Source organism: Cyprinus carpio, chromosome B7, assembly GCF_018340385.1.
Source record: "Cyprinus carpio isolate SPL01 chromosome B7, ASM1834038v1, whole genome shotgun sequence".
Taxonomy (NCBI): Eukaryota; Metazoa; Chordata; class Actinopteri; order Cypriniformes; family Cyprinidae; genus Cyprinus; species Cyprinus carpio.
The window spans coordinates 27,929,518-28,072,158 of NC_056603.1; the positions used below are offsets into that span (position 1 = coordinate 27,929,518).

The 142,641-nt window shown below is 36.9% G+C and overlaps 4 protein-coding genes and 1 pseudogene across 9 annotated transcripts in view; 2 read left to right on the plus strand and 3 right to left on the minus strand.

Moving 5' to 3' along the window:
- Positions 1 to 23,079: 23,079 nt before the first annotated feature.
- mtss1lb (MTSS I-BAR domain containing 2b) lies at positions 23,080 to 85,490 on the minus strand. Of its 6 annotated transcripts, none has more exons than XM_042728160.1 (16): positions 84,933 to 85,489; positions 71,351 to 71,412; positions 71,175 to 71,248; positions 38,777 to 38,861; positions 36,655 to 36,746; positions 36,290 to 36,364; positions 35,396 to 35,404; positions 34,537 to 34,694; positions 33,274 to 33,381; positions 33,063 to 33,160; positions 30,952 to 31,084; positions 27,889 to 27,963; positions 27,460 to 27,609; positions 26,861 to 27,037; positions 25,533 to 25,698; positions 23,080 to 24,636 (listed from the first exon to the last, which is right to left on the minus strand). In XM_042728160.1, exons 1-16 carry the CDS (start codon positions 85,014 to 85,016, stop codon positions 23,858 to 23,860), a joined length of 2,325 nt encoding a protein of 774 aa, XP_042584094.1. In that variant the 5' UTR covers positions 85,017 to 85,489; the 3' UTR covers positions 23,080 to 23,857. The 6 variants fall into 6 exon arrangements, with proteins under 6 accessions (XP_042584094.1, XP_042584092.1, XP_042584093.1 ...); XM_042728158.1 differs by having other exon boundaries at positions 30,952 to 31,171; XM_042728159.1 differs by lacking the exon at positions 35,396 to 35,404 and having other exon boundaries at positions 30,952 to 31,171; positions 84,933 to 85,490.
- Positions 85,491 to 108,169: 22,679 nt separating this feature from the next.
- cpeb1b (cytoplasmic polyadenylation element binding protein 1b) lies at positions 108,170 to 114,167 on the minus strand. Its single transcript, XM_042728165.1, has 12 exons — positions 114,017 to 114,167; positions 113,350 to 113,518; positions 112,414 to 112,605; positions 111,811 to 112,019; positions 110,790 to 111,042; positions 110,467 to 110,580; positions 109,846 to 109,951; positions 109,435 to 109,570; positions 109,006 to 109,204; positions 108,820 to 108,914; positions 108,558 to 108,638; positions 108,170 to 108,425 (listed from the first exon to the last, which is right to left on the minus strand). Exons 1-12 carry the CDS (start codon positions 114,029 to 114,031, stop codon positions 108,315 to 108,317), a joined length of 1,680 nt encoding a protein of 559 aa, XP_042584099.1. The 5' UTR covers positions 114,032 to 114,167; the 3' UTR covers positions 108,170 to 108,314.
- Positions 114,168 to 116,155: 1,988 nt separating this feature from the next.
- rbpms2b (RNA binding protein, mRNA processing factor 2b) lies at positions 116,156 to 121,412 on the minus strand. Its single transcript, XM_042728166.1, has 8 exons — positions 120,942 to 121,412; positions 119,584 to 119,661; positions 119,244 to 119,282; positions 118,899 to 118,961; positions 118,214 to 118,364; positions 117,626 to 117,777; positions 116,559 to 116,630; positions 116,156 to 116,411 (listed from the first exon to the last, which is right to left on the minus strand). Exons 1-7 carry the CDS (start codon positions 120,993 to 120,995, stop codon positions 116,565 to 116,567), a joined length of 603 nt encoding a protein of 200 aa, XP_042584100.1. The 5' UTR covers positions 120,996 to 121,412; the 3' UTR covers positions 116,156 to 116,411; positions 116,559 to 116,564.
- Positions 121,413 to 128,915: 7,503 nt separating this feature from the next.
- LOC109104967 lies at positions 128,916 to 133,868 on the plus strand (annotated as a pseudogene).
- A 3,322-nt stretch (positions 133,869 to 137,190) lies between these two features.
- slc25a44b (solute carrier family 25 member 44b) overlaps positions 137,191 to 142,641 on the plus strand; it is a 6,329-nt gene continuing 878 nt past the window's right edge. Inside the window, 3 exon segments of the mRNA XM_042728167.1 lie at positions 137,191 to 137,427; positions 141,301 to 141,964; positions 142,635 to 142,641. The exon segment at positions 142,635 to 142,641 is cut by the window's right edge and continues 121 nt beyond it. Of these exon segments, the coding sequence (XP_042584101.1) occupies positions 141,340 to 141,964; positions 142,635 to 142,641 (632 nt within the window). The 5' untranslated portion in view covers positions 137,191 to 137,427; positions 141,301 to 141,339.

A 142,641-nucleotide genomic window follows, 5' to 3' on the forward strand; every position in this document is an offset into this window, starting at 1 on the left:
TGCTTAGTCATGTTGTCAATATACTGTAACAGTGTACTCTGGAGGGATGTTCTGATTTAAACTATGACAACATTTTGGATGACAGTTACTGTATTGAACAGTATGCCGTATGCTTATGTATGCCATATATCCATTTCAAAAGTACAAATTTACACATTACTGTATGCAGGATATTGATTGAAAGAGACTGGATAGAATTCCTAGTTACACTTTTACTAGTGGTCTGACCAAAAATTAAATAAATATATATAAAATTTTTTTTTAAAAAATTGTACAATGTTATTGTGATATAGAAAAGGAAAAAAAAATATGGGCACAAAGATGAAAAAAAAAAAGTCCACTGTTAGAATTTGTGTTGTCCTCTGTCTATACAGTATATGCTTTCCAACTGAAGATTCATGAGATGAACCTTTGAGCTATTTCAGATAAATGGTTTATCATTGGTTGATCTACATTCTCTTCATTAGTCAAGATTCACTTGCACAATTCATGCCAAATTTACAAAAAGTCTAATAATAATGTTTAAAAAAAAAAAAAAAGTGCTTGGCAGTTTATGACAACTTGATCAACCATTTTACATTTAATGACTTATACGATTAACTAATGAACAGATGTTTTGACGGATAAGACTATTGCACAGAAAACTATATAATACATTTTGAGCAACATGACATTAGCAACTGACAATGTAGGAAACAGCAGATAAATGTGCATAATCAATTGCATTAATGTACAAAAGCAATCGCAACTTGTGCAAAAAAATGAGAAACTGGTTTTATGATGTGTATAAATGACTAGATGATGTGGAGGTTGTAAAAGTAGTTTTGAGAATTTCATTTCTGATTTGCACCAAAGTGACTGAGAAAAACTGTAACACACGAGCTTCACAATTTGAGTTGAATTACTGAAATAAATGAACTTTTCCATGACATTCTAATTTATTGAGATGCACCTGTAGATCAACCATTTTACATTTAATGACTTATACGATTAACTAATGAACAGATGTTTTGAGGGGTAAGACTGTTGCACAGAGAACTACATAATACATTTTAAACAACATGAAATTAGCAACTGATAATGTAGGAAACCGCAGATAAATGTGCATAATCAATTGCATGAATGTACAAAAGCAATCGCAACTTGTTCAAAAGAATAAGAAAATGCTTTTATGAAGTGCACGAGTGACTAGATGATGTGGAGATTGAGCAATTCGTTTTGAGAATTTCATTTCTGATCTTAGAAATGCACTAAAGCGATTGAGAAAACAAACTGTAAGAAAAGTTTACTTTCGTTACACTACTGTAAAGAGATCTTACAGTAGATGAAAAGCACTAGAAGAAAAAAGTTCAAAAACCAAACAAGAGAATATACAGAAAACACACATTGGAATATGCTGTCAGTTACTGTAAATAAATACATAAATTAATTCATGCATTCAGCATCCTCCTATTTGCATCCCAGCCTAATTGCATTACAGTATTGGTAGTATCCTTTTTTGTTATAGCAGTTTCTTAGTCTTCTGACAACAGACTTCTCAGCCTCCCCTAGACAGTCGTCTTTCAGTTCTACAAAATAGAGTACATGTAAGGATTACTTGTCTACAAATAAATTCAACATTAATGAGTTTGAGGGTGTACAACATGTGCTACAGTATTTACTGTACATAGAATAAAGAAAGTTCTCTCATCTGAAGCAGTGTACAGTACTGTAATTATATTGTATGTGTATTGTGTAAGTAGTATTGAAACCCTGTAGATGAGCCTGTAGGCCAACTTCCCTCATGGTCAGTCCATGCAGAAGAACATGCTCAACTATAGTGCTTTGTATTTCATCAGGAGCAAATGAAATTTGACCTCATCCCCTTTAGTTTCCCCTCCAGTTCCTCTATGTCTCCCACTAACAGGAATCATTTTCCAAAACACATAATCAGCTGTGCTCTTGTTCATATCACCTTGAGATTCTGACCTGTTTGTCATTTTTTGATGCTTGAGTTAATCATATTGTGTGTTTGTGTTTTCTGAATGAAAACATGGTTAAACCTGTGCAAAATGATGCCGTTTTTGTGTAACACTGAGCAAATCGGACCGTGTGTGCAAACAGGTGAAATATGTTAAAAGTTTTGAGAAACGTGTCTTTGTTTTGAGAACTGTATGAAGGGTTTTTCAAAACTGGGCCAAATAAATCAGTTATAGCGTGTTAGCAATCAAGAAAAACTGTAGTATCCACACAAAAGCATGGTAACATTATGTTTACTGTAAACACACATTTCAGTTACATTGTCTGTTGCTTTAAATTCCATTTGGCTGTCAATGTTTTTATCATTCATAAGCTGGAAAAAAAAAATCTTTCTAAAGAGGACAATAACTTTGGTGTTAACTATAACTACAACTATAATATTTTAATAATCATTTTAATTCTTTGAGAATAGGTAAGTCCACACCACAACTATTACAAATTACAATTGCAACATTATAACGATAATGATTATTATTAGAAAAAATAAAAATTGCAAGACACAAATTCAAAATTCAGAGAAAAAAGTCAGAATTGCAAGATTGTAACTCAGAATTGCAAAAAAAAACAGTTTGACTTCTGAGTTTATATAAGCAAATATAAGGAATTGCTATGAAAGCAATTCTGAGAATTGCGTGGAAAAAAAGTCTGAATTTTGAGATTTTTTTTTTTTTTTTTTTTAAATCAGAGTTTTATTTATTGCCTTTTTTTTATCCTGTTGGTGAAAACAAGCTTCCAGAGTCATCGACCCAAGAAAGTGTTTGGAATGAAACACTCCACAATCAGCCCTTGCTCTTTATGGATCACAATCATCACTGCACAATCCTGACGGGCTCCAGTCGGGAATCCTGTACTCATTCCTCACGGCATGTCTCACAGGCAGAGTGTAAACTCCCAGGATCTGTTGCTATTATAACCGGATGAACCATTTCTTCATCAGGAGCATTCATTCAGCTTGGCAGCTGGAAGCCAAAGCCTCAGTGGGAGTAAAGCATGACGAAAAAGATCTCTGAACCCTTTATATAAAAACTAACGATGGAATAAACTGCGCACAACAGCAACCAACACTGTTGTAAAATGCAGCAGTTGTGTATTCTTTGATGCCGGCTCTCCATAAGTGTGAAATATTAAGCCTGTGAAGCATACAGACATGTTACACACAGAGAGAATTTCGATTCACTGGAGAGGCGAACAGAACAGAGTCTTTTACTGCAGTGAGCCTGCAATTCATGAGCATCTAACAAGTGTGAAGAGTCATAGAGAATCAATGGAATATGGATCGCAAGCAGAGTGTATGAGGACTATGGCAGTATATCGATATGAAGTGCTCCGTTCTTCTTACGGCTTCGGACAGACTTTTAAGAGCGCTGCAACATCAAAGGAGGAAAACAAGTCATCAGGAGTAATGTAGACCAGCAGTCTGTGAAACAGAGCAAAACATCAAAATCTGAGGAAAAGATGAAAGTACAAGCAAAATAAAAGGCCATTGACACAACCAAATTGACAAAAGACATACATTGCATTTTTTTTTCTTGTCATTGTTCAGCGATCTTTTTCGAGGGCTTGGAGTGATTTTACAGACAATGTTGCATTTCTGTTCACTGACTGTTCACTTCTTTACATTATGACAATTTGGAGAAATGTCATTAGGTCCAACTATATGAGTAGTTTGATTGTCTAGAAAAGGTTTAAGGTTCAAAAAACACATTATTTTCCACATACTGTACATTATTTTTGTTCCTCTATTCCCTGCCTTTCTGAAACACGTCGTTTTTACAAAACTCATTGCTCTGAAAAGCGAGATTTGCTCTGATTGGCCAGCTATCCAGTGCGTTGTGATTGGCTGTATACCTCAACCATGTGACAGAAATGTTATGCCCCTTACCATACTGTCATGCCTTTTCCTGGAGCGACGAGACAAAAACAATAAAACACATTGCAAACGAGGCATTTGTTGCATCCAGTGGGGACATCATTACTGATTATAATGACTTATCCTGTCTTTTTACACGTTGTGTTGCGTATTGCGCCACATAAACATAAAACCATTTTGATTGGAGAAACAACAAACAACAAGTGCTACTCTACACTGCTTAAAACTCGTGTTTGAATCATCAGTGGGTCAGCATTATTTGTCAGAACACCGGCATTGTAGGCTACTCTCACAGGAAACATTCTTCGTCCACCTTAAAATTTGTTGCACACATCTGAATATTTGGGTTGAAATGTTCTGGAACAGTGTTGTAAATACAGCTTAACCACTGATTTCTATTTGTGTCCTCTTTTGGAAGACCAAACAAAGTAGTTTAGCTTTGACAACGAAACACACAGCATCTCCACGACATGACGGCGGCGGCAACAATACTACAGCAAGAAACAAAGTTACACCTTGTTTCTTTGCATGAACATTTGGGCGGTGTTAAGCAAATCTTCCTACACAGTGACGTAGACATGTGGGGGCGTGCTAAAACGAGCCGTTTTAGGAGGGCATGGACGAGTCTTAACTTTTATAAAGAATATCTCTTTGGATTTGAGACTTTAGCCTTTGCAACTTTAGGTATCTTATCTATTCATGAACAGCTTGTAACCTCCAAAGAGAAAGGAAAACTTGAAATCGCATCATATGACCCCTTTAATATTGTTTTTGTTCATTGAAATAAAGTTTAAATAAAATAAAATGTAAATATTAGATGAAAGACTTAATTACCTAAATAAAATAAATTGAAATAAGTTTAAACGCTAAATAGAAATATACAATAAATAGAAAAAAACAAAATTACTTACTAAAATAAAACAATAAAAAAGCTCTTTCAAAATATTACTAAATATTATAATAGTATATGAATATTATTAAAATAACACTTAAAGCTCAGCACTATTTTGTGCTTGATGGAAAGTTGTCAGCCATTCATTTTAAAAACTGTCGGCCTGTTTTCAGTTATCAGTACCAACAAAATCCAACTACCACTGGTAGTTGTGAATTATAAACCTTTGCAGATAAAAAGCACTTTTAAGTGAAATATGGTAGCATAAACACCATGACTTCTTTTATAACAGTTTGTGTGGTCTATTTCATTAGTGTACAGTAAACACTGTGGCACTGCATGAATGTTTTTGCCATCTGAATATCCATGATTTGCTACTTTGAACTGTGTTATTCTGAGATGTTATAAGCTCATCTACCCTTTGAAAGCTGACACACTTCTTCACTACAATGTCTATTGGTCAGACCGCTGGAGGATGGGAGCCCCCAGGGCAAAGACCATGGCAAACAGCTTTCATTATGATTGGAATCTAGATCTATAAAGTGGGGCTCCAGATGCCTCGCTGTTATTTTCAGGCCCTTTGGCACCAGCTTCCAAAGGCTGGAACATATTCAATTATATTCATAAATGTAAGATCATCACACAGTTGACAAATATAGAACAGATTTGTATTATTTAAATGCAACCTGGGAGAAGGGAAAAAAGACTGTGAGCGAATAAAATTACAGAGAAAATATGCAAATTGTGTAAGAAGATTAAGAAGATGAGCAGGGGCTGGTGCACACAGATCAGGGGCTTATGATGAGAGGATGGAGGGATGATGCAGGAGAAGATCAGAAAGACATGAAGAAAGAATGTGGGAGAAGAGAGAGATTTGGAAGAAGGTGAGATTGGATGGGACGCTGAGAGCGAAAAATGAAAATGAACTGAATACAAAGAGCGATGAATAAAGAAAACAAAAAGTGCAAAGAAAACGGATATAGGGAAGACAAAGCCGTACAAAGTCACAGACTATTGTAGGAGGTTTCAGAAGTTGCTATGAGGAAAAGAGAATATGGAAGACTGTTTAAAAATGATTTCTTCTACTTGTCCACTATACATTTTCTCTTTTCTCTAAAATGAACATTAGCTTTACTGGCCTTCAGTTCATCCAAGATGTAGATGAGTTTGGTTCTTCATTAGAACAAATTTGGAGAAATTAAGCATTATTTGTTTACCAATGGACCCTGTTCAGTGAATGTGTTCCGTCAGAATAAGAGTCTAAACAGCTGATAAAACATCACAAAAACCCCACAGGACTAGTCCATCAACTAACAAATTCATCAAGAAACAAGAAATAATGCTTCTTTCAGTGAAAAGGTCCATCCCCTGTTCTCCTCTCACTTCAAAATCCACCAGCATATTTATTTAGCACTGGACTGTTTATGCTTTTAAATATGTGCATATTTCACTCATGATTTAGACGAGACAAATTTTTCATTAGTGAATGGAGGACTCATATTTTAGCCAGAAGCAACTGTTTGAAGTTTTGAAATCCTTAATGATGGATTAATTTATTACAAACATGCAGCTTTTCACTTCAAAATACATAAATTGATGGACTGGAGATTATTTGTGGATTTTTGTGATGCTTTTATCAGCTGTTTGTACTCTCATTCTGACAGCACCCATTTAGTTCAAACACGTTAACTATCTCTAGTACTTACTACAATTAATCATGTTGTCAAACAGCCGGTGTTAAACTTTATGAAATCCCTTACATTAAATGTGTACTGCGTCTCTTTCCGAGTATATTTGTCATTCAGTTTTCGAACTTTACTGTTTCAGCTTCATCTCATTTTATGAAACCATCTGTTTCTCCTTTTGTTTGTGTTCGTAAAGAAATAAACAGCAGTTTGTAAGGCAATGTCTTATTGAAGCAGCTATCTTGTCGGAGCGAAGCATCTCATTTAGGCTTAACGTTTCATTACGGCTATGCCTCTAACTTATCAGTGTAACAGATCAGATGAGATGATAACAGTTCAAAGAAGTCTGGTATGGAAAAAAGAAGAACAGAGGATAATCTGGAAGGCAAAGTCTCTAAAAAAATGTTTCTGGAAAAAATATTTATTGAGAATCAGCAGCACTAACTATCAAGTACAGTCTTCCCATTTTTAGCTCTAATTAAAGATGCTACGGTATTAGCCATTTTTAACACCTTATATAATATGTCCCAGCTACATGACTGATATATCATTAAAATAAATGTCCAAACAAATCATATCTGTCTCAGTACAGCTCTATGTTCTTTAAATAAATCAGGTTGCAGTCCCTTAAAGAACTCGGACAGCATTATGATGAACCTCATAAAGCCTCCATCTTGTGTTCAAAATACATAAAAAGTATTTTAATTAACTAAATGCACCTAGTCTATATGTTTTCAAACATTAGTTTGCATTGTTACATTATCTCCATAAAAATTAACCAAATGTTTCATATTACTGTAAAATATTAAATAAATAAAGCCATTTTACAGCATATTTTTTGTACTGCTCTTAATTTACGCTAATTAATAAACACTTTGCATATATATAGAACGATTCTTATTACTTTATTATGTTAATTAGTTGTTTTTCTTCTGATTTTGGGCTGAAAATTTGGTGTTATTTACCTTTTGGGGTTTTTTACCCACCCAAACCAACCAAGGTGTTTATGGAGTCTGTGTGGATAAAGAGCATCTTATTCACCCCAGGCGCAGCCTTGAATGAAGCAGCGATCTATGGGAATCAAAAAGGAAGAATCTTTGATTTCATGATGTGCACACCTGGGACGCTAGACTGTGTCTGAAATAAGATTTTCTTCTACACTGCTGTTCTGAGAAGCATTACTGTGACAGCATAGACTACAGTTTGTCTCTGCCACAGTATATCAAACCTGATGTAGATATGGTGGCTCTTTAGTAAGAATGTATTTCATATTCCAGCTATATTACTCTCTATGGTAATACATTATTGACTACAGCGTTGTGCTGCACACTACAGGTCATGGCCTGTAGGTTGATCAAAGCGAGATTTTCAGACTCAGGGGAGTTTTACAAGACACTCATTATATTTTCTGCTTTTCAAATGTCTTCTTTGAATATAAATTTAGTTTTCACCACAAATGACAAATTCCAGCAAAAACATCAATTTTCTGTACTCACAAATAGTGGTTAGTGTTTAATTAAACATAATTAGTATTTTGCTCTTCTGGTAGGTTTCACATGAATGTAAAGCATATTAAAAGCAATTGTCTTAAAACTGTGTTTCTGTTGAATGTCAGGAGTTGTTCGGGATGATGAATTCAAGATTATTCAGAACAGATCAGATGAAACACTGTGGCCTGTGGGGAAAAAAACAGTTTAAATAACAGTTATCAGCTTGTTCAAAAGGCTGTGGAGTGATAGACATTGCCAACCTGACATGCCTGGTTATATTTTCCACAAGCTGTTTCTAAAAAGCTTATTGTTTTTTCTTCTCCCTCTTCTTTTCATTAGTTACTATAGCTTCTAATCAAACAAAAAACGAGTGAAGCAAGGAGCTAATCTACCAACAGCCAAACAATCTCATGAAAATGGCTGCATTTCCAGGATGTTCATCAGAGACCATCATAAATGTGTCTTTCAAAATCCAAATGCTCTTACAAAGAAGCAGTTTGTTGTTTCTGCCTTTAATGCTTCTGTCATTTATGTGAATATTCATGAACAAATCCTTGAACTAAGAACAGGCAATTGAGTCAGTTTACCCTGTGGGCTCATCTCTGTGTTTTGCCTTTTCAGAGGTCTTTCAAGTATTATTGCTTTTACAAAACCAGTAAACACTTTGTAAATTTATCTATTAAATCTGCAATTGGAAACTGTACATTTCTCACGGCTTCTCTTGGAGAAGGAAAAGTGCACATAATTGCTGAACACACAACTTAAAAATAATTCCAATTAGCAACATTACCTCCTTCAAGAGGAAACTGTGTCCAAATAAATTGTTGTTAATTGTGCCCATGGAGAATATGTTTTGGATAACATGTAATTAAAGAAGCTAATTAATTCAGCTTTTTGTCCCCATTCCTTTGCCTTTAAAGTGTAGTGGAAAAACTGAATGAGACACCCTGCCAGATGCATCAAAAATGCCATCCATTAAAACATGACAGGGAGTCAGTCTTTTAAGATGGCTACTTAATAAGCGCTGTGTTAGCATGCCACCCTAAGCTTGTTTAAAAGTGAGAGTGAGTCTTTGATGAATAAATACCCAGATGAAGAAAAGGTCACGTCATACCCAAGCAACCTGGTTGAGTGTCATGAGACTTCTTGCCCTTGTTTTTCCCGCTGCTAACCTGTTTCAGCTGCCATCACTGCCTCTTTTTTCTTTCTTTTTTTCTGTTCAATCATTTTAGAGTAACATCCTGTAGGAAGGTGCATGTGTGTGTCATTCTGCTGAGTTCTGTCTCTTTGACAAGAATAACGGGGAGATGAACCAATATCAGAAGTTACTGATTTCTTTCTTATTTTAGCTATAAGCACGCATTGCAAAAGCATTGCAAAAATAATGTAAAATGCATATGAATAACAATAGTCCCTTAACAAAGACCAACCCACTTAGTTACTGTTGCTATGTCTGAAAAGCCAAGCCTCTCTCATGCCACACATCATGTCCTCACACAGTTACTTTCAAATTTTGACAATTATTTTAATAAATTCAAACAATAAATATGATTTTGTGGCTCTTTAATGGGTTGTGACAGATTATTGTAGCACCTCAGTTCAAGTGGCACGTGAACCGATCATCTCTTCCTCTTTACTAGTTACAGCATAATAAATGTACAGCATGAAAAATGTATATGTACAGTACATTACAATATGTACTTTGAATAATATTAAAACCCTGGCATTACAAAATTAATTAATTAATTAATTAATTTTTTTTTACTTAATTTATAACATTTAATTTAACATTCTTAACCTTAATCCATCTCTAATTTATTTATATATATATATATATATATATATATATATATATATATATATATATTGGTAAGTTGTGGACATTTCACTTTTTCCTTGAATAGTTCAGTAGTTTGAATGAATAGGTTGAGTGAAAGATTCAATTATTCACTCATAAAGGTGATCACACGGTTCGTTCCTGAATGAATTACTGTTTTTGATCAAAGTGAATGATTTGATTACTCACAGATAAAACACTTGCACTATGTTCCAAATATATGGGATAAATGAGAACAATCATGGCCGCTATTTTAAAAGGTTGTTCCAATTCGAGGTGCTCAAAACTGACCACTTCATAGGGCCATTCATATGAATGATTTCAAAGGGTACAACTGATGGACCTATAATTCTATGCAGGTTTAACTGAAGTGTGATTCTTTACTGAATGGAATGTTATTTTGATTGAATCAACTGTTGAAAGGCAGTAACACTGAAAATCCTCACTGGATTGTCTGGAACAATACAAACAGTTCCCGTTACTGTCAGGACTTTATACTAGAACTAAATGTTGTGTGATATACAACAACTCTACTTTACAAGGAGCCAGTTGCCTACAGTAAACTCCAGAACCACTGCCGTCAACAAAACTCAAATTTGGCAATGCTCCTAAAAATTGTGGCACTGGAATAAATGGCCCTGTGCTCCTTCTGAAAACAGTGTAACATTTTCAGCTGCATATTATTGATGGGGAGATTCTACAATACAAAAACTACATTGATTTCCATTTTCCATTCAAAGACAGAGAGAATAGGGTAGAAAAACGCAGCTATGCACATTCTTTCTCCTGTCTGTGAGGCATGCTACAAAGAATAGCAGACCAAATGAGTGTTATTAAAAAAGAAAGAAAGACAGACAGAGAAGCAGCAGTTGTTTCATGAGGGCAGCTTATTTAATTAATGGTGTTTTTGTGATGTATCAACCATATGCTTCTTCTTCTGCTAGAGATGAGTCTGTGTCATCCATGCTTGGATAGAGCGAAGGGATTATTGATATGCTAATGTTGCTCCTCATTAGCTGCAATTAATTAGAACTGGCCGACTGGGCACTGCAGTGTTAGTGTGCCGGCGAGCCATGCTGTTTATCTGGAAATAAGAGGAGCTGCATCATGATGCACAAAAGACTGACTGAATGACAGAGGAGATGATGATGTGAGAGAAAGAAATACCAAGGCACCAGACTTTGATGAGGAGTCACATCATGACACCATTAAGAAACAGAGAGAAGGAATGGGAAGATGATAATTGTTTCGATTTTTTCTGACAAGTCTATCATTTTTGTACAGATAGGTTTAGACTCCAGAAGGCAATACAATTACGATTTCAGTATTTCGGAAGATAATTTTTTATCACCTTTAGGTAATTACTCACCTGCATGCTGCTCCAAACGCACATTTGCTTAATTTTATTTCTACTGTGGAACACAAAGGAATTTTTGTGTATTCTTCAGGAATATTTCTGAAGAATGGAGTAAACAATAATTGACCACTCTTTGACTTTTATGGTATGGACAGACAAAAAAAAAAAAACAATTTCAAAATATATTCTGCATATACGTAAATATCTTTTGTTGACCACAGGAAAAAAAAAAAAAAAAAAACTATGAGGAGGAGTGAACAATATAATTTTTTATTTTTGGTGAACTACCCCTTTAAGACAGTGTACATGTAGGAAACAACCTTTCTGTTCCCTCTTCTTTTGTGTTCTCTTCTTTCTCTGTACAAAACAATTGGATCCATGGCCCTGCGGTGCACAACACAACATCATTTACCAAGCAAACAAAAGTTGACAACACAATATAATTAACCCAAAACATAACAGAATTAGGCAACAACCCAACGGAAGCAGTTTTCCTCAATAGAGCAATAAAATATTTATAATTCTTTTATGTCACATGATATTTTGTTGAATTCTTGCATTTTTGTGCATTTCTGCATTCCTGGCATGCCCTTACTCCACAATTTCTATCTATCATTATGAATTTTGGTGCATTCATTTTCTGTACACATTCATGAGGAGAGAGTCTACATGAGGTGCTTGTGTATCACACTTGAATCTGGACTGACATTGATCTACTTGCACTGATACTATGCAGGTGCATCTCAAAAAATTAGAATATCGTGAAAATGTTATTTTTTTGTAACATTTCAAAAGGTGAAACTTTCATATATTCTAGATTCATTACATGTAAAGTAAAACATTTAAAATAATAATAATAATAATAATTTTGATGATAAGAGCTTACAGCTCATGAAAGTCAAAAATCCAGTATCTCAAAGTATTCAAATATTTACATTTGAGTTTTATTAAATGACAATATCTATGGTATAAATTCTGGGTATCTTTTGTTCTTTGAAACCACAATAATGGGGAAAACTGCTGACTTGGCAATGGTCCAGATGACAATCATTGACACTCTCCACAAAGAGGGTAAGTTACAGAAGGTCATTACTGAAAGGGTGGCTGTTCACAGAGTGCTGTATCAAAGCACATTAAATCCAAAATTGACTGGAAGGAAGAATTAGGTAGGAAAAGGTGCACAAGCAATAGCGATGATCTCTAGCTTGAGAATACTGTCAGGCAAAGCCAATTCAAACACTTGGGAGAGCTTCACAAGGAGTGGACTGAAGCTGTAGTCAGTGCATCAAGAGTCACCACGCTCAGACGTCTTAATAAAAAGGGCTAACAAGCCACTTCTGAAACAGAAACAATGTCAGAAGCATCTTACCTGGGCTAAAGAGAAAAAGAACTGGACTGTTGCTCAGTGGTCCAAAGTCCTCTTTTCAGATAAAAGTAAATTTTGCATTTCATTTGGAAATCAAGATCTGGAGGAAGACTGGAGAGGCATAGAATCCAAGCTGCTTGAAGTCCAGTGTGAAGTTTCTGAAGATCAGATGATGATGCCTCAGCAGTGCCACTGGCTGATGCTGTCATTTGTGCTAAAGTAGTCTTGACCAAGTATTGAGTGCATAAATGAACATACTTTCAAGAACTTAAACTTTTCTGTTTTGCAAAACCTTTTTTTTTTTTTTTTTTTTTTTTTAATTGATCTTAGGAAATATTCTAATATTTTGAGATACTGGATTTTTGACTTTCATGAGCTGTAAGCTCTAATCATCAAGATGAAAAAAAAAAGAAAAAAAGAAAAAAAACTTTTGAATTGTTTTAGTTTACATATAATGAATCTAGAAAGTTTCACTTTTTGAAATTACACAAAAGATGCACCTGTGTGTATAGAGATGAATAGACAGAATATACTTACAGTACCAAGAACATGTGATGAAGTATTGAAATTTCTGTCACTTGTCAGCATTTAACCAGTTTTGTCACATGGTTCTGTGGAATTTTCATTGGTCAGATTTTGTTGGTTAATTGAACATTTCTCAAAATATCTTCTTTTATGTTCCACAGAAGAAAGATTAATCATACAGGCTTAGAACAGCATGAGCTTGAGCTACTGTATGAGTAAGCCCTTTAATGGTGCACCCAAGACTGTTTTCCTCAATAAACAAGTTTTACCACAAAATGAACTGAATAGAATTGTAATTGTATGAAATGCGTAAAATGTCGTACACTTCCTTGAGATAGAATAGAAATGTAAAACACATAATGAGCTGCTCATTTTATTAACCTATGTAGTTATGGTTTTCATTTGTTTGCATAGTTATTAAAGCTAACAAAATTGTAACCCCCCCCCCCCCCCCCCCCCCCCCCCCAGCAAAATTTTTTGTTACTGGTTGGAATTTTCTTCTGCCTTTTTTGATAGCAATTCTCAGCAAAAAACAAAAAAAAAAAAGTAAAAATGCCTTTATTTCCAGGAATTCTTAACATCTAAATGTTTTCTTTAAATGCCTTCCTGTCTCACTGCATAGTCATAGTCTCTTTTATTCATCCAATGTAAATACTTTTTTAACTTTCTATTCATCAAAGAACCTTGAAAATATCATAGTTTTCACAAACACATTAAGCAGCGCAACAGTGAAAATAATACAAAATGTTTCTTGAGCTGCAAATCTGGAGTAATAGCTGCTTAAAATTCAGATTTGCCATCACAGGAATAAACTGCATTTTAAAATTCAAATTTAAATTTATATATATAAATGCAGCCTTGAGTATGTAGTGTATGCTACTGAAATTCAACCCTCTGCAATGATCCTACTCAACTGTAATACAGTCCTCACAAATCTTTTAACAATCTGATTTCTTCATCAAACGTCATTTATATGCCTATCCCTAAAGTGGGGATCCCAAAACTGTCCTGTATAGTGGATGAAAGGAAATCATGAGTTTTGATTCTGATCTCAGAGCAGAAGCTGCAGGTGATGATGATGATGGAGGCTGTCAGAGCAACAAATCCCATGACTGCAGACTTTCATCCACACCACAATCTCCACCCAAACCCTCTCACTCAACCTATCTACCCACTCACCACACCCTCACAACCCTCTACAAACTGCTCTCAAATTCTTGCAGTTATTTTCTCTTTTCATTCATCACACTGTCACACCTCTTTACAACGTGCTTTCGCAGCCTCTCCTTGCTGTGGCTTTCTTTCGCTGGCACAAAAGATTGATAATCACTTGGCATATTGATGTGGACATTCTTTCTAAAGGTTTCATCTCCATTTGTCTCTGTATAAAATGTCTACATTTATACATGTCTTCCTGTCGTCACACTTGAGCATGTCAACCTTCAGCCTATCACAGTGATAATCAGACCGTATCGTCTACACCCCTACATCCCTATAATTGAAGTTCAGTGTTATCTGACAAAAATGTTCAGATCTGTATAATTCCCACTGTCTGAAAGGCCACAACATAACTCATGTAGTAATAAAACGTGTATGTTTACTCTTGACTGGTGGCTGTTCTTTAAAAAGAGCATTGACATGCAGTGAAGAGATTCACTTCTCTTCTTTTATTAATTCTTTCACATCCTTCCTGCACAGCATTCATTTGCTTTCTTATCTTCACACTCAGAGGGACATTCAGTGTGTGGGTTTTATCAGGAGCACATCTTAACCTCTTATCTAGTTTAATAACTTTGTAATGCCAGCAACGGGATGAATCGCTTTGAAAGAATAAATAATGCTGGCAAGGGCAAGGAATAAGTTCAAAACATTGTAAATCTTAATAGAATAAAAGGGCATGGAGGGTCATGCATCATTCCTACAAGTTTAAATGTAAAATTTCACTATATAAAAAAGTTCACTATATAATTCAACACACACACCACACACACACACACACACATGTGTGTGTGTGTGTGTGTGTGTGTTTGTGTGTGAGGGGCAGATATATTTATATAAAGGAAACAGATTGTCCAATTTAATCAGTTACATTATTTGTATTGTTTGTAGTAAATTGTAAAATGTTAATTAAAGTACACACAATTGTAAATACAACAAAAATTATATGGAGTATGTTTTAGAAGAAAACAGATTTTCTACTTCAGAATTTCACGTTCAATTCAGTGTTACTTGCTGCTGCTTTGTAACTGTGAACTTTCTGTGTGAAAAGTGTTTTTTTTTTTTTTTTTTTTTTTTTACATTTTTTAAGTGTAGATTAAATTATATGGTGAATGGGAAACAATTTCTTTGTTGACATAACTGAACATTTAGTTCCCATGGGAATTGATGTGTAGATGAGATAATGTGGATGCTGAAATTAAGCATGATTTATTTATTTAAATATATTTACATTTATGCATTTAGCAGACAGTGACCTACAGTCCATTCAGGCTATACATTTTTTCATTTTTTTTTTATCAGTATGTATGTTGCCTGGGAACCCATAACCTTTTGCACCGCTAACGCAATGCTCTACCACCTGAGCCACAGGAACACCTATATGAATGAAACTGAATGAGATCATTAAATTATATAAATCATTACATTAAAAAAACTTTTTTTCAGTTATGGAAGCCATACAGTTTACCATTGCTTAATGTGATTTCCCTTACTGTACAAAAATCATGTCTTGCAATATCAATCTTCAAGGCCAGTGGGAACAATATAAGAATAGGTCAGCACATGTGGCTGCAGATCTATTATTCTTTCAAACTCTTTAAAGTCACAAAGAATGTCCTTTACAATGTCCAATTTCCTGAAACAGGCATTACCATCAAGAAAAGGCCTATCCTGTAACAATGCAATTTATTTATTCTCACTTAGCATTTAAATCAGGAACCTGCAATTATGTAAGTGAATGAAACCCTTGATTGGAATGTGCACCGTTTAGTCTTCTATATGGGAATTTTGATTGAAAAATACCACAACATTGAAACAGCTATTAATAAAGTAATCCTTGATAAATTAAGAGAGAGAGAGAGAGAGAGAGAGAGAGAGAGAGAGAGAGAGAGAGAGAAAATATATATATTTTTATGAATGTGAGGAAAATATAAAATATGTTGCAACTAAATACCTAGATTCAATAGATTTTGAGCAAATCCAATAGTTTCAAAATCATGTTCTTCCTCTCCTTTCCTTCCTAACCATTATGGGTTGTGTAGGTGTAAAAGAGGCATGAAGAATCCCCCCTTGAGTCCTGTGCCAGCTCTCTGTGTTTCCTTGATAAGTGGCAGGATAAAAAGGCACCGAGTGGACACGAATTTCATTTCACATTTTATTGAACACATCCACACATGTGGGAGAAGGGTGGAAGACGATATATATAAATTTATTACAGGCAATAAGAGCAGTCAGGGGGTGTGAGGGGCAGATTAGTGGCTCCTCTTGTCATGGTGAGTGAACTCGTACCTTTCGAAAGCTCTCAGTTATCTGAGGTGAGGGGGTCAAGCATGGAAGGACCCCTCTCATGTGATCCGCATCACCAGGTTTGCTATGAAGGATTCTTCAAATGAAGGAGATTTCAGTAATTCCAAAAGGAAAGTTTGGTAACAGCAGTGCTGGGGAGTAACTAACTAAAATAATGGCAATATTTAATGCTAACTAAGCTATTTTTTTTTTTTTAAATGAGTCAGCTAGCAGTAGCATAATCCGCCTTAGCTGAGAAAATAAGTAAACGGCATCCTCGGATCCTCGCTCTTTCTGTCTCTCTCTGCATTGAAAATCTGATTCATTCCGTTTGTTCGGATGGTTCATGTAAATGAGCAGATTAAAACACCATTCATCAATTTGAGTCTCTGTGTGTACTGGTTTATGTAAGTTAGGATGTTTTTTTCTTTTGTTTTTAGTGTAAACATAGTGTAAACATTTGATTAGGTGTCAGCCTAATCAAGTGTTCATTTATTTTAAACTCCTCGTTGTTGTTTGTGCCAGTTCTCTGTGTGTTAGTGTGGGTTTCCTCTGGTTGCTCTGGTTTCCCCGACAATCCAAAGACACGAGACACTAAATTGCTTGTAGGTGTGAGCGAGAGTGTGTATGTCAGTGTGTGTTAACCATGGGAGGAACTACCCATGCATCTAGGGCAGAGATGCCCAAATCAGAACTCGTGAGCCAAAGTTGACATGATGACCTTTCATTTGGCCCACCATGCCATATGACTTGGGAAAAAAACATGCCATTGAAGCATGTCTTCATTTCTAATGCATCTTTTTGTTTTGTTTTAACTTTAATTTTGCATTGAAAAAAAATGGCTGCACTTTATTTTACAGTACGTGTACTTACATGTACTTATAGTGTACTTACAGTGTATTTATCTAAGAAAGTTCTGGTAATACAAGGTAACAACATGGGGTAGGGTTAGGTATATATATATACTTTTTCATGAAAACAGAGTTGGATGTTCATCAAACGCTTTTTATTTTATGTTACTACTTGTTTCAGAACATTCAAACCATTCTTATAATGTTTGCAAAATGACTATTCAAAAATAAAGTTTTTACAACTTAATAGGAAAGGTAGCAAAATGTTCTTGCTAGCTGGGACCCTACATATAACAAGACTTTTGGAAAACGGATGGATAGCGACTGTAGTTGATGACCTACTTCACATTATGATTTGGGTATTGTTACACAGGGCACAGTTTACTCAAATGGAAAACCAAGATCACATTACTCAGCTAGGGTTCAGTAGACAGCCAAATAGCATCCAGCGTGGGTATGCTTCTGTGAATATGCCATTAGTGGGATGGTAAACCTAATGAGTACATAGTATAAACACTCTTTTCTCATTCTACACTCTCTAATCCCTTTATTGTCCCATTGAATATCATTGTTAAGATTTCTTAAATTAATCGTGGCCCACTTATTTTTAATTAAAGTTGCATTCGTGTGGTGTAAGAACACATCAGAGAGATGACGAGCTCAGAAGACGTTCTAATTAAGTTGCGTAAGTGTTTTATATAGATGAAACGACTTGACTATCACTGAAGATACACACTTGAGCTCTGAGCAGTCCAGTGTGCAGCTGGGACTGTCTAATACACCTTCAGGGGCTTTCTCAGCAAATAACACCGGAGGCTGAATTGCTAATCTTGGTCTTTCTCCTCACTGTTGAAAGTCGTTGTAAAGCTGATGAGCGCAAAATTGGCGCTTAGAGACTGACTTGTGATTTTAATTACAGGCTTTTGCTAGTTATTTATTTTCGGTGTGAAAGACGAGATTTATTTGTGTTTCAACTTTAGATTCTAAACAGCTTGAAGAATTAGAACAAACTTTATCTGGATGTTGCATTGCATTCGCAGATTTAGCCCAAAACACATTGGCGCCCCCTGGCGGCAAAAATAAAAGGTGCACACTCTAAATGGGATTGTTTGTTAGATTTGATCTTTCCTTGCTGTGCACCTTCAATCAAACCTCTTGCACTTTCAACTGAACTTCAATCACCACTTTTCTGTTTTGTATTTTTTGGGCATGAAGTAAGCTATAGTATAGCGTTTAAACATTGAATTGTATGCATAATAAACTCAAGCTTGTTTTTATGCCGTTCTGGACAACAAATAATATTAATATTAATAGGCCTACATCTAATCAATACGACAGAACTTGCTTTTATTAGTAATACAGTAGTTCATTTCCGCCACATAGGCTAAAAGTCAAAACTATGAGGAAAAACAGTTTATAGGCTATCAGGGTAAAATCTGACAAGAGTCGGTTTTCTTTTGTCATAATTGTGATTTTTATGTCATAATTTCACCTTTTTTTTTTTGCTACATTTTCAACTTATCTTAATTATGGCTTGCCTAAGCATAAGGAAAAATAAATAGGCTATTGTATAATAAATCGGTCATAATGAATATTCTTCACCTCACACACAGTTTAAGTACAACTTTTATTAATACTGGAATCATCACAGTGTGTTTTGTTACATTAGCTGTGACTAAACTTAACAGAAATTAGAAGGATAAATATTACCAAAAAGGAAACGATGTTATCAGCAACAGTAGCAAATTAGCCTTAGGAAAACAGCACAATAAATTAAAGCAGAAGTGTAAAGAGAGAAAAGCAGAAAGAAGAAAAACAGAGACAACAGCACCTGTAGCGTTACTCAACTTCAGTCAGAGAAGGAAAGAGGAGGGCATGGGGTGGGACAAAAAAACAAAAAACAAATGCACACCTCATATCTTTTACACGAGAATGAAATTAAGAAACATAATCAGTACACCGGTTAAGTTTTGAGCTGTAGAACCTGATGTTTGGGCTCTGTTGTGCTGCATGTGCGTGATGCTTCTTGTATGCGAGCAGCTAAGATAAGAAAAGGCTCGCAACTCAGACTAACACGGCTCAGTTTCCATGACACCCGGTTGCCAAGCCCTCCCTACACAAGCTCGCTGTGGAGACGACAGCGAGGGAAAATCGTGGCTGAACGGAGCGTGGGAGACGGGTGTGTTTGAATCAGGGCATCTTCGAGGAACAGCGCGTGAGTGGCAGAAGAAGAGGGAGGCTGCACGTGTTCCGGCCCAGATGAGCGTTTCATCTCTCTGTCACACGCACCACAAGATCATTTTACGTCTGTAGCCATTTTAGAGATGTGAAACACAATGACAAGGAAAATGGAATGACAGAGGAAAGACTACAGAGTGCAGCTGGCGTGAGTGAATATCAAAAAGGCATAAAGTTGCATAAGGCTAACATTATACTCATTGATTGTGCGCTAACTCTATAGGATTTGGTCAATTATTACTTAATGCAAATATAAAGGATAGGCAATTCACTTGTTTTTTTTTGGCATTCATTTGGCTCACCAACAAATGTAAAGGCGAAACTGAAGACACTTTTTTTTTTTTTTTTTTTTTTTTATTATTAACCAAAAATGTACAATGTGCTACTTACTAATATTTCTCCAGGCAAATCCCCTCAAACGACAGAGATTATCTATAAGGGACGCATTTAAAGGTTTTAATTATTTATTTTTAGGGGAGAGTGGGAGATGGTCAGAATAGTTTAAGATAGAATATTACTAATCAAAATATTGCCCTCAAAAATCACATTTACACATCATCAATATTTCTAAACCACTTCTTCCCTGATAATTCGTAATATGACTAGGGGTGCTCCAGGGACAAACCAACCCGATCTCATGAGAAAGCGTAACTATTTTACGAGGTGGTGATTTTGTATGAATGTGTACAGTGTGATTTTTAGAAAACCGTAACATGGAGGTCCACCCTTAACCTAAACGCTGAAGAGATAATAGGCTTCTAAAACGTGCAAATGTAGAGTGCGTACTGTATGAATTCCCCAGCGTGTAAAATGGTTACGAATTGGCATGAGAGTTTGCTGGACAAATTTTGGCTCCTGAGCTTCGCAAACTTCAAGTGTAAGATAACAAGCCAATGAAATCACATTTTCAAGGCTGAATTGTGATGGCTGCCTTATAGTGAGCATATCATGACGTTCAGCGGGAGACAAATGAGCATGACTTGAGTAATGTTAAACACTGCAAAACAAAGAGAAAATGTGCATATAACCACCTGAGAACCAAAAGAGTCTATCTGCTGTGTGTGAGTATGTAAGTATTGAGACGCTGAAGGCCGAGCTCTTAAGTGACAGTGGAAGTTTTTCTATCCCCCAGTTTCCTCCAGAGGGGCTTTTAACTGTCATCTTGCTTCATGACCTCGGGAGCAGAAACCCGCAGAGACTGACGTTACAATAAAGAGACAACAATAAGCCAACTACCTGCAATCAGGCTTTCGTGTCTTTTCCCCCCTCTTGCTTCTTCTCCACTTCGCTTCCTACCTGTTTCTTTCACCAATTATTCTCCACTGGCCTTGTCTTTCTCACACTTGCTCATTCTGTTTTTCTTTCTCTTTCACTTCTCATCAACTCTCCATCTTCCTTCCTGTTGTATCCTCCTGCCTTTACGTGTCTGTTTATGTAATGCTATGAATGGAACTTATAAGAACTTTATTCTTGACATGTTACTACATAAAGCAGACCATGAAGCTTCACATGAAATGTGTGGATATGTAACAGTTAGATATGATTTCTTTTTCCCCTCTTTGTAAAGCAAACTTTACTATATTGCTGCTCAATTCACTTGTCGACTGATTCCTCACCCACCCCTTGACCCCCATTGAATTGCCGTAGCCTTGTTTTTTCATTCCAGCCTGTTCTCAATATGGTCTCGGCATTCTAGAACGGCACTATTTTCAGCGAGAGATCGGCACAGTCGTGCATACTTTCACAAAGCAGACATACTTTTTCCTTTTGAACACGCTACAGGCATTCCTAAAACAGAGTGCTCTATGCAAAATAAATAATAAAAAAAAAAACAACCCAAAAGTCAGAGTAAGGAGCAACTGTCTGGCGCAACAGCACTATGTATGACCGCAGGGGTTATAGGGAATCTTGGGAGAACAGAAAGTCACTCACAAACAGACACTACATGACTAAAACTATGTTTTGACCTCCTATGTATCACTTCCACATCCAGCATCATCACAGAGCATTGTTTTTCTTCACGTTGGGTGAACCGGGGTAACCAGTGACCTTTCGTCTCATAGGTATTTACTCCTAAATCATCTAAAACAGGCAGTGGAATGCTTTTATCATAAACAACTGGATGAGTTTTCTTCCAGAATGAGAGTTCATTCTCTCCACCTCCTTTATTCATCCCTTCTTCCCTCTGCAGGTCCAAAGTTCATTCTTATGTCCCAAAAAATGTCAGCCAGGTGTGTGCCTTCATCTTAGCTCGTTCTCTCCACCCCTCCTGAAGATTTATCAAGGGACTGTGGTTTGAGGCTTGACAAGTGAAAGAACATTTTCTGCTAAATTTATTTTAGAAGCTCAAATTGGAAATTAAATATAATGCGTCAACCGATTCCTTTTCAAGATCATTGGTCACACTCTACAATAAGATTCAACTGGTTAACAGTTAATGCAATAGGTATCACGAGGTGTGCAGGGACAATGAACAACACTTAAAAAAAAAATAAAAAAAAACAGCTATTTATCTAGTGCTTATTTAGAAATATTTGCTTTTCAAAGTTTGGGGCGCAGTAAGATTTTTAATATCTTTGAAAGAAGTCAAATCAAAACAGCAAAAAAAAAAAAAAAAGACTAATATTGTGAAATATTACTACAATTTAAAATATTTTTTTTTATATATATATTTTATTTTTTTTTACTAACAATTCCTGTCATGGCAAAGCTATGTTTGTTTGTTTTTTTTTAATCAGGGCTGAAATTATATTTTGTTTTGCTGTTTTTGTGGAAACCATGATCCATTTTATTTATTTATTTATTTTTTGCAGGATTATTTGACGAATAGAAAGTTCAAACGAAAAGTATTTCTTTGAAACAGAAATATTTTGTTACATTATAAATGTCTTTACTGTTACTTTTGATCAAAGCATACTTGCTGAATAAATGTATTAATATTTTATTGACGCTAACCCTTTGAACGGCAGTGTACTATTGTTTGTTCATAATACATTAGCCGATGCTAATTCATACCACTTGAAATATAAAAAATGCACAAGAATAAACAGAAATGAACATTAATCTAGATTAATAAATTCTGTTTGTTAGTTTGTGATACCTTATACATTAATTAATACTGTTAACAAATTGATCCTACTGCAAAGTGTTGCCAAATCATTCTTCTTGCGTCCATCTCTGCTTCACATCCCATCTCTCTCTTTTTTCCTATATCATAACATTGCTACACGCATTAGTCTCCCTATGTACCAGGGCACATGACCGCGGCGTCTCACAGCATTCACCACACACAGTGTGGCCACAGTGACAACTAGTGGTCAAAACTACGCCTTAAAAGTGCTCTGCATCCTTTCTATTTCTCATTTTCTTTTTAAATAAGCCATAATTAGACTCAACAAGAAGTCTTCAAAAAAAGCATCTGCTTTCCCAAAGACACCTGAACATCAAAAATGCACAACTTTATTAAAAGCTGATCTTTGAAACCTTCCCCCATCAAAGAAAAAAAAGGAAAAAGCATTATTGCTCCACATTATCATGGCGGTTTTTCACCCTAAATCTACACAAATCCACATACCTGACATGAACGTTTCCTACTCTTAGGAGCTAGGAGGTGATTAACTGCTTGTAAATAAAACAAACAAGACAACGGAAGTGTACAAACAAAAGATAAATCCTGTCCCTCTACGCAACCACGAGCTGACCTGCAGCAGAGCCCTGCTCACCTCCAGACTGCAGACCAACACACAACAGCGATACTACTTTCAGGATGTGATGTCAATTTTACTGGAGGTGAGGGCGGGGTTAGAGAGAGTGTTGTGCAGGGCAAGGATTTGCGACAAGCCCCTGCGTACCCCGTGAGCTTCTCCAGCACTGATTCCTGGGGTCCATAATTTGGGGAGGGCCGTTATTCTACAGGGACCATGCGGACATCCTGGTCCCTTTTTCTGTCAGTAGTTAATTGTCTCACTAAAGTTCAACTATCCCGCGGTGATGGGCGTGTTAATAAGACAAACATGCGTTCGGACACGCTAAGAGTTATAGTGGCCTGAGCCTGCTGTTACATTTCATTTACTTTTTTCATTACTGTTATTCATTATTTTCTATAATGACTATAAACATTAAATTTTTTAATCCTCTTTTTCATAGCACATTTTCTAAAGAGTCATTGTGAAGTTTTTTTTCTGGGTTACTTCGCTCATATTCTCCCATCTCTCCAGGAGGCATCACAAAATCCGGGGCGCTGAGCGATCATTGGAGACGGTTTTGCGCAGTCGTACCCCTCGACGAATAGACCTCAGCATGTCCTCACCCTCCTGGGGCACTTCGGGATCGGGTTGGGACTCTGGGCCCGGCGGGGGCTGGTTTGGAAGCAAGGGGAAAGGGAACTGGCCCTCACCTAATGCTTGAGCGCTGGCCACAAGCTCCCCGATCTTCTCCACCAGACTGTGGCGATTGGCAGCCAGCAGGTGATCTTCTTCGCCCGGTTGGCCGTAGACACTCATCTCTAAGCCACCTACGCCCCCAGAGCCCCAGGCTGTGTTAGGCAAGCTCAGCCGCTTCGGAGAGGCCTTCACGTACTCCAGCGCTCCCGGGGAGGGGTCATCCGGCACATAAAAGACACATTCTTCACTGCCCACACGGGCGGGAGGGCCAGTGTACCCGCCGGGTGAGTCAGGCACAGTGGGGGTCTTGACCGGCACGATGGGTGGGCGTATAGGAATAGGGCCAGCGTTGGAGAGGGTGCGCCTCACCCCGGGCTTTGTAGACGGCGTTCGGCGAATGGTGGCCGTACCAGGAATACCCCCCCCTCCGCCGGGTGGTCCGCCCAGAGCACCCACTCCGCTGGGCAGGCCTGCTGTGCTGGCGGGACGCTTAGTCTGTATCATGCGCCGGTAGTTCTGGGCAATATTACTGTGACGGGGAATTGTGGAGGATTTATCAAATTCAGCCTGACCGTCTGCCTCAGTATCTCCGTTCACTGAGTAACCATCATAATCGGAGCCTGATAAAAAAAATCCTACTTGTAACTTATCAAGTCTTATAACTAGTTTTAAATAAAAATAATAATAAGTAAAAATCTGAGGTACCTCACCCAAAAATTTAAATTCTGTCACTAATTACTCACCCTCATGTCGTTCCAAACCTGTAAGACCTTCATTCATTTTTGGAACACAAATTAAGATATTATTGATGAAATCCAAGAGCTTTTTGGCCCTCCATAGACAGCAAGAGAACTACCACACTCAAGTTCCAGAAACCTAGTAAGGACACAATAAAACGTGTTGTCGTAGCTTTATAAAATTATGGTTGAACCACTGATGTCATATGGACTGTTTTAATGATGTCCTCACTACCTTTCTGGACCTTGAAAGTGGTAGTTCCCTTGCTGTCTATGGAGGGTCAGAAAGCTCTCAGATGCCATAAAAAATATCTTAATTTGTGTTCCCGTCTTCCAGGTTTGGAATGACATGATGGTAAGTAATTAATGACAGAATTTTAATTTTGGGTGAACTGTCCCTTTAAGACCCATTCACACCAAGGCTGATGACGATAATGATAACTACAAAGTTTCAAAAATCTTTATGATAATAAGAGAATAGGGAAGTCAACATCACAGCTATACTTATAATGACGCAGTGTAACAATATTGATAAAATCGCTTTCAGAATATTTTTTTTCTAGCTGATGAACAATAAGAACATTAACAGCCAATTAGAATCCACCTGATTTTAAAGAGCTTGAACATTTAGGGTTGCAGACCACACAACTGCAGTGCATGCTTGTAATATACAAACTTGGCATTGATGCTAATGTAGTTAGCGCTATAGTTATAGTTATCATTCTTGGTGTGAACAGGCTTTTGCTAAGAACACATGAGTATTTTTGACTGTGTATTACCCTGTGAGGGGATGGTATCTTCAGAGCAGGATGGGGTGGTTGTCTGAGTGCTGTATCCACTAGAGTACTGAAGAGAGTCTCGGCTGCTCTTCTGCTGCTCCATGCTGAGGCCTCGTGTCAGGACCATAGCTAGATCACTAGCAGCTGGGGAAACCTCCTCACCAGGCTGCACCATGACACAATACATACATACAGTTACATCAAGCACAGACTCATATGTAGACCTAGACTTTGAATCTTAAACTATGAAAATTGAATGAATAAAAATTCAAAGAATACATTATAAAAATAAATATAATTTCCAATCAATTATGTAAAAATATTATTAAAATATATTTATTTATGATATATAAACTGTTAACTGTGAGTCAAGGAGTCAGGCATTTTTATCCAAAAATGCTTAAAATGCACATCAATACATCAGTTAAGATGCAGTGGAAATTACACTGGGGTGGAAAAGAGAAAAGAAAAATGGCATGTTCTGTGATTAATGTACAGTATTTCATTGTTGGACACTTTCGACTAAACAAGCTAGGGAGAGTGTGCATTTTAAGAGACTTTTTTTAAAAATGCATTATTATTGTGTTCTCAACTGTTTTGACTTCACGGCTCCCCATTGTCAAAGATAATTTTTCAAGGCCCACCAAGATACAGTATTTATGGTACTTGAGCTGCATTGACATAGCTGCTCATTTTCAAATGTTTTTATCTGAAAGTAAATAGTAGTGGCAATGTATTAAAATAATTACAAAATTAAATAATTCCAGAAGTGTTATTCAGGGCTTACACTTTGTATTTCCATTACATTTCTATGACTTTTCTAGTTCTAGTTGACTTTTCTAGTTGTTTGTGATAGAATATATTTAAAAAAAAAAAATCAAACCCAACAAATATATATATATATATATATATATATATAAATATATATATATATATATATATATATATATATATAAAAGAGCTTGACACAACTTATATTATAAAAAAATCCTTTTGAAATAAGTTTTTAAGAATTTATTAGTTATCAGAGCTTGTCCAAGTATAGAAATCTGGTTTTACAAGTCCACGAGAACTCTGGTTCTTACTTAAAAATGCAAGTTGGTAAGGAAAACAAGGACATTTTAGATGTTTTAGCTTATTTTTAAGTTTATTTTTGTTATTTTTAATATTTTTAAGCCATCTGCAGATGACCCAGGTGGAGAACCATTGCATTATTAAGTACTCAAGGCCACAGCAGCACATATTTGAATAAACTAGCCTTAAGCAAACAGGTACATTTTGTCTTCGCCACACCAAATGATGAATGTTTCAGATATGGTGAAAGTTACCTTGGCAGCTGTAGTGGCCGGGTTCATCCTTGGCCTCTGGGGGTCTTCTGAATGCATCCCAGAATACCCCTGTGACTGAGGAGAGGTTTCTGCCTCCCTCAGCCTATCCAGAGGCTCCTTCCTCCTCTGAAGTGTGCTGGCCAGCGGCTGCTCACTGGGACCTACCTTGGACCAGTCCTGAGGAAGCAGACGCGGTTAATTCAGGTCAGCGTATAGCAACAAATGCAACGGTCTCAAGGGGTGAGAGAGAAGACTGGCCCACGATCCAGCAGTTTGAGTGTCCTTTCAACAGATACGGTCTTATGTGTTTTAGAAAATGCCCAATCTCAGTGTTTGCTTTACTGTTTGATAGGTACCTTCCGTGGTCTGCTCGGTTTAGCAAATCTCACAGCCAGAGATTTGAAACCAGGATCAAACAGCCAACAGAAAAGGTGCATGTTAAAAAGCAAAATGAGGTAATGAATGAAGATAAGCAGAATGAAATCAAAAACACCGTCAGTAAGCGTTATTCAGGAGCCACATATTCAACAAACAAGAGCGCACACAAAAAGAAAAGGAAATGAACAAAACTGCAATGAGAATAGCCAATGGAGACAAACCTTCCAGCAAGGAACCTTGGATGTGGGAGAGGGTGTGTTGGATCCAGGGGAGCGGTTATAGGGTGGGGACGCAGGAAGTATGACAGAGAAAGGCCTGATGGAGCCAGTGTGAGAAAGAGCAGGGCGGAAGGTAGCGAAGGACGAGCCAAACTGCGGAATGGAGAGATAAGATCGAGACCGTCAGAGTAGCCAGAGACCCCCTTCCCTTTACTCATGGGCATGGGAGCCTTTGTGTGTGTGGCTTTGCAGATACATGCTGAGAGTGGCAGGAAAGATCAGATCTGATGACAGCACATAGACGAAAACGGCAAGATCTGACCCCAACCTGCCAATCAGCAGCACAGACCTCACGGGTCCCACAGACAAACCAAAATATCGATGACAGTTTCAGCACACGTATGTCTTATGGACAGAGTACTTGATACTTACTGTGGTTGGAGAGCTACACTCACTAACTGACTGACAGGTCTCAGATGCTTCTGAGGATGCTGAACTTGACGACTTCTGAAGAAAGAGAAACCATGAGATGTCAGCAGGGAAACATTTAGAGGGTCTCTTTTTGAATTCTTTGGATATTTTATGGTACTGCTTGCAATCAATGGGCACTTTGTTAAAAGAAAAATCACATTTAAAATTAATAACAGTTTTTAAACAAAGGAATTCAAGTCCTTCAACTTAAATGCCAAGCAAATGACCATCAGAGAGAAGGTTCAGAGAAGAGTTTGGGGTCACTAAAAGTAACTGATATTGATTGATTGATTGATTGATAAATTACAGTTTAAATTTATAGAACATTTCATAATATAAGTTTTTACTGTATTTTAATCAAATGCAGCCTGTGTGACCATACAAAACTTCAAAAACATTAAAAATCTTCAAAAAACATTTAAAACTCTTGAAACACAAAATAGAAAAAAAAAAAAAGATTAAAGACCGTTAAGTGTTTTTTTTTCTTTTGTTGCCATCTGCTGGTTGTTTTCATAACTACTACTGCTATATCATTTTAATGCTTTTTTGGTTAGTGATTTAAAGGGGTCATATGATGCGATTTCAAAATTTCCTTTCTCTTTGGAGTGTTACAAGCTCTTGGTGAATAAAGAAGATCTGTAAAGTTGCAAAGACTAAAGTCTCAAATCCAAAGAGATATTCTTTATAAAAGTTGAGACTCATCCACGCCCCCCTGAAACGGCTCGTTCTAACACGCCCCCACATCTCTACGTCATTATGTGGGAAGATTTGCATAACGCCGCCAGATGTTCACGCAAAGAAAGAAGGCGTACCTTTTATTTTCATTGTAGTATTGTTGTTGCCGCCGCCGCCATGTTGTATAGACGCTGTGTGTTTCACTGTGAAAGCAAAACTACTTTGTTTGGATTTCCAAAAGAGGACGATATCCGCTTCATCATGCCTGGAGCTGATCCGTTGCTGGTCGCTGAGGAAATACATCAACTTTACACTGTGGATCGCCGAATAGGCTTTCACCGTGGATGAAGCGGAGTCCAGCCCGGGGTCGTCACATGTGGTCGCTGCACGCACAAGGTATGCTCCTTCGGTTCACTCTAGACTGCGGCTCACTTTAGGCCTCCAGCCTCTGCTCACTCAGTGTGTGACGCTGTTTCGTTGAGAAAGCCAAACTACTTTGTTTTTGCCTTCCAAAAGTAGACACGACTAGAAATCATGTTTATATCACGTTTATAATGGTTTTTATATTAATGTCTCGTCGTTCCTGCCGGACAGGGCATCACAATATGTTAAGAGGTGTAACATTTCCGTCACATGCTTGAGGCATTCGGCCAATCACAACCTGCTGGATAGCTGGCCAATCAGAGCACACCTCACTTTTCAGAGCAATGAGCCTTGTAAAAATCAACGCATTTCAGAAAGGCGGAGCAAAGAGGAGAAACAATAATGTACAGTATGTGGAAAATAATGTGTGTTTTTTTAACCTTAAACCGCATAAACACATTTCATTACACCAAATACACAAAATAATGTTATTTTTAGCAGCATCATATGACCCCTTTAAGTAAAAAGAAAAAAAAAAAAATCCTCTGTAACAAATTCAGCCCAAAATTCTTGACTTCATTAAATTTTGTTTTATATGTAATTCTGTCTTTGATCTTTTTTATTTTATTTTATTTTAAACTTTATGTTTGAACATTTTCCATCAAGGTTCCATTGACAGAATGCTCAGCATTCAAAATCAAAACTGACAATGATAATGCCATTTCCAACACATTTAACTTAACCCCTTAACTGTCACTCACGTTTTTGAACATAGACTTGAAAATGCACTTTCCAAACTAAAATTTTTATAATTCATGAACAAAAACATTTTATAACATGATATTGATGTACCATTTTCGTGGTTATGCAATGTCTGATTTTAAAATGGGTTTTAAAGGATGAATTTTGAGATTTTAAGTTTTCAGTTGATATATCATTTCTGATTATTTCTAAAGTGTGATTGAGAAAAAGGCAACGAAGAAGACTTTTTTTTGACAAAGGTCAGAACTCCTGTTATGATGTAGACTTTTGAGGGTGCACTCTTGTCATAAATTAATCTATTACTTTTCCTACATAATTTCTAACAAAAAACATTGGTAAAATATCTATTTAGGAATCATAGACCTTTCCAACGATATATAGTTTGTCATGATTAGATAAGGATTTAGTGAAGTAAACGTAGGCGTCCCGTATACGGGACGGGGTGACAGTTAACAGGTTAAAAGCCAAACAAAAAAGATTGAAAGGTCCATTCTTTCCTGTGCATACGTTATCATCTAAAAATGATACGCATGAATCATGAACATCGCCTGGCGTGAATTACTTATGTTGGTTTGACCCTCAGTATGCTTATCATTCATTGTGTGTCATGCATCGGCCATACATTTGGTAGATTGACAGCCAGGCAAAATCCCCTTTTCTTTCCATGGTGAGAGAAAGTACCATGTGAGCTCCGAGACGAGTGCATTTATCTTGCTTTACTCCAAAGAAAGTGCATAAGAAATCACTGTCTCTGTGTATATATTGTAAAGCCTATGTTCCATATACAATGTTTTACTAGCACATTTCAAGCTCTGAACTGTTTCCTGTCACAATTTTCCAGAGAATGTAAAAAATCTGGTAAAAAAAATTGTTTTGAGATACAGTGGTTCATAGCCTTGTCCACAAGAGGTCACTATTAACTTGCAGACAGGAAATGTTGTTGCATGTTTGAAGCTGGGGCACAGATGTGCAGTAACACTATGGTTTCCTCAAGAAATTCTATGGGGCAGTCACTGCAATGCCAGCAGGAAAAGATTAAGCTCTAAAATTTTGAACAATTGCTATGAGGTTAAACAATAGTACAATTCACCGAACACAGTACTTCTATTCCTCACAGCCTTGTTTTCATTCCTGTTAAAAAAAAATAAGCTCTCTACCTTCATGTCACCAACCTTTCTCCAGTACCATTAAGTCAGCAGGAAATAAATATTTTGAAATAAATACCTGGCTGGTTATATCAGAGGGCATGGGTGATGGGGGTTTGGAGTAGACGTTGGCGTCCTGGGAGATGAAGCCGGAGTCGTGGGAGGAGACGCTGCTGAGGCGGTGTGCAGCAGTTGATAGCGGTTGGGCCAGGCTGCGGTAGCGACAGGACGAACTGGGTGAGTGAGTCTGAGAGCCACCAGAGGATCGAGAGGCGCTACTATGGGCGCTGTTTACACTGCTGCAGGGGCAAGGGAAAGTGCGGCAGGGCAGAGGGCCGGGGTGCAAGGGTTGGGTACAGAGGGCAGGGTATATGGTGATAAGTGTGAACCACACCAGGAGAGGGTTTAACAAGATGACAGGAACATGATCGACAGATGAAGTTAAGAAAATAATGACATGATAATGATTAACAAATATGTAAGGGGAAAAAAAGAGATGGACAAAGAAGGGTCTCAAGCAGTGATGGGGTTGATGGGTAAGGATGGAGGTCAGGGTGGGGGGCAAAGGGAGAACATATGTAAGACAAAGTTTGACAGGTGTGACACAGGGAGCCTAGTATGGAGATTGAAGGTTGTGTTCAGTCGTGTTGGCCTTGCGCAGCCAACGCACTTGAATCAACCCCCATGACTCCATGCGAGGCGGCACAAACAAACACAAACAGGTACTAAATGACACTATTAAAAAGGAAGCCTTAATTGGGCCTGGAGCCAAAACACTAATGGTCTAATCAAAAACTCTACAGGGACTGGTTTTGTAAAAGTGATCTTGAAATGCTTTTTGAATGTTTTGGAGTAATTATTTCATATTCCAGGTTAAAAACAGCCCCGGAATATTCGACAGATTCTGTTGTTGACATTCTTAAACGGGTTTTAACCTGGAATATTAATTTAAGAGAGCAAAGCACTGAAGTTACAATAATCAGACACACTTATTGCTAGTGAATTCTAAAAGTAATAAACTCATATTAAACAGGCTACTTTAGTGTAATAATGTTAATTGTAGCTAATTGCTATGCTTCATCCCTGACTTCATCAAAAGGAATCAATGGATGAATAACATGAATCCATAAGCATTAAACTGTGCCTGTTGAAAGCAAGGCTCTTACAGTGCATGGCTGCAGTGCTCTGTCTCTAATATGTTGTTGGGGTCACATGTGATGTCATCAACATACAGTGAGATTGTGTAGCACAGCAGCAGTAGCATCAGCAGTCCCCTCTTTCTCAGTACATACACACACACTTGCATTTAAAATATACACACACTCACAAAATACAACCTGGCTGGAAAAACAACTCAGGATAGTAGCTAGTTAGTCATTTAGTTTATTCGGGATGCTTGGTGGCATTAGCATTCCCTTTAAAAGCATAGTTTACAGACAATTATGTCATCATTTACTCACTCTCATGTCATTCCAAACCCATTAAGATTTCTGTTCCTTTGAAAAGTCCATTCCACTAAAACTAACTCTTCAAAAAGTTCATAAAGAGATTTTACATTTGTAGACCATATTACATATGTATCAATTAAAAAACTCAAAATTAATTCCTATATTAAAAATACTCATAATAAAAAGTGATTTTGTCTCTTCAGAAGACTTGGATTAAAGTGCAAGATACATATGGATTACTTTTATGAAGGTTTTTTGAAGGATTAGTTTCGGTGAAATGGACTTTCAATGGAGGGACAGAAATCACTCGGGTTTCACTGTGTTTCGAAGATGAACAAAAGACTTCTGGAAAGGTTTAAAATGACATGAGGGTGAGTTTTTCATCTTTTGGTGAACTATCCCTTTAACATGGTGTGAACAGCTGGCATCTGGTTTGTTTTCTGATACAGGATGGTCTACAAGCTTAAACCAATGAAATACCAGCTACCATTCCCAAGTGACAGCATAAGCTTGATTCTCCAGCGGGGTAGTTAGTTACAGTACTAGTAAACTGTACTGTCTTTTTGCAACAAACAGCAATTTCTGAAGCAGTTACAACAACAAAAAGCCAAGCAACATAAGTACACACAGCACAAGCAACAAATCTGTCCAGCAGAAAAAGGCTAATAGCCAGTAATAAAGATTTTATAAGTGTGCTAACATTACTGGCAGGATAATGTCTCTATTTCTTTATCACTCTCACCTGCACATGCTGCTTTTCCTGGAGCCAGAGCTGCTGGGAGAAGAGGGGGGAGTCTGGTAGGACCAAGAGTAATCAGAACCCTTAAGGTCTTTTATTACCTGAAAGAACGGGAGAAAGACAGTGTTAATGGTCTTACTATAGTTTGTTTCTGTAAAGCACTGTATAGTACATGCTTCATGGTGACTGGTGTATATACAGTAAGCATGTGCACCTGCTCACTGGCCGGGGGCAGTTTGTGGGGGTCTGAGGTTAACACGGTGAGGTCATCAATAATGGCCTGGAGATGAGTGATCTCTCCCAACATGGCAATCTCTCCATTCTAATATCACACAAGGACAGAGCCACAAGTTCACAGATCAAAACTTAATTGAACATCACATAATGGCATTTAAACGACAGACAGTAACACATTTTAAGAGCTTTATGTATTTATGTACCTATTTTTTTTTTGTTTGTTTATTTATTGTGCTTAAATTAACTCTTAATTCTAATCATATACAGTATTCCTCTTTACATTTCAAAACTTTTTTTTTTAATTTAATGTTCAAATAAATGTTGTAGATAAATCTAATACTAAAAGTAATAATTAGTAAGTAGTAATACATAGTAATTATTTTACAGAACAAACTATTATAATTATTATTACTTTAGTATAGGGAGCAATTCGCACTATTCACTAGTTGCTTATTAGCACTCCTATTATAAACATATATTGGCTGTTTATTAGTACTTATAAAGCACATATTCTGCATGACCATATTCTACATCCCTAATCCTACCCAATTCCTAAATTTACAACCTTACTAACAATTTATAAGCCGCAAATTAGGAGTTTATTGAGACAAAAGTCGTAGTTAACGGTTTGTTAATAGCAAGAATTGGACCTTAAAATAAAGTGTGACCATAATAAGAAATGTTTCTTGAGCATCAAATCAGGATATCATAAGGAATATGTGACTGAAGACTGGAGTAATGGCTGTTTGAATAAATTATTATTATTAAATAAAGCATATTAAGTACACTGTTATTTTACATTTTATTAATATTTCACAATATTGCATTTTTTTTTACAGTATTTTTGATCAAATAATGCAGCCTAGATGAGCATAAGATAGTTACACTTTATTTTACAGTGTGTTTTTTTTATGTTTAACTGTACATCTGTGTACTGAGTAATATTAATTACCACATACTATATATTAGAATTAGGGTTTGGTCTAGGGTTAGTTGCCTGTAATTATACACCATTTACTGTTATTACTATAGTAAGTAGGCCTACAAGTAACACATGTAACAAGGACACTGTAAAATAATATTCCTTGAGAGACTTCTTTCAAAAAAGATCTTACCAACCTCAAGCTTTTGAACAGCTATGTACTTGGGAACGCTAAAACCTGTTGAGGCTTTTTTAAAACAGTTCTGCATTCAATATTAAGAACAAAACAATGAGCTCTTTAAATGAGGTGGGCAGTACCACTACAGGCTGCAGGAAGCTGATGAAGGTACAAAAGCGTCCTCTCTCCTCCACTAGAGCACGCCGCACCGCCTGTTTCTCCGTCTCCTCCATCAGCAGGTACATGTCATTCACATCCTGCATTGCACTGTCCAGCTGTGGCTGAAGGTCCCCCCGGCCTAAAGGAGAGAGCATAACAGAAAAGAAGGGGAAAGGGAGAAGAATGAAACAGTGAAGAACAGACAGAATGAAAAAATGGCCAAAGAATCAGACAAAACAGCAGGTCGAATGGAAGAATGAGAAGAATGTAAAGGTCAGTCAAAAGAAAACAAGAGAATACACAGCATTAGATGAGAATCATTCTCTCTTCCAGCCCCCAACAATACGAACGCAATGTGAACACAGAACAAAATGAACTACTCCGACTAGCAACAAATGGAGACAGACACTTCTGAACTCTGCGGTCGAACATCTTCTACTCTTAATGAAACACATGGAACCTTCCAGAGGAAGTTAAAAGGTTAACTCATGCAGACTAGAATGTTAGAGATGATCGTGACCTTTGCTGAGGAAGCAAAGTCAGCTATCTGCAGTAGAACTGCTTCCAGGAACACAAGCAGCATGCATTCTGGGACGGCATCAACAAAATCATGCACAAAGCAAACCCTCTGGTGTTATAAAGGAAGAAAAGAGAAAGGCTGTGATCTTAAATCAGTTGTCAAGCAAAAGGTGAGGTGGGGGTTAAACCCAATGGCCACAGAACTGTCTGCAGACATGTTTGGGTCTTTTTCGAGTTGAGGCCAGGTTAAAGGGCCATGCAGAGTGACAAGGGAGAAGAATCTAAGTGAGCCACAGCTTGGCGTTGAAAAAACATACTTACCCTGTAGCTCTATAGAGAGAGAGTAGATGAAAGAGAGAGAGAACACAACATGGGGGGAATCCACGAGAGGGTAAGGAATAGAAAGAAAGAGATACAGAGAGAGAGGAGGGAGAGCACTGTGTTAAGGTTAGTAGTAGGAAGCAATTCAGCTCATTTCACGGCCAAATTATTTTATGAAAAGCCAAACCCCCACAGCAAATTGAACCAAAACCAAATTCAAAAATCAGCCAAAAATGTACGATTTAATGCGCAGTGGATCCAAAGTAAAATCAAATACATAATCTTATCAAACTGAATGATCTCTTAGAAGGAATGAGATGCCTGACTAAACAACATAAATAGGGAGCTTTTCCTTTAACACTGGAGTCTTCCTAGTAACACACAGGATTGTCATCCTATCTTCAAAAGCAGAAATTATTGGCTGTTGGGATATGAACACGAACTGCTTAGCAAATGGGGTGAGAGTTGCACTTCTGCGCTTAAGCCAGCAGAGGGGGTTGCTTACATTGCAGAGGATTGTTTCTCTCACATGAAGGGTCAGTAATTTCATCGAACACATTGTGCACTCTACGCAGTCTCTATGTGGCTGTAACAACACTTCCAAGATTCATCTGTCCATCACTAACCATTAGAGCCACTAAAAACGCATTCAACACTGATGGCTTATGAACAGCAGGTTGTTCTGGACATCAAATAAAACAGCCAGTTTTGACCTTGGGGAAATGTCCTCGACACATTTCTGCTTTGTAATAGGGCAGGGTTATGTAATATTGATCCATTACTTTCACTGATATTAAAATGCTTGTATTCTAGTATGTGTTGTTTGTGATACTGTTGCCATGCTTAACATTACTTGTAGTATTGTAAAAAAAAAAAAAAAAAAAGGCGTGTTACCTTTCCTGGCTTTCTTCTGTAATTTCATGGTGTCTGAAGATTTCTTCTTTATTTCATGACGAGACCGTTTGTACTCTGTAAAAAAACGAAATGTATGAAAATTTAGTAGCACTTTATTTTACACTACTTATTATAGCAATTACAATAACTGGGTAATAACTAGATACTAACCCTGAACCTGTATTTAAACTTAACATTAACCCATGTGGTTATTGTATACTACCCAGTGCTTTCTTGGGTAAGTACAATGTAAGTACATTGTAAGTACATGTACTGTAAAATAAAGTGTAACCGAACATTTGTATGCTGTCTACTCTGTAAGGACTGACATTAGTGTGCATATGGACAAAAAGGTGCTTAGTCACCTTTGGCATGGTCCTTGTCCAGTTGGTTGGCTGTCTTCTTCCAGTCTTCAATACGGTCCTGTAGCGGAGTGATCAGGCTCTCCATCAAAGCACTGAGAGCAATGAATAGAGGTTCATGTTCTCAACCGTTCACAGCTGAGTCAGAGGTTCTCATTCAATTACAGAGCAATATGAACATTCGCAAGGAAATATCATCAACCCTGTGGGGGTTCAGACCATGAGAAATGAAGGCTTTGGTTTACAGTGTGGCTTAGAGTCTGAGGCATCCATTCATTAGCCTGTCAGAGGGAATTGTCAGCAGATGTCCTTTAACGAAGTGTGAAAAGTGTGTGTATTTGTGTTCTCTTGTCTTGCCAGTGTCATCAGACTTTGAGAGTGATTCTGCGATAAAAGTGTGTTGCAATGTTCACATTTGTGCACGTGACATAGCTCAGTGTCCTGCAATTCAGAACAAACAAATATACATGCACCCACACATATGACTAACCCCAAACCTGGCTTACTCGAGGTATGTGGTTCCCAAAACGCGTCCGGGAGTAAGTTCATTCAACTCAGAGTATGTTCCTGGTTAAGACTCAAGACATTCTCAAAAGAGCAACGAAAGAAAAAGCGTGCCAAGCTGTTTCTTTCTTCTTCTTTTGTTCATTAGTTGTTTACATGCTTAGTGCATAGCTTACCTAATTGATGGCTGTGCAATCATTTTTATTTTTTTCCATTTAATCTTTAATCCTTGAGAATGTGAATTATATTGTTTGTTTTATGCTAATTATATATTAAGTCATATCACATATGTATTTTGATTTAGAATTTAGACATTATAGAAAATGTATGTGTGAGATAATATAACGTAATAAAATAAATAAATATATATATAAGTTAAACATTACCTTGTCATAGTGTTTTATAATTTATACAGATAACTCTTACATATGCCAATAAAAGAAATAATCATATTAGAATAATATATTACCTTATTTATTACTTATATAAGTGCTTCCTCATTAACATATCATATATATATATATATATATATATATATATATATATATATATATATATATATATATATATATATATATTATATATAATATATATATATATATATATATATATATATATATATATATATATATATATATATATATATATATATATAGGCTATATTACATATTGTAATGTTATATAATGTTCTGCGCTGTCACGCCCACTGAAGGCTCACTGAAGTGAACTAACCCTGGAACATAATCTACTTCGGAGCTTGCTATGACTACTAACATACCCTGAAAGTTACCTCCGTTTTTGGAACCGAAAGTTGAGGTTTTCCGCTTACTTACTCTTAAACATACCCGGGTATGTCACATAACCTGCTTTCTGGAATACCCCCCAGGTCATTATCAAAACAAAACAAAGCAAAAAACACAGTCTGGTCATTATCAAAACAAAACAAAACAAAACAAAACAAAACAAAACAAAACAAAACAAAACAAAACAAAAAACAAAACAAAACAAAACAAAACAAAACAAAACAAAACAAAACAAAACAAAAACAAAAACACAGTCTGGTCATTATCAAAACAAAACAAAACAAAACAAAAACACAGTCTGGTCATTATCAAAACAAAACAAAACAAAAACACAGTCTGGTCATTATCAAAACAAAACAAAAAACACAGTCTGGTCATTATCAAAACAAAACAAAACAAAACAAAACAAAACAAAACAAAACAAAACAAAAACACAGTCTGGTCATTATCAAAACAAAACAAAAAACAGTCTGGTCATTATCAAAACAAAAAACACAGTCTGGTCATTATCAAAACAACAAAGTACAGCAAAACAAAACAAAACAAAACTAAACATGAACTAATGATTGATTAGAATACTAAGCTGATTATTGTTAGAGAAAAAAAGACTTGTAATAATACAATCGTACATAACAGACACACCAATGTTGAAGTTTCATATATGATTTCTGTATGAAATTCATAACTATAATGTTTTGCCCTTGTTTGTGCTCTAGTATGTTACTATAATACGTATATGCATACATGTATTTGTGTTGTATATAGACTTTTAAACTATGACACACAGTAAGCAGATGACAGGAGAAATGTTCTCATACTTAGTAAAATGGCGTAGTTTAGTCTCAATGCTGCGATGCCTCATACACATGCGGGTCAGCGCTGATCCGATGTCTCTGGTGGCACCTACAGGAGACACAAGAGACAAAAAAACTGTCAGATCATCACAGATATTACACATAGGACACTTTATAATTCAATGACCAAAACCAGCATGGCAAAAACAATGGCTGAATGTTGAATGGCTGAATGGCTGAAAGTCCAGAATGTTATGAGCTTGACTTTAATCACTAGTATTTTAAAGACCTTCAAGTGTACAACTTCCAGTCATTCAAATATTTATTATTAACATGAATCAGTAGTTTACACTTGCTGCAGTCCAAATAAAGTGGTTTAATTTAAAAGACTCCCCAAAGTGTTTGTGAAACCTGTAGGCGCAGTATAAATTAGGCTATTTTTAGTTGCGGGTTGGAAAAAAGAAAAAAACGTTTGGAAAATCCTGACCCCAGTATTTATAAGAGGGAGTGTGCTTTCTTCCAAAGAAGGTGGCCTGGACAGCTATTATTTCCCTTAAGTGTTTATTTGTCAAACTGAACTGTTAAACTGAGAAGTGTTGCCTGGAACTGCACTAGAACTTTAATTTAACTGTACCATGATCTTCAATATAAGAAACAAATGATTATTTACAAATTAAAAACACTGTGTCTGTGAAAATGTAAAAAAAAAAAAATGACTGGCAAACTACCTCAATGTCATGTGTTTAAAAGAGCCATTGTATTAATAAACCATTTTATTAACAAGCCATTTGCTTCTCTATCACCGGAATGGCTGCAAGGAATGGTTTACCCATCTCTTCTCTGAATTAGTACTTTGAGCTTATTCTCAGGCTGATAAAAACCTACATTCCAGCAATACAGTAAATCTTGGTCTGTGTTGACCTCAGATTTCCAGTAGATCTCAGATCTCCAAACCAGGGAGTGAGATTCAGACAGATTAGAGCAGTTCAGTAATCTAGGCTTTACAGGGTTAATCTAGGCCCATGTATAAGAGGCACACACCCTAAATATTCAACCCTGAGCCTCAAAAGGTAAGATTTTTAAACATTGGTCTGAAGACCAAATATTGACCATGTATGGAAAATTTTATAGTACAGATGTTTCTCCTACCATTTCTGAGGAGAGAAAAAGACCTAAATAAGGCTTGAATTTAATTGTTCACAACTGAGAATAAAGAATTATAAAATTAATGTGAATACCGTAGTTCAGAATGGAAGAAGTTGAAGAATTTGATGAGAAACATTTGAGTTTTGACTTTTATTGTAGATGTTCGTGCCTTGACAAACAGGAATATAGTTTGATACATTGTTGAGATCTTTTGAGGCTCAAGAGGAGACGTTAGATAACTTGTGCAATATTCTACATTTCTGCTCCATTTAATCTCATAGCTGTCTATGAGAAACAACTAAGATTTAAAAGATCTCATTTGACATTTTCTCTCCTAAAAATTTGCTTTGCTAGTAGTAGTTACTTACGTTAACACTGAATGACTTGCACACAAACAAAAAGCACATTCTGTATACACACAAATGAATTTTGAAATAAATTCACTCTGCCTAATAAGTATTCATACATATCACTCTCAGAGAGCAAATGAGTCAATCAAGCAACAGCATCACAGCTAATTAACTTTTAAAGAATCAGACCAAAGAAAAATACCTAACACTATTCATTATATATATATATATATATATATATATATATATATATATATATATATATATATATATATATATATATAGGAGACTGATAAAAATGCTAATTTTAGATGAAAATGTCAGATGGCACTTTTTCATCTGAACTCTTCATATATATACACAAATGCATATAAGACATACACTGCACGGGAAAACATTGTCATGCCTTTGACTCTTGTGTCTATTATCCATTGCCATTTTGCAATAACAGTAATGTGTTCACTAACACAAATTTTCTGCATGGCTGTTCTCAGCGCAATGAGTTAAACATGCATGCATGCCGACACACACACACACACACACACACACACACACACACACACACACACACACACACACACACACACACACACACACACACACACACACACACACACAGAAGGGCACACATGCATACAAACAGTGTTTCTCCAATGAGACTCCAGTAAACCATGTGAGAAGCTCCATTCATAATTAACACATTCCTGCCTCATGCCTCCTGTTCTGCCCAGCAACCATTCATTTATCCATCCCACAAACACACACACAGAGTGAAATGATACAGTGTCTAATGTCAAAGTGCCACTGTACCTTAAGATAGTGAGACAAAATTACAAAAGACAAAAACTGGGAGTAAGAAAGTGTGAGAACGTAAAAGGAGCAAGTGAGGTGTTCTTCACACATTTTAATTGCTTCTGAAATTAGATATCCTTTACTATGTTAGTGTGTGTGTGTGTGTGTGTGTGTGTGTGTGTGTGTGTGTGTGTGTGTGTAGTAGTGACATTACTTTTTTTATTGTTTGTTGCCATCTACCACTACAATACACCCCCAAAAAATAAAAATTCACCCTTGTGAATTTTTTCTAAATGCATGTTACTGTCCCTACTGTGAATGATTCATCCATGCATGTTTATTTATCTATTTTTATTTTTAACCTTGTAATTAAAAAATTATTAAACAAAATTTCACTCACTCTTCTGGTGAAGATGTCAGACTTCTCTCTTGTGATGTATATGTCAGACTTCCCCAATCATTTAGTCCGCATAAACCCCACCCCTATTCACAACCGTCTGCAAGTGTGCATTCAGAACTGCCCTCATCCAATCAACAGTCAATGAACAGAACCAGATCCTCCTACATTTTTTTCTTTTTCATTAATCAATTTCACTTGAATGTACATCAAAATATGCAAGAAATGATCTGTCGCTACTTCTGTTTTATCGCAACTTTAATGTAAACGAAGACAGCTAACATCTGGCTAATGTTACATGTTCTCCATGTGTGTGCTCAGTTCTCCCACGGCGTGTCTGTCACAAACCATTTCTGAGAAAATATCAGATTGAAATGCCTCTGATGGCCACTTGAGAATGTCCGGCTCAGAGTGTGCTCTGATGCAGTGTAGTGTTGTTACCGCAGTAATCTGTACAGAGTAGCAGTATTCACAGAGTGCTGTCGCCTCCATCTGTTACCGCAGTCTGTGTTTACTGTTGGCCTCATCGCCAAGACCCGCACTGCCACACCAGCCCCCACATATTGATTTTTCTCATGACATTTAGTCACCACCATGTGAAAATGACCATTCTGAGAAACGAAGAGTGGAAAGAAAGAGCACCAGCTCCAACATGTGTTGACCAACATGTGGAATGATGTAAAAAAAAAGTGAATAAATTCACCAACTTCCTCATAAATGACTGTATTTGTCTAATTAATTTCTTATTTGGCCAAACAAAGTCCAAGACAATGTCAATACAATGAACATATCAAATTAAGTTTAATGTCTCATATCTAGGCATGGGGACCATATAGGTTATCTGCCATTATTAATTTACAAAATTAATACTATAATATCATTATATATAATTTTACAATTTATTAGTATCTGTTGATGCACATAACCATTCAAAAGTTCAGGTCCAGTACAATTTTCATTGACTGAGTGACTGACTGATTGATTGATTGATTGATTGATTGATTGATTGATTTTTCTAAAATTTCTAATTAATGCTGTTCAATTTATTAACTTTCTATCCATAAAAGAATCCTAAACAAGAGAATCTAATCTTCCAAAAATATTTGGCAGCACAACTGTTTTAACATAAATAATAACTTTTGATCCAAAACCTGAGCACTATATTGCTCCAGTATTTTATATTTAAGTGTTCATGCTCATTTCTCCTATTTTTACATTTAAAGCTTGTTTAATCCTTAAAAACACTAATAATTTAATAACACTTTTAACAGATCTCAAAATGAATGAATATGACTGATTTTATTTTTTAGTGTTTTATTTTTAATTTATTTAGACAAAATATTATAGAATTTTTATACTGGCCATTTATTGGTTATTGGTCATAACATGAAAAATAATTATTGACTTAAAGGGGTCATATGATGCTGCTAAAAATAACATTATTTTGTGTATTTGGTGTAATAAAATGTGTTTATGCGGTTTAAGGTTAAAAACATTATTTTTCATATACTGTACATTATTGTTTCTCCTCTATGCCCCGCCTTCTGAAACGCGTCGATTTTTACAAGACTCATCACTCTGAAAAGCCAGGTGTGCTGTGATTGGCCAGCTATCCAGTGCGTTGTGATTGGCCGAATGCCTCAAGAGGTGATGGAAATGTTACGCCTCTTAACATATTGTTGATGTATTTTCTCAGCGACCAGCATGGATCAGCTCCAGGCAAGACGAAGCAGATATATTCTTCTTTTGGAAGGCCAAACAAAGTAGTTTTGCTTTCACAGTGAAACACACAGCGTCTATACGACATGGCGGCGGCGGCAACAACAATACTACAATGAAAATAAAAGGTACGCCAAGCTGAGTTTTGACTTTTATTGCAGATGTTCGTGCCTTGACAAACAGGAGCATAGTTTGAGACATTGTTGAGATCTTTTGAGACTCAAGAGGAGACGTTTGATAACTTGTGCAATATTCTACATTTATGCTCCATTTAATCTCATTGCTGTCTATGAGAAACAACTAAGATCTAGTTAAAAGATCTCATTTGACATTTTCTCTCCTAAAAATGTATTATTAACCAAGAGCTTGTAACACTCCAAAGAGAAAGGAAAATTTGAAATCGCATCATATGACCCCTTTAAAATTATGACTGATATTATTCATTTTTTCCATCATGCATCATAATCCATATTGCCCATCAAAATCTCCAGCTGTGTGCTCCATATACACCATCAGATATTCACAGCAGAATATTTGCTCAGTGTCAGTATGTACTGTATGATCATTTTCCCTCATTTTATATCTGAGACAAAAATGGATGAGATCAGACTGTTGGGAATTCCTTCTGTGGCTTCCAAACTTAATTGAATAGAGTAACTGGATAAACAAGGCCATTTACTTGGCTGACGACCAGCAGAAAGACATACAGAGCACTTAAACAAGAGAGAGACAGTGGCAGGTCTATAATGTTTAGCTGAGGTTTCACAAACAGGTGCATTTACGCAGCATTATCATCGTTAATCTTGACTTGCTGTCTCATTGTAAACAAAGCAAATCTGAAGATGACGACAGTGAACACATACACCAACCAACTTTTAGCATAAAGACAGTCATGGAACAGTGCATCCCAATTGAAACAATGCTTAATGCAAATAAATATACAATCCAATCCAAATTCTTCTGTCACGCGGTATCTCAAAATTAGGCCAACGCAGACTGTGCCCTCATAAACCATAAAACAATTCACATAATTACATTCAACTTATGTCATGTTAATAATTGTGTATGCCATTTCTTCTTTGTACAATAAACAGAATCAGTACTGCAATGGTTCACCACTTGATATTCAATGTAAAATCTAGGTCATCAGTAGCAGTTGAGCACCAGTGGCACAGAATAGGTAATATAAATCAGAAAATGTACTGAGGCATATACAATAAAGGAATGAAAACAGAAACATGTTACAACTCTGCTAATGTTCAAGTAAGACATGAATTATGAGTGTTTTCACTCACTGTATGGGCAGTTTCTACACTCCAGACTCTCTGCTGTTTCCAGGGCAACTGATGGTGGGTGAGACATGTAGAGCAGTACAGGTCTCAGGACGGACAGACCAGTGAGTGGTGTAAAAATCAATCAGTCTGTGCAGAATGACAAGGCAGATGCCGCCATGACAGGACACTGCACTGCTCTCCAAGAATCATCTATTACTACAGCAGCCTTCTTTGAAATGATGCTGAAATCATTTGACATTTTAAAAAGTTTTGTCCATTGGCATTTTGACTAGATATAATTACATAATTTAATTATACTAATAATTAACAAAAGAGCAGGGATATCAAATTAAATACAATAACGATAACAAATACATAATGATAACTGTTTTGGCCAATATTTGATAATATTATTTTCTCTATAAATTAAAGCACATGATTACTTTATTACTTTATTTTAAGGAACAATTCTCACTATTAACTAACATGCATATCATTAACCGTACTGGCTTTTTTTTAGTACTTATAAAGCACATATTACTGTCTTATTCTGCATCACTATATTTTAGATCCCCTAAGCCTACCCCACACCTAACAACTACTTTACTAACTATTAATAAGCTGCAAATTAGAAGTTTATTGAGGCAAAAGTCATATTTAGTAGTTAGTTAATAGTAAGAACTAGACATTAAAATAAAGTGACCAAAACACTAAGAAAAACAATTTGTTTTAAAGGGTATAAGTTAAATTTAGCATGAAAATCATGTAATGAAATACAATCGCTGTACATGGAAAGATTCCACCCCAGAAAGAAAGAAAATATAAGAATATGCATTACAGGTCGTTTTATTATATCTTTCTCCACCTGCGTCATTCTTTCCCTCCCCCACCATTTCTCTTCCTTTATATCTCCTCACTTCTTGCCCAACCCCTCACCACCCCTTTCCTAGAAGTAATTCAGACATCCCTTTTTTCTCCATCACTAGACCTGATGATGTGTGGCGCATGTTGCCTCATGACTCCCTGTTGAGCTGCTGAACATGAAAGTCTGTCAGAGAGGCTTCAGCCTGCAGGGCCTCAAAACCCCACACAGACCAGCCTCCACCTCTCCACAACATTCCTGCTCTTATTTCACCAGACCTTACAGACCTAACCTTTGATATACACTAATAAATTACTACTGTTAATGTTACAGGTGCTTTGATACGTGTATCTCAGATTAGCTCTGAGCTTAGCTGAGATTTTCACTGGTGTTTCTCAGGGGTCAGTCTTGGGCCCGTTACTTTTTTGAATATTTATCTTTCACCACTTGGCAATCTCTTTAGATCGCTTGCCCTCTGTTATCATTTCTATGCTGATGCTATGCAGATTTATATACATTCAAAACCTGATAAGAGCTTTTCTTTCTGAATGTATTACTGAGATAAAAACATGGATGAATACTAATTGTCTGTGTCTGAACAGTGCTGTTATGCTCATTGGTTCCCATCATCAAATTTCTGTTCATTGTACCATGTTCACTTCATACTGATGCTTTACTAGAATAGCATTTGTGGTAATATGGTCTCCAGAAGTACAAAAGTATAAATATACATCATAGTCTGAGTTGCAGGTGACATTATAGCCGTCCCAAACCACAACAATCAAGATCAGGCCACATCCATACACTCGTGTATAAACACAAAATAGTACTGACAGAACAGGTCAACAATCACTGACGAGAAAGAGGCAGCTGTCAAACGAGAGTTGTCTTACCCACACATGAATAAACCCACACACTCCACACACATACAGGGGCCAGGGTAAGAAAGAATGACCATTATTTTAAATTATTATTATTATGAACTATCGGTTACCTATCGGTTATCGGTTAAGGCAATGGTAAGGCAGTTTCCCCTCTCTCTCTGAATCCTATGCAAGTGTTTCCTTTGCTTTGCTCCTATGGCTTCATGCCCTTCCAGCTCATACTTTGCCATAGCAACAGGAGACATGAAATCCACCAAAGGATTTGTGCCCTCCCTCTTATTTCTTGCTGCACCATTCATACAATGCAGAAATGCACTCACACAAACACACATACTTAAGGTTTCATTGTAATACAACTGCATGAACATGGTAATACTTTATGTATTTATATCACATATACAAGAAGAAAATCTATTATCACTTTACACAGAGCACAGACAATGATCAGAAGTGTCACAATAATGGGACATTTGCAGACAGCACAAAATAAGACACCAGTACTGGCTCAAATATAGGCAAAAATTAAGAACAAGAGATTATGAATAACTGGGACCTAAGGGTCAGGTGTGTTATAGTGGGTGCTTGTTTGTTTGTACTGTATGTATAAGTCCCAGTAGTGTAAACCACACAAGGTGGCCTAGTTCCAAGGATGGTCTGTGTCTCCTAGCATCAGGCATTCGTGGACATCTAGCGTGCCATGATTACACATTACTACAAAAATACAATACATTAAACAGAGAAAAATTTGAATACTCAAAAATTTATTTGTAAATGTAATATAACATAACTGACATGTAAAGATTTGATGCCTTGTTTAATACCTCAGTGTAGGTCGTCCTGTAGATCATAGGGTGTGGTTAAGGACTGATTTTCACACACTACTCTGACAAATGTCAACTAAATTTCACATTAAAGCCATTCTTAAATTTGTTTATAGCCCATAACTAAGGCAAATTCATTTCCTTAGGCAGCGCTGCCAAAATCAGTCTGATGACAAAAGATTCATTTCAGGGGATCCAGTGTGCCAGATGGGGGTGTTAACATTAGTCTGACACATCCAAGTGAGACTGAAGACAGGGTGAAACCATGAAACATGTTAAAATCACTGCAAAACTTCATTGACATCTTGTTTTTTTTTTAGTTTTTTTTTTTTTTTTTCTGTAAAAGCTATCTTGATATCCTCAAAGCAAGGAAATACAATATGAGAAGCAGCATGTCATAGATATGTATTAGATTAAGTATACTTTTTTTACTCAAATTAATTTAAAGTCGGCATGAAGTGAAAATTCACCCTATTTATGATCTAAAGGCATTTTATTGATAAATAGGGTGAATTTTCACTTAATGCCGACTTTAAAGTAATAACTTTTGCAGAAAAAAAAACAAGATTACAATGAAGTTTTTAACGTTTTAAGGTTTCATCCTGTCTTCAGTCTCACTTCTTCTTCTTTTTTTTTTTTTTATTAAACTGGTGAAACTGACTTCTCTTAGGTTATGTCAGAATTAATTTTCGGTTTGTTCCAATAATTTAGTCCACTTAAATCCAGTACCTTTCTTACACTCGACTTCAAGCATGCATTCAGATCTGCCTCCATGCATTCAACAACCAACAGACCCATGTCCCCTTTTTTTTTTTTTTGATAATCCATTTCACTTGGATACACGTCACAATACAGAAGAAATGATCTCGCTGCTTCTGTTATATTAAACTTTAAGCATAAATCTCCATGTTAGATTTATACCTTAAACAAGAGAAGCTATGAAGTAACAAAATATTATTTCCATATCACTGTATAGTCTTGATTTGAACAGACGTGCAGTTGTTGTAAAAAAAAAAAAAGGCATAAATACTCTATACTCTAGTATACTACAACAGTACTGTGCTGTTTAAAGGGGTCATATGATGCTGCTAAATTATAACCCATTGATTTCCATATAATGTACATTATTGTTTCTCCTCTATGCCCCGCCTTTCTGAAACTCGTCAAATTTTACAAAGCTCATCATTCTGAAAAAGCGAGGTGTGCTCTGATTGGCCAGCTATCCGGTGCTTTGTGTTTGGCCGTATGCCTCAAGCGTGTGACGGAAATGTTACTCCCCTTAACATAAGCAGCACGAGACTCAGTCCAGCTGCTCTGCCTCTACAAACGGATCTGAGCACATAATTACTGATTATAATGACTTATACTGTCTTTTTATACACTGCCTTTCTAATCACACCGCATAAACATAAAAAAACATAAAACCATGTCTGCATTTGTGATCTGTGAAACAACAAACAACAAGCCTACTCTACTGCTAAAAACTCGCATTTGAATCATCATTGGCAAATTATTTAAATATAAAAAATTTACTTACAGGTTGTGAGTCAGAAGCACCAGACTGTACTTGCAAAGTTTGAACTGCCCAACTTTATAGAAACAGCCATTGTGGCACAGACACATTGCAGGCTACTGGTTCAGGAAACAGTCCTCATCCTCCATAAAATGCTCAGCACACATCTGAATATTTGGGTTGAGCTGTTCAGGAACAGTGTTGAAATACAACTTAACCACTAATTTCTAGTCGCTTTCACAACAAAACACAGCGACTCCACAACATGGCAGCGCCGGCAACAGAGAGAATAAAAGTTACACCTTCTTTCTTTGCGTGAACATTTGGGCGGCGTTATGCAAATCTTCCCACACAGTGACGTAGAGATATGGGGGCATGTTAGAACGAGCCATTTTAGGGGGGTGTGGTTGACCCTTAACTTTTATAAATAATATCTCTTTGGATTTGAGACTTTAGTCTTTGCAACTTTAAACATCTTCTTTATGCACCAAGAGCTTCTAACACTCCAAAGAGAAAGGAAAAATTTAAATCGCATCATATGACCCCTTTAAGTGTGCATGCTGAGGCAAAGCAGAGCTAACAGGAAGAAAGAGAAAGACTGAGACAACAAACGCTGACTGCAGCAGCACATGAAATAGCATAATTCATGCAAGCCTTGATTCCCCTCTCAGCATGCATCTGTACCTCAGAGCTTCTGCCCCCAAAAACTGCTTCTGATTAGACTGAGATGCTCAGAAAACACAGCATAAAGAAACACTGAAAATTCCTGACACTGAAATCTGCGTCAGACCTGACACTGTGTGAATTTCATCAAATAAATAAAACTTAGGTTGATAATTATTCATAATCATTAATCCAACAGTGTTGGGTTGGAAATGTAAACATGTAAAATTGCATGCAATTCATGCAAGGTCCAACCATTCTCTGAGTGCCGCCTATCTGTGTTTGCAGAACTCATGAAAGGAATATGTGTGAAAAATGAAAGAAAATTAACTGAAGCAGAGAGAAATAGAATTTTGAAACTAACTGCAGTGAGGAGTGTGTTCTTTTTTGTTGGAGGATTTTCTTTCACACCAAAATCACTCAAGTATAGTGACTGGTGTCTAATGAACTGGCAGGAACTGAAAAAGACAGAATGGCTCTTGAAAGGAGTGATTAAAAACACTTTCATCATGTTGATTCGCTATAATACACATTTTATTCCTGACTTTCAACATTTATTACAGGCTTTTAGTCAGTGTCTTTCTTGGCGCCCCTCAAAGCCTGAGGTTTTGGCCATAGTGGAACTATTTTCATAAATGAAATAACTAGTTACTCAATATTTATTCAACAATATTGATTACATGTTTACATTACTTTTAAAAAGCAATTTCATGTAACTGTATAAGCTCTAAAACTGTTGATTTGCCATTCCTTTCTGCACTTTTCTTGCTCACATACATATTAACAGGTTATGTTAAACTGTTGCCTTTTTAGTCCTTTTATTAATCAATACATTTCACAAATGCAAAAGGCTGCGATTTAAGTAATATATAATAAGCTATACAGTGGTGATGATTCCTTTTGTTGTTATTATTATTATTATTATTATTATTATTATTATTATTATTATTATTATTATTATTATTATTATAATTATTATTACCACCGCCTAGTTCTACATTTAAGAATACAGGAACTCTAATACTACTACTAATACTAATCAATATGTCAGTGACATACTATATATTTTACTCTTGCACATAAAGCAGGCATTCATATAATGCATGACAGATCATTGGTCACTGGCTGAGCTAAGTTCATGGAGAGTGACTCGTGAGGTCAGGTGAGGTGCTGCACTGAGTCAGAGTATATGTGTGTCACTTTGCATTACAGTAACAGGGCTGACTACAGTGGTGAACCGTGCCTGACGTCATAATCAACATCAGGTTACACTCTCTTAGATCTCATCACTCATGTCATTCTAGGATTTATGCATGGCAACTTTTACACATTCATTTGAAATGGTTGCTTGCAATTAGGAGTTGCACTGACTAATCGACTAGTCGACTTCAATGCTCTGCCATGACACTTTAAGCTTGACGTCGACAAGTCGCTGGTCCTATAGAGGGCGCAACAGGATAAGAAATCTTTGAATGATTTCCACATTTATGCTCTGTTTCCAAACAGTTAAAATGACAAATAAATGCATACTCTGAAAGTGCGCCACAAGACATGTGATCATATTACTGAATGCTCGAAATTGAATGGGAGAATGCACGTTTTAAACAGCTTATTGTACAGGTAAGTTAATCGCTGTTCCATTCTAATACGATGCTGCACTGAATGCCACCACATAGGCTACAAAGAGTAGATCTTACGTCACACACAGATCATGAGAGCACAGAATCATTCAGCGTGGAAATGTATTGTCAACACTGTTTTGCGATTTCTCATTAAATAGCTTAGAAACTGAAAAGTTCAAGCATATATTTCTTAATAACTAAATCCCACAGCTTCACTACTAGTAGAGAGATGCTGCCAGGTAGAATTAATTCACACATGCAATCACTAATGCATTCATATGGATGTAATCTTTACTGTGCTACTTTATCTGTATTTGATTTAGAACAAGCAGTAATCTCTGAGAAACATAATGACCCAGAGACAAAAGAACTGATAAAAATTAGCTGTTATAGGAGCAATAGCCATATGGGCAGCACTGTGTCATATGCCATAGCTGTGCACAAGGGGTTTTTTTACAGCTCCAGACTTATTTGTTCATTACTGACATCATCAGCGACTAGTCGACTTTGACTCAACTTTCATCACATAAAAGTTGACTTTAAAAAAATCTGGTCACTCAGTAGACATTCTACTAACATTCTACTAACAGTAAGTAACTTTCAACTACATGTCAACTAGCAGTCATTAAAGTATTTGTAGATTGTCTGCTTAATATCTTCTAACAATTTACTTTGATGGGCCCACAACGTACAACATACAACATACTGACTATAAGACTCTTTGCAAGTATATATCAACTTATTTGACTAACCCTAACCCTCTCCTTAAACCTAAACCTTACCCTAACCCTAACCCTAACCTAACAGTCCACTCTGAGAGTTAGTAGACATGTACTTGCAAATTAATGACAGTTGACATGTAGTTGCTAAGTTACTTATAGTTAGTAGAATTTCTAACGTGGACTATGAAAATAAAGTGTAACCTATTTTTTTATACGTCTCTCTAGATGACACTGTCCTCATCTTTTATTGGCTTAAGACCAACATCTAAGACATCTGGAAGAGCTCATACTCATCCTTACAGAACCTGATACAGTCCAGTGTAGGGTTGCACCTGCTATTTATAAGATATAACTTAAACTGAGGCATTAAGTTCACACTAGGGTCATACAAACTACTATTTCATTTGCTAACTTTGTTACCTTGTTAAATTAATCAAAAGATAGTAAAGATATTTATAATGTTACAAAAGATTTCTATTTCAAAAAATAAATAAATAAAAGCTGATCTTTTGAACAGTTCATCATAGTCACACTGTGACAATCATGTGACACTGAAGACTGGAGTAATGGCTGAAAACTCACTAAATTACAATTACTTGAATTGCAATAACTCAGTAAAAGCTATTTTAAAATAAATTTAAAGAGAAAAGTTATCTTACATTGTAATAATTTTCCCATTATTATTGTATTTTTGATCAAATAATTGCAACCTCTGTAAATCCCTAAAAAAAATCTGACCCTAACATTTTAAATGGTAGTGTATCTAAAAATTGTAATGGTGCAACACGGAAACATTTTGAAGTGTATATGTTTTTTAGTATCCATTTGTGCTACAGCTAGGCTGAGTAACACATGTACAGCTGGGTTAAACTGGCCCCTAAACAATCCATAAAGCGTCTTTCTATTTACATAATGTATGTGTATTTAATGCACAGAGCTTGATCATCCTCTGCATCCCAAAAAATCCCAAATGACAGTGAGATTCCAAAAATATCAACAGTCCATATTCTTTCAGGCCCAGGAGGACATCTGAGTCTAAAGAGTGAGGTCAGTTCATATCTGAGAGGAGCTAAGTGCCTCCAATCTTCCATCTAGCCATATACTGTCCATTAACACACATCAGCAGTTCAAAAAAAAGTTTAATTATGAGGAAAAGAAAGTAGGTCTGCAGGCCTCAATGTCCCTCTGATTGAGGCCAACAAACCCTCTGAGACATTGAAGCACCAATCATGTGCCATTCTAATCCAGACATGAAACTTTCCATCACCAAAGTTAGAAGCATAGATCCAGATCAGCCAGGCCCTCTGGTCATTCATTACCAAACAACAGTAGGTCAGTGTGCTCCTCTTGCAACCTTCTGATCTCCCTGACCAGGCCCATTTTTAGACATGAAAAAGCCTCATTCATCGTCTGTCCCAGAATCCCTTTATATTGCAGAAGCCCAATGCAAACAGCCACCATCATCCCAGGCCCCAAAAATCCATAACTGACTACTTTTAAACGATCAACCTGGTTATTCAGTGATCTGAAAGATGAACAAAACAAAACAAGACTTCTCAGTTGCTCAGTTGAGTGCGTGAGATTTAATCAGTAGCGTTGATTTTAAGTTTTAACACTCCACAGAGAACTCACATTAACACATTAACCTTCCAGTCACGTCTTATCAACGTTCTTCAGTGTCAAAGAATTTCAAACTATAAACCATCGTACGACTGTGAATTTGATGCTTTCCAGATGGAATCTCAATGCAAAGATCAAGGCATCCATGAACAAAGTCAGCAGGAGTTTAAAGGCATTATTGGATTGGTTTTAAGGTGAATGCTGGGTGAACCTTTTCATTAGCGAGGCTAGCAGCATTATGAGCTATGATGCCATGATGAGCGCAGATAATCGGGAATGTTGGCTTAGTTTATGGAAAGCACTTCAAAGCCAGTGATCACCTGCTTTAACGTGAACCGAAACAGGCGATTGGCCCAGAGGTGCAAGACAAAAGCCAGTGGGCCAATCAGCGCAGCTGTTAACTATGGTGGTATAATGGAGGATGATTGGAATCAGCTGGGCTGCAGGCCATGACAGGGACTGGGTTTGATTAGCAAGCGCTTACCCAGCCCTTCTGAGGCTGAAGGGAGAATGAAACAGACAGAGGGCAAGAAATATTTACTCTAAAAGGAAGTTCTTGGCAAAGGAACAGCGCTGTGGCTAAAAATACTCCAACTCCACTGCCGACAAAAGATGTCTTTTTCATTAAATATAAAAAGTGTGGGCCGAACAAGCATTATATAGCACAACCTCACCCCTGCCTATTTCTGTTTTTGTCTCACGCTTTGGCATCATTGTAACCCTTTCACAGTTGAACTTTTCTTCAATCTGCTCTTGGATCAATCCACCCAATCTTGCGCACTCTTCCTTTTTCCGTCCCGGCTGCTTCAGAGAGTTGCCAAAGTATTTCAGGAAACATGATGACCTCATGGCTGATGGATCCATGTACAGCAGGCGGTAAAAACAGCACTCGGAGGACATGAGCTCACCAGCACTAAACAATACAAACGATCACTCATTTGAGCTGTTGCCATAGTGCATAGTCCAGACTTTCTCTTTTCTTCACCCCTTCCCACACTCTTAGGAGATATGGGAGCATAATGTTTCATTAATGCGGATAGTGTGAAGGTAGGAGGTAGATCAAAGTTTACCTTTAGAGATGACCCTTTTGACTAGGGTACAACCCCAGTAAAAACCAGTGTGCCACAGTTTAAAAAAAAAGAAAAGAAAAAAAAGGAAAAAATATTTGCCTATTTAAAGATCTGGAATCTGAGGGTGCAAAATTCACCGTTATAATGTATTCTATAGGGTTACACCACCTGAAACATCTAAAGCCACAAATACACTCTTGGATGTGATGTAGTTTCTTTTTTTGTGTTTTGTTAATAGCATTCCAGAAATGACAAATTTCCCAATACAACTGTGCATGATGTGCACTCTAGAGATAAAGAATTTGGTGGAAATCTCACCCAATCTCTGGGGACACTTAAAAGGATGTGACCCATTGATGTTTCATGTTAAGCAGCTCACTTCCTGATGCACAGATAATGAGTGGGGAATGGCATTGAGATGAGATTGAGAAAATGTGTGCATGTTGTATGCATGCAAACGCGAGGAGAGGAAGTGTGTTTCTGCATCTGTCAGGACAGAAGAAGTGATGATGGGATGGAAAGAGGAACCCACAGACACTCTCCAGGGCAAGAGAGGATGAACTATAGCAGTCAAGGTTTGGATGGTCAACTCCAGAATCTCCAATGAAAAAAATGTTTCTCCATTAAAAGAAGCAGTACAATCAAAATAAATAATAATAACAATAAATAAACAGAAATATTAACACTAAAATCTTAACTTTGTAAGGTATAAAATTCATTTTATTAGTGAAGTGAAACATTTTTATGGAGGACTTTTTACAGTATGAAATGAACTGTTTTTTAGTGTACTGTACGTAGTCATGCTGGAAAATGACATCAGTTCCAGCATGATCAGTCAAATGGCATTTACGGCTCAGCTAAAAGACTAAAAAAAAAGTGTTTCCAAAAAGCAGCATCCAAATCACATTTTTCTGGGTCTGAAAGCACCAGCCAAGCAACTGCCATTAGGATGAATGGGACACTAATGGAAAGCTTTCCCCAAAATATATTAGAACTCCCTGGGAAAAAGCTCCAGACTACACACATGGACAGCAAAAAAAACAAGCCAAAAACTGTTATACTCTTCCTTTAACTAAAGACACATGATGAACAGACAGATAAAGGGCAGGCTGGGGGTGGTTGAGGGTGAAAGCTAGCACCTTTTGCATAGTTACACATGAAGTATTCAAACTGTTTTTGAAGATAACAGTAATAAATTTCAGTTCATATGGGTTATCATCATTCATTTTTCTCAAACATATTCTGTGTGCTCTGAAACAGCAATGAAGCCCTAAATCAGCATACATTTCAGCATGCCTACTGAATCTCTTATTACAGTATGTATCATTCTGTCCATGATGAAGATTTCAGACAGATTTGAGGATATGTAGTTCATGTGCAGAACAATCAAATAATCTATAAACGCACACAGAGGAGCTCCTAATATAATACTACACAACACTGCAGCTGTTTACAGCTCTGTACGTTCAGTGTGTAAATGCAGATGGGTATGCATGCGTGTATCTTTCACATGTCACACACATCCCATCCACCTCCAAATCTGATGGCTGCAATGATTACACACCATCTGCTGAGCTTCGCCTCTAACACACAGGCGTATATAAGTAGAGGCATGCCAGGTCTCATAAAAACTCGGTCTGTGTGTCACTGGCAAAGAGGATTACATATACGACCACAGACATAGCACATGCCCACACACACATACTCATGCAATAGTGCTGTAATATCCACTAACTATTAGCCCTGCTATAATCCCACTGAAACTGACTGTGATGATATAACCACTAACCCTGTGACACATTAAACACACGCAAACAACATACTGGTGCATGCTGCACTAGCCAGATTGTCAGTGTCTTCATGAAAAATGTATTTCATTCAGAAAATTCCCACAACAGTGTACAGTAACTATAAATACACCAATGAAATACATATTTTACATAGTCTCATATTCTGTCTCACACACATACACATACAGCTGTAGTTGTTGTAATTACTTTTATTGCCATATCACTGCACATGATGCGATCAAATTCAACACTGAATAAATACAAACACTTAGGGTAATACAATCCAATTTACAGGGGAAAAGACATACACATAACAACCTTTGTAAGATGGACCCAAAAAAAAAAATACAAAAAATAAAAAATTATATTTAATACAGTTTATCGTTGTTTCGTGACATTGTGCAGATGAATAATATATGTTTCACATACAGCTGTAAAATCTAGAATAGAACTGAAGAGAACAGAAGGGACTATCTGACCTCATGTTCTCAATCTTCTTGTCCTCAGATCAGCAGAAAAATTCCATTCATGATGGAATGTTGTTTCATACAGGCAGATAAGAAGATTCTGGGAATTTGTTTGATTATTCAGAAGGATGGAGTCAAATTCTGTTAAAAACAAATACACTGAACTACTCAAGTAAACAAAAAGTTGCTGTCAGCGAGTTCATTATAAGGAGCAGAACAGAATTCTGGGTATTTCAGACATTCCAAACACTCCACAGGGTTAATGGGATTCTTGCAACTCCTTAAATTTTTGGGAAACTCTTGAAGTTTGCAAAGCAAAGTTTGTAGGAATCTTTGCAACAGTGTTACAAGGGCAATAGATTTGAGGATCTAAGAACAAGGGGTATATTTTGGATACTGAAAAAATAAGAATTGGTTAGTGATGATGAATGCAATAAAAAAAAAAACTGAATAACACGCATGAGAGATTTTATGTAAAATAAGAGGGAGCAGTTGAAAAATAAGTAGAGGAAGACTGGCAAAGACAAGACATTCATCATAAATTCAGTCTGGGAAAATAATAAGACATCAATATGTTGCCAAATGCTGCCATTTTGTGTAAATTTAGCATCATTGCAGCATAACATGAACGTTTAAACACTTTCCTCTCTGTCATGGGTCTAGATCTCCCTCTTGCACTGGGTGGAGGGGCTTCCTGAGAATGGCCTTGCTAACAGCAATCCCATCTGGCTGAGCTCCAGCCCTCCTTATTCTACCGGCTGTGGGAAAAAGCGTCCGGCGCTGCAGAGCTCTGTAATCATTTCACCAGGACTGAAAACCCAGAGCCCTTGCTGACCTTTTCCGTGTCCAGAGTTTCAACCATGACAAGACAATAGTAACAAACCAGACAAACACACCAACGGCCAAGATGGCCATTCACAGAAAACCTAAGGGGGACAGAATCTGCACCCTAGTGTGCTCCATGTACCTCCAGGGAAGACTGAGAGATCCCCAACAAACCCTACAAAGTAAAAAGAGCTGCCAAACTCCAACCTCTCCCACTCTCTCTGGGCTTAACAGATATGCTTTCATTTTTACATAAGTTATTTCCTCCACCTACATACAGCGGGGTACAAAAGTCCACATTGAAAGTCTGTAAATACACTGTAAGATAAGGAATGAATAATAAGTATTTCTGATTCTGATGTGTGTACTGTACATACACATTATACTTGAAGCTTCAAGTAGCCCAGTGGTGTCTGTGCATTAGAGACATCTATTTCTAGACATGTACACATGCAGAAAAAGGAGCAAAGTAAAACAAACATATGAGGGCATATAAAACAACAAAGCCTAAATCAGCCTCATGCCAACACACCCAAAGGACCAACAGAAATAGAAGTAAAATACAGCAAGAGACAGAGAGATACAGGTAAAATCAGAGGGAAACAACAGGAGAATGTAAAAATAACAGCAGATGCTTTAAAAAGAGAGAGTAGTCACCCAAAGATGAAGATAGAGGCACTATAAATGTGCTCCTTCCACTGGGAACAAGAGAAAGAGGGCAGGAAAGAGACTATAATAGTAAAAGATGATGAAGGTTAGAGATTTAGAGAGCAGAACGTGGGATGAGGGTACAGCACATTTCACATTTCCATCAATAAACCTGTCAATGTCTATTAATTTTAACTTCATTCATGCTCTAATAATCTTATCATACAGATCTATATTCATTCTCTCTGTCCATCTGACCCTGTCATCTCAGCCCAACAGTGCAACACTGCTAATGTGATGTTTAGACATTAGATTTTTTATATAATTTTAAACCATTTATGTGCCATGTTGAAAAGCACTGGGGGGTTAAGTTGGGGCATAGAAGTAGAGTATATGACACACTTACTGTGCTGGATTGACATGCACATGTACGTGAGGGGAACACAAAGGGTGCAGTGCAGACAAAACACAGGTAGATCAAAAGCCCCCTGATTGACATATTCAGTCTGAGAATGGCAGAGAAGGAGACACAAAGACAAGACAGCGAGAGAGAGAGAATGCCAGTGTAGGGTTAATGAAATGTGTGATGATAGCACCAGCTGAGGCAGCAGTAGTGCTTGTAGAAGTAGATCACGCCTGATTACTGATTCTTAATAGCAGGGATTATGCTCAGTCCGGCCAGGGCTCACACACTGATCACCCTCCAACACTCATACTCCACGTACACACAGATGAAAACACATACATCCATTCATGCATTTTAAACACAACCCATATCGCCGTCATCCATCATTATCAGTGGACTCATCATACAGTGTTGACATTTGTGTATTTGGTTGTTCTAGGCAGTCTGACCCTGTGTTTTCCAACCCTTACGAAAAAGAAGTTTATTCAAGTGTGCTATTAGTATACTTATTTTAAACAAAACAATAGGAAAGTATACTTTTAGTTTACTTTTTATGTACTTCTCAGAAATGGGCTTTATGTACTTCTAAGATATATACTTATAATGACAATTAATTATACTTGACTTATACTTACAAAAAGTCTAAATATACTTGAACTTTACTTAAGTATACTGAAGTATACTACTTTTTGGTAAGGGAAGGCAACATTACATAGAAGTCACAGATACAAATTTCACTGTCACTGAAAAATGACAAATGTGTTTACTGCACCAAACGTTTGTCTTGGTGTGAATAGTTGTTCATAATGGTTTAAAAGCGTGAATGTGATAAAATATAGGCAAAAACTGTTTTGTAAGAGATGTGGTTATGGCCCTCTATAATGATCACAAACATTCACAAATGGGCCTGAATGGATCAAACTGGTAAAAATGTTGAAAATTCGCTTCACATCTCATGCTGCCAGATCTTGAGTCCTTGAAAACAAATGTTTGACTGAACATTACAAGTGCTACATTTCCTACATAACTCGGCAGCATTTAATTTAGGCATGTCCTTGCCGAGAGAGGAACAAGCACATGAGACAACAAGGCCATGCTCATACAGACTTCCTAACATGGAATGCATATCCAAACAAAAGTACTGGTACTAGTATTGGGTGTGACTGGATTTATGGTCCTCTTTCTGTTGATTTGGAAATGTATGTGGTCGTGTGTCAATGTATTCACTTGTCTTGACCATACGAGTGATCTGCATGAGTACTGCGCTTTCATTTAAAAGCTATTTTTAGGTTGGAGAGCAGGAAGTTTTGAGTTCTGAAAGTTACAGTATATTTTACAATGCAATGTACTCTTTTATCTCAAAAGATCAAGGAGAACTCTTTATAATATGACCTATTTAAATTATTTTAAATGTAAATGAAGTATGATAAAATGTTTCCATACATCTGAACTGAGTTCTCACACTTGCTTAAAGTGATAGATCACCCAAAAATGGAAATTCTGTCATCATACTCACCTTTATGTTGTTCTGTAAAACACAAAAGAAGAACCGTCTGATTCGTCCATGCAATTGAAGTCAATAGTAGCTAAAAGGGTTTGGCTCGTTAAAATATCTTCTTTTGTGTTCCACAGAAGACAGAATGTCATGCAATGACATAAGGGTGACAGAATTTTTGTTTTTGAGTGAAATCTCTCTATTTGTGTGTCCTATTATCACACAGCTTATGGTCATGCTAGTTTGTCAGGTACATCACAAGATGATCAGTTGTCCCATCTTTGTTTGACGGACAGGCCATAGGTCACCAAATCAAACATAGGAATGCATATATAAAATATACTGTATATTCTTACACAAAAAAAAAAAAAAAAAAAAAAAAAAAATTACATTTAAAGCCCACTTCATCTAAAGTCTCTTAAAAGCTAAGAGTTCCTCTCGAGTGGGAAACTAGGCCATCTCCACCTCCCTGAGTCAGCCATTTGTTTTTGAGAATGTGCTACAAAAACAACATTATTGTCTTTAATTAAGCTGCACTCACAATGCTCATCTATTTGCTTCTCTTCCTCCCTCTGCATCCCTCTCTCTTTTTAGCCGCTCTGTGAGGACACTTCCTTGTGTCACAGGCTCTCTTTGTGCCTGCAGCCAGCAGCATGTACGTGGGAAGCAGCAGAAACTAAACTCCGCTGCCAAGGCAAGTCTCCCATCTTCTTAATGAGAGTGGCGGGTGTGTGTGTCTTTGCGTGCTTGGGAGTATCTATGTGCGAGACAGAGATTCTGTTACTAATGACAAGAGACACATCCTCTTCTCTGTTCACCCACAGTTTAAGTTCTGGTTCAGATTCGTCTCTGCTTTTCACCTACAGCCTCAAGGTTTGTAAGTATGTATCCTCTATTGAACCCTTTGGTTCATTCAACACTGTAAAAACACAGACAACATCAGCTCTGCTTGTAGCCTACCATGTTACTCTTTGGCACTCCGCAAACACCGTAAATGACTGCAACATTTTTTCCCAGTTTCTTAGCAACACTACAAGCAACAGGGGCACCTCTGTCTCTGTTTCTAGGCAACACTGCAGCAATCGCCCTCCCCTTGCAATGAGCAGGCTGGCAGTGGGCTACAGAGTCTACCTGTGTGTCATGTGCCACTGCGCTGCATCCAGCGCTTCAGATTAGCTTGAGGAAAAACAGTCAACATCAAATGCCATGAGCCCCACAAAACACACGCACATGCACTCGCCCGCATGGATTAGTCTATTATTATGATAGTCTGGCCATATTGAGCTATCACAGCCAATCAGAAGACAGAAATTAGGCCCAAGCAGGAAAATAGGATAAAATATCTCTCTAGAAGCTGTAATTCATAGTAGACTTTCTCATTTATTATTCCGTGTTATTTTATTTATGACCATTCAGATGGTAATATAATCTGTGTGTGCGTGTGTGTGCTTGCGTAAAAAGGACGATTCCATCAGTACCTTATTGTATGATTAAGATAATCCATCCGTGTAATCCATACACACTTCCTAGAAAAATGAGGGTCTTTCAATCAGTTTTTGACATCTCCTTCAGCTTCTGAGCAGCTTTGTGAATCATCTCAGGGGGACTGAGCTGGAGGGTATACACAGGATGCTATCTTAATTAGGTCTATAACTCAAACCACTGTTAATATTTAATTGCCATTAATGCAAAATCGAGCCTCAGAATTTCCATATTGTACATGCTGTTTCAGAGCATATTCATATACTGATGGAAATGTAACGTCAGGCTCTGAACTCAAAGCTGGATCCAAATGCAGATTATTAAAAAAAATAATAATAATACCAAAATACAGTACAGAGAACATTGGAAAAAAGAAAGAAAGAAAAACAAACAAACAAGGAAATCAAAACTGAGCACACCAATGAAACGCTATGTAAAGACAAAGACTTGACAATGAATACAGAAACACTAAGGCTTAGGTGTAATTAGACTAACAAGACACAGGTACAAACAATCAGGAAGATAAAAAAGGCACAAGATACAGGAAAAAATCTACAAAGGTACAGACATGTAGTGGATAAAATGTACAGTGCAAATATTGCACAATGGTTAAAGACGTGTTTTGTGCATGTTCACATACAGAAACAAGTAAAAGCAGTGCTTTTGTCTGCACTACACACATAACCTCACAGAAAAAATAGCATTGTTTGAATATTGTGAATATCCAAATCCACTTTTGCTAGTTTAACAACGGGAAATACAGTCGGCGTGTCCGGCGTATGGTCTAAAAGGGTTGTCCCTATTCTCTTAATGAGTAATGGGTGTGTTTTGGGCTGACGTGCAATAAACCAATCAGAGTCTCATCTTCCATTCCCTTTAAAGGGATACTCCATCCCAAAATGAAAATTTTGTCATTAATCACTTACCCCTATATCGTTCCAAACCCGTAAAAGCTTAGTTCGTCTTTGGAACACAATTTAAGATATTTTGGATGAAAACCGGGGAAAGTTGTGACTGTCCCATAGACTGCCAAGTAAAATACACTGTCAAGGTCCAGAAATGTATGAAAGACATCGTCAGGATAGTCCATCGGCCATCAGTGGTTCAACCGCAACGTTATAAAGCGACGACAATATTTTTGTATGCGAATAAAACACAAATAACGACTTTATACAACAATTTGTCTCCTCTGTGTCACTCCACATCAGCATAGCAGTTTTCATCCAAAATATATTAAATTATGTTCCGAAGACGATTGAAGACTTACGGGTTTGGAACGACATGGGGGTGAACGACATCTAAGTGATTAATGACAAAATTTTCATTTTGAGGTGGAGCTTATCCCTTTAAGAGCCAGTTGCGCTCGTGCCATGGCGGATTTGCTATTTACGCGGTGGAATTTGAAAGTGCAAAGACAGAACGCATCTCCAGGGATGAAACGGAGCTGCTCGTGAGCAAGCAAATAGGTAGACTAATTCTGATAGATGCAATGACTATCCATTATGACATGTAGGCATTTTTATATTTATGTAGCCTACACAATAATAATCTTTTACATTGTACTCCTTAAATTTTCAATATTTGGCATGTTTGTGTGCTGTTGCACATCCCTGTGTGTGTAATAAGCAGAGTATACACGCGCTGTGGACCTGCCTATACTAACGCCCTCTTTAAATAACAAAAAAAATGCACCATTGACTTTAAACCAGGCTTAACACACCCAATTTCAAAACCAACACCAACAAACTCAAAAAAACAAATTTCCAGCAATGCACCTAAAAACAACTCATATTCAAACCATAAACGGCTGAGTGTCGCACAACTCCAAAAAAAAATTAGATATTTAAACAACGTGGCACAGGACGTGACAATGACAACTGCATCAGGCTGAAACTATCTGAAACTACCTCATTGCATCGGGTGTATGATAGGGCCCTTTGTCTAGTTTTGCTTCGTAGGGAGTTTGTTTGACAGGCGATCTGACCAATCATAACATCAAATCCCCCATTTGAAAAATGGTGTGTATTAATGTCTTTCCACGGTTGAAATTAAATACCTTCTGATGTTCATTCATGTTTATTTTGTGCTTTTGTAAATATGAAATGATGATCTTTTTATGTGACACTAGCACTTTTGGTGCACAACCGGGTTCAATAGACTTCAGAGTTTGGTTCGTTTGGATGATGTGAACGTTGTCTTCCGAACTCAGATGCGCACCCGCAAACTTAAAAAGGGTGGCCTGGGGTACAGTTCATGTGAAGTCTGGTACAGTTCGCTGCTGATGTGAACACAATCGTACCAAATCACAGAAGTGACCCGCTATTAATGACGTATTATTTAATAAAAATATGTGTTTGTGTGTGTGTTTCACTCACTTTCCTGACAACCGTGACTGACGTACTGCAAACAGAGAGCTGTATATATAATTTCTATTTGCCTTCAGCATTCTAGATCATTTGCAGTACATTCTAAGACAGACGTAAGTGCCGTTATGTACCGAAGCTTTGTAAACAAAACGAACGGTTCAAAAATGTAAATATATAAAAGTGCAGAGTGCTGGTGGCTTGATGACACAAATGAACTGCAGTTCGGACCCAAATAAAATAATATGAACGCAGCCCAGCAGGGGGAGGGGGAGGGGGGAGCAATCAAACTCGGGTTCGGACCAGGCAAGCAAACCAAGTGTGAAAACACCCTCAAACTGAGGCACTACAGTGATCTCTCACGACATATTAAAGAGCCACGAAACAGTATTTAATGTTTGCATTTCCCAAAAAAATGGCAAAATTTGAGAGCTGACACTTTGTTTCATATCAGAAGTAACCTGCTCTGTCTTGTCAGTTGGCGTGCTGTCAGTTTCCTCTTTGCTCTGTAATGTATTTTCCACTGCGTGAGAACATGATGTGTGGCGTGACAGCGGCATGGCTTGTCGAAAATAACAACAGTAACTAAGTGGGCGGGTCTTTGTGAAAGGTCTAATGAAACCGTTCCAAAGCCACTGCAGAACTATCTCTGACACTCAGCAGAAACCAGTAGAGGACTTTTTTTTTCATATCAGATTTTTTTATTTTTTTTTTATTGGTTCACAATGAGTGAATAATAACAGGGAAAAAGTGGGTCCTTCTTGACATCTTGGTTGTCTTTAAAAATGTTTCTCTTCAAAAAACGTGTTCATGGAGATTTTTGTTTCTGGCTTTTTGTTGAGGAGCTCATTCCAAGCATTCTGTTTTTTGTTAATAGTGTTTCTTGATTATAAGTTCTTAATGATAGTATAGTTTAGGAGGGTGTAGGAGTGCTGAGCTGTACAAGTCTCTCAGTGAGAACAGGTGTTCCCAAGAGGAGGTCAGGAGTGTGTGTGTGTGTGTGTGTGTGTGTGTGTGTGTGTGTGTGTGTGTGTGTGTGTGTGTGTGTGTGTGTGTGTGTGTGTGTGTGTGTGTGTGTGTGTGTGTGTGTGTGTGTGTGTGTGTGTGTTTGTGTGTGTGTGTGTGTGTGTGTGTGTGTGTGTGTGTGTGTGTGTGTGTGTGTGTTTGGAGAAGTATACGGAGAAAGCTGAGTCAGGCTCACCATGTTAGCGGGAGGTCCTGCACCATCAAACCGCCCTGTAGAATTAAAGAGCAGTAATTTTCCTGTAATAAGAGAGTGTTGATGGGAAGCACATAGCCAGTGATGGTTTGTAAGAAGAGATTCTTTCTTCTTGTCTTTTTTTAATACTTTTTGGCAGCCGTTGCTATCAAACAAATATCACAAGGCTGTGTAGTGTGTTGTGTATTTTCACTTTTCTTCGTAGTCACACAAGACCTTTTATGTCCTTAAGCTGCCATTTTATTAATAAACAGAACTTGCATTTTCAAAGTAATCAAAACACTCTTTCTCTTTAGTTAATGCATCTTTTAATGAGAAAAGAATAGCAGCTCTAAAAGGAGAAGACATAATAGTGTCCGGCTGTACTGTACAGAAACGGGATCATTCAAGGTCATTGGCTGTCAAACACTTGGCTGTAGAGAGACAGACTGGTAGACACACAGATGGACTTCACTTGATCCTCTATCATTTAAATGCAGTGTCAGACTATTCTTCCTCGTGACAAAGCAATGTAAAACACTTACAGTTCTTATATTTCTAAAAGTAGTTACTTATTACAAACAGGACAATAATGAATTATAATAAGTTAAAACTGAAATTGCAGCATTCACAACTGCACCTGCTCCATTTCATTTGGTTGACATTCACACATGCTCGACGTTTATGAAGCAGAACAGATGAGAGAAATGAAGAATGCTAATTAAATTTAATGATAGCAAAAGAGAGTGCATGCTTATAGAAAGAGTAGACATAGTAACATGTTAACACTGAGAATATAAATACGTTTTTGTATATATTTATATTAAATAGATATAGATATTCTTTCATGATTCATTGCATGTTTTTTACATTAACCAAATGTACACTACTACTCTGGTTTGGGGTCAGTAATTTATATATATATATATATATATATATATATATATATATATATATATATATATATATATATTTTTTTTTTTTTTTTTTACTTTTTTATTTACATTTCCAAAAAAATGTATTGACTCTAAACCTTTGAAGTTTTGTATGCTTTATTAAGTGATGTAAATATACTTAAATACATCCTGAATTTATCACCAAATGGATGAAGATTGATGTGGATTGATGTGAAATTCTAGAAATGCAAAAGTACTGTGTGCAAGACAAATACAGTTCAGAAGTACAGTAATTGGCTAAGTATTAAAGTAACCCATTTTTGCACTTTTACTAATTATTATTTTTATAACTTCCCACACACTTCATATGTACAACACAACTTCATATTTTGCCATTCTGGGTCATGAAAATGACAACTGTGCTGCTCCTGTGATGAAAATTTCATAAAGTATTTATTTGTACTACATTTGTGCAGCATTTTAAGCAGCGTGTACTATCTCTTGTTGATGTTATAGAGAGTGCCATGCAAATCTACACTAGGCCCTATCAGAAATAGACGTGTTAAGGCAACTGAGAATGTTCCTCTCAGACTGTTTGGCTGGTGTTTGCTTACACGGCCGTGTGAATGGTAACACCCTGCTGACTACGCCAGTCTACTTCAAACATCTGGGGAAATACTAACCCTCAAACACACTCAGACACACAAACTGATCCTGCAAATAGCTTGCCGGTTGCTGAGCTGGCAGACATTTTTTTCATGTTCTCTTTGACTATGAGGGGCAGCCATTTTGCCCCCTGGTGTATGAATCAGATTTATGATGTTCATTATGGTTGCTACTATTCTGCTCATGCAGGCAGGGCAGTAAAACACCCCTATGAAGCGCCGGACGAGCCTTCCGCGCCGCGCACACATCTGCAGCCCGCCTTTTTTTACGAGCCCCCGTGCCAGGCTTCCAGGACAGACTGCGATCTATCAACATTCATTCCCACCACAGCCAAAGACAGAGTGGGAAAGAGAGTCTCTGTGTGAGAGACTGAGCGTGAGGAGAAAGAGAGAGCGAGAGGCCGAGAGGAAGACCGAGAGGACAAGCCAAAGCACTTTTTGTTTTGATTCTGGCTCATGAATTAGGGTTTTCACACACACAGCCAGACTCCCTCCACTGAATCCGTCCATACAGAACAAGATTATTATCTAGGACTCCCTACGCTGTGTTCTTTCCCCCTGCCACTTATTGTACACATGTGAAAAAGCCAAAAACTTGGCTAAAGCCCCGATTTTCCTTAAGAGAGACAGTTGGAGACTATAATCTTAAAGGGATAATTCACACAAAAATCAGTATATTCTGTCATTATTTACTCATTTTTACATTGAGAATACAAATATTACATAAAAATAAGATCATTTCAATTATTCAAAAATAAGACTATAAATTAATTATTCAATATATTTTTTAATCTTTATTTTTATAATAATTGATTGTTTTTACATTACTCTAGAATTGCCAGATGTATACTACTGTTTCAGAGTTTGGGGTCTCTTACAGTATGTTCTATTTAAGGAAACATACAGTCAAAACAGTAATATTGTGAAATATTATTACAATTTAAAGTAACTCCATGTGAGAGACTCAGCAAGAGGAAAAAGAGAGAGTTAGAGGCCGAGAAGACAAGCCAAAGTACTTTTTGTTTTGATTTTGGCTCACACCAAATGGATAATTCACCAAAAAAAATGAAAATGCTATCATCTTTTAGTTATCCAAATCTGTACGACCTTTTTTTCCCCTGTGGAAGATTAAAAAATACGATTTTTTGACAGTTTTGTCTGTACAGTTAGTCAAAGGAGAGCAAAACACAAGTCAGGACCCCAGTAACATCTTCTTTTGGGCTCCACAAGACGTCAGGTTTGGAACGACATGAGTGTGAGTAAATGATGACAGAATCTCTTTCTGTAAATCTATAGCCATGTAAGATCACGAGAAAAAAATGCTGGTGATGAAGAGAGCTAGCTAGACTCAGTCATGGCAGGAAAGGAGGAGGAGGAGGAGGAGGATGTACTTAAGGATGAAGAGCAGTAAAGAACAGTAAATGAGAAGCAGATTTTAGGCAGTTAATGGCAGGAAGCATCAGTTTCCTCTCTCGCTATAGTGATGGACCCCCATGAAGGTCTGGAGTGAGTTTGTGTGTGTGTGTGCAGTTGTGTTTGTGTGTTTGCTACCATTTTATTGTGGTTCAGTGCCGTCCCCTCCTCTTTCCTTTGTGGCAGTCTGTGCCACTGTGATGAGGAAGGGGTGAAACTTGTCTCCCAAACATAAACCTTACCAGATAAACATGAATATGCAACCCATTCTGATTGGAAAAAAAATGTGCCTGTGGTGACATTTTTGCAAAAAAACATTATACAGTCATAATTTATTCAAAAAATATTAATATTTAAAGTCTTCCCAGGCAAAAAGATTGATTTGTGAGAGGAATAGATCCGATCACCGTCTGCATCCGCCGTAAAGCTGTGTGTAGTCTGTGCGCAAATTTAATAAAAATGTGGCCAAAAAACGCCTTACGTCAGCCTTGGTTGTGAAATGCTATTGGCTCTTGTATGTCTCATGACCGATTGCATCATGCTAAAGTTTGGGAGTATGTTTTGAATGAGATGTGAGCGTGTTAATGGAGTGGGATAATTTTCAGCGTTTTACACTCTTCTTCGCATAAATATATTGTTGGCTTCAGAAGACATGGAATGCAACAGGACTTGTTTGTAATGCTTTTATACTGCTTTTTATGGTCAGTTTTTGCAATAAACACCTGTGACTGGACTTTTGTTTGTCTGCTACGTGTTTTATATTGTTCAGAAGTGGCTATGTTTCTGGTAGGGGAGGGGTTAGGTGCTCCAATGAAAGTATAAATTTCTATTAAATTATTTCTGTTTTTTTCTATTTTATTTAAATGCATGCAAACCATTAAATTAAGACAAACAACTGAAAACAGAAAAGTGATGCCAAAGGGTCCTGACCAAACATCAATATGTGACGAGTTGGGAGTGAGAAAATGTTGGTTGAATATATTGTGATACATTTTCCTATCTGAGTTCACTTGACTTCTATCATGTTACACAGCATCCCTATATTCCCTGCCCTCATATTCACTCTTTTTGCTTCTCTTGCTGTCTTAAAATATCTCCATCTCTCAATTTTTGTCTTCCAGCAGCCCTGTGGTCCACACACTGTTTGATCCGTAGACTATGTCTGCTTGCCGCTCTCTCTCTCGCTCTCTTTGAAGTTGTTCCAGGGCACGTCTGTGAGGTGTGTCAGACCTTGGCGGCCGCTCTCCCTTTGGCATTCAGCAAATTCACATCAATCGGGTCACATGATCACTGAGCAGTCTGTGACCCCTCCTTCCCCAGAGAGACCTGTGCTTAAGAGCCCTGACCTGTGCCACGAGCTCAAGCCCCAGGTTATCTACTCCACTTTTATCTACTCCATGTTATGCTAATCCCCTTTCTATTGGCTGATGAAACATAAAATTTTGCTCATATCATTCTGAAATGTAAACCTGTGAAAGCTGTTGTCATCCTTTCAGCCACAGTCAGTCTCAGTCTATTCTGAGCCAAAGGCTGGATGTGGGCTTTGGCTGATGCATATCTAAATCACAACATAGAAAATCAAATTTGACCCAAAGGCTTGCATATCAAATTACTAAAACGTGTTAAAGAAAAAAGTGAGTGTGTTGCAGCATCTGACCTACATCCAAGACACTACATAACTACATGTCATCTATAATTTATACAAACTGTAATTAACTGGTCAGAGCAATGAGACAACAATGAACAACAGTGATGTGAATTGACCAGATATATGATTTAATAAATATTTAAGAAATAAAATTATACATTTTGTGTAATTAATGCTTAAAATTAGTCAAAAAGAATGTGCATTTGGAATACAAACACATTTATATTCAAGACACATTTTAAGAATTTATGACTATTATTTTTATAAAATAGATTGAAAAGAGAACACTGCAACAATTTAGCAGTGTATAAATTTAATTCACACTAAGAGAAAATTAAAAGCTTGAGAACAATGAACAATTCTGACCACTGTATGAGACAAAAAAAAAGGAAACTAATCTATGTTTGTTCTTTAAGGACTGAATTCTAAATCTAATAATTGTCATTAATAGCAATAAAAAAAAACAAAAAAAAAACATAAATTTTATATTAAAAATATATTTTAGCTTAAACAATTATATTGATTCCACAGTTGTGAAATTGTTTGCCACAATAACTTAAATATAATGAATAAAATATTGCAAAACAGTATAACATAGGTCATGGTTGTACACATGAATAATAAAATAAAATAAAATAAAATAAAATAAAATAAAATAAAATAAAATAAAATAAAATAAAATAAAATAAAATAAAATAAAATAAAATAAAATAAAATAAAATAAAATAAAATAATTGTTGTAATAAAATATGCTGTCTCATTTTCTTAAAGCTTTGTGACTTTTTCATGTTCCTTTTGTTAATTGTTCTCACTCTCTGTTCAAGCTTCCCTTTGTTTTTTTATACCCCAAAAATCTCCATCTAAAACAGCCGCCTATGAGTCACAGTTGGGGTCGGATGAGATCTTCACTGCTTTTACAATGCACAGAGGAAGGCTCCCAGCTCCGTCAGCTCATTAAAAACACAACATGCCCACATGAACCCATAATAACACAGATCATCATACTCCTTCAAACACACTCTTTACCTCAGGCAGGCCACAAGATGAGATGAAATGAAAAAAAAATAATAATCAAAATCCCCAGATGAAGAGAAAAAAAGCCCAATACAGTAATATAATCATAATGAGACTGCTGGTTTATTTCCAAACAACATTATTTTCGTCAGTCGATTCTCCTTGAAGATCTTGACTCTGTCAAATCATTACTAAAGCGCCATGCCATAAATAACCAAAAAACCCCAGCAAGCCTCTCAACAGCTATGAGGCACGTCTTTGTTCCCTCTCATTTATCCATTATTGTCAAGGATTTACAACATCCGCTTACTTCTGCAATGTGAACAGACTGTTCAAAACTCACTAGAGATGTAGATGAATAATATAGCTGTTTAATTATTTCCTGAACGAATATAACGAATAGGAACATTAACACAAAGACATCCTCACACACATGCGAGCATTAAATCAAGAGGGTCTGGCTCTGTACCTTCTATAATCCTTGGTTTTGGACACTCAGCGTCTACAGTAATCATTCTCTCTCCAGTAGTGTTTTATCCAATGCATGTCCTTCATAATGAGATATACATATCCCTGCATGCTGGACAGAAAGTAAACCCACTCAATCACACACACACACACACACACACACACACACACGCTCTCACACATGCCTACCTCTTGTGTTGGTCGCCATGTCTGCCACCTTCTGAAAGGCATCCAGAAATGCCACTGCTGCTAAAACCGTGGTTCTGAAAAGCAATGAGGTAAATTGATGACAATGTCTTTTCTCAGCATTCAGTAAAACCCTCCTCACATGACAGGTGCGGATGTGAGCCGGAGACTGAACTTACCGGAGTTGAGAGTGCAGCTTGGTGGCCTTGGCGCTGAAGTCTTCCCAGACAGGATATGAACACTACAAAAGAACAAAGACACAAGGTGAGTTGTGAATGTGCACTTTGTGTAAGTATGATTCAAAGCACTAAATGTGTCTTTTTTAAGGTTCAGTGCATTGTTCGTACACCAATGTACAAAATTTCGAGGCAGTACAATTTTTTTATGTGATGTAAAACAGTAATATTATTAAATATTATTGCAATTTAAAATAACCGTTTTCTATTTTAATATATTTTTAAATGTATTTTATGTCTGTGATGACAAAGCTGAATTTTCAGCATCCCATGGTGAAAAATAAATATACTAAAATGTATTTGAAATACATGTATTGCACAATAAGTATTATACAAATATATTTACATATTTATGTACTTAATAAAAATACCCAATTTTTAATTATATACTAAACTGGTATACTAAAAGTCTTCTAAATTGGAACAACTAATTTTGTACTTGATGCACTTTAACCCTCTGATTTTGGGGCCCTTGAGATGTTTTGACATGCCCTAACATTTGTGTTATTTCAGCTACTTATAACATACTGTTGGTCAACGTGTCATTTTGTTACGTGTCATGTTAACAGATTTGAACTATACTCAGTATGAAATAAATGTATGTAAATAAATACATTTCTTTTTCACTAGGGTCATTACTCCAGTCTTTAATGTCACATGATCCTTCAGAAATCATTCTAATATGATTCAAACCAGTTGAAAACCAGTGCTGATTGATATTTTTTGTTAAAACTGTGATACGTTTTTATATATTATTTTTATAAAAGAAAGAGCAGCACTTATTTTAAATAGAGACCTTTTGTAACTTGATAAATGTCTTTAATGCCTGTCTCCTTGCTGAATAAAAATATTAATTTCTTTCAAAATTATATATGTCATTGTGCCATCAATATCTTAATAAAAGCAAATGTATGTACTTTTTAAAACCCTGCCATCAATGAGAATAAAAATAAAGGTCAATGTGGATTTAATCAAGTATGTGTAATCATTGCAGCAGGATGTTAGCTAGAGAGAGAAAAAAAAAAAAATTGTAGTCATGTGGGCCTTTACATACATAATGTGTGTGTCTATATGGATACAATAATTTGGGGGGATGTGGTTTGTCCTGGGGCAGGAATAGGAGTGTCGTCCGGTGATAAGGGGACGAGGCATGTAGATTTCTGCCCAGTTGCCACGGAAACGCAGCAGACGAAGTATTCTGTGTGAAGTCTGCTTTACAACAGTAGCCGAGCAGAAACTAACAAGCATGACGACTAGTACACACAATCTTGTGACTGTCATCCTAAGCCATAATGGTGTTTTTCTCTCTCAAAATAATTTTTTCTACTATTCAATTTTCTTCTAAAATTGTTCAATTGCAGACTGAAATTTAGTCATTTAATTTAAATGATATATTGTGATCTCACTATCACTGTGGCATCTCCACTTCCAGCTCTGTTTACAGTATCTCCATGTACCTGTGTCACTGCTGGTGAAGCAGCTTCTGGCCACAGCTGTCTTTGTTAGCGTCTTAAGACCGCTAAGCTCAGTTGAGCTTTGAGCAGGGCAGATTTAGACTGCTGTGTGTCTGCACTTCAGAGAATAGCTGGAGGTCAAGATTGTGCTCAGCAACTGGAAAAAGACCCCTCCCCTTCCTCTTACACCCACACATTACCCAAATACCCCCCTGTGCCATCTCTCACCTTGCCCCACAGTCAAAAGAAGCAAGAATGATTTTGAGATACAGAGAAAAGGGACTGACACACACATGGGGACCAGCAAAATGCATAGCCTAAAGTGATGTTTGGATGGGATTCATTTCATACATGATGTCAGAGTTACTATATTTAATGCAGAATGACAGTTATTTTATTTACTTAATCAGACCGAATCAAGATATCAAAAATTTTACTAAGGTAGGAGTGTCTGATATCTGGATGAGGAATAAAGAAATATGAAGTTGTAGAAACCCCACTGAAATAAACAAGCAGCCTCTCTTTAGTATTAATTTCATTTTTTATCATAGCATGGGATGTCAAGAGTACTGTTATTTTACCCCCAAAATTTGGCAAAAAGGTCTTGGCAAAATTCATATGTTACGTGTAATTAAGGAAAAAATAAATGAACTGTAAAAAATGACCCCCCTGAATTCTAAATATACGCAATTTTTGTTAAGGTTTTTTTTTATGATGGTGCTTTGTAATTGTGTATATGACACTTCCATATATTAGTATTTCCTTACTGTAAATTTAAGTTTAATCCATAAAACCTAAAATGTTGCTACTTGTAACAATATAAAACTCCATAATTACGGGAAGAAGGAGGCGGGAACGGGCGAACATTCAAATAAAACTTTTATAACCAAAATAACCATAAAACAGCGCGACAGCCCCTCACGGTCGACTGCCGCGCACAAACAAAAACCAAACCACAAAATAAAGCCCAGGCCTGGTCCTCTCTCGTCCTTCACTGTCGTCGCTCCTCTTTTGTATCCTCCCGATCTCCTCCGTGGGACTCGAGACCGGTGAGTGGAGCAGGTGTCGCTCATTTCCCAATCACTCCACCGGCCTCGCTCCGTTCCCACGACTCTCGCCCCCCCCCCCCCCCCCCCACTCATCACACTACTGTAACCACAATAACTCTTTTTTTGAATTAGCTTAAATTCAACTAGATTAAAAGTTGTGCGTTAAAAATCAGATATTTTTGTTTGTGCTAGAATTAAAATATAAAACTGTCTTTGAAACAAGAAAAAGAAAGAAAGAAAGAAAGAAAAAGAAAAAGAAAGAGAAAGAGAAAGAGAAAGAGAAAGAGAAAGAGAAAGAAAGAAAGAAAGAAAGAAAGAAAGAAAGAATAGTGTAGGACAAGCACAGAGGGGCACAGTCACTGGTGACACTACAAAAGCTGCTACGCTGACAAAGATGGTGAGCGTCACTCCTTTGATCCAGCATCTCGTCCTGCTTGTTTGATGTCTGCTAATTTGCTCTGAAATCTGAACACGTTACTCTCTGGGGACCCCTGCACTGTTTGAAGTGCTCTAATCTGCTGCACGGGACTGAGGTTCATCATCTTCGCGGGGCATGTAGGAGAGTGATAAGCCACAAGACCCGTCTCCATCATCCATCCCCGGACATTAGCATATTCTCTAGGCTAATCCAATAGCAGGCCAGCAACGATTCCAGTTATGCAAATATTGTTGGCTGGCTCATTTTCACTAAAGTTATTTCCCATCTTTCTATCCCTTTCTTTATTCAATCTCTTGCTTGACTTGCCAAGTGATCCACAAACAATTGGATAAGTACCTCTCCCCACCATTTGAGATGAAACATGCTCAGATGGGCCCTGTAAAGGAAGCAGGCTATTTTCGGTTTTGCCAAACCAAGTGGAAAAACGGCATTAAAGGTGAATTTTAATAAGGCCAAAAAAAAAACAAAAAAAACACAGCCGGAATCCTGGCAGATGATAAAAGCTTAAGCCATTTCATGAATTCCATAAGTAACAGCGCAATAAAGTGATACTACAAAATCTGCCAACATTACCACAGCTGGCAGCTGCTGAAGGATTTAGCATTTGGGTCAATGACAAGTAGGCAAGAGAAAGAAAAAAAAAAAGGGAAAAATATTTAAAAAATCGAATGCATGTGCCAAGTACCTAATGGCTATATTCATGTTGGATACATACTGTATAGTTTTTAAAAACCTTATGAAAATTATTTTCAGTAAAAAAAGTAAACAAAATAAAAAAAAATATAATCAAGTAAAGCATCAAGTAACCATCAAAAAAAGTATTTAAGTAAGTAAGTAAGTTTAACAGATTTATTGTGAATTGATGATTTTATAAAGGTTAATAAACGTAATTCATAAACGTTCAAAAACTAAATTGCACAGTTGTGGACAAAACAAAAAGTAACACACCTTCCAAAACAACTTGGCTGTGCATGTACCCAAGTAAAAAAAAGCAATATATTTAAAATACATTTATTACATACCAAGTATAGTTCAAATCTATTAACATATTTACTGACATATCGCTCGAGACTTACTGATATAAAAATTAGAATTAAACTTTATTTGGAGTGCTACTTGCGTGCAATGAACATTTCTTAACATTAAGCCTAAAATGTGTTTTAATGTCACTGTTGATGAGGATTGTATGATTTTTTTTTTTTAATAATATCTGTCTTTAAAAGCAAGTTATTTAATGTGTAGCTGAAATATACTTGCAATAGTTCCACTTCAGCACAATCAAATATACTTCAGTATATCTTTAGTTGAACCTAGCACTACTTCTACACAATTAAAGTGCATTAAGTATAAAATAGGTTGTTCCAATTAAGCAGACTTTAAGTATACCAGTTTAATATACCAAAAGTACAATTGCAGAGCATTCTTATTAAGTACATAATATGTAAATGTGTTTTTAATGTATACATGTAATATAAAAATAAATGTATTTCAAATACATTTTAGTATATTTATTTTTCACTAGGGTAGAACAGGTCCTTGGATGCTCTGGTTCAATTAAATCAGATTATGATTCTAGAGAATCATATTGCTCATGGCAGATAAATCAACATCTGTATTGATCAGCCACTGCATTGTTTACTCTCATTGGCCTTAAATACATCTCTCAGCCATTATCCCTGATTCTGTTGTAGAGGTGTACAGGGCAAAAAAACCTTGTGCCTTGATAATGAGGTAAGGGATTGAATTCAGTTGTTTATGATGATGGCCCTTTCAAAGGTCAGCTCAATGTGTTCAGAGAAATACTCCTTGCTCAATTTGAGCTCCATCATTGTCAATGGTCCTTAAGCAAATCCACTAACTCCTCAACTTCAAAACTACATTATATCTGCTACGTAGTATATCCAGAAAACCAGACTACAGAAGTGACACATGAGACTAAAGAGTTTAGATCTAGAGACCAATACATGTCTATGAAATCACCAGAGAAGACTGATTTCCCTGCTATTGATCTGGCTTAACAAAGGAAGCCGTCTCTGGCATCGCTTTTGCTAATGTAATCCCACGAGGAGCCACTGCCTCAGAGCTTAAAGACACATTCTGTCAAAGTTCAACTGACTCATTTTCATTTTTGCTCTGAAAATGAATAGCTCACTGCTTGTTTAATTCCTCTTTTCTTCCCCACTGCTTTCGCTGGTGATTGCGGAAGACAAAAGCAGCGCTGCATTAGACTAATTCATTTTCTACAAGTGAATCAATTCAAATGGCGAACAATAGCTCCAGCCATTAAGCAATAATGGATTTTATATTATAATTCATATACTTATCTAGAGTATCACTTTTGCATCTGAAGTCTGTTGTCAGTCTTTTCATTTCATTACTATGTCCAAGCTCATGTATTTGGTACACGGTACTGTATGATTAATTTCTCTTGAAGCTTAATTTGTTCTTAAGATCTTATTACTAGAACTGTGTTTTAACATAACTCTAGAGGTGTAGCTTACTTCTTACAACAGTGAAAAACGATAGACTTTTGTTGAGAGCTACAGAGTCTAAAAGATAAGAGTCATATAACTTTAATTAAATCAGAGATTCATACTGGAAAGAGTCACATGACCGTAATGAGTGATCCATGAGGACTGTGCCCTGATCAGTAGCTCATTAAGAAGTTCTTAAGTGGGCCTCTTTGTTAATATCTTCATTATCACTATGTGAGTTGTGAAGGTTAAATGTAGGCGATGAATATTTAATTTTCTACTATTTTTAAATATTTAGCTGGTTATCTGTAATATTCCCCACTCTCAATGTGGATGTTGAGTTCTCACAGATTCATGAAACACTGCAAAGTTAATAATAACAAAGATGTTTATGGGGTTAAAGAGTTGCACAAAATGAAATGATATTGCTAACAGATTGTCTGCTGAGCATCATGTCTCTGACTCTCTGGCAAATCACCAAGCTTGAATTACACTGGCAGACAGGAAGTAAATTGTTGTCAGATTGAACAGTGAGATTGTATGCTTCATAATTTATGAGCAAAGCAGCTTACTTATGCTAACATTCCAATACAAACAAATTATAACACTTGGATGGCTTTTCAGCTGAACGGGATATGCTCTATTTGAATTAGTTTTTTTTTTTCCTCAGCTATAACTAATGAGGGCTCTGTGACAGAACCTCGGAGACCTTGATATGCTCTTGATAAGACAATCTCTGCTCCGCTGTCACCTCTACAACCAGCGGATAAAGGGATGAATGGGGGAATGGAGGAATGCACGTATTTGGAGAACAGACATCAAGGGGTTGGTGGAAGCGGTGAAACGTGATTGGCTGTCCTGCTTCCGCTGGGCTCCTTTGAAGCGGCAATGATTGGCTTTGTGCCTTTGTGGGCAGAGGACAGAAACTGCCAGTGTGTTCAAAGCTGTCAGACCCTCACTACAGTACACAGGAGTCTTTGGTGCGAATGAACGAATGAATGAATGAATGAATAAATGAATGAATGAATGAATGAATGAAAGATTGAGGCAAATCATCTCTGTTTCTGACATTTACCACAGCAGACGGAAGCCATGCTCTAATGAATAATGGGAATCACTTAACATGAGCACTATGCAAGCTCTTATTTTCTCTCTCTATCTCTCTTTCTCATCTATTCTCTAATATAAATGTGTCTTTCCTTGAACTGCTCATTTTCATTTCCCTTTCCTTCCATTTGGCGCCACAAATTCTTTTCTAATGTGCAACCATCTGTAATTTCCATTCCTTTTTTTGCTTCCTGATAATAACAGAACATAAGGTTGAAAGCTGTTAGGCACTGACAGAGACTGATTTGAGTGTACGGTATATAAACATACAGCGGGTAAAATAAGTATTGAATGCGTCACCATTTTTCTTACTAAATATATTTCTAAAGGTGCTGTTGACATGAAATTTTCACCAGATGTCGGTAACAACCCAAGTAATCCATATATACAAAGAAAGCAAAACAAATAAGTTAAGAAATTAAGTTCTGTGTAATAAAATGGAATGACACAGGGGAAAAGTATAACACATGAAGAAAGGGAGGTGCAAAAAGGCATGGAAAGCCAAGACACCAGCTGAAATCTATCACTAATTAGAAAGCAATCCTATTAATCCAGTATTAATACAATTAATATTAGCTAGTTCAGTCCCAACACCTACAGTACCAGGATGATGAAGATGAAATAAGGATGGACATTCCAGCAAGACAATGATCCCAAACACAGCCTAGAAACTCCCGATTGGTTTCAGAGAAAGAAAATAAAGCTGCTAGAATGGCCCGGCCAATCACCTGACTTGAATCCAATAGAAAATAAGAACTAAAGATCAGAGTTCATAGAAGACGGCCACAGAACCTTCAAGATTTGTAGACTCTGTGGGCTAAAATCACACCTGAGCAATGCATGCAGCATTTTCTCCATACAGGAGACGTCATGAAGCTGTCATTACCAGCAAAGGTTTTTGTACAAAGTATTAAATAAATTTCAGTAGTTCAATACTTTTTCAATGACTTAATTTCTGAATGTTTTTTTTTTCTTTCTCCGTATGGATTACTGGGGTTGTTACCAACATCTGGTGAATTTCATGTCAACAGCACCATTAAAAATATATTTACTGAGAAAAATGGTGATGTGTTTAATACTTATTTTACCCGCTGTATATCTTTATTATTCTTACACACCCAATCAACCAACCAAACTCAAATCTGTTTGTTGTTTTCCTTCCTCACATTCAGTAAGGGTACTTAGTCTGATTGAAATCCATATGACAGAAGCTACTCTAGATACTAGATGTTGTATATCCTGAAGCTGTGTGTAATTTAAAAGGAAGGGAGGTTACTGTGATTGACTACCAGTCAGAGAAATGGTGCTACTTTAATAACAAGGTTGTCATCAAGCTGAAAGGAACAGGTATCTGTGTGTGGAACAAAATCTGTCTCTCTGGCTAGAGCTAGTGAGAAACACAATGAAGTATATCTAAACTCTTTCAAGCAAATTCACTAACTTTCTTTAAAAACAGTGGTTTTCAAACTTTTGAACAACAAGGAATCCAGAATTTATTGCATTTATAATATATTTAAAAGAAATCTCTTTTGTGCAAGGCTGCATTTCTTTGATCACAGAGATTGTGAAATATTATTAACATTTAAAATAACTGTCTTCTATTTTCATATATTTTAAATGTAATTTATTCCTGTTATGGCAAAGTTGAATTTTTGAAGCAGCCATGTCAACTGAAATCATTATGGTATGCTGATTTGGTACTGTGAAATAAAATTAAAAAATTCTGTAACATTATAAATGTTTTTACTCTCACTTTTGATCATTTAATGCATTCTTGCTGAATAAAAGACTTACAGGGAACCATCTCTGAGGATCCTTGAACACCTTGTTTTAAAGGCCACTTTCTGTTCAGAGCCATTTAAATGTATTTCTAATGTCAAGAACGGGTCTTAAGAGCAACATGTGCCTCTACTGTCCCTTAATTGACACTGCATTTAAACCTTTCTGTTAACACCCCTGATCCTTATCCATTAGGCTGCACCATGTGTGAAAGAAGGGGCTTTAAAAATGAAATGCAGTTTAGATTGATACACATTCAGCTGCAGGATCAGCTGAGCTTATAAGGCAACCCAGATGGGGCTCAAACCCACAATCCTCAGCTCCAAATCTGATGCCCTACCAAGAGGCCACTGGGCTCATATGACAGTATTCCCAACAGCAAAGCTCCCCACTTTGAACCTGAGCAGTAAAATGTTCATTTGACACATATTTCAGTGCTTACCCATCATCAAGCTTTGGGAGATTTTCCTCATGTCAGCAGACATAAGAGATGAGATGAGTTTGACAGGCCAAACAAAGATGCACTGAGTATTCCTGGAACATTGCCAAGAAAATTCCTCCATCCAAAGCAACTTGATTCATCTTTAACGAGCTTAACAAGAGGCTGGTGAATACTGCCCTACAAAGGCAAAAGACCTTAACTCGCTAGAGTGTGAAACTGAGGAAAACGACTTTAAAGTTTTTTACTTGTCCAGCCAAATTAATAATAGGTAGGAAACTGGAAATTTAACAATGAGATGTTTTAGTAATGATAATTATCTACATAAAAAAATTGTAAACTCAAACTTGATTTTAACCCCTACTTTGAAATTAATGTACTCTGCCTTTGCATTGTCTGCAAAATCTGAGAAGTCACACCAAGGCAAAAGCCAGTAACTTTCAAATTATCAATATTCGGTTGCTGATCACCATTTACAAAATCGTTATAGTAACACCTGTATAAAATCTAGAGATTATGGACTGTCTCAAATAGGCTATTGCATATAGTAATGTGACTATTAATGTTTTTTGTTGTTGTTTTTTTGACCGTAACAAGCAGACTAAAAGTTAAACATGAGTGGATACCAATTTATTTGCTATGCTCAGTTACGTAAAAGAATGCTAGACAGCATAATTGCTTTTATATTGACTTGTATGAAATAGCTTAACCTAAAAGAGCAACTTGTGGGTTCATGTGAACGCCGACAAGTGGGAATAATGCTCTGAATGCTTGTGGATTAAACTTCTCTGATTACGTTCATCGCCATGGATTGATTTTATCTGGTTACAAGAAAAGGTTGGATATGTATTTAATTGCGATCTGTTAGTAGGCTACTGATTTATGATTGATCATGCTAGCTATGACATTCGAGTCCACACGCATCCAACTAGAAGTGACAGCCTGGTGAATAATCTACATTACAAAAAGAAAAAAAATATCTTTAAAGATTATTCATGATTACGTAATGTTGCCAAGGTATCTAGTCTTTACAGTGCTTTGTTTTATGAAGCTGTCTGGTAGAACGCGATCTATCTAATTTGTTTGTCTACACCGTAATTAAAATGCGGCAGACTTTAATGGACAGTAAAACAAAGGCAGAACACCGTATAACACAAAACCTGCACCGTAACTTCATATTGACTAGCGGCTAAACAAAGTCAGAATGCCGTAACTCATTTTAAGCATTCCAAACAAAGTGAAAGAGTGGTAACTGTGTTATGGTGTTCTGCCTTGGTTTCTCTGGGGCTTTTCGAAGTTACAGTTGAGACAACCCATTATTTTCTCGAAAAAACAACAAAATTGACTCAAGATACTTATACATGATAAAGGATGTTTTGAATGTCCCAAAAATATCAATAACTCATTTTTGACAAAAATCAAAGTTACGGTCTTTTGCCTTTGCATGGCAGAATACACATGCTCATCTCAGGGCTTTCCCCAATTAAGAAATAAAGAGATAAATAATGAGTGGACTTGAGGATTCTCAGCTTAACTGCTTGACCAAAACAGACCTAACCCTAACAACAGAACAATTACTATAATTATATTAGCATCTACACCAACGCAAAATAACATTCTGTCTATTATAAGATTACAGCAACTATGTCATCTGCCATTTTAAATGATCAAGCTCTTTAAATGGGGTGGGTTCTAAATAGCAGTCAATGCCTTTATCATTCATTAGCTAGAAAAATCATTTTGAATGTGGTTCCAACAATGTTGTTCCTCATTGCTGTTACTGTTATAGTTGTGGTGTGGACTTTCCTACTCTCAAAAAATCTGAAAAATTATTTAGAAAAACTTTATAGTTAAAGTTTTCATTACAGTTTTTGTACTTGGTGTGAATAAGCCTTAGGACAGGACAAGAAAATGATTTTGGTTAACCTAAATTTGGTTACCAGCAAAAAACATTTACAGCTGTTTCTTCAATTATAGGCACTTTCAGTTGTGTGGACTCTTCTAGTTTGTGTTATTTGTCCACTAATAATGGCCAACAGTAGACATATATGCATCACAGGAGCACTGTTCCTTTTATTTCTGAAAGAGAAAATAGTGAAAATTCAAACTGCTATCCCATTTCTGCCACATGTCAAATGATACTGTGTTTAATACCATTCTACAGTAGGGATGACATTTTAAACATTTACATTAAAATATATTTACTTATATGTATTTTACATACACACATTCATTAATATTTGTATTAAATTATACATAAAATTCTCATAATTTGCCTTGATTGACAGAATAGTTGCTTTAAGGCTCATTATAACAGTATAACATTTACCTTTATATTTTTAAGCATGCATTATATGCCATAATTCATGACAATTCATATTCTCATATATATATGTATATATATATATATATATATATATATATATATATATATATATATATATATATATTAAAAAAAGCACTCAAAGCCAAAAAAAAACCCTCATTATACCATGATCCCAGTTCTATCTCCAGACAAACATTCAAAGGATTACTAAAGGCATAGCTCAGATTCAGTAGCCAGGCAGAATGAGATCTAGAGCGAGTGTGTGAGTCTATATGAGTGACTCTGCTCTACAGGCTGGTATGCACAACTCAGTGTGAGGCATGCGAATGTAAACAGCAGTGATATACAAAAGGTCCAGCTGGCAAACAGACAACTGTGTACTTGTGTCATCATCACGTCTAATGCTGGTGTCCCTCTCTCGCTTGCTTAGGGCCCTTTCACCTAAAGAATGGGGGTAAGAATGTGGGCCTAAATATGACAGCCCACCCCACTCCTCAACCCTTTCCATCTCATTTCTCCTTCACCCTCCCTTTAAATCCGATCATCCTCCCCCCATGATCCAGAGCCATACTCATAACAACCCTTTTACAACAATGCCCTCCCAAGAGCAGAACACAAAAAACCTACAGTACAGCTGTGTATCAAAATCATACCAACATTTATTTTGAAATCAAATTGATGTTCACATTCCCCTGTGGAGTTAAATAGAGTCATATATGGCGTATTATTCCTTCCTGTTCCTGTTTGGCAGTAAACAAGTTATCAATCACGTACAGTTCAATTTTTCCCACAGGCTAATTTCCAAACAGCATCCTTCAGATCTGCTGGGTGATGAAGAGCGCTAGAAGAACAGTAAGCTGAATCTATACTTTATTGATTCCGTTGGGGAATTTGGACTGCTTGTTTATTCCAGTACGGTTCGGATCTCAGAGAAGGAACAAAGAAGATCCAACTGACATTCTAGTGATGAGACGCATATGACAAGTGAGCTGGCAATACCCACAGGCTACCCACATCCCACAAACAAAGACACGCAAAGGCAAAAGCAGAGAGAAGACAGTGGTAGATTTTCAAATCTTGGCTCTTGAACAATAACTTCATTTTTTGATTCATTAATGAATGAAACGCAAGCACTGTTTTTGAGGAATCATAGTTGAACTTGACTCTCTTTACAGTCCGCAGATGCTTTCCTGGTTTTCCTATCTCAATATAGCAACATTAGAGGATGAAGAGGGGAGACCGCATGTCTGCATTGAATCCACGTGGCAATAGGATCCAATCACAGAGTGAGCTTGAATGAGACCAGCAACAGCACAGCACCTGAATCAACCTACATCTTAAAGGTGAAGCCTGGGTCTAGGTCTCTCAGGCAGTGCTCCTTCATGACACAGAAATGATGAGCTCTGAGGCAAACATCATCAACACCATGTGCCATTGCCACTGTCTGCTCAATATCCTCCCACAGACAAGTTGGCATAATAGCTGACCCATATTTTGCAATCCCAATTTAACAGCATGGAAGCAAATGGGACCATGAGCGGTGCTGGAGAAGTAAGAGTTAAATTATGAATGAGAAGACAATATCTGTGTAGGCAGAGCAGAGAGAACAGAGCTGTTACACCTTATGGAAATCAGGTCTTTTTGTCAATCTAGTAAAGAACACTGTGATATTAACAAGCAGCTTGAAGGCGTCTCAGCAGAGAAGTCATGTGGTCGCTATTGGGTCTCACTGGCTGAATGTTTGCCAGAGTGTCAGAAACTAATGCATGGAAACGAGTCCAGAAACCCGGTCAGCAGACATTCAGAACGACTGTGCGCCCTATTCACGATGTGGTTAAAATATTAAACCCGACAGAAGATCAATACGGTGTTTTCACGCGAGCGCGGCCGCTCTTTGTACGCTCATAGACCCAATGATATGACGGAACGCTGCAATCCGTCAGACAGACGCAACAAATCTCACGGTTTGTGACAAGGAATGGCGCGCGGCCGCATCTGCTTAATCAGCAGCAGTTCAGTCTGTTTCCCATTGTGTGAGTGAAACCCCCTCCATTTCCTCTCTACATGCACAACATTCTAGTGTGGATACAGTGTGTTCAGGCGCACCGGCATCGAGTTGAATGATACACAACATGCCTTCATGATTTGATGTAGCCTATAACATATATAGGCCTGTATGTACAGTATGCATGCATCTATCTATCTATCTATCTATCTATCTATCTATCTATCTATCTATCTATCTATCTATCTATCTCTTATCTTCTGGAGGATATTGAATGTCATACAGCTGTCATTTAGGTCTAACATGAAAACGCGATTGTATATTGTATTATGGTTATTTGTTCAACGCCACTTTAGTGATAACATGTTTGAGTGCTTCACCATCTGCATGCTGGTCACGCTCGTGCAGAATATACGGTTACATGTGTTTAAAGCGTCGTTTCAAACCCCTCACCTTCATATCATTGACAATCGCCTGGAATAATCCACCAAGCGCCCCGCACTCCTTCTCCACCGACTCCACGTTTATATTATCCATCTTAAGTGAATACAGATCAGAAAAAAAAAATCCTTGTGTGAAATTTCTTCCACAATACCCCGACGAGACGCGACTTGAGAGCTAAAAGCAGAAGAGTGTTTGTGGGTGAGGGCTAGATTTCAGCAGAAATCGCTGTCTTCAGCTGTCGGTCTGCTGCCCTGAGGATTGAGGCAGATGATGGGGAGAGACGAGAGAGAGGTGGGTTTCTCTCTCTCTCTCCTCGGCTCCGCTTCTACTCTCCGCGGTTGGTGGAGGTTAGGCTCGTGGATGGCCCCGTAATATTCACGGTCATCTTCGGACAACGATGCGGAATCGAGCTGAATGGATTTGAGAAGCGGAGTGTGTGCGTGGAGTGGTAGGTCGGTGCGCCACTCGCGCTGCAGAGACTGGTGAGTGAGTGAAGTGAGCAGCAGCGGCGCAGCGCGAGAGGGCCAGTAACTCGATCCATGCGAATCGTATTGGGCAGAACACTTTCTCTTGTCACATGGAGACCAGAGGGAGGAGAGATGGGACACAAACACACAGACCGATGCGAGTTATTCAGTCTGTACAGTCTGAATCTGGAGCAAAAAAAATAAATAAATTATATATATATATATATATATATATATATATATATATATATATATATATATATATATATATATATATATATATATATATATATATATAAGTTCAGTAGAATAATAATTAACACTTACTTTATGGTTAGGGGTAGGATTATGGTTTGTCTTAGGGTTACTTGCATGTAATTTTGCTAAATTAATTCTTATTATAATAGTGAGTACATGTAACGTGCAACAATGATACCTTAAAATAAAAGGTTACCAAAATTATGATTATTATTGTTATTATTATTATTATTACAACTTGTCATATTGCATATTGTTGTGTGTATCCAGTTGGGTATCAATGACTGAAACTATTTCTTATTTTAAAGAATGTTGGTAACCAAACCATTTGGGTGACCATTGGTTTAAAATAATAATAATAATAATAATAATAATCTCAAAATATCTTCTTTTATGTTTCAGAGATGTCAAAGGGCCATAGAGGTTTGGAATGACATGACAGTGAGTAAATGATGACAGAATTTCCATTTTTGAGTGAACTATCCCTTTAAAGAAAACCATATCAGTTTGGCTATAAAGGGTGGGATTCAATCTGCATATTCAGGGACTTCATTAATGCCAAAGTTATTCTGTGATAAATGATAATGAAGCTGAAATGAGATTTCATGATTATGTCTTACTGCTGTGATAAAGACCCAATCATCTTGTTCTCCTGTCACAGTGGAAGAGGGAGAATGACGCCCTCTCGCAAAGATCCAAACCCAAGGTCACAGTGCCTGAATGGCCTTTGTCTCCAAAACCGGGTGTCATATTTACAGAAATAGCTTCAAGGTCTCTCCCTTTTAACTCTTTTGGGAATTCTCTCACATTACATCTCTACTCTGCTCTGCTTTTTGCAAGAATTAAAGTCAAAACACTATTCATGGCCTACACTGATGCCAGTGGATAGTGGACGGAGAGATGTAAACAGTTCTGTATTTATTGCCTGTTTATTTCAAATTTGCATGAATGTAAGTAACGTTGGTAAGAAAAGATCTGTCTGGATCATAAATGTAAATGTCCCACACAGGGGCGGATTTAGTGAATTGGGGGCCCCAGGCAAATATAGGAATGGGGCCCTATACATTTGCACACATTTACCTAGATCAACCCTCGAGGTCCTTTTTTGTCGTGATGCTTGCTGCTGCACATTTTTTATGTACATGTTCTAATGGGATTCTTTAATTTACATTTATTCATTTAGCAGATACTTTTATTATTTCATGTTGTAGACCACGAAATAGCAATTGATTTACCGTTTTTTTTGTTTTCACATAAAACAAAATAAATTATAAAATGATAAACCTCACAACTGAAACTTTATATTTCTGGGATGAGTCAGAAGTATAAATTATAATATTATTTAAAACAGATTTATGTGAGTGAATATTCGCATTGGTCTGAACAAAAACTGCAGACTGGATTATTGAAAATGCACATTCATTCTCTGCCAGTAGGAGGTGCTTTTGGAGTCAGAAATATAGTGGTTTCCCCGGGTAACAGCTCTAAACAAAACAGCTCAGCTCATAAATGGTACTTTATCAGGTAAAATGAAAATGTGAGTTACCAGCGTAAGCCTACATTTTATTTTAGTCATTTTAACTTAGGGCTGTCAATCAATTAAAATATATAATCACGATTAATGGCATGATTGTCATGAGTTAACTTGTGAATAATCGCAACTTAATTGCACATTTTTATCTGTTCTAAATGTACCTTAAATGAATATTTTCCCCATGGTTGCACAGACAAGGCTTAAGCTAGTCCCAGACTAAAATGCATGTTTGAGCTGTCTCAACTGAAAATATCTTGCTCTGACATATCTTAAAACTCATTGTTCTGTGTCAATATGCACACCTGTAACACTTTCTTTTAAGGCATTTTTGTAATGTAAAAATTAATTTATGCAATAAATGTTTATTATTAGTGAAACCAGTTAACAGAGCATGAAGAGTAGACATGTTTCATAGGTCATAGATGTTTTTCAAAGATTTTGTTCATGTCTATTAGACACATGAAAAAAAAAAAAAAAAAATACTAGCTTCCTATTACTTCTCTTTCTTTGCACCGAGCACTTTACACAAACCTGTTTGCATTTTCGCATGACAGGGCAGCTCACTTCTGAAAATCCAAAATGTACATTTATTATTTATTATTACATTTGTTTGCCTCTCTGTGCCACATACTGTATTTTGATGCAGCTAAATTCTCAAAACTGTTTTCATTGATACATTTGACTGTTTGTTGTCAGACAACGGGATGAATATGAAATAGTAACTGAAACGCGACCCATTAAGACTAACCAGCTCTCCCTTCCGAGAAGTTAATCTGCACAAAAATATATAATCGTGCCGTCGTCTGATAAAAATCAAATAGGCTACAGAATAGCTTGAAGACAATAGCTGTGCTGTGATTTCAGCTATACTTATATGTAAAAATTAGAGAAGCAACATATCAGTGTTTTAACTGAAAGCGCAGCTCCTTTCAGCCGCACGCTGAACGCAGAGAGAGAAGTGTGCGCGCGCTGGGAAAGAGGGACCTCGCGCTCGTGCGGCAGTCAGCTTTAGATGCATAAAATTTTATTTTGCTACAAGCTGGATACACAAGAAGCACGTTCAACTCGGACGCGCAGACGATTGTCGTGCATAAACACCGTAAACAGCAACCGTTCGCGTGTCCGCGCTTAATGCGCATCTCCTATATGAAAAGCATTAGGGGGCCCTTGGCTTTTGGGGGCCCAAGGCAGTCGCCTACCTTTGCCTAATGGGTAAGTCCGCCCCTGGTCCCCACACTTTAAAACTTTTCTCTTGTGCCCTCTCTTGCTCCCTGTCTTTGCTGATCTTCACTGGCTGTGCCTAACAAGGTTCCCCTCCATTTCATGCATTACTCAGCAAGACAGCTAGACTGCCTGCATCAGCATCAAATTGTCCTGCCAACCACCACTGAGCCGAGACACCTGCTTCACCCATCCTTCATCTCCACTCTTATTAAAATACATATATTATCATCCATCTTGCACATTTTCTTTCTTATGTTTTAGAAAGCTGTGAAGTGTTTAGGATTCAGTTTCTCATATATCTGACAGTGATCTAATGTCCATAAAAACTAAAATTTACTTGGCACCAAATGAGCTCAGAATCTGATTCTCAGCAGTGCTGCTGTGGTTGTTGGAACTTGTTTTACATGTGAGTTAGTGATGACGCAAATCTCCAGAGATCTACAGAGTGTGAATTAAAATTTTACCTGGGAGAGGAAAAAGTAATAAGTAGGTACAGAAATTTAATCAAAAGTAAATTACAGTTGGTGAAAATTAGTTTTTTCCTCTAGAGGAGATTCTTCTCAAAATGTGTTACTTGTGTTATGTAATTAGTCATGTATATGTTTTGAAGACATCTATCAATGTGTATTAGCAAAGTCTTTATTCCTAATTTATTAAAAGTACATCTTTTGTGTTCTTCAGAACAAAGAAAGTCATATATATTTGGAACAACTGTAAATGGTTATATCATTTTCATTTCACTTCATTGTCTACTGAAATCTCAAAACCTTTTTTATGCTTGCTTAATTTTACATGCTTATATATAGTTTGTGGTGTTCAGAAAAAAAGCCCTACACTAATGAATATTGTTTAACCTTCTGCTGCATATAGCATATACAGATATGCATTCAGTTGCAACTGTTCTTTTTCTTCCACACAGTAACACAAAGCTTTAATATAGCCTTAACTAAATTCCAAGTACATTACATCAGATTCATTTCAAGTGGAACATAAACCCTCCCCCAAACCCCCTTTCTTTGGGTCTTTACGCTATTAATACTTAAAATGGAGAGAGAGAATAACAAGAAAAAACTAATTCAATTCGTCAAACTATTTCTGGGAAAACCTTCAAATTTTCAAAGCCAAAGAAAACCACTGTCTCATTTTTGGGGTCTTTTATGCAGTCTAGTCATCCAAATACAGGTCAGTCACTTCTTCGGAGCTTTGGAAGACAATAATATGCATGCAATATCCCATATTTAGTGAAACTTCAACCTCACAGCACCATTGTTATTTTGTGCACTAGCCAGGCATTACCACAAACATCTTGGGCATGACCACAGGACATTGTGGCAAATAATGTTTTTGCTCTCTTTTCCACTCACAATGAGCTGTGTTTACATTTGAATTTTTGCTTTACGACAATTCACAGAGGCTCTATTAAAGTTATCAAGTTTTAGGGCAAGATGGAACTGGGCCAGATATACTTTTTCCAAAAATAAACCAGTATGTGGATACTAGAGCCACATATAAAGAAAGCATCTAAGGACAGACTCTGGGTGTGACATGGCCGAAGTGTGCAATGCCATTCCTGCATGCCAGTGGCTTTTGTTGATCTCTTATTGTTGAGTCTGATCTTAGATACACATTGCCATGACAAAATGTAATTGAATACTTATAGAATACCCCTTGCTTGTTCATTAAGCAGTTTCACACAAGAAAGAATTCTTGGTAAAACTTTACTTAAAGCCTTTATGTATTATGCATTATAAAGGGTTATTAAAGGTTATAATGCATTATAATTATTCATAATGCATTATAATTATTCATTATATCTTGTCTAAAATAATTATATCTGAATTTAAAATGCATAGTGTAACAATGAACTGATAAGTGTTACTGTAGTTACATTCATTCATGAGATTGTACAATGCTTTATAAGCTGCATTACAAGGCATAGTTAATGCATTTAAACTACTCTTATGATGCATTATACATAAAGGCTTTACGTAAAGTGTTACCGAATGCTTTTATTCAGACAAACAGCAAGATTGCTTGTATACAACAGTTCAATATTTAAGAAGTTAATACTGAGCCACTTCCATATAAGACACAGTATTTCCAGTTACTTTTTCTTCGTAAGCAAAAATAGTTCTAAATAAAGGCGAAGCAGAATCATTGAAACGCAGTAGAGGTGTTTCATGAATTTGTAACTGAATCAGTGTTTTTGACAAAATCAGTTAAGTGAACGATTCAGTTAATTACTCAAAAAGAGAAGAGATTTGTTTCATTTCTGAATCGAATGGTTGAGTGAATGATTCAGTGATTCACCATAAATACAGGCTGAATTTTAATATATATATATATATATATATATATATATATATATATATATATATATATATAGTAGGTGGGAAACAGTGTGTGAAAAAAGTAGTATGTCTGTATTCATAATACAGAAGGTGAAAAGAAACTGGATGCTGTACTATGAACTGAGAGGATTTGTGAAAGACAGGGAAGCGATGGAAATGATGCAGGTAGATTACATGACAATGACAACATGACAAATGTAGCATGTCCAGATTTCATTCATACTACACATTATGCATACTATACAAAACATTTTTTTTATGTATTTACATTGTACCTACAAATATAATGTAAATATAGCTAGGGATTTGTTTGTCCCTGGATTAATCAGTATATGGAACAAATCATTTTGACTGAAACCTTTAAGGATTCGCTCTTAATACAAATAACAAACACAGGCCAGCGGAATAATCCAGTAAAAGCTCCGGTGCTGTTGACTGTATACCAGTGCTCTTGGAATGCTACTTGTCGAATTAAATTCACAGAATCACTATCATATTTTCATTTCAAAAATTCTTTGACTGCACACCTGTAATCAGATTCCCCTCCTGATTTAATAGGTTTTGTGGTTCTTTTAAGAATATACTTTGTTTTAAATGCTGGAGACCAAAAAAAAACAAAAAAAAAAATAACAATTTTATTAGCATTTTTCTGCATTATCCCTACTTACCCATCTTAGCCCATAAACTAGGTCAGAATGAGTCATACAACCCACTCTCACTCTGCATACCCCCCTTCTCTCTTTAGCTCTTGCTAGACAGTACAGAACAGCCTATAGCTCTCTTTCTCATGATTGAAGTCTATCACACTCCTTTGACTAAATGGATGATTTTCCAGAAGAGATCTGACCAACAGCCAACAGTAAACCAGCAATACCCCTCTGGGCAGTTTGACGTCAGTCTTCTAATTCTTCAGCATCTTTACTGGCGAACTTTTACATCCATGTGAATCATCATATGGACACATCAATCTATATAGGCATCTTCACAGACTTAGAAATAAAGCCTTCTTTCATTTCACTGTGCAGACCACTAAACGCAGCATAATTGTGTTTTCCATCATCCATCTCTCCCTATACATTTAATCTATTTTGGTTTATATGATCTTTTTAAAAGGCCACATCTCAGCACAGCACAGCATAAAGTGTGGTGTTGTGGGTAACTGAGAGGTCTCTTGAATAAGGATCATTAGACCCTTGGGTTTCTGGTAACAAATTTAGCATGCCAGTCCTCAAGAACATATCAAAGACTTGGGTTTTTGAATCTGTTTCTCACCCTCTGGATTCACTGCAAACCTCATAAGAACAAAATAAAAATACTCTGGCAACAGTTTTTCTGAAAACATAGAGTGCCTTTATACATGCCTAATAATTTACTCAAGAAACAGCATTTTTGAATGAGTAAGCACCTTATACTTTCCTAACAAGAACACAAAACCCTTATTATACAATTTTGTGGAATAAATGAAAAGCAGAGTAGATATAATGCTGTAGTAGTGCTGACACTAATTAAATTTTGGCCATTGTTACATATGTTGTATTTTTTTCTGTTACTTTTTTTAAGGTGTCAAATGAGGAATGAGGCAGAACGAGGTGCTAAAATACTGACAACAGTCACAGCTCACATACATTCACATCATCAGACACAACAACACCAGTGGAAATAGCCAAGTAAACTTGTATTACTTTTTCATGTGACTGTGCATGCTGCAAACTGCTAGTATAAGTACAGTTAATTTTGCAACCATTATGACGCTTAAAATTTGAAAATATTGACTTGCAGATACCAAAGCAGAAGACACACTACATTATGTTTAGAATGAATAACACAACACAACACAACATCACATTCTTTGTGTTACTTTGGAGTTAAAAATGAGCTTGGAATTAAAATAAGAATCAGTAATTTTTCTGCATATATACTGCAAATATGCACTAATGTTCAAAAGTTCGGGGTCAGTAAGATTTGTTTTTAAAGAAATTATACTTTCACTTTTGCTGTTCTTTTGAACTGTCCATTCATAAAATAATCCTGGAAAAAAGTATCATGTGACTTGGACAATTGGAGTAATGGCTGCTGAAAATTCAGCTTAGCCATCATAGGAATCAATAACATTTTAATAGAAAATAATTATTTAAATTGTAACATTATATTTCACAAAATGCATTTACAGTCAAATAAATGCTGCCTTGTTGAGCATAAGATAATTTTATTTGTATTTTTAAATGACAGATCTCAAAATTTTGGACAGTAGTGTAATACGGAGGATTATATACGATGTATGATTAACTGATCATAATTAATTGCCATAATTTTCATTAGTTACACTCTGTTTTAGAAGGAAATGATGTCAAAGATGATATCAGCTCACGCATTATGATTCTTAGAAGGAAGAACAGATTTCCTCCACACAGGGGTTCTCTCTCACACATACACACACACACCTGTGGAAGGACACAAGTAAACATAAAGAAAAGTCACCTTCATCCTTTATACTCCCTCAGAGTAAAGCAGCAGCATTTTCCGTTCCTTTTCAAATGTTCTTTTTTTCTCATGAGCAACTCTCGAATGCACCCACCCTCCTTTCACTTCTGTTAACCCCAGTAACACATTCCTCTTTTCATCTTCTCACATCCTTACATCTTTGAGACAGCATAAATGTGTCATGAAGCGTGTTTGGGGGTAAGCGTGGAGATGCAGTGCCAATCTGCATGCATAATTCCCTGTAATATCAGCTGAGCAGATGGGCCAGATCTTGTCCCTGGTGATTGACCTATCTAAGCGTTGTGAGTTTTTTTTTTTTTTTATCACTCCTTCTCTTTCATCTGTTATTCATTCATCATTCCATTTCTCTCTGGAGTGGTTTTCACATTGGTTTTATTTATCTTGTTTTATTTAACTTATTTATTTGCTATTTAATACTATTATTAGTCAACTTTTCGGTGGACATCTAGTGGAGAAGAATGAAACCAAGACAGCAGACACTCCGTCTCCAACATTCCCTCCTTCCTCTTTCTCTCTGACTCCTTCCTGTGTCTGTGTTCTGAATGTAGGTCTCCACGCGCCTACAGCCATCAGCAGCAATCAGTTCTGCCCCAGTTACTGAGGCGTCACATAAGCACACATTCACAACATACAGCATGTACATGCAGAACAGAGATTCATGCACACTCATGAATACACACATACTATAATATGCACACACAAACACTTGCACCATCCATCCAAAACATCTTCCAACTATATTTGCTTGTTTGGTGCACCTATGTTACACAGAAACGAATTAAATAATTTTTGTTTCTTGTGAAAATGCATTTTAGGTGGTGTATTCTATATATCTCATGCTTATAAATGTATAAATCTCTTATAGAATAAAATAAAATAAAATAAAATAAAATAAAATAAAATAAAATAAAATAAAATAAAATAAAATAAAATATAATAAAATAAAATAGTAATTTAAACAAATTATCCTGTTTAAAATGTATGTATAGCCTTGGTTCTTAATGTTGTGTGTTTTCTCCTTGAGCATCAATAATGTCTGTTTGCAGCCTTTGGGATGTGTATGAATCCCTCAAGTGTCCTTGATTGGCGAAACTGTGTAAAGCCATGTGGGAAAAATCTAAATGTGCAGAGCATGCTGGGAAGCCAAAGAACTAATATGACCTAGAGGCTTTTTGTCAAAAAAGTTTTGCACAACAAAAGGTTAAGAACCAAGAGTACGTCAACTTTTAAATAGGATAATTTGTATCTTGGGAAATATATGTAGGCTACATATCTATGCCAAATAGCTAAAAGACAGACTTTCTCTCTTTCCGTGGCTTGTGTTTTTAGTACAAGAGCTTTCCACCTTTTGATGACATGACCTTATCTTTACTCCCTCTGAGGGGCGTCAGAGATGGAGAGAGTGAACCCCAGAGGTGAGGGATCAATGTAAGGATGGAGAGGGGGAGCCTCGGCAGTTTGCCCCCTCGCTCAGCCTGGTCCTTAACCATCTCCCACGGGAGAAATTAAAGGAGATGGCCGGGTCTCCCTCTTTCTCTCTCACACACTCGCTCATTACACAGGCATCATGTGAGGGACACATCTATCACACCACATGTGTATCCATCTACAACCATCATCCCCCTCTGTTAAATAAATCATGGACAGGGATCCCCTCCGTGTGCATATAACACACTTGAACATCTCATTTGCATGACATCCATATGTGCTCCTAACGAGGAAATAATGAACTAATCTTCATTCTCATAGATCAATGCATACTAATAAAATGATAGATGTTTAAGCATTTTGATATTTGTGTGACTATTTTATAGCTAGACATGCTTAATGAATGTTGAATGTGCATTTTAGATTCACCATCTCTTGTCTTACTGACACCATGTTTTCCATGTGACTCAGTTTTGTTGCAAGTTTGGATTTCAACATCCAATTTATCATTTTGTTTGTTTGTGGAATGATTCATTTGGTTCTTGTGTTTAATTAGATCTAGAAATTAGTTATGTTGGTATCTTCTGGAGGATTAGTGTGACTCAAAGCTGGCTCACTGAGGGGATATGTATTACGCTCCAGTTGTTAAGTTTGTGTGGAAATGAGTCATGTTTAGAAAATTGTCGAGTTATTTTGTGTAGGTGATTGTTAATGAAAATTTGTATAATTCTGCCACACATGCATTGAATGATGCTGCACTGGAAATGATGCTGTATCCTGGTGTCATGCTTAATTATTGGTCTCCTCTGCAGAAAGCAGTGTGGGGATTATAAAGTGTTAATCCTACTTAGAAGAGCTATGAAACTAAATGTTGACATTATGTAATGTTTCCTTAATCATATTCAGACCATTAAAATGTGTTTTTTCTTGCATGCATTGCAAAAATGATGCATTTTTAGTAATGTCCTCATGTGCTGCAAGATCATGCAGTGTATTGATATTTGACTTCATTTAGAGGACTGTAATATTTTGCTATAAGGTCTATTGGAAGGAATCGGTTCAGGCACTAGTTTGGCAGGAGGTTCAACAATTTGATATTTTGAGTTAAATTAAGATACATATTTATATATATATATATATATATATATATATATATATATATATATATATATATATATATATATATATATATATATATAATGCCTTTTTGAAAAAGAAAAAAGTGAATCCCACATTGCATAAGTATTCAGAGCCTTAACTCAGTACCCTTTGCAGCAATTACAGCCTCAAGTGTTTTTTAGGGTATTATGGACAAGTGTTGCACTCCTGTATTCTGAGATTCCTGCCGTTCTTGTCTGCAAATCTTTTCAAGCTATGTCAAGTAGTTGGTTAAAGATGGTGGTTGAAGTCTGGGTCTGGCATGCTGCTAAAGGTCACTTACAGAGGTTTCAAGCCACTCTTGCATTGTCTTGGGTGTATGCTTAGGAGGATTGTCCTAATGGAAGGGAAACCTTCTGCCCAGTCTGAGTGCTCTGGACCAGATTTTTTGTCGTTTTGACTAAAGGTATCTCTGTATTTTGTTGCATTCACCTACACCCTCAAAACACCCCCGACATCATGATGCTACCATCACCATGCTTCACTGTTAGGATGGTATTGTGCAGAAGATGCTCCAGACTTAATGCTTGGAATTGAGGTTTATCAGATCAGAATCTTGTTTCTCTCAGTCTCAGTCTCAGTCGGTTTAGATGCTTTTTTGGTGCAAATTTCAAGCAGGCTTTCGTGTCATGCATTGAGTAGAAACTTCCTTCTGGCCAATCTGCCAATAGTGCTCAGATTGCTGGAGTTGCAGTGTTGGTTGTCCTTGTCCATCTGAAAGTTTCTCCACACATGATCTCTGGAGCTTAGCCAGAGTGAGCATCATGTTCCTCACCTCTATTATTAAAGCCCTTCTCCACCATTTGCCAAGTTTGGCCAGTTAGCCAACTGAGTCTTGGTTACTTCAAACTTTCCATTTAATAATCACAGAGGCCAATGATTATTCCTTTACACACCGATTACTATTTAAGGGGCAGATTACCAGTAATAAAGACTAAAGAGTTTTGTGCTGTCCCTTGCACAATACTATCTTATGACCTCATAAAAGTGTGATACATTATATACAATAGTGCATGTCATTTTAACTTGTGCATTACAGAAACAACTCCTCTTATACAGTAGTACTTGCTCAGTAATTCATCTGATTGTTGATGCCCTGGTAGATTTTCATACAGACTACCGCAACATACTTTTATTAAAAATTATTTTATTTCATATGTGCAAGTGGGGAACAATTATTTCATTATTTACTCTACTGCACTGCTGAAAATATTTCACACAAATCTAGTAAACCTCACAAAATTGGAACCCATAAGCAAAACCGTGTTTTACCACAGCTGTGTTCATGTTATTTATTGTGTTTTTTGCTCACATTGTTTTTGGATTGAACAAAGCTGTTGCCTCAGCAGAGAGCTTGATGATCTGTAGACGGCATGACCTAGATAGAGAAATGTACCAGCGTATGAAGTCAGAGAGCCTCTGATCAACAGCAGTAAAGAAAAGTGTACAAAGAAAGAAAGAAAGAAAGAAAGAAAGAAAGAAAGAAAGGGGGGGGGGAGGGAAAGAAAGAAAAAACAGAAAGAAAGAAAAAAAGAAAAAAAGCCACAAAACGGTTTATAAAAAAAAATAGGAGAGCAAGACAGAATTTGTGGAGAATTTGGAGAGCAGACAAGATGAGCACCAGAACAAAAAAGCGAAAAACAGGGGAGACACTACTTCTTACCCTGTCCCATCCACTCCATCTCTGTCTCTTTCACTTGTCCTCTTTCTCACTTTCCCCTGTCCTGCAGCCTGAATGCATCTCCTCCTCCTAATGAGTGAAGGCTGAGGGCCAATAGCCCTCTCCATGTTCAATGAACTCTAAAATAAGTTGCATTTCAATACAGTCTATCTCTCTCTTCAATCTCTCTTCCTCTTTCTCTCACTCTCATTCCTCAGTCCTGTACTGTCCTCCTGTATTTTTGTAATTTAAAAAGGAAGCATTTTTACTTTCTTTCACTTTGCAGTGTCTATTTTTATTTATTCTTTTTCTTGATAAGGAGAGAAGCACACCATCCACATTTTTAATACTTGAAATTATTAAGCACTTTAAATTTTTTGAAAGTTTTTGAAGAAATCAGACAAAACACAATAAACAATTTAATAATGGCCTACCACAGGCTAATGAGAAAAACCACCCCACAAAGGTTAGTGTGACAGACCACTTTTATTTTACATCAAAGAAATTCATCTCTTAAATTCAACAGTTTTAAGACTTTTCTAAAAGCATTCAACATCTATCCTATCTATCTATAGCTCTAATTAAAGCAATCGTTAGAGACTTCAAATCTCCCGTTTCACTGTGAATCCTTGATGAGTAACCTTGGCCACTGAGTGCTTTAAATAGCTAAGGAAGGTGTCAGCTACTCAAACTAGTGGAAAATCTGTTTGTGTGAACACATGTCTGTGTGCAGAGCACCTGGGTTTAATGATGAGGAGAGATTTGCCATTGTCCTTTTGTAACCTTCTCATAAAGTCATTCAAGTTTGGTCAGCCTTATGTAAATGATAAAAAGAAAACGGCTTCTGGTGCTTCCCAGCTTTGAGGAAAATGACTTTGTGTGTGTTTGACTAGTTGAAGTGTTAAAAGGGTACAATGGGAAATACAGTAATAAAAAAAATCCCTCATCTTTTGATATCAAAAAGTTTACTGTACTTATAACACATACTGTATTTTAAACCTTTCTCATAAAAAACTTATTTACTAAAACAAAGCTGCACAAACATCTCATACTGCATAAATATCAAAATCCTCTGATTGCTGACAGCAGAAGCAGTTGCATATGACCACTAACAGAATATTGCTAAACACCAAGGGAATTAATGATAAGGGTAAAATGTTGTAAAAATGTAGTGCAGGTCATGTCTGTTCTGGCTGTGTGCAGCACCTGCTGCTCTATATATCCTTCTGAAGGATCCTAACATTAGAAATTGGTGGCGGGTTTATTTTTAACCATCATTTCCGACTGACCTTAACAGACTGAGTGGCACATTTCAGTGGTTTGTGCACCTGTTACAATAACATAGATTTTGCAAAGAGACTTTTGGGGCAGACTGTTATATTTTGAAACTCAAAGAAAGGGTACAAAATGTAAAAATTAAAGCACATATCTTTTTATTAAATTTTTTTTAAGTATAAAAAGTCTTCATATTGGAGCTGTAGCCAGGCCTAATCCTGTTCGCACGGCTCAATCAAATAAAAGCTAAATTCCAAATAAACAAAACTGCAGAAAAAGACCCCTTGAGTTCTTTTGTTTTCTGTGAAAAAAAAAAGCAAAATGTGTTCTTGCCTTAGGACAACTTTGATGAACTTTTTTGATCCATTTCAAATGTTGACTACTGTATAATAATAAAATAATGATGGAGCTTTGAATGACCTTGTCTTACTATAAAGTGCCCTGCAGTTAATTTCCCATTTAATGGCTAGTTTAATGAAAAGACACAGTCCCACTAGAGGAGTTTAGGGTTCAGTGTCATGTTCAAGGACTCAAATGTATACAGGCTGCTACAGTCTCATGACCTCTCAGTTGCTGCTGCTTGGTGTTTCACCAGGGCAGACAGTCAACTGTACTACAGTCAAACCCAAAAACCCTTCTGAGGTGAAAGCAAAAACCTCTGTTTTCCCCATTCATTCCATATCGTTCTTTCCTCTCAGACCCCCATCAGAAAAAGAAGAACTTTTCCATGGAACTTAGGTCTTCAAAAACAAGAGAAAAAAAATGTTGACTCACACATAGACACGCTTTTTCTCCGTTTTGCATTTTCCACATCTTGTACCTCAATCAATCAAAATGTAGATGAATACAATTAAATGATCATTCAGACAATGGGAATCTACACCACTTGTAAACGAAAATTAGTCATGTGTTTTCCAAATAGTGACCCTACATGCTGTCTGACTACAAGCTTATCTGGTTTCAAGATGTTCCGTTTCTCCATGGAAATGATGAATGGATACCAGAGCATTCTGACTAACCAAATCCATCCTCTTCTTACCATATGTCACCATAATGGTAGTTTTAGGATCTTGATCACTCTTGCTTACTGAATCCACACTGTTCATGAGTCACAATTTACTCTGATGCGTCATTTTCAGTGAGACTGACTGCCATAAAACAAATGCAAAACTTTCAGTTGTAGCATGTTTCATTTTCTGCTGTTTATTGATTGAAATAAGCGTTCATTGGATATAAGACCTGTGGTTCTCCTGTTTTTGAAGACTCAGCAATGGTGTGCAGATACTTACATGTCTTAACTGTGGTCACTCCATCACTTAGACAGCTTTATGATGTTTTGGCCTTGTTCATCTTCCTGTTGATTTTTTTTTTCTAGCTTGGACATTAGACAAGGATAGTATACATCCACATTGGATGCATATCTGCTTAATTTGTGGTTAGCATGTTTTGCTCTCTAACTATTCTGTGTGGTCAAAAATCATTTCGCTGGTTATTTTATGTAGTTAGTTGACGTACTTCAGTGCTGATGCACGCACATATTTTCTCTTGTTGCTCATGAGGAACGTGACAAACCACAGACAGCCCCATATGAACGAGTGACCACTGACACAGGAAGAAGGGTTGAGGTCAAGCAGTTCTGTGCTGAAGCTAGATTTCCTCTCACCCTTCATAACCCCCCTCTCTGTCTCATGATTATTTCATCTCATTTTCATTCATTTTCTTGAATAGTTCACTCAAAAATGAAACATTCTACAGTATCATTATTTACTCATTTTTATATAAGTACAAGCCCATTTTACCCATTTTTCTTCTGTGAAACATAAATATAGATATTTCGGATCATCTTCACACAGCTTTATGAGGACTGTAGTGTAAGATCATTAAGTCAGTGAGATGACCATTTGTTTCAAATCAGTCCAAATTGAGAATTAGTAAATCACCTGAAGAATTAATCGTTAGTTTTGTTGTTTTTGTTTTTCAAGAATGAAACGTTCATTCAAATTTATGAAACAGATCAACTGGTTCATTAAAAAGAACTGGCTCAAAGAATGTTCAGTTCATTAATCTTAAGTTCAACTCAGACTCAATAGATATGTTTACATACACTAAATTTCATCAACTGAATGAATCCAATCCGATTTCAGATTCTGAAAGTTCTGTTTATATGAACCCTGATCTTTGCAGTCCTATTCAAATACAGTTAATGTGTATTCCAAAACAAATCTTTAAAGCATATGTATACCCCTGTCATCACCTTCAGAACTGGAGATCTTATTATAAAATTGTTATCAGAGATCTTTTTTAATGGAAAACCCATTACAAATAATGCTATTTACATAAACAAATGCATTACTTTTAAATTTACAATGAAATATTTGAGTTACTTTTTGAAAAAAGTTTTTTTTGGGAGTGAGGTTAAAAGGCAGAGACACTTTCTTCAGCCTTAGGCTCTTTAATTCCACATTTTTGACAAAAGGGCCCTTACAGTTGACAAAAAATCTAACTTTTGCATTTTTTTAATAAAAAATAAATAAATAAGTGAGCCCAACACATGGTTAGTTTTTATCATTATTGATCGGATTATTTCAGGTCTACAGCGCCTCTCAATCCAATCCAAATTCCATTTAGATTGAGCTCAGTCAGATTGATTGAACTATTTACATGAAGCGTTTTCAATCTGACTGAGCCATCAGTCCGACTGTAGCAGATTATTTGGGTGCATGTAAATTCTTGAGTTAATAGCTCTCTATGAAGGTAGATTTTCACTGAATAATGAATTAAGATTCACACAAAACAATTAAATGGTTTAGAAATATGTGGAATATGAACAAGAAGATTCTTCAATAGCAAACTATTCCTTCGACAGCAGCCTTTTTATGCTTGTCTAGAGGCAGAGAGATGGGAGCATTAGCCTCAGTAATGATAATGAAAGGCCGCAGCTGCACTAAGCTACAAATAGCTTTTATATAAGGGAACACAGCCACAGATAGTCATAAATAACAAGCATTTCACAGAATATCAGCTTCCATGCCAAGATTTAACACTGTCTAAGTCTGTCAATGCAATCTGTACTATCATGCTAACAGTATGACATTATGATCACATTGTGACACCACACACACACACACACACACACACACGCTGGAACACATTCTCACACAAACATCACGAAGAGCAGCCAGGCCAAGGAGGCAGTGCTGTCTCCATGACAACTGCCTAGAATGTGGAGATCAGCATCAGCATGCTTGTCCACATCTCTGCTGCTCTTTGCCGCTCTCTCTCGCTTCCTCTTGGACCATCTCTTTCCCTCAATCTGTCAGTCTCTTCATCTCCCACCGGATGAAGATGTTTCTTCTGAAACACTGTGCAGCACAGCAGACATCAGAGAGAGAATGTTGAAGATCTGTTGAACAGTTATGCAGTTCATGTGATATGTCTGGAGGAAACAGTGTTCATGTGGAAATAAATATAGAAATATTTTGCTGTTTTTGTTTTCTATTTTAATGTATTTTAAAATGTATAGTTTATTCCTGCAAAGCTGATTTTGCAGCAGTCTTTACTCCAGTCCTCACTGTTGCATGAACCATGATACATTTTCTTTTAGAATTCTTTGATGATCATAAAGTTGAAAAGAACAGCAAATTGTATTTCAAATGGAAATCTTTTGTAACATTATAAATATCTCTTTATTAATTGAATGCATCCTTGCTGTGTAAAAGTATTCATTTGTGTGTGTGTGTGTGTGTGTGTGTGTGTGTGTGTGTGTGTGTGTGTGTGTGTGTGTGTGTGTGTGTGTGTGTATCTATATATAGTATACTGTCAACAAAACATTTTCATTTTTCATGCGTCTGCACCTGTGTCTTTTTAGGAATCAAGCAGTGAACAGTTTAAAACTGTTTGCACCTGTGGCTGCACCTGTGACCCTGGAAGGCAAAGAGGTCTGGGTCAGGCTCTCTGGAATGCAGGATGTAAATCACAAACCTGTATATTTTAGGTGATTTTTTTAATTCAAAGTATATGCAAATGTATGACGTCACATGTACATGGCGACAGCCAGGAACCTTCAGGATTCTGAAAATGTTCCAGTCTGTTAAAATGTGTACACCTGCAAATAAATAAACAAATAAATGCTAACACAGTATAGCATAATTTATCATCCACAATTCGGTAGATGGAAAAGATGCCTTCGCTGACACAAAAGTAACAGTGGCATTGCTATTTTAGTTTTTATAAGTAGCCTAATGTTCCGAGTGGAACTCCTTCATGGTCGGAAGTCTGAGAAATTAAACAGGAATATTCCAAATTGAACTCTAGTTGGGATGCATTATTTTTACATGGTGGTTCAGGCTGATATTTTTAAATGCCAAAAGGAATCCTTCAGTGTCTGCAAGAACATGTGTTTTTTGGTTTAGGTTTGCTAACTACCTATTTAAAGGTTGAGCTGCTCATTTTGTTTTCCAGAGCTGCAGGGTTTTACTCCCTCAGGTCCAGTAAGCTTGTAGGACGGAGTAAAGTGGTGGCAGATTCTGCCGAAGCCCCTCCCCCTTTCCCACGATTGTTTAGCAGCTCTCTGTCCTGAGGAGAGTCTTCCTCAAAGAGGCGCAGCTTAACTCTAACCTCATTACCCTCTGGTTCCTGCAAGAGCTTTAGTTTACAAACACAGGGGGATGGAGGGGGTGTAGGAGACACTTCCACAATTCAGTCATGTTTCCGTTTCTCACTTAATCTTTCTCACACTATATTAAAACCTGATACACAGCTCTTCCACTGCAATAATGATGAGGTTAACCAAACAGTACTTTATCCAAATGAATAAAAATATGATACCATACAAAACACATGCAGCTTTGTCCAGTATATACAGCTTGAAATAGAACTTCAACTTGACAAAGCGATACTTCAAGGAGGAAACACAGACACAGCATTCTCATAAATGAAATATAGCAGAACTGTCCAGGAAATACTAAATGTTGAGCGTGAGAATAGTTGGTTCCTGAAACTTTTACAATGATTCAAATGATTTGATACTGAAGAATAGATCTAAAAACAAAAACAATTTGTTTTTGCAAAGCTGATTTGCTTTCTCAATTCTTTTATCATTGATTTAAAAGAGGCCAGCTTTGTAATGTCATGTTGTTTAATAGTTTTTTAATTAACATGGCTGACAGGGATGGACCAGACATGCCAAGACAGTGTTCCCCAAGTTTATCACAAGAGAGGAAATACAGTGTGATGCAAATGAGAATTATGGCCAAATTAAAAGCCTAAGCAGGCCATTGCCATTTCCAGATCTGATGATAGATATAGATTGACTCTGCACAACTATATGAACATTTTAACTATACTCAATTGTAAAATAACTAAATAAAATAATTTTAGTGTCTTCTTTATTATTTGTCCCAGTCTCATTGGGAAAAAACATGCCTGGGACAACAACAGGATATTACTTGTTACAAGTTTTGTGACACTTTCAAAGTGAAATGTCTAGTAAAAGCATGTTCAGTTTTATCGATAAACATGAATTTGGTGCTAAAAGGTTAATGCTCTTTCTTGCTTGAAAATAATGAACAACCTACACTACACAATACCCTAAACCTAACCAACAGTGGGGGCAAAAACAAGCATGAGAAAAAAAAGCATTTTCTGAAGCAGCCATGTCATTAACTTACTTCTACAAGAGCTTTTTAATTGCAGTGTGCAATGCTGTACCAGGTGAGCTACTGAGCAAGTTTACTATGTCAGAAAAGCCTCACGTATGTAGTAAATGTCAAGTCATGCACTGTGTCAAAAGTGTTTTGAGGTTTTAGTACTACTAATGGTCATTTTAGCCAGAAAATGCAGTGAATTATAGGAACATTGTGGAATTTTGCAAGATGTAGGTAGAGGCACATTTTTTTGCAATGAGCCTTGGTTATATTTATTCAACTTTAATTCTAATAGGAACATTTAAGTGGTAGAATTCAGTTTTTTAACAGAACTGAACAACGTTAATATTGCTGGATTCCAGCATTAGTGGGATTATTCATAAACCCATGGATACAATGGCTTCACAATGAAGTCAACAGAAAATTAGAGCAGCTAAATCCACAATATATCTATCAAAACCACATATGAACACACACTCTTTACAAGACAACTCCATTCAGTGGCAGTTTATTTAGGGAAGTCGTGGCCTAATGGTTAGGGAGTCGGACTCCCAATTGAAGGGTTGTGAGTTCGAGTCTCGGGCCGGCAGGAATTGTAGGTGGGGGGAGTGCAAATGTACAGTTCTCTCTCCACCTTCAATACCATGACTTAGGTGCCCTTGAGCAAGGCATCAAACCCCCAACTGCTCCCCGGGCGCCCCGCAGCATAAATGGCTGCCCACTGCTCCGGGTGTGTGTTCACAGTGTGTGTGTGTGTTTTCACTGCTCTGTGTGTGTGCACTTCGGATGGGTTAAATGCAGAGCAAGAATTCTGAGTATGGGTCACCATACTTGGCTGAATGTCACGTCACTTCACTTCATTTAGACAAGCTACTGGATGGCTGGAAGTCAGTCTACAATAACACATTAAGCCCACGTTTCTCATATTGACCCCATTCAGATTTATGATTTATACATCATGAAAAGCTGAATAAATAAGCTTTCCACTGATGTGTGGTTTGTTATGATTAAGACAATATTTGTCCTAGATACAACTATTTGAAAAACTGTAATCTGAGGGAGCAAAAAAATCTAAATACTGAGAAAATCACCTTTAAAGGTGAAGATGAAGGTCTTAGCAATGCATATTACCAATCAAAAATTAAGTTTTGATTTATTTACAGTAGGAAATATACAGAATATCTTCATGGAACATAATCTTTACTTAATATCCTAATGTTTTTTGGCATAAAAGAAAAAAATGATAATTTTGACCCATACAATGTTTTTTGGCTATTGCTAAAAATATACCCCAGCGACTTAAGACTGGTTTTGTGGTCCAGGATCACATATACTAATGTGCAGATAAAGTGTCAGTGAGAAAATCTTCATACTAATGTGTGAGCTCAAATGAGCTGTCCCAAGAACCAATCTCTCGTGCCGTCTTCAGATTACCTCCTGATGAGGAGATGAGTTTCAGATGATGTCAGTTGGGGTGTTATTTTTGTAGCGTCAGTGGGATGTGTATAGAGGGAGGAGAAACAGTAGGTTATGTAAACGCAGACGCTCATCATCCTCCACACACCTGTGATTCCTGAATGATTCACACAGTCTCAGCTGGCAGATCCTTTCCCAGCTCAAACACACTTTACCACTCTTCCAGCCCCTTAAACTGTGTTCAAGTTCCTGGTTGGTTTGGATCCATTTAGCTGGTTAGAAGAGCCCCACATGCACCCTGCTGATAGATGTGGTAACTACACCATCTAGCAGCAAAAAGCATCGTTCACCATTTATATACTTGTATTTTTTGCAAGGAACATCTGTATTGCCATTTCATCATGTTATAGATATTTTAATAGGGGTTGGCTTTTTAGAGCCCTGCTGTGTCAGAACATATATATTTTTTTAATGGCTATTAACTGAGAAATATGCTTCTTGCTGCCAGATGGTGTAGTTATGGAATCTACCAGTTGGGGTTAATGGGGTTATAGCCAAACCAACTAAACTGTGACCCTTTGGAGAACAGCATGTGACTACCTGTCAATGGAGTGAGGAAGAGAACATTTATAAGCTCCTCCAGACACTAATGGCCCCTCATTTTAGAAATCCCTCCTTCCACATACCACCATGTGGGACTGAAATACACTTATATTTAAGATCTACTTTGAGAACTAGGTTGCCATTAGTACACATAGGATTAATCAAACCGTAAGTCTTAACTTTACTAATCAGCACTAACATTTTTCTTTTTAACTAGAGATGAAAAAAAAAAAAAAAAATCAGCTTGGATCCTCACTTACAGATTGACAAATGCAGCACTTCCACCTACTGGTCAAGTAGAATTAATGCATTAGAAAGCCTCTGTAGAGAACCCCAACATCAAATAACCAACAACACCAAAAAAAACCCCCTTCATCATAACACCACATTAAAAAAAAAAATTAAAAACTAAAAAACTTTAATTATTCATACTCATTGAAAAATGTTCCAGTTTGCTCAATATTTAAAGGCAGTTTTTAAACGTGATGTAATAGTAAATGTTTAAAAAAAAAAAAAAAAATCCAATCCACTAAAATCAATTTAAACTAAATATACACAAACTACACACAAAGAAATCATAAACAAACAGTCACACAGCATGAGTAATGCTTAAACACCTTTATTGTGCCCAGTCAAAAATTCAAACTTCACCTTTCTAAGCAAACTTGGCAGACAACAACGAGGTAGAATGACAGGAGCTTGATAGCTCTGCATGGAATGCATAGGGTGAGAAAAGACAGTCTTAGTTCTGAAAGTAATGTTATCCATTCAGACATTCAGCAGAGGATGATTAAAGTGACATTTGCATTTAGTCTGCTAAGGCTTTTGGTACATTCAAGGGAAGTCTACGGTTTTCAACCAGCAGCCATTTGGGCTCACACCCACAACACCTGCTGATGTACAATAAGTGATTAAAAACCTACCCCTTTACAAAGTGCAAATTAAAAAGTGCAATAAAACTACGTGCAGTCGATGGCCATTCTCATTTCAGGATTAATATATCAAGTTGGTTTGAAATCTGATCGAGAGCAGTAAAAGCAACGCCTAGTGGAGGCACGCACTGAAATTGATCTGGATTGGCAATTAGATCTGCAGGGTTACGCACAAACCTCTTGTTCTACCAAACAGAACACTGATAAAGCAAAAATACACTCCAAAAACATGGAGGGGGAAAGCAAAAAAAAAAAAAAAAAAAAAAAAAAAAAAAAAAAAAAAAAAAAAAAAAAAAAAAAAAAAAAAAAAAAAAAAAAAAAAAAAAAGCGAAAAATTAAAAATCCGCCGGGTAGATTGCTTTAACCTTTTCCATGCCATACCTTAAAACTGTTTCATGTAAAAATTTATGAAAACTAAAACGGTGAAATGTCATGATGAAAATCTGGCTTTTGTGGTTGCATCTCAAAAAAGTAAAAAACATTGGCCAAAAAAATGTGCCAAAAAAAAAGCAGCTAGTGTGGAAAGGGAAAACCAATTAAAGGTACTGTATGGCTTCCTTCTGTTAAACAATGAAATTTTAGAATGATTTACCCAGAAAAAAAAAAAAACCTATGAGGGAGAAAAAAAAAAAAAAAAAAAAAAAAAAAAAAAAAAAAAAAAAAAAAAAAAACCTTCAACCATGGCCTGAATCTTAACTTAGTTCAAAACTCTGGGTCTTCCCATCCATGGGCCCCAGCTAACCCATCTCACTGTGTACAGTGCCGAAGTGAACATGCCAAACTAAAAAGAAAGTGCAACAGTGAACTTTCTACAGTGTGCCCCATGCCCCAACTCCTGGGAAGGAGTTTTGAAGGGGGGCCGACTCTGGAGCGGTTCCCCGAAGGGAAGCAGACGCAATGGACATCCAGGCTGAGGCATCGTGCTGCCATGCGTGGTTTCAGTTGGCATCCCGCTTCTTCTGGTTGCGCATCAGAGGGCGATGGTTACTGAGGATGTCCATGGAGTGCTGCCTATGCCAGCAGGAGCGACAGTAGTATTTGAAGCAGGTCTGGGGAAGAGAAGTTCATTTAAAAAAAAAAATTTAAAAATAAAAAAAATATAAAAGGGTACACATTGACGCACTTACGAACAGACATGCACAGAGTTGGGAGAGAAGTTAAGAAAAAAAAAAAAAACTCACCTTGTCCCTGCAAAAGAATGGCCCAGGCTCACGACTGCATGATTGACAGATGGCATCCTCCAAGTATGGGTCAATCTGAACCTAAATGGAGGCCGTTTCCATAAAGAAAAATAAGTGTACAGAGTGGCATACTACCATAATACCAAACATACTGGCAGGCAAACATTAGCAAGTGTGACTAAGTGCCAACTGAACTCAAACTGCCATATAGACTCAGTATGTGACATACCATAAAACACTGGGTTTCAAAGTTCCACTTTACCTTCTTTGTAAATTTGGGCGTCTTTATCTCAACAAATGCAGCACTCACAGCTTTCAGATAACTGCGTTGGTTGTTAAAGGTTACACGTCCAGATCCTGGGAGGGGGGGCGGTAGCAAATAAAAAAAAAAAACCCGTATAAAAGTAACAGTTATCCGTTGCCAATTTATCAACCCATATTTTCTCACCAATGGGGTATTTGTGCTTGTCTGTGTCGATGCCCGCATACACAACACCTCCAAACAGATCATTCATGATGCTGGCCAAGGCCTCAGCGTTGAGCATGCCATGCAGGGCTCCTACAAACACAGTGTTCCTAGGGTCCAGCCTTTGAGAGGGGCAACTCACATAGTTACTGTCTGAAATCACCCAAGGAATCACCTGTGCCTGAGTCAAAAAAAAAAAAAAAAAAAAAAACCCCATACATCAAGCTTAAGGAACACCATATTTTTATAATCTACAAATTACACATGCAGCTTTTGGGCCACTTAAAACTATCCAGGAAGCAGGTTAACAGGCACCCATACAAGAGTTGTAAATCACTTCTGTATTAAATGTTAATCAGTTTTAAAAAAAAAAAAAAACCTGCAACTGTAACAAAAAAAAGCACATCTTACATCTTTGCAGCGCATCCTTCTGCTGGACATTTTGAAGTAATACTCGCTGTAGCCCTCAGGATGGAGCAGGTCCTCAGTGCAGTCCTGCAGCAGGGCACGCACAGAATTAAACAAAACAAAAACCAAAAAAAAAAAAAAAAAAAAAAAATAGGATTAAAAAAAAAAAAAAAAAAAAAAAAAAAGTGACACTCAGTTTAACTGTCTTGCAGCCATCTCCATAACTGTAGACTGCACAACAAACTTGATATGAACATCTTGCAAAGAGTTCAAATAAATAAACTTGAATTCCCAGAAACAAATACCACCATGTGTATGAAGGGTTCTTGTAGTCCCCAAGAAGTTGAGTGCCATGAGCCACACCATCCCACAACAGTGCTGTAATAAAATAAGTTTCCTACCCTTTCAGCATTACCTTTGGGCATATTACCTTTCGGAGGGCAGCGAGGGTGCTTGCCATCCTTACCTGGCCACTCCACACTGAGAGGGCCATAGCATTTAAAAGTGTTTATCAAACCAGCTGGGGACAGAAACAGAGAAGCCATTAGTCTAGAAGTAGACAGGGCTGTTGGCATTTATAATACCCTTCAAATTTTGGGATTAGTAAGATTTAGGTTTTTGAAAAGTCTCTTATGTTCAACAAGGTTGCATTGATTAGATGCAGCAATAACAGTAACGAAATTACAAATTTACTCAATATTACACTTAATGGTGCAGCTTGGATATATATATATTCAGCAATGAACCAAGAGTTCATCCAAGAAATCCGTTTTGTGCCTGGAAATGGCAATTTATTCCTGTTTATGGCTAAACTGAGTTTTTAGCAGCCTTTGCTCCAATCTTTAGTGTCACATGACCCTTCAGAAATCATTTACTGCCTAAACATTGTTGAAAACATCTGCCACCTAAAACTTTGGAAAACAGTTTTCCCAGGACTCTTTGAACAAAGAGTAATTTAAAAAAAAACCACCCCACACCATTTCAACTTACAGCAGACTACCATTTTACGTATTTGTATAAAAGCAGTTATTCTACCTTCAGTGATGTCCCAGGGAACTCCTCCTAAAAAGACCTTGCAGGAATAAATGGGATTTTGGTAGTGTCTGGGGGGCAACTGCCCACTCCATGTGAAAGTAGCTTCATTGATGGCTGTGGAGAAAAAAAATAAATAAATTCACAAGATGAACAACAAGCAACACACCTGCATTATGTATTGATGAAACACTACAGTGAACAGCAGCAGAGTTGTACAAATGGAATTGTTAAAGGACATTCAGAGGTTTTGGTGGGGGGTTGGGGGTGAAGGTGGGGGGTAGCCTATGAATTCATGCACTACAGTAGCATACAATGGGTCATACAGGCTGCCTGTCTGTGAAGCCAAGCCTCTCTTTCAATGCTGAAGGGGCTCTCAGGGGTCTTCATTAGGTCCCAGTTGGGCCAGATGGAGGCACCAGGCCAGCGGTGGGACAGACCACCACTTGAGGTGGCACTGGGTGGCGGGGTGAGAGGGGAGCTGCTGTGGTCCATACGAGAGCCCAGAGCTAGCTTGAGAGGATCCCTTCGCATACTGGACATAAGGAAGGGCACAGACGGCGAGATCCTCAAAGACGACTACAAAAGGCAAGAGAGAGAAGAATGAGTTACCATTGCCAAGAAGAACATTCAAAGACCAACACTCTGCTGTTTGAATTGATAGTCAAATCAAATTTGTATAGCTACATTGATGAGCTACATTCAATAGCAGCTTTACAGAAACTTAACACCGGTTTTAGGGATGGGCAAAATATAACTTAATACTCTGAATTGAGATCTTCCTATATTGCATTTAGTGAAGCGGCTATAAAAGTGCCACAGTAGTAAAGTCAAATGAATCTTAGCCTGGGGATAAGACAATTTGGAAGTTACCCTAACTACTCAAGTCAAAGGTGGAGGTTATTTAAAAATGGGGGAGGGCAAATAATTTAGATTAAATTTTTAGAAAAATGGGAAAGTTGCAGAAAATCTCAGCTTATTCAGAATATTGTGAATCCGGCCCTTATGTGAACTTAAGCGATGAGAAAGGATTTGGCTTTCGTTTCAATTAGTAATGGCTCCGTATTCAAACACTACTTTCAGACAGTTAATCTATTGACATCGAGCCTTACTGTAGCTTAAAAAAAAAAAAAAAAAAAAAAAAAACAAAAAAAAAAAAACCAACCACCTCATATTGTGGTAAAGATTTGGGTCACAAATCACCCAAGTAGCTGTTAGAAAGTCACTTCACAATGCTTAAATTCACCAAACAACCCAGATGCAGTTGTGGGTGGGGGGAACCCTCAATTTTGGTGGCAAGAGTAAAGCCTTAGCAGAAACCACAGAACATGATCTCAAAACACTTACCAGCAGGTCTGAGAGGTGATCTGAACCAGAGCTGAAGCCGCTGGTCTCTGAGTCCACAGGGCTAATGGAGTGAGAGTCCAGGAAAGATTGAGAGTTCAAGCGCGCCATACCGGGAAATCTTTCTAGGAAGTCTGTGGCACCAATAGAAGGCTCGGAGTAGCTCGGAAGCTTGTTGGAGAGATGGCTGGGAGTCCCCAAAATCCCTTGCACTGAGAAAGGAGAAAAAAAAAAAAGAAATTTTTGCTCCATAGTAAGGAAAGCCAAAGAACATTTTTTGTATTGCTTGCCAAACCCTCAGAATAAAGTGAGCACTATTCAAGACTCAAACAAGAACAGCTGAAGAGGACAGCTCTTATATTGCAACACTACTAATGAGTATTACCAGTGTATGAGGCAGGCCGAGAATCTGTGAACATTGTCAAAAGGCTCTGACTCACTGTTACAGACAAAGAGAGAACGGTTTAAACTTGCTCTAGTTAGGACAAGGCCAAAGACCCAGAAAGAGATTCCACCAAAAAAAGCCTACTGAAACCATTCACTTTGAATCAATATTGTATAAATCAATGTTGCTCAAGCGTAAAATTTGAAATTAATTCCACTCACGTGAGGCTGTGTTGCTCTGTGCAGAGGGATCGGTGTCATGGCTGCTCCACGGTCTCTCCCAGTCAGACAGGCTGAGGGACTGTAGGCCCAGACCCCAGTTATTGACATCAGGCAGACCCCTGGATGAGTCCTGGCCACCGCTGGGAAAGAGCATCCTGCTCCGGACTGCAGACAAGTCCGAGTCGGGACGACCTGTTAACAGCGTCCAGAAGAACAAAAACACTTTTTGGCGACTCTGCATCAGCAGTGGGAATAAAAAGGCATGCACATTCGAGAAAACATCAGCTCCCTAGACTGATAAATGACAGCTCGCCTCCATCCGCCTGGCTAAACTGCACAGGAGCAGCGTTTTCTGCAAAGACGACCCACCCTGCATGTGACCCAGGCGCTGCTGCCCTCACAGCCCCTTGCTAATGACATCAGTCCCTGGCCTCCTCGGAACCCACACCACCGAGCATTCCTGACAAATTCTCCTGCAAAGAGGCAGCACCCCCTCCCACCTCTGGCTCAGACACTCGAGGTGGCAGGGAGAGAGAGTTCGCTGCTAGCTGCAGGCTAAGACACAAAAACTCCAGTGAATCGCAGGACGGATTGCTATTGGCTAAGTAGCTGAAGAACGAGCAATCTGGGCTTCTCATGCAGAGCTGGACTGCATCCATCTGCTTGCTCCAGCCCTGATTCAGCATCCTCTGTCTCGCCTGCATGACATTGCATGACCGGTGTTGTAATGATTCCCTGTGCACATGATGCTCGAATGCAGGGCCAAAGCTGAAGGTGCAAACAGCAATGCAGCAGACGCACGTGAACGTGGGAAACGGAAAAGCTCGATTGTTATTGTGCCTGCACATGTATAAAGGAATTGTCTGCTTTCATTTGTTATTGTTTCTATCTCTTAATTAAAAAGGCGGATCTCTTTGTACACAAATTAGGGTTTACCATTAAAAGGGTCTCGCTTGCACTTGGCAGTGGGAGTTGTGCAAACCCCGCTCAGATCCAGTGAGTTTCCCAGCATGGTGTTCATCCTGGAAAACGCATCTGCATTACTGCATGTAGACAGGGCTGGAATATCAGAATCCAGGCAGTTAAGAAGTCTGGGATTCTCACTCTGTCAGAACAACAAAGATATGCATCACAGAAATGGTAAAACATAAGCCTGATTCTTCCCTTCCCCCACCATTTTGTTCAGTTAGCAAAACAGTATAAAGCCATAAGATTTTAAAATCAAGGAGAAATTCTTTCTAGTCCACTTTCACTACAGTGATGGTGAACAATATGCCTATAAGTTAATTTGCCACGCATGCTATTAAATTGAAGCAACCAATGATTAAATCAGATAAGCCCAATCAATTGACCTCTACCTTACTGTAAACAACCATTACTGATGACAGATACAGGTTATAACAGCTAGCATTTCTGCATGCACAACAACAAAAAAAGGGAGTAAAACTTTATTTTTTTCTCTTTTTTGTCACTTCTAAATAACCTCAAAATTTTGAGGTAGTAAACGCGGGTCAAACAAACGCAAAGGAAACATTTAACGCGCTCAAAAAACTCTTAACAAGAGTGGTACAAGATTGAAATTCGAACTGACACCGAAACTCACCAGAGAAAACGCCATGGTAGGACTATCAACCAAAATTATCGAAAACAACACCTTATTTAAGTCTCCTAAGTCTACTTAAACCGTTCGGACGGAATTTTGGTCTAATTCACAACACCTGTGCTCGGGTCAAGCACCTCTTTCTCTCCTGGGACCCAGTTCTTCTCTTGAGTAACCAATCACTGATTACATATTGATATTTATTCATGAGGGGCGGGCACTTCACGTGACGTCATTTTCCATAGGACAATTTGCTGTTTCAAAAACTACCGTATTTTTAAATGCCCCCAAATTATCTATTTTATAATATAATTTATTACAGTATTTCTGATTGCTGTCCAAGTCTCATTTTCTCATACAAGTTCATTCTTTTTCAACAAATATTATAGTTGGTCGTGGCGTCTGATGTGTTGTGCATTTTAGAGCCTTCTGCGATATTTCTGAGCATATTTTGATCTAAAAATTAATGTGATTACTTATTTTGCCATTATCTAAATTGTTCTATGCGAGTGCAGCATACGGCCTTTATATTTGAAGTGAGTCACGTCGCGTGTAAATTTATTTTATTGACAGGAATCAGGACCATGGAGAGCAGCATTTATAAATTAGGCCTTTTTCGAAGACAAATCATACAGTTTTGGAATAAAGACTTCTATAATGCAATAAATACAAAAGTGATCAACAACAGGCACATTGCTAGAGTGCTTAGTAGTAACTTTCAGGGCAGGCAGCCTATTTATAACAAATTACAGACTACCGACTCACCTCTAGAGGGCAGCACTTACATTGTGTGTGTGTGTGTGTGTGTGTGTTTTTAACAGTCTTCTCTCTTAAGAATAGTTCACCTCAAAAGTAAAGGTTCGATGTTGTTGTAAACGACGTTCCCAAATGACACAAAAGGATATGTTGGGCATAATGAGTCTTTTTTTTTCTTTTTTTTTTTGCATAAATAACTGAAAGTGAGACGGTCCTTGACATTCTGCCGAACATCCCTTTTTGTGCCACATGAAAGAAAGTACGCATATTTGAAAACATGAGGATGGATGACTATTTTTAGCTGGATTCTCTAAATTATGCTCTCAATTCCAGATGTTTAATCGGAGTACATGCATCCATGCAAACCGCTGCAACTCGAACATAACTGTAGTGCACAGTCCAATAAAAGTACACACAAGACATTTTAATGCATTCCCATTTTAATACTATTATACAGTAGTATTTTTGTACACCAAACTTTTTTGACAAATGCATTTCAAATGTCTGAATTAACCATTACTATACCCTCATTAAAATCATGCACCCTTGTAGCAGATCTTTATATTCAGAGTATTAACTTGCAACAGCAATTTCATGTTAGCAGCAAATTTGCTGTCCATATACTGTTAGTTTTGTGCCACACTGACACATTCAAAAACAAAAAATTACAACTTAACCTCTGAAACTGCTATGAAGGACATGGATACAAAAACAGAATGTCAACACAAAGAAAGAGTTACCAATAACTTATACAGATTACTTCTTTCAATTGCACAAACTCTTCTCTCCCCAGTCACACACTCTAGATTGAGGTTGTCTCATATTTTGTAAAGTCATCAGACCCTCTGTGATGCGTTAGTGGAAATTAGCTGGGGGAAACCATCTGGCTGTCTGGACATCACATTACCCAAAACGGTTGGCCACAGTTTTGTACATAACATAAGCAACTTTAATGACCATGCTACTAAACAAGACAAACTGAACAAGGTTGCAGAGATCATGGAAGCAACAAACATACTACAATGACGCACAGAGCTACACTTCATGCCAAAACTAACATGCTCAATGTCAGCTTCAGTTTAATGTCTCATTTTACTTAGACCCAGAACAAATCTCAATGAATGAATAAATTAGTATTTTAGCTTAAATTCTTCAAAAAAAAAAAAGGGGGGGGGGGGGGGTGAGAAAGTTCAAGGGACCGATCCATTAAGAACTGCTAAGGTCTATTTTTGTGCTGTTGGCAATGATTTTAATTAGTGCTGTCAAACGATAATCGCATCCAAAATAAAAAGTTTGTGTTTACATAATATATGCTGTGTATAATATATATATATATATATACACACACACACGCATGTATACATTTCAGAAAAATAGGTTGTTCATATTAAATATTTATTTAGAATATAAATTATATGAATACATTTTCAAAATATATACTTTGATTTTATATACATAAATACACACAAAATGCAAACAAATTAATTGCGATTAATCGTTTGACAGCACTAATTTCGATACAAGCTCAATGAGCAATACAAACTCAAATTCCAAAGGATTTAATACATCCAAAAACCAAAAGTTCAAATGAACTGGACTGATTTTAAACAGGAGCTGGAAGACGCCATTTCAAGAGAGAAACCTGAAAAGAACAAAGAAAAAAAAAAAGCAAGATCATCATCATTATCATCATTATTATTATTATTATTATTATTAAAAAAAAAAAAAAAAAAAAAAAACACATTTTATAAATCACAGGTTGCATGGGAGAGGTAATATATGGCCTTACTATATTTTAACAGAATTGCCGTGATTTCCATCCAGGCTGGGATGAATCTGATGTGGAGGGATACCAGCGCATCTAAAAAAAACAAACAAAAAAAGAAAAAATATATTTTAACATCTTCAGACTGTGACAGAGCCAAGGAAATCTTCACAATTCATTAGAAGGTGACCCAAGCAGTCACAGCTGACAGTTGCTTTCTTTGAATACTTAATTATAACACAACTTTTGCGTCAGGATCATTAGCCTTTACTTGACATTTAGATAGCCTCTACTTATCTGAGATAGGAAAACATGTTAGCATTGAGCAAAGTAGTAACTCATTCACATAACAACTAACATAACTTAAAGATGACTGGCACAAACAAAAAATTTCTTTTGAAGGTTGTCAAGTAGGTAAATACACAATGCAACAAAAGCCTAGAGTTTAAAGATTTCAGTGGCTCAAATTACTTAAATTATGCTTGCTACATTGACTTACTGCCCAGAAAGAATACTCAAACTTTTATTCACATTTTTAATAAACGTTCATAATTGTGCATTTAAAGATCCAACAAATCAGATTTACTGTAGCAGAAAAACATATCTGAGCTTACATTTTATAAATGTCGCCTAATTTTTAAAAAAAGTTTCAAAGCAACATATATTATTCCCTTTGATTTTGACATGACTAGCAGGATTTAATCTGTTAAACAAAATTGCCTTCCATAAGTTTGTGCATAATATTCATAAAGATAAATTTGGATAATGGTACAGAAATAAAAATTAAAGAATTAATTTAAATTTTAAAAATTAAATAAAGAACAAACAAAGGGAAAGAACAAAAACAAACATGCAAGAAAAAAAAGATTGAGAGAACAAGTTAAAAAAAACAAAAAGAAAAGAAATTAAACCAAAAGAAAAAGAGAAAGTGGAAAAACGTAAATATAAATAAATAAAAATAGAAAGGAGAACAATCTAGAAACAGGAAAAAACAAACAAAAGAGAAAATAATTAAAAAATAGAAATAAATAAAAAGAGAGAACTAAAATAAGAAAAAAATAAATAAATGACAAAGGTAAAGATGGCCTCACCTGAGCATGAAGTGCAGCTGCTGCTGCAGCGGCTGCTGCTGGGTAGGTGAAAGCCGTGTGGGGCAGGCCAGGGCTGAGCTCTGGGGTATAGAAAGGGTAAGGAGACCAGGCCTCTGGAGATGCTGGGATTAGCGCCGCCCCTGTCAAGTCATCTGAGGATTGAGAGAAGCACAGCAAACCATCACCTCAGGCTCAGGCCAGCTCAGTATGTCAGACATGAAAGAAATCACCACTTCAAAACCAAGTGTTTGACAAATTGATGAAGTCAGAGGCTCTAACACTCCAAAAGACTCTTAAAATTAGCAAAAAGAGGCAGGAACTAAATACTGATACCTGTGCGATCTCTGGTCATTTCGGTGACTTGGAACAGAAGAGAGGTTGAATGAGATGTGAAGGGCTAAGGCTCAACTTAAGTGTAATAGAACTAAGAGACCAGAAAGGCCATTTGCTAATGACGCATACATGTGGAGGTGAATTAGTTTCTTGTGTTTTCCGAAGACCTACTCTATAGATGTGTAGCTACAGAGTGTGTGTGCCTATCTGTCGGTCTCTGCAGTGTGTGAACTACCATGTCAGCCATGAACTTACATGGGTCCCGTGCTATGAAGTGCGCTCCTAGAGCTGGGTGGATATTTGTGGGATTCGGAGTGCCCATCAGCTTACTCTTTGCCATCTTCGTGTTGGCCTTAGCAAACTCTAACCGGAGGGTCTGCGGGTTTTCAGGGTCAAATCGAACCCCCTGGAGACACAAGGGGGGGAGAGGGACAGAGTAATGGGGGTGGGTTGTGCCTGCCAGACCCTGGTCAAAATGTGCAGTGCATTTTTAGCTGGTGCCCACATGCAGTGAACTTTCTACTAGTGAATGAACAGCAAAGCTAGTGGTTGCCTAAACAGAAGTGGACACATACTACACACTAAAGACAAAGACAAAAAAAAAAAAAAAAACCTTAATGGTAATCTACCGTAGAGTGGCTTCTCCGAATCATGGCGCTCAGTAACTTTTGAAATAAACATTATGCACTTATTTGTAATGTACTGGAACAGATCAATGAATATGGGACATCTTAAGCTCACCATGTTTTATGGTTAAATGAGAAAGAGAAATGGATGCCAGCTATGGCCATTGTTGTATAAATTGACAGTAAAAAAAATGTTCTTAACGTATATACAGTACACAATGCATTTAAACCACATCAAGTATGAACCTAGCTGAAAACCATCTGACAGATTTTCAATATTTCAAGCCATTGCTCACAGATGGCTGGTTTCTTACGTTTAATGCATTCTTTGCCGCTTCAGCACCGGAACGACTATCAAAGGTTACAAAACCAACAGGCTGGAAAAGAAAGAAAGAACAAATCAATGGCCAGTGTCATTTATCAAAAACACACGAGAGACATGGTAATGTAATTTTTTAATTAAAACAAACCCCCAAAAAATAAAGCGATTGCTCACTATACAATACTAAATATAGGTTTATAATCACTGAAAAAAAACAAAAAAACAAAAAAAAAAACAAAAAAAAAAAATTGGCATGACTGCAGCACAAGTGCTAAAGTACATGTTTTTAAATATAACACACAGGCTTGGTCAGCTGTAATATCAAACAATGTCTCACCTGCTTTGATGTTAACTTGATAAGTGAACCCTCATAACCCTGAAAAGGAAAAGAAATCCAATTAGCAGCAATGTAGTGCTTGAAAAGGAAGACATTCCTGCTGCACTCCCCATAAGAGGCCAACTCTGTCAGATAGAGACATTTACGGAGTGAAACATCTCTGCTGCCAAGCATTATTCCAATTCTTACAACTAAAACTTAATTTAGAAACTTGATTATTCCCCTCCAATTAATTCATTGTTTCAGTGAGAATTTCTAACTGTTGCTTGGGTGACCACAACAATTAGGAGTGAAGACAGTTTTGACTAAACATGAGATTTACCAAAACATCCGTTTTTACCTTAAATGGTCGAAATAGCAGATAAAGCTCACGAGGTTTGATATCTGTTGGCAGACCACTGACAAACAGAGTTCGTACCTGTAAAAAACAAGAAATAAATCAAATACCTAATACATTTGAAATGCATGCAAAATTACTAGATGAAACAAAAGGAGATGGCTTAGTTAAGACACAGAACATAAATGATCAAAGACCATTGGAACAGAAAGTCAGAATGTATTTAATAAAATAAAGTAAAAAAAAAATGGTTTGCAATGAACTGAAAAATACAAAAAGTCAAGAATTGTGTTTTAAAAAGCCTGGCAGCTCCACACACAAAACAGAAATTTAGAGTACGAAGATTCAAGACAAACGCATTTAGTATGGCCACATTCAGCTAAATGGCTACAGAAATAAACAAATGTGCATCCACTCGCTTTGACTTGGTGGAAGGTTCAAAGCCACAATGGACTGCTAGTGGAACAGCGATGGACAACATTGCACAGCGTGACAGCACTTCCTTCCTCTGACCCGCAACAACAACCCCAACACCATTCCTCGGCCCTCAACCACAGCTCCACAACCCCTCGCCTCTGCACCTTAATGCTGTGCGTCACCTGTATGTTGTAATGATCCTATATAAAGCTTCAATTTAAATTAATTAATAGCTTCATGTTTAGGAAAATTGATTACTCCAACAGCTGCAAGTGATATTGACATCCACAATCCAAAATAGAGTCTTCGAAGTTGTGCAGTATGTGATTATATTGTGTCTTATTTGTGATACCATTCATGACATTATGCAGGCCATTCACAATTGCAGCAGTGCCCATTTAAAAAAACAATAAAAAAAAAAATAAAGTTGTGCGCAAAGGGTTTAAAAAAAAAAAAAACTAATGGCTAATATATAAACAATTCGGTGATTTACCGGTTTACGTGACGGTTTAAGACAAAACACTAAACCTACTGAGAGACTTCCAAACAAGTACTTGAATAAGCATGTATTTTATTCATTGAGACCTTGGCCAAAAAGCAAACCAAAAGACAAACTTCACACATGGCGCAATTTAAATCCCTAAATGTTTGAAGGAAGCGCCATTAACATACCGCTCAACAAAAAGATCATCTTTCAAGGTAAATAGGTGGTCATTAGTTTAACGCAAAACAATTAATTTCTCATTTTGAATAATTAACTTGAAACCACCGTCTTTTAATTCTCGAGTGATTATTTCCTTACTTTTCCCTGACAGCAAAAACTTCATGTAGAGACGCTGAGGCCCCCTTCACACTTCAAAAGCTGGAAACAAATTTACATCGACCTAGACAGATTTACTCATTACAACACCTCAGTGCCTAATTTAACGAAAACGAACTCTCACCTCCTCTTCAATAGAGACGTTGTTGTTTGGCTCGGAGTCAGACTTGATACTCATCTTGTTCGTAAACTTGAGACACCCAGAAGGACCGGCAGAAGTTTCGGGTTTTTTTTCCGCGTCCTAAAGTGCGACTGGATCCTGGTGGCTGTCCGTGCGGGACTCAGCAGAACTCGTGCGGGACACTGAGGTCGTGTCAAAAGTGCCAGGTGTGCTGAAGACGCGAAGGTGACTCGGTGAAAAGAAGTGCAGTGCGTGGTGGTGGAGGTGGGGGAAGAAATGGCGGTGCCACCTCACATTTACCTCGTTTTAAATGTTAAATTTCAAAGAAAGCAGAGCTCATGGGTAAAACCTGTTCCATAGTTGACCTGCTCACCAATTAGGTCATCAAGTGAGATGGGGCAGGCTCGAGAGCGGCGCTGCAGCTGGTGGATAAGCCAGCCCCTCCATTAGTGAATCATCGCCTTCATGGGGAAGCACGGACCAATTGGAACCGCTCCTTTTATTATTGGAGACATCTCATATCAACTGTATCAGGAGGAGGGAGGGGAGTAAATAAATAAAAGAGAGAAGTGGCATATTAATTCGTTTACCCGAGAGATATAAAAGCTTTGTAAAACTAGCTTTAAAGTTTCTTTATGGGTGGCAGTTGTGAAAGGGTCAGGGTGTAGCCTATACATCCTCTATTTGTTTGTTGAAAAACTGAGCTATTCTAAAAATAACTCTGACATTTGAGTGCATTTAATTATGGGAACATCTGTTTAAAAGGAAAGCTACTTCTCTTGAAACGTGGCGAGACACACACACACAAGGGAACCGTCTATTAAAAATGGATGGGCCTGTATTGTAAAGCTCATAAATTTTATGTTAGACTGTTTGCACCTTCAGCTGGTCTTCTGTCCCGTTTCCTGACATTGTGTAGTTGCACAAAGTAAATGAGCTTGTTGAAGCTGCCGGGGTGCGGTGGGGGTTGAGAACAGGGTTTTTTTTTATATATATAGTGATTGACTTAGTGTTGTTTTGTACAATCTGTCTAAATATAGACAAATCCTTTCTTGCCAGGCCTCTCTTATTCCATTGTACATAAGGGAGCTATGAACTATTTATAAATCCTACAGATGTTTATACACAGACTTGCAGTTTGTTTGAGGGCCTGTCTTATAGTGACTGTTTAATTCGGTTACAAGCTCCAAAATGAATTCGTTTAAAGTAGCCTAGTGCTGTCAAACGATTAATCGCATCCAAAATAAAAGTTTTTATTCACATAATATCTGTGTGTACTGTGTATATTTATTATGTATATATAAATACACACACATACAGTATATATTTTGAAAATATTAACATGTATTAATATATATATATATATATATATATATATATATATATATATATATATATATATATATATATATTTAATATATAAACATAAAATATTTTTCTTAAATATATACATGCATGGCTGTGTATTTATTTTTACATAATTAACATAGACAGTGCACACACATATACTATGTGAACAAAAACTTTTATTTTGGATGCAATTAATCATTTGACTGCACTAGTTTAAAGCTTCAATGTATACAAATAGTTTGAAAAAAAACATTTGCTACAACATCAGATGAAAGGTTGACCGCCCTGATGTCAGTTTTTCCATTAACACTCATTCTAATAGTAACCTATGCCTCTTGTCTTGTTCTCAGGGGTTTAAAAATAAGTCAAACAGAGCACAGGGGTACACAGAGCCAAAGATGATTATACAGTAGACAGACTGATAGATGTATCAGTGCCAGGCTCTTAAAGAATGACAAGTGTACAGATTGGCTGAGTGCAGACATGCCATAGCCAGAAGGGTGCTGGCATTCGTCTGACACGTAACACTGCAAAGTGACATTCAGACCAAGGGTTTGAAAAAATATTCCATCTCCTTCTAGTACTTTATAAATCAAAGAAACACAACATAGTATCATAAAAGTGACAGGTATAGCTGCAAATTCTCGGCCTATTGCTTATCGACATCCCATTTCGTGTCATCTCCTTGTTAGTGATGAGCTCCCAAACACAAAGCCTGTACAGAGGGTCCAGAATGCTGTGATGAGGCCTTCATGTTTTATTGGAGAAGAGCAGGCCCACCTCAATCCACACTCCTCCTTACGCCTCACTGGCCCCGTCCCATCGCATCGGCGTCATAGAGCTCCACAGCACTTAGCTTGTGTTAACTGTGTCCTCTGTGCCTCACTGCATATCCAACATTTACTCCAGCGCTCCTTCTTTCAGCTCAGAAGAGACGTTCAAGTCTGATTTAAGAAAAATATTCCTTTTGGAAAGGCTTTATCACTTTAGATGTACATAAGGGGTGACATTATTGAGAGGTTTTTTAGTTTATGATTCATGCTGTGAGTGATGATCCTTAGTGATGCATCCACATTAATAGCATATAATGTTTGGCTTTTTTTTTCTTCCATCAAGTCAGCAGGATTGCACTGATGTAAAGGCTGGAATACACTACACAACTTTTTCATTTTTGATTTTTGGTCCCAAATTACAGTCTGGGTGTGTCGCTAGTTGCCAAAAGTCTGCAGAATTGTTGGAAAATTGCATAGTTTGTGATGGGAACAAACACTGATTTTTTAGCTTCAGAATATGTCGGAGGAGATCAAACATGTTTGATATTTTAAGACAATTGTAGAACACATTAACGAGGCAAACATTTCTCCATGAGTTTATTGTATTCTGAATGATTTTAACATCTGGTGGTGTGTGATCCTTAGCTGTTCACTGTTCTTTCTAACCACTTACAGTCGACAAGTGTATGATGTCTGTTATGATTTTAAAAGTTGTGCTGTGTATTTCAGGCGGGGATTTCTCCATCAGACTGAAATACTGATTTAACTCCTTCACTAAATAAGCAGCACACACAGACATTGGTCAACATGTCTCCTCATTGTAACATCAGCTTGATGCCCAACTGGGATTCAAACTGCTCTCAGTCGCAAGAAACCTTCCTACTTGGCCATTTTAGACCAAACCAAGCACCTAAAACACAAAGTCACCACAGTTCATTGCCTCATGGTCAGGGACATTTTTGCCACTATAAAAACAAACCATTGGCGTAGAATCTCTGGAATAATTGTTGATGCAGAGCCGGATAAAACAAACACAAACAAAATAATGGTAAGTGCTGCTTTCATCAATGCAGTTTATTTCCTGTTTACTTCTTGATGGCCTCTTTTGCTTCTTGAAGCAATGAGACCTTGTGACCAAAGGATATTAGTATGCCCTTTAGCTTTCTCTTGCATCTGTATACTGCCAAGTCAGAGTTGACAAAAGCTCTTGTGTTAATCTGTCATTTCCTCTATCTGTTGCCATCTGTCTTTTCTTATATTAAAGCAAATAACTCTATGAAGATACACCGGAAATGATAACTAATATTTTTTGTTACTTCCAAGCAGTTAGAATATATATAAAAATTTATTTTATTTTTCTTTTGCTCACATATTTGTTAAAGTTTTACTATATCTTCTTGATTAAAGAGCTATTTATTGTATGTCCTCCCTCATATTTTCACAAGTGATCCCATGTTTCCTGTTTAAATTTGGAAAATTCACATAAAAGGTTATGCTCTTAAAACAAAGGGCAACACATTCCCAGAGAGATGAATTGGGATCTGATAGCATGGAACATTTTGACGCTGCCTTACATAAACATTTCATGCATTTAGGAAATACAATCCCAGCCAAACTCTTTGTAAAATAAGGAACATCTCATGAAGACTATGTATAATGTAAAAAACAAGAACTGAAATAGCAAATACTCTGGAAACTGGATGGGCACATCAAAAATTTGGCCCTGTTCCTTGTGCATAGACTGGCTGCCAAACAGGACAAATCAGTGCAACATCTCAAATAATTGGGCTTAGCTCATACTGAGAGAAGCAAACATGAGCTATGTGTATTCAGACAAATCACAATTTGAACTGAGGCTGTCCAATGTGAAAAGACAGGATGACTATATTTTATACTTCTTATAAAAAGATGATAGTTATTAAAATTATTATTCAAATTATACAGCTAAGGAAAATTTGAGCCTACAAGACAAAATGCACAAGAATATAAACTCTGACCAGTTCTCCATTAAGGGTTTTGGAAGTGTACTATGCTGAGCCCCAACAAAATTTAAGTTTAATCATATTTTAGGTCATATGTACAACATCACTGTATAGACCTTAGTCAGGGAAGATGCCATATGAATTTTATGGGGATGAAAACAAGGCTGTGAGGGACAGGCTTAAAGTCTTTTCAATGGTAAATTTCAAATCAGTTTTATGTAGTTTTTGTCTGCTGAACGTTCATTATGGTACCCTAAAGTCTATGTGTACGGATGCGCAAATCAAAGTCTAAATTCTTAAAGTCTGAGTGCACAAATTAAAGTTTTTGGAGCAACAAATTATTGAAACGGTCATCATCGGCACAGCTTTTTTAAGACTTACCATCAAGCACAAACAGCTTTTGAGACCCTCTTTTCTGGTGGTGCAAGCAGAACTTCATATAACCATTATAAACCTCTCACACAGCACAGACTGCAAAGTAGAACTACAGAAACACAGAAAAACCAGTCAAGAGGAACTGATCTCATCAAATATTAAACAGAAGTCGGGGGAGTGATTCAGTGATGCATGGGACTGTAAAGGGTTGGATAAGGGGCGTGCATGATGGAGATAAATGGGCCAATATTCATATGTTAAGATTTACCTTCTCAGTTTGAGATATGAGAGCAATAGTAAAGGTTTTGAAAGTGAAAATGGTTACAGATGTTTTGGTATTGACTCATTTTGGGTATTTCAGAAACGTGAACATGTTGTGAAGACTTACTTTCATAGATTACTTTCATAGCATATGCAATAAAATGACACCACATACTATATTCTCTTGAAACTGTTCTAATATCTTCTCAACATCAGTCTATCTCAGTTAAATCAGTATTTTTGTAGACAGTGAGGACAATCACATGGAATCAAGACAGCCTTAGATACAGTAAGGGACTGGGCACTACGCAGCTGTCCATCACATCTACTAAAGTCTGTCTCGGCCTCTAAGAAAGATGAATATTTCATAATGACCCTCCCTCCTGTATGGGCCTGTCAGCTCCTGTTCTTTCCACAACTGCACAACACACTCTCTCTGGACTTAAGAGGACGGTACAGTTTGCATTATTCAGACGCTCCATGCTGAGCACTTTCTGTCGCTTTAAAAAATGGGGCCATATGGGATGATAAATAAAGCAGCCTAAATGTAACCATACATGTATGAGATCAGAAATGTGCATCTTGCTCTATTGCCTGTACAGCTTTGAAACTTTGCGCTTGTACAAAACTCAGTGATGACTCAGCCGCAGAGAGGAAAACTGCAAGTGGTAAAAGTTTTTCAAACACAACCTCGCTCACCCTTTGTTGTTTACATAATATGGGACACAGTTATGCCCAGAGAAGTGGACACAGTGTGTGTGGAGTGGTAGGATTAAGAATGAGGAACAAAAGGCCTATTGACATCAAATGGTTGACAGGCCGCCAGGAGGACAGCTGCATGCTCAGGTCAAGCAGTAGTAATTAACGTAACAATAATAACAAAATTCAGCTAATCTCAGACTATTAAAGAGAGTAAACGGAAACAAAATAGTTATTCTGTAATATTTGTATTAATTTTAACCATCCTAACATTTGTTTTCCCCCAGATATATATGGTAAAATATTACTTCATTATGAAGAACATTTTGGGGGATCATAGTTAATTTTAGTGTCAGCTCAGACTATTAAAGTTTAATTAGTTAAAATTTTTATAAATTGTTAATGTTTTAGTCATTTTTATATATTTTATATATATATATATATATATATATATATATATATATTAGTTAAGCTAACTGAAAATGAGAAGTGATTCTTTGATAACTATTCGACAAAAATAAGTAAAAAAAATTGTAGTTGATGTTTGATTTATAATAAAAATGTATTATTATTATTATTATTATTATCATTATTAATAATAATAATAATAATAATAATAATAATGTGTCTATAAGATAACAACCTTTACTGGAATTTCTTTATATTTTATTTTATTTTAATTGAATTTTTTTTATATATTTTTTATATATATATTAGGTCTTAATATTGTTGAAAACTACAGTCAGAATTACTGTAATATTTTCGTAAAAATGTAATTATATTTTAAAAAAATAGCTTTCAGATTATGATCTCTCCAATGGCACATCTGAGTTTACATTTACATAACTGTTAAAAAACAACAACAAAAAAAACAGATTTTTCTAACTTGTAAATAAAACAAAGAATATTACAGTTATACTATACTGTTATACTATTTTTTTATACTGCTTCTGCTTAAATATGTCATGTTTATTTCAGTGTTATCCTTGCCATTTCCTTATAAATATTTGTGAAATTTACTCACAATTTCTGAGTGAAAATTATTAACTAGCTTTTTTCAACTAAATCATGCAGCTTTTTTTCGGTGCATGTTTATGCAATAAAACGAAAGGACAGAGCTTTTGACACAGGCACGCTAAATTCAGGCTTATCCAAAGTTTTGTTTAACTTGTCCTTTTCAAACAAGTCTAATGTATAGACATATACCCTAAATCGTGTCCCCTGTCTCCTCTTCCTCAGCAGGCAGTATTTGGCAGTGTCTAGAGGGTGGTGGGGGTAGGCGATGTCAGCCGTCGGCTGATGTATACCACCTGCCTTGGCCTCAGCCTGACCCTCTGCCGCCCCCACAGCAGAGGCATTCCACAAGCTTTCAGAGTCATGTTTGTACTGAGGAAGATTAGACAACCCTCCCCTTAGACTGAGTTGTGCAAATGACCAGCCTCCGCTTCATGCCTCTTTATCTAATGAGGCAAAGTGAGGGAGGCCAGTCTGCGCTGCCAAGAGCCTCTTTCTCACTGCCACACTAGCAGCAGGATCATGTTTTTGTACTGAGTCATTTTGTGAGTTCATATCATTTTGAAATATTAGACAGAGTTGTGTTCTTATACTGATATATGTAATATAATCAACAAATGATTTGATTAATGTGTCTTATTTAAGAGGAACTAAACCTTCTCCGCAAACCTCCAGTAAGCAAATAAGACAAACACAGTTTACTGACAAAAAGTACAGACAGCTGCAGCTAAGGTGTATTTTAACCTTCGCCTTCATTCAGGACATAGTTTTAAACATTGCATTATTTATATTTTCTTATGGTAAATATATATATTTATATGTAGTTTTAGTAGTGAGAGATCAATAAAATGGTTGTGTTAATAATATGTCACGTCTTATTAAATTCACTCTGGTAATGTTACAGATGAATGAAGACATTGGCCCATGTCAGAATAATCACTGATTTACAACATGAATTTCATATGAAATGCAATTCAAACGAGAAACAACCTTCAAAGTCAAGGCACATAATATACCCAATTCTGTTAATACATACATAGTCACCAAAGCCGTATAAAAATATTAATTTTCAAAATTTATTGACACTGCTTGCAAAATTTGTTTACTTGTTTTTTTAATCAAAACATATTGTCCTTGACGTTTATGTGCAGTTTATATATAGTTTTATAATAAGTTTTTATAGTTAGTTGTGTGTGTGTGTGTGTGTGTGTGTGTGTGTGTGTGTGTGTGTGTGCGTGTGCGTGTGTGTTTGTGTGTGTGTGTGTGGTTCTGTGTTGGTATAGTAATTTAAGTACTGCAAGAATATTATTCAATGTATGGTTTTTATTTCTTTTTTCAAAATAGGCAAAATACCTTGACAGACATTATTTGCACTAGAGAGAGCAGCGTTAAACAAGGAACGATGGGATGACCATGGAGGACAGGATTGAGATATTAGGATTATTGCTTCATCTAGTGGTGAAGTTATGACATAACAAGTGACTAAGACTGGCTTACCGTAGCCCATTATGAACCGTGAAGGGAGCATTTTGGTCGAACTGCATTCATAAATTCTACTTATTCATTGTAATTGCCTTTAATTGCAATCCTTCTGTAGACTATTAAATAAACATGACTGTGTCCATTTAAAGTGTCTTTAACACAAAATGACTCTCCAAAACACTTTCTGTTTTCTTTATTGTGTAATTTTGTTATTTGTAAATATATTTATGGAAGCACAAGGAGGGGAAATCACAGTTCCCTCCTCTAATCAGTAAGTGAACTTGGGCACTGGAGCAGAACGAGATGCAGCCTCTTGAAATGATGATGAAGCAGCACTCGAGCCAGTGGAGAGGGCGCGCGCGAGGACGAAGCGTCAATACGTATATTTAATATTTAATATTTAACAGGTCTAACAAAGGATCATAATTGTCATCTCCCAAAGGGACTTCCTTACAGGGCAACTCATCCCAATCTATTGCGTAGAGAAGAAATGATCAACACCCAAGCAAGGTAAGTAATAGCATCATCTCAAATACATTTTTTCCTTGGTTAGGTCAGTACCTACTCGAGCATCAGCTCAAAGACATTTGCTGCATGGTTTGGCGTTCATAGAAACCGTCAGTGCTAGATAAGACTCAATTATTGTCTCCTAATACCCGTTTTATTTTGTTTTATTATTTTTATATTGCATTAAAATGTAAAATGTGCATTACGTCCAGTTGAAAAGACATTGACATTCTGCAGATGAACTGCCACCTGTAACTATACAGGAAAAAAACTGTAATCTGGAATTCAGGTAAATAATAGGCTACGCACTGATTCATATCTGATTTACAGTGTCTGCAAATCCAACAGCTGTCATCCCTCGCTATTGCTGAGGAGCTGGTTAAGACTCAGTGTGTTCCGTATTTAGAGTCGTGACAGTGTAGAGTACATCATGTTCTTACATCATCAGTAGTACATGCACCGGAACGCACATTTGTCCTATCAGATCTTTTCTCTATCATTGTGGTGTCTGATCTTTACGGTTATTTTCTGTGTTTTTATTTTTAAAGTTTGTAATGCAGCACTGCTCTCCTCTGGTGTCAAACAGTTTGCACGATTAGACAAGAGCGCGCATGAGGGACGTTATGCAATCCTTGAGCTCTCTGCGCGGCCAGTAAATAAATATAAAAAAATAAATATTATTGAAAGTTAACAGAGCCCATTTTATATACTGCAAATGCATATTACTCACGACGCTATTTTTATCAATGAAAATTCATTTTAATGATCAATTAGACTAGGTGTGGTGGTCGGGTTGTCTAGATTTTGAGGGCCAAATGTAGGCTATACCTGTAGCCTAAGGTAAGGGTTAGGGTTAGGGTTAGGGTCTACAAAATCTGACATCGTTTGTGTGAAGTTTATGTTCAGGACATAGTAAAATATTTTTAGGTTAGTACTGATAAATCTCTAAATGTATAATTAAACATGCATTGTAATTATGCACTCAAAGTACCCTTATAACACCATTCATTAAGACTATTAGGAAATCAAATATATGCCACATAGGCCTATAGGTCTATGCCATATGCAACCAAATAAGAGTTTGTTTCAAACTGGCCATGTCTTGTGTCTTGTTTGTTTAACATGAATCACTCAAACCATAAACCATAAAGTTCAAAGTTCTGTCTTGTGTCTGTGCAGAGCTTTACTTGTGGATTCAGCTTGTGTGCTCCGCTGGGTCAGGCAGCAAGCTCCAGGGCCTCAGTGGTGTTCCTGATGTTCCTCACCCACAGAGGATGAACACAGCTGGGCAAAGCACAAGCAGGGATCTGACTCAAGATGTGCTCCTTTATAAGGTGAGGCCATCACAACCTCACGATGGAGATGCTTATTTACTACAGCCACATATAAAAATATCTTATCTAATAGAGTGCTTCAGTGGTCCAAACTATAAGCAGCTACTTCTGTCCAGGTTTATGAGATGAATGTGACTTTATTTAAGCATAGATGAATGTAAAGTCATTTGCTAATAGAATTTTTATGTCATCCTTTCATGCAGGATGGGAAGTTAACTGTGAAACAGCAGGTGACCTCACTGGACAGCGAATCATCTATTCTGCATTTTCAGTATCAGCTAAGTGAGCAGTTGTCATGGAGTATGCAGACTTTGCTCTCTGGCCATAGCCTCTTTGTTGGTTTACCAAATGGAGAACTTCTCAAAGGCACCAAAGAAGGGTAAGCGATTAGTATGACTGAACTATAAGACCTATTTTAGCAAAAAGACACTGGGAATGGATCACTAAGCCCCACTACTGTCACATTAATAGAGGTTATACATTTTTCAAAACCTTCTAATCCTGGCCTAAGAGGTCTTGCATAACTACTTTCTGCACTCTCACTGTATCCCAAAAGGGACAGATTCTTTGATGATCCAAGTGGAAATGTCAACAATTGTACCAAGACAGTTCACTCACATTACTAAGATTGCAAGAAAGTGCAATGCACAATATAGTGTAATAAGTTCTAAATAAAATCACCAATTGCGTCACTTCAGGACCACTAGAAGCTCCAGTTCCCATAGAAACAGTCAGTGTCCTGAGATGTGTGCTTATGCCTGGCTGGACCAACCTGAAATACACACTTTTTAACAATATTTAAAAGTGCAAAAGAAACAACACTTATTGGACAGTTTGTCAGGTTTAATTACTGATTTGAAATATGTTTTTAAAATGTGAGTTTGTCCAGCACTTTTTTCCCCATTCGAGATGAGGGTTAGTCTTGCATATCCAAAATAAGCAGGAGGCATTGCAAATATGGTGTCAGATTGAACTTACTTTCCTTAAAGAGAATAAGTAAGTATGTTTTCTTTATTCTGCTTAATCCTGAAGGCTCACTGCTGTTTTGGAGTTTGCAGAGGAGAAACTGAAGATCAATCATGTATTTGTGTGGTTCATGAAGAACAGGCCCGATAAATGTAAGTTCAGAATGTGTGGTTTTGATTAGCTGGGAATGGGTTGGGCTGGGTCTTATAATTACAGTTACAAAGAACCACAATACATTGCACCATTCTTAATTATCAACTGTTTTAAAGAGCAGGTCATAAGGTATTTTAAAGTGTCCCAATATTGTATTGGAGTCCCCTACATCAGGTTTAAATGCATCTAAGGTCAGAAAACATTGTAATTTTCTCAGAATATACATTTAATATTAGAGTCATTTGCCAATGATTAGGAAATGATTCGTTTCAAGCAAGTTCGGAGCAAGCTCCTCCCTTACTCAAGCCTACTCTGCTCTGATTGGTCAGCTGGCCAAACCTGTTGTGATTGGCACAGAGATGAGTGATTGAGCCAGTTAGCCAGCGCTACCATTGACAAAGCACCTTTACATAAAACAATAATATAATCAATCCGTCTAATCCGTTCTTATAATGACATAAAAATACAAAAACACTTATGCAAGCGAACCGTGCCCACAGCTAAAGTTTAGCTGCTAAAACTGTGAACACTAGGTGGATATGTTAGCCTAGTGCTAATTTGACTAACTGATTAAACAATACAGTTTGTAAACCAAAATATGTCTACCTGTAATGTTTGAAGAACGACAGACAAAAGACGCTTGGTCTTAAATTTTAATCAGAAACGCAGAACAGTTGTATCACAGGAGCACCAGCCGAAATCACTCATCTCTCCCGCATTAACCCTGTAACTGACAGTGCAGCACACTAAACAGCAATTTCACAATTATTATAAGTCTGTGTGCTACACTATATTCTTTATTATTATTAAACAAAGTAATTAGAACAACGTCAGTCTACAATAATCGACATATTCTTAGGTTCACTGCGAAATTTTTAGAACTACTTCAGTAAGACAGTAATATCGTGCTTTACCTGGAAACCTAAAGCTGCACAAGGTATACATCACATATTGGCACAAAAAACTGATATTTTGAGCACTCAATTGAAAATGTACACCTAACATATCAATCGTACTACTTACAGGTCGTGGTTCAGAGAGCTTGTTAGTCCAAATTAAGAAGATTAGAAGCCAACGAAGATAAAAGCCCAGATTAGAGAAGCAGTTCTTGATAAAATGACAAGCACACAACAAAAGGCTCGAATTGTATTTCTGTGGTATCCTTAAACACCGCGTCTTCTCAACATGATATAAACGCACTAATAGCAAAAGTGTTTGTGGGCAGGTCAGACTCTGTTCGTATTTCACGGGCAGGCGGGGATTATGCAAATGTGTTACCCAGTGACGTACACCGGTAACAGGCAAAAGAGTCGAAAATATAACGACTCGTTACGGCGATTCAGAACCGACTCTCTCTTTTGAGAGACAATATCTTTATTTATCATGCACTTTTTTTGATTAACAACTTTGCAGATTGTTTTCATTTAAGGATAGCTACGTTATAAACTGCAAAAGAGAGATTTTTCAAAAACCCATCTGACCTGCTCTTTAAGACATTATCATGACAACATTACTCACATTTCATCAGAGGGTTTGACAAATCTTCTAGCCCATGAAATCTGATGCATTTTTGAGAAGTTGTGACTTATTTTTGTCTCTTCCACGGTGCTCCTCACCAGAACATTCTGCTACCTTTTATATCATCTAAAAAAACAACATCAAATAACATCAACCACAGCAGATTTAACTGCGTCTTATGGTCTACACTATACAACAAACTCACTCATCAGAAAAATGACTACGAGGCCTTTAAAACACACAGAAATCTTGTAGACTGTTGCTAAGTCCACTAAATGCAAAATCAGTAAACAGTAGTTTTTGTTTTAAACTAACATTGTAGAGGGGCATTCAGGGTAACTCAGTAACTGAAAAAAAAAGTAATAGAGTAATATTAACCTTACTGATCATTTAAAGAGACACACCTTTTCACACTGAATATTTAAATTAAGTATCAAAATAGCAATCTAACTGGTTTGTTGTGTGTGTAAATGGCTGACAATAAATCACATATCATGCCTGTGATATATGCTTTGATATAGAGTGATTCTTGTTTTCTCTGTGGATGAGTTTTATCTAATACTTTTTATGACAAAAAATTTATGTAATCTGAATTATAGTAACACATGCATGCTGTAATGTGAGCTTTTATTTCACTCAGTGACTCAGTAATTGACATGGTCTCTCGGTAAAAATAAAACCAAGTACTGGAAATTTAATTATGCCCAATTTACTCTTCACAAATACTGTAGATAAACTTACAATAAATTCACACTCTATGTAATATAACAGCTGGAACATTTATTCATATTTATTCATATCACATTGTGGAAAGGTATGAAAGTCTTTCTTTCTTTCTTTCTTTCTCTCTTTACAAAATTTATACATTTACTTTCTTTCTTTCTTTCTTTCTTATTCTTTCCTTTCCTTTCTTCTTTCTTCTCCTTACAATGCAAGACTAAGATAAGGAATATAGGCTACCAACATCAACAATAAAATCTTTCTTTCTTTCTTTCTTTCTCTCTTTACAAAATTTATACATTTACAATGCAAGACTAAGATAAGGAATATAGGCTACCAACTTTTATAAGGCACACTTACCTCAAAAACCCCCAGCAACAATAAAAGAAGACTTCATTTTGTAAGTATTTGAAACTTAAATACATACCTCTTCGGTATGTCTAACATCCCGGTCGATGAACTTTAACCTTTAATAGAAACTAAAAAAACATGTAGAAATAAACAAACTTAAATGAACTGAATGTTGCAAATAGACTCACTCACTTAGCTGGCAAACTTTAACCTTTAATAAAAACTCATAAGAGAGAACTGAGATAGAACAAAATTGTCATCCTCTTCGGTATGTCTAACATCCCGGTCGATGAACTTTAACCTTTAATAGAAAGTCGGATGAGAGAGCTGTGATTGAACATAATGGTGTTATTGCAATGGAATGCAAGGAGATTAATAGAGAACGGTCAAGAATTTAAAAAAAATGTATTGCAGAACAGAATAATAAACCACAAGTAGTTTGCATTCAGGCAACAAGGCTTAAGGCTCATTTGGATTTTTTAAGTTGCAAGATGAAGGCATAGAACATATGGAGTAGGAGGGGGAGTGACTACTTTTGTAAAAGAAGGGATACAATTTACAACAGTTGAAGCAGGTAATGAATCTGAAGTAGAAGAAGTAGATGTATGGGTTGAAGATCAGAATTTGAGAATAATTCATTACTATAACCCATGTGAGACATGAAGTAGAGATATTCTTGAGGAAATTAGAGGAGAGAATTTTTATAGACTGATTTGGTGTGGAGATTGTAATGGACACAGTTCATTATGGGGAAGTAAAAAAAATAATGGAAATATTATAGAGGATATGTTAGATGAGTGTGAATTAGTTTGTGTTAATGATGAAAGAGCAACAAGAATTGATATAGCAAAAGGAAAGTCATCTGCCTTAGACTTAGACCATTGTTTCAGGAAATCTGGCAAGGAGATGAGTGTGTGATGTATTGGACCAAAATTGAATAGGTAGTGATCGTTATCCAATTACTTGTAAAATAGAAATATGAAAGTGAATGTAGTGGAAAGAAATTTAAGTCAGATGACTGGGATAAATTTGAGGAGTTAAGTGAGACACTGATAATGGAAACAGAAGAATCAGTAGAGGAGGTTAAAGAATTAAACAATAGAATAAATGAAAGTTTTTGTAAGGCAGCAGAAGAAGTCATTGGTAAAAGTAAAACAAGAAGAAGGAAGAAGCCAGCCCCGTGGTGGAATGATGAGTGTAATAAAGCAATAAAGGTAATAAGGATCTGAAAAGGGTTAGGAAAAACTCTGTTTTTAATGATTTTATTGAATATAAGAGTAAACAGGCAATTGTTAGGAAGGGGATCAAAAATGCAAAAAGAAATGATTGGAGACAATTTTGTGAAAGTATAAGGGAAGAAACTGAAATAAGTTCTGTGTGGGGAATGTTTAAGAAGATGAATAGAATATAAAGAAATAATAGTATTCCAGTTATAATAAATGGAAATAAACCAGCTGTTTTGGATATCGAAAAAGTGGAAGTTTTAGCCAAAGCCTTTGTAAAAGTACATAGTAATGATAATATCCCAGACATTATGAGAAGGCATAGAGATAATTGTTTAAGAGATAATCCAGAATTATTAGTTCATAGAGGATTATCAGGAAGTACGTTAGATAATTTTTCCTAAAAAGGGACATTTTAGGGTCTAAGCAAACCTCCCCAGGGAAGGATGATGTGTGCTATGAAATGGTTAAGCATCTATCAGATACATCATTATATAGTTTGTTAAGCCTTTTTAATAGAATCTGAGATCTTACCGACAATTTGGAAACATGGGATTATTATTCCAGTTGCAAACCCAGGAAAGCACCCTTCATTAGTATCTAGTTACAGGCCTATAGCCCTAACATCTAATCTGTGTAAAATAATGGAGAGAATGATTATATTTAGATTGAATCATGTTCTGGAAAATAAAGGATATGTATCTCCTTTCCAGAGCGGGTTTCGGGAAGGTCGGAACACTATGGATGTCCAGAGTCTGATATAAGGAAGGCGCAGGTCAATAAGGAGTTTTAGTAGGAGTATTTTTCAACGTGGAGAAAGTCTACGACATGATTTGGAAAGAGGGACTTCTAATTAAATTGGATAAGATGGGTATTGGTGGAAGAATGTTTAACTGGATTCATAGTTTCTTTTTTGATAGATCTATTCAAGTCAGGGTGGGTGCATCATTCGCCAAAACATATTATACTCCTCAGGGAAGTGTGTGTAGCCCCATATTATTTAATGTAATGATTAATGACATTTTTTCCCAGGTCGGTGCAGGAGTTGAAAAAACACTTTTTACATATTAAAAAACACTCAGAAGTACAATTAATAAAGTGGAGAAATGGACAGAAAAGTATGCAGAGTGCATATTATGAAGTGGAGGAATGGACAGATAATTTTGGAATTATAATATCATCAAAAAAAAAACATATCATCTTCTCAAAAAAAAAAAAATGTAAAAAAATAAACAACTACATAAAACTTCAATATAACAAACCTTTAAAACAGGTGAATGTATTAAGGTATCTGGGGGTTTGGCTGGATACTAAACTGAGATTTTAAATTCATATACAAAAAAAAAATAACATTGGTTGTGAAAAAAATAACATAAAATTGGTGGTGAAAGAGGAAGTCGAGGCAATAGAAGAGAAGAATCATTACCAGACTTCACCTTGGGCATGCAGCTCTTATTTATTCCCTGTATAGAATGTTGTTGATATAAAAAAAGGGTTTGTTTGTTTGTTTGTTTGTTTAAGTTATGTATTTATTTTTCTCTCAGCGTAGTCTTTCTTCCTGTTCCATCAATGATCTACACTCCAGCTCAGCAGGTGGCGGGAATGCACCTTTTAAGTGGGTTTGTCAACCGCCATAAAAAAGAAGAAGAAGAACTCGCCACCGATCCCTACCATGTTCACTACCCAGTGAGCGTCTGTAGCTATTGCTACTGTCCTGTCCTGAACATACACAGCAATGCCAACCTAAATATGGGATATCGCTGAATCATCTCTGCTGTACGGTAAGCCCTTCACTGCTGTTGCTCAAGTGTAACCGAGCTGAGATCACAATGATAAAGCGGAGCCCGCGTGAGAGCTCTGCTAACTAGCCACTATCAGACATTCACTTTGTGCATTTACAAAGCAGCTGAACTCTCTGAATTGTCTACCCTGGCAGTGTTTATCTGAGCATGATTTGAGACAGCAGTATTATGTTACAGAGACAGTGTAAACTAGTGATGGAAAAATGAAGCTTTGCAAAGCACCGGCACCTGTATCCTGAAAAGGTTCATTACTCGAATCTTTTCAAGACGGTGCACACTGACGACATCTTGTGGTCAAAAGGTGGAAAAAAAAATCTGCATTTGCTGTCCCAGACGACCCAGCCATTTTTGGACTGTTTCAGATAATAAATTAGTTTGTGCTGTGAAAACCTGTATAAAGCAAAGAAAATATGAAGTCTATATAAACAAGTCTTCATGTCAGACATTGTATTACACAATATGAATAAATGAGTCTGTGAATTAATTTATGGAAAAAATAGGCAAGGCTATGATCAGAATAACCAAAGATTATCATAGAATGGTCAGTTTAAGTTTCTGTGAACCAGGAATTAATACTATATATATATATAGTATTATTTATTCTTCTCAAAGACGTGAGTGACACTTGAAACTGTGCAAGTGATTCCCGTTACTTGAATCAGAATAGAGCAGTGGTTTTCAAACCGGTCCTGTGAGCACCCCCAGCACTGCACATTTTCAGCTTCTCTCTTATCTAGGGTGTCCATATTTTAGTTTTCCAAAAAGAGGACAGTGCAGGCAGGACGGGTGAGTGGAGCGGGTCTGGGGTCTGGGCTGTGGTTGGTTGGTGGTTAAAGTAATGTCGAAAGCATCCAAAGTAGCGCAATCTCAAATATCAAAACTCAATGTAATTTACATGCCGAATATACATATTTTAGTCACTGTTATGCATACTGATCATAAACACAGATAAAAAGTTTCCTACAAGTGGCCCTTCTTTAAAAAAAACTTAACATCTAGCCAGTTTTATCATATAAATATCATATTTATCATTGATAGTGGCCTCCTGATGCACCAAAATTATATGCAGTATTAGAATGTTTGCGGGAGTAGGCGGGACTGGACACAGTCTTCTTCGGGGCTCTAATACAAAAACACACACTATTGCCTTGTCCAAATACCCACACTTTAGGTCTTTTTACTTGACTACATCTATGACGTATTTCCTGAATTTGGCCCAAATGTTCAAGTGAGGATGAAGACCACAAGTGTGTGTCGAACTTTTCATTACCTGATGGGACACACTTATAGTATTGTAAAAAAAAAAAAAGTGTTTACATGGCTTTATTTTAATTTAAATTACTTTGCATTTTAAAATCAACTTCTAAATTTCTGTTCAGTAGTCCCTATAACATGACATAATTTAAATTTTTGGTGGTTCTAATTAAGTGATAAAAAGTTAAATAAAAAAAATGTTGTACAAAATAATTATATTCCCCAAAAATAACACGTATAAAACTTTTTTACAACAAAAAAATATACAAAATATCATAATAAAAAATATATACACTATAAAAAAAAAAAAAATTAAAAAAAAAAAATAGTTCCCCAAAAAAATGAAAGTGAAATTCTGTCATCATTTCCTCAAATGTGAACCTACCTTCTTTCTTCTCTGGAACATAAAAGAAGATATTTAAAGGGGTCATATGATGTTGCTAAAAAGAACATTATTTTGTGTATTTGGTGTAATGAAATGTTTATGCAGTTTATTTTCCACATACTGACTAACTTGGATGAGATTCCTAAAAGTTTCACACCTACAGCACACATTACAGACATGTCTACAGTAGAGGGTGACACAGTATGGGGTTATTTCATTGCCACAATTCTGAGCGAAGAAATAATAGTTGCAGTAAATAAAAAACATTTCCGGTACAGATCACAGCATGCACGCTTTAGTTGAATAAAAATCCAAAATGTCGTTTTTTTTAATTTTATTGAGTTTTATTTAAACAATGCACATTGTGCATTGCACACACATTAAATTTCATGTAAATCATCCATGCTAACACACGTTTTCTATTTGAATTTTTTTCATTTGAAAGTAGACATTTCACTCTCTGTAGATTTACTTTTCATACAAAGTTTTGAAGTTTCTAGCTCAAGTTCACATGACCAAGACGGCAGAAAGCGCATCCTGTTTGTTTTAATTATTGATTTTACAGAAGCGATACGTTTCGTTGTTATTGTGAGTACACATAAATAAACGTAGAGTCTTTACAGTTTCGAAAGATGTATTACTTTTATCTGTATGACCAAAAATTATGGTGTATTTTAAGAGCAAGTGAGCACTCCATCTGTCCTGCTGGAGGTCGATGAATGATAATTGGGCTTTTCGATGTCCTGCCCTACTGTATTACGTAAAGTTGTTACTACATGCATCTTTTAGATGAAAAGCTATATTTGAGGTCGATGAATGATAAGTGGGCTTTTCGATGTCCTGCCCTACTGTATTACCACAGAGACCAGCCGTTAACAATCTGTCCGTCACGCGTCCGTCATTCACTTAATCAGAGCATAAAGAGACAGGGCAAGTAGAATTGAGTTCAAAATTAAAATATATGCCTACAGTTTATAGTTTATTTATTTAAAAGGTAGGCTTTATTTGTGTATAAAGTTGGGGATCAAAGTGTTGTTACGATTCCCGGTCCCACCCACTCCGGCTGACATTTTTTCCTGCCCCGTCCCAATCCTGTGATTAATAGTGATTTTGTTTCCAATCCCGCGGGATTCCCGAAAAAAATGTCAGCCTCTAGTCTACAGTATAAAGAATGAATAAACCATTAAAATAAATCACCTCGATTAAGAAAAAGCTAAATAAAATATAAAATCAAAACAAAATAAACTAAAATAAAATTAATCAACAGAAATCATCATAAAGGTTTTTGCTTAATTTAATAAAATGTGAATCAATAATAGTCATAATAAGCATATTTCCAGTATGCGCCTCAGGCTTGCACAGTATCGTCATCTCACTCATCAGAATCTTCGGTAATCCTCGGCAAACTGCGCCATGGCTCATTCTGTTCTTGATGAGTCCTCTGTAATCCTCGGCAAACTTTCACAGTTGGTTGAACCGGCTCATTGTGGCTTATTCGGTTCTTTTCTTTTTGAGTCGGACGTGCTACTTCTTGAGAACCGGCTCAAAAGAACGATACGTTGAAGAACCGAACATCACTTTTGGCCATACAATGAAAGTCAATGGGCACCAAAACTGGTTACCAACATTCTTCAAAATACCATCTTTTGAGTTCAGCAGAAGAAAGAAAATCATACAGTAACATCAGGATAAGTAGATTGCTTTAAGAGCTACACATTTAATTTGATTCACGTTATCTCAAATTATGAAATGTTAATTGCTTTAAGAGCTACACATTTAATAAAAATCTAACAATATTCACGTTATCTCAAATTATGAAATGTACTTCTCTTTTTATTTTTTTTAATCCCCCCAGAACATATTTGTGTAGACTGTAGATTTTGGAGTTCCTTACATTTGTAGTAGTCCAACCTCAATTCCTAATCACATTCTCGATTTATTACTATTAATCAAAGGGATAATTTACTGATCTCATTCAATCATCACTCATCAAATTCAATCCTCGTTTACTCACCTTCATATTATTCCAAACCTGACTTGCTTGTTTTAGTGGAACACAAAAGATGCTGCCTAACATCTATTTATGAGTTCCACAGAAGCAAGAAAGTTCAACAGGTTCAGTTTCAATATGAGGGTGAGTAAATGATGACTGAATGTTTATTTTGGGTCAGCCATCTCATTTACATATGTATTCATCCCCTGTTATTTACCAGGTGGCCTGGGACTCATGCCGGGCACTACAGGCAGGAAACATGCAGCAGAAGCGCAACATTCAGATCATAGAATGGGAGGACTTGGACAAACGCAAGTTCTACTCCTTTGGAGTCTTCATGACCATGGCTATCCGCACCACAGTCTACCCGGCCACACTGATCCGCACCAGGCTGCAGGTTCAGAAGGGGAAGTCTCTCTACACTGGGACCTACGATGCCTTCCGAAAGATTCTGAGAGCTGATGGTCTGAGAGGACTTTACAGGGGCTTCATGGTGACCACGTTCACACTCATATCAGGCCAGGCGTACATAACCACCTACGAACTGGTAAGGAAATATGTCTCCAACTATTCTAAAGACAATACACTGAAATCATTGGTGGCGGGAGGCTCGGCGTCACTGGTGGCCCAGAGCATTACTGTTCCCATAGATGTCATATCGCAGCAGCTCATGATGCAGGGCTAAGGGGAGCATCTGACCCGCTTTAAAGTGAAACCCAAAATTGGAGCAAAGCACGCCGTATTTTTTGGTCAGACAAGAGACATTATTGGGCAAATATTTGCTGCGGATGGCATTCGTGGCTTTTATCGAGGATATGTGGTGTCTCTCCTCACATACATCCCCAACAGTGCTGTTTGGTGGCCGTTTTACCACTTCTATGCAGGTAAAGGATCCTCAGCATCACTTTTTTGATAAAAATACTTAAATTGATCAAAAGTGACAGTAACGAATTTTACACTGTTACAAATTTTCTGTTTCAAATGAATTCTGTCATGCTTTCAGCATAAAATTAATCGTCACAATGGTTTTCAACATTGAAAATAATAAATAATCTTTCTTGAGCACACAATCAGCATTTTAGAAGGATTTCTAAAGGATCGTCGTGTGTCACTGATAACTGGGGTAAATGGTTGCTGAAAATTCAGCTTCACAATCACCGGAATAAATGACATTTTTAAAATGGAAAAATATAAAACAGATATTTTATATTATAATAATATATCACAATATTACTGTATTTTTTACTGTAGTTTTGATCAAATAAATGCAGCCTTGGTGATCATAAAATACTTTTTTTTTTTTAAACAAACTTGGAAGGTAGTGTGACATTTCAAATCATTTGCTCAGTTTAGTGGCAGATTGTGTATGTATTTAAGTGGCAATGGCTGTTTTATGTACTTTGAATCTTCATGTTTTGATTGATAAAATACTGTTCAGAGTCACATGGACAGAAGTCGTCTTGGTTGGCAGTCAGTCTGTCTCATTAGAGACTGATATAATGTCAGATGATTCTGAAGCAGCTGAAATTTCATTAGCTCTTATTGGCTCCACAGAACAGTT

Coding starts and splice junctions, on each gene's coding strand:
- mtss1lb (XM_042728158.1), bottom strand. CDS start 85,016: ATGGATAATATAAACGTGGAGTCGGTGGAGAAGGAGTGCGGGGCGCTT. Junction 27,964..30,951: donor CCTCTGATATAACCAGCCAG/GTATTTATTTCA, acceptor CTCTTTCTTCAG/AAGTCGTCAAGTTCAGCATC. Junction 24,637..25,532: donor AGATACCATCCCCTCACAGG/GTAATACACAGT, acceptor TTTTTTTATCAG/GCTCCGATTATGATGGTTAC.
- cpeb1b (XM_042728165.1), bottom strand. Junction 112,020..112,413: donor ACAGAGCAACACAGCCTCAC/GTGAGTGGAATT, acceptor CTCCTTTCTCAG/TGCAAGGGATTTTGGGGACT. Junction 111,043..111,810: donor ATCACCTCTCAGACCTGCTG/GTAAGTGTTTTG, acceptor TGCCTTTTGTAG/TCGTCTTTGAGGATCTCGCC.
- rbpms2b (XM_042728166.1), bottom strand. CDS start 120,995: ATGAGTATCAAGTCTGACTCCGAGCCAAACAACAACGTCTCTATTGAA. Junction 119,283..119,583: donor TGCTATTTCGACCATTTAAG/GTAAAAACGGAT, acceptor TTTCCTTTTCAG/GGTTATGAGGGTTCACTTAT. Junction 117,778..118,213: donor CTTCATAGCACGGGACCCAT/GTAAGTTCATGG, acceptor CTCAATCCTCAG/ATGACTTGACAGGGGCGGCG.